This window comes from Triticum urartu, chromosome 2A (genome assembly GCF_056163025.1).
Source record: "Triticum urartu cultivar PI428250 chromosome 2A, HENAU_Tu73, whole genome shotgun sequence".
Lineage (NCBI taxonomy): Eukaryota > Viridiplantae > Streptophyta > Magnoliopsida > Poales > Poaceae > Triticum > Triticum urartu.
This window is the reverse complement of record NC_141874.1, coordinates 683,536,055-683,657,950: the sequence shown is the minus strand read 5'-3', so window position 1 is coordinate 683,657,950 and position 121,896 is coordinate 683,536,055. Positions and strand designations below refer to the sequence as shown.

Sequence of the window (121,896 nt, the reverse complement as noted above, 5' to 3'; positions counted from 1 at the left end):
CTTATGAAGCTGGCGACAAGGCTTACCTTCGGGTTACTCCTTTGAAGGGTACCCATCGTTTCGGTATCAAGGGCAAGTTGGCTCCTCGTTATATTGGTCCCTTTCTCATTCTCGCTAAACGAGGAGAGGTTGCCTACCAGTTGGAACTACCCCCACATCTTTCTCGAGTTCATGATGTCTTCCACGTCTCTCAACTCAGGCGTTGCTTCTCGGATCCCATCCGCGGAGTGGACCACGAAATGCTTGATCTCCAAGATAACCTCACTTATCGAGAGTACCCCGTCCGCATTCTGGATCAAGCAGAGCGTGTCACTCGACGTCATAACATCAAGTTTCTCAAGGTTCAGTGGTCTCATCATTCCGAGAGAGAAGCTACCTGGGAGCGTGAAGATCGTCTTCGACTTGAGTACCCCGCTTTCTTTCCGCCAACTCCTGAATCTCGGGATGAGATTCTTCTGAGTGGGGGCGAGTTGTCACATCCCTAGTTCTGGTATGACCTAGGCTAGCCTTCATGTTCGCATCATGTTTAAATTTCATTTAAATTTGAAATGGGGATTTGTGAAACCCTCAGAAATTATTTCTGGAAATAACCCAGATAAGAATTGCTCCAAAAGGGTCCAAGAAAATGTTCATGTTGCTCTCTGAAAATATTGGTCAAAGGTAAAATTCTAACAAATATTTTCAGGAGCTCATAAATATTTATTTTGGCCATTTGGAATTAATGCATAATTATTTGCTTTGGATATATATGTTATATAAATAATATATGTCCAAAAATTATGCTAGTTGTTGAGGAGCTCTGGAATAATACCATTAGCTCCTACAAAAATTGGCATAAGGAAATAAATTAGTTTAGTATTATTTTAAAAGCAGAAACAAATGTCAGAAAATAGAAAAGAAAACAAAACTGGAAAAAACGCTTACCTTCACTTATCTCACTGTGCAGCCCGTCACTGTGCAGCCTGGCCTGGCCCAGTGGCCCAACAGGCCGGCCCAGCCGACTGGCAGCGCCCGTCGTCGTCCTCCTGGCGCCAGGAGGATGAGAGGCACGCACTCGCCGCCCGCGCGCATGGGCGGCACGCCTCCTGCCTGCCTGTCCTCCTCCCCCCCGCCCCGTCGCCTGGATGCCCCGCGCGACGCCACGCGCCGCCCCGCACCTCTCTCTCGCTCTCCCGTGGTCTCCCCTCCTCTCCCTCGCTCTCTCTCTCACCGCGCCCGAGCGCTGCCGTCACCGCCGCACGCCATTGCCGCGCCCACCGCCACGGCCTCGCCTCTCCAACAAGCCCAAGAGCTTCGTCGTGTCTTCCTCGTCCTCCCCGCCAAGACACGCACCTCGGGAGGCCCTGGAGCGCTGCCTCGGCGTCGTCTTCACTTCCGGCCGCCGGAGATCGCCCATGCCGTTCTGCTCGCGTTCGACCTCCCCCGAGCTCGCTGAAGACTTCGCCGGATTCGTTGTGAGCTTCTGCTCCGCTTCCCCCTCTCCATTCTGCCATTTTCGTGTCGTAGCTTCATTCCCCACCACGGCCGTAGCTCCTCGCCGCCATCCATGCCGCCGACGTCGTGCTAGCCGCCGCAGCTCGCAACCGCGCACGTCACCGTGCCCCTGGTGACTCCAGGAGGCCGTAGAGGCCCTCCGCAGCTCCTGCTGTGCACCGCAGCGCTGCGCGCGCACCCGGCCGAACTCCGGCCGCCGCCTCGAGCTTGTTTCCGGCGAGCTCTGGCACCCCCGCAGCCTCCCGCTTGCTCCAAACGACGCGGACGAGCTCCAGCTCCTCGTCTGTGGTCTCCGCCGCCTAAATGGTCGCCGGAGGGCGATTCCTGTGCCCCTCCGCCGCGTTCGGCCTCACCGGCGGCTTAACGCCGGTCAAACCCCAGTTAGCACTAACCTAATGACCCTCTGGGTCAATGACAGATGGGCCCCGGCGCCCCCTAATTTTTAGTTAGGCTAATTATAACCCCCTGTTAACTAACCGTGTCACTGATGTGTGGACCGCACATGTCAGGTTTGACCTGGTCAGCACTGTTGACCTGCTGACGCAGGCACGACGCCGTGCTGACGCAGTAACGGATTTTCTGGATTTAAAATAATTCGGAAATTCCAGAAATTAGCCAAAACTTCAAAAATTCATAGAAATTCAACCGTAGCTCAGATTGAAATAATTTATATATGAAAAATGATCAGAAAAATTCAATCTATCCATCTGTACCATTTTCATGCATGACAACCCAACCTATACATGATTTATATATGAAAACATATAAATGGCATATTTAAGAGCTTAATTTGGAGTTGCATTTGAACCCTTGGTTCAAATGGACTTCAACCAAATAAATGCTAGATGCATTAACTCAAACAACATCACATACTCATGCCATGTTCATGCATCATAATGTTGCATATGCTTGTGTTTGATTTCCGACACCGTTCCCTCTTGATAGGTCCTGCTCCGGAAAGTGCTCCAGAGTACCTGTCTGAGGAGCAGTGCCCCCTGTTGATCTACCAAGCAAGCAAACCCCCTTGTTCATTCTGATACAATCCTACTCTCTCGCTCCTGCTCTCATTTATTGCATTAGGACAACAACGATTCAACTGCTACTTTATGCTGCGGTAGTTGAACCCATTCCTCTCCATGACCTGTCATTGCCACAGTAAATAGTTAAAACCCACTAGCATGTGTAGGAGTTGATTGAGCCATGTTGTGTTCCTACCATGCTTTGCCTGCTATTGCTTAGAGTATGTCAGGTCTGATTCATTGGGAATGAATTGGAGTGTAATACTATGTTCTGATGCTGAGAGTTAAGTGTGTGAACACGATTTGGTAAAGGTAGCGGTGAGAGGCCATGTAGGAGTACATGGTGGGTTGTCTCACTGGAACCGTCCTTAAGCACTGAGTTCCGTGTATGCCGTCCAATGACTAGCTACTACCACACATTGGAATGCTTAAGTGCCCCTCTCGACTTATTAACCAACTTGATCTTTGTCCAGGAGTTGCAAATAGTTTCTAGTGTTTGTAGGTAGTGCTATTTTTCTACCGAGTGGCACCCGGCAGGGTGGACTTGGGACAGACTAGGCACCGTGGCCCGGTGTACCGAGTGGCACCCGGATGGTGGGCTCGGGAACCTGTACACATTGTTTGGGGCCGTGAGCGAAACCCCGGGAGGATCTCCTTGCGGATGGAACCCGAATAGGCGATAAACCTGGACTAGAGTCTTGTGTGGTTAGTCAAGTCGTGGCCGACACCCTCGCTAGGCTTCCGCTTGAAGGTTGCCGAGATACATGACGTGTATATGGTGATAAGTGGTGAGAGCATGTGTGAAGAAGTACACCCCTGCAGGGTTATCATGATCTATTCGAATAGCCGTGTCCTCGGTTATGGACTTCTTGGATGCTTACGTGGTACATAGACAACTTAAAGTGGATACTCTAAAATGCTCAAGACAAGTGTGAGTGCTATGGATGGCCTTCTCATCAGGAGACGAGGATGAATCCATAGTAGTGTATTGATGTGGTGATTAGTGGACTCGTGTGTGCTGCCTCACCGCAAAGAAGTTTCTCGTTGTCGTAGAACAGGATAGCCACTGAGTCAAAGCTGGCTTGCTGCAACTAAACCCCACATTACCTTCTAGATACAAATGCATGTATGATAGGATCTGATGTAAGTCTTGCTGAGTACCTTTGTACTCACGTTTTCTTTATTTATGTTTTGCAAGTGAGACATCTGTCTCACTAGTAATACCGCTTGGACTTCGACGAGTAGCTTGTTACCTCAGCTACGATCTTGTACCCTTGGGAGGGACTTGTAGATAGTCAGGCTTCTCGGCCTTTTTCTTTTGTAGTTGTCTGTACTCAGACATGTAATGCTTCCGTTGCTTGTATGCTCTGAATGATGGGTCATGTGACCCCTGTTTGTATTTAATGCTATGTGGCTCTTCTGGGCCTTTATCTATATGGGTTTGCGTTATGTTGTGATGCCATGTTGTACAGCACATACTTGCATGTTATGCGTACGTGTGACGTGTATTGCTATGTGTGGGGTCCGACAATCTAGCTGTTTATCTTTGGCAGCCTCTCTTATGGGGAAATGTAGTCTAGTGCTTCCTTGAGCCATAGTAGTCCGCTACAGTCCGGTTCACCGGAGTCCTACTAGCCCAGCACTACTGCTCAGGACACTTGACTGGCCGGCACGTGTTTTGCTTTGTTCCTGTGTCTGTCCCCTCGGGGAAATGTCACGCGGTGACATCCGGAGTCCTGCCTAGCCTGCTACAGCTCGGGTTCCCCGGAGTCCTGTTAGCCCAATGCTACAGCCCGGATTCACACGCTGCTGACCAACATGCTCGATGTGAATCATGTATGCATGTCCCCATAGGTTAGTGCCGCTTTGGGTTCACGACTAGCCATGTCGGCCCGGGTTGTCTGTCATATGGATGCTAGCGATACTATCATATACGTGAGCCAAAAGGCGCAAACGGTCCCGGCCATGGTAAGGCGACAACCGTGGGAATACCGTGCGTGAGGCCGCAAAGTGATATGAGGTGTTACATGCTAGATCAGTGTGACTTAGAATTGGGGTCCCGACAATTACATTATGGGACGGAGGGAGTAGTATCTTATTGAACAATCAGCTTGCCTTTGCTATCACGACGAACAACACCAACCAAGCCATGCAATAGGTGAGCGTCAAAAGAACCATGCAAGTAGCGATTGTAGACAAAAGTGTTATGCAACAAAATATATATATCCACGCATGACCACACCCAGAAACACTATGTAAATAAAAGGTGATTCCTGCAGTTGGGTTATACATCCTAGTGGCGAGAATGTTTTGGAACGACCGGCCAACCATTTGAGGAATTTGAAGTACTTGTACCTATAAATTAAAGCAGATGATTGCAGCAAACCCCAGCTAGATTATATCCTACAGATTGCTCTTAGCAGGGCACATGCCTGTTGGTGAAGATTGCATGATGATTGAACCTAACAAATCATGTTATTACATCTACAATACAGTCAGTGACCATGCATCATATGTCGTTAACAGTTATCAAAACAGAGACATACGAAAGATGAGAAAGGAAAGAGATGCGGTCACCTATACTTGAGCTCTAGACGGGTCGTCTCTCTCCGTCACCGCGGACGAGGAGGACGGCGGCGACACCACAGACTGCTCGGCCTCCTGGTCCATCTTTCTGGCATGTGTCGGGTTATCAAGAACATGTATCTCTTCAATAGGTGGTAAATTCTGAACATCTTCAGCTTTAATACCCTTTTCTTTCATAGATTTCTTTGCCTCTTGCATATCTTCAAGACCGAGAAATAGAATACCCCTTTTCTTCGGAGTTGGCTTAGGAGTTGGTTCAGGAAGTGTCCAACCATTATCATTACTCAACATATCATCAATAGCAATTCAGCTTGATCAATAGTTCTTTCCCTGAAAAACACAACCAGCACAACTATCCAGGTGATCTCTGGAAGCATCGGTTAGTCCATTATAAAAGATATCAAGTATTTCATTTTTCTTGAGAGGATGATCAGGCAAAGCATTCAGTAATCGGAGAAGCCTCCCCCAAGCTTGTGGGAGACTCTCTTCTTCAATTTGCACGAAATTATATATTTCCCTTAAGGCAGCTTGTTTCTTATGAGCGGGGAAATATTTACCAGAGAAGTAATAAATCATATCCTGGGGACTACGCACACAACCAGGAGCAAGAGAATTAAACCATATTTTAACATATTTTTTCCTAGGGACTACGCACACTACGGAAATAACTTAAGGATATAGTAGTAGCGAATTTTTTCCTCATGAGTGAATAGGGTGGCTATATCATTCAATTTAGTAAGATGTACCACAATAGTTTCAGATTCATAGCCATAAAAAGGATCGGATTCAACCAAAGTAATCAACTCAGGATCGACAGAGAAATCATAATCCTTATCAGAAATACAGATAGGTGAAGTAGCAAAAGCAGGGTCATATTTCATTCTAGCATTCAAAGACTTTTCTTTCATCTTAGCTAGCAGTTTCTTAAGATCATATCTATCTTTGCAAGCAAAAAGGTCTTTAGCAGTTTCTTCATCCATAACATAACCCTCAGGTACATCAGGCAATTCATATCTAGGGGGAGAATCTTCATCATCACTTTCATCAATATTATCAGTTTCAATAATTTCATTCTCTTCTAACCCTAGCAAGTTGTTCATCAAGAAATTCACCTAATGGCACAGTATTATCAAGCATAGAAGTAGTTTCATCATAAGCATCATGCATAGCAGAAGTGACATCATCAATAACACGCGACATATCAGAATCAATAGCAGGAGTAGGTGTCACAAGTTTACTCAAAACAGAAGGTGGATCAAGTGCAGAGCTAGATGGCAGTTCCTTGCCTCCCCTCGTAGTTGAGGGAAAAATCTTGGTTCTTTCATATTTAAAGTTCCTCATAGTGATCAACAGATATAAATCCCCAAGTGACTCTAAGAATAGAGCTATGCTCCCCGGCAACGGCGCCAGAAAATAGTCTTGATAACCCACAAGTATAGGGGATCGCAACAATTTTCGAGGGTAGAGTATTCAACCCAAATTTATTGATTCGACAGAAGAGGAGCCAAAGAATATTCTCAAGTATTAGCAGTTGAGTTGTCAATTCAACCACGCCTGGAAAACTTAATATCTGCAGCAAAGTATTTAATAGCAAAGTAATATGAAAGTAACGGTAACGGTGGCAAAAGTAACAGTAGCAGTTTTGTAGTAATTGTAACAGTGGCAACGGTAAAGTAACTAAGCAAACATCAATATGTGAAAAGCTCATAGGTATTGGATCAGTGATGGATAATTATGTCAGATGCGATTCATCATGCAACAGTTATAACATAAGGTGACACATAACTAGCTCCAGTTCATCAATGTAATGTAGGCATGTATTCTGAATATAGTCATACATGCTTATGGAAAAGAACTTGCATGACATCTTTTGTCCTACCCACCCATGGCAGCGGGGTCCTATTGGAAACTAAGGGATATAAAGGCCTCCTTTTAATAGAGTACCGGACCAAAGCATTAACTTAGTGAATACATGAACTCCTCAAACTACGTTCATCACCGGGAGTGGTCCCGATTATTGTCACTTCGGGGTTACTGGTGAAGGAAATATGCCCTAGAGGCAATAATAAAGTTATTATTTATTTCCTTATATCATGATAAATGTTTATTATTCATGCTAGAATTGTATTAACCGGAAACATAATACATGTGTGAATACATAGACAAACAGAGTGTCACTAGTATGCCTCTACTTGACTAGCTCGTTAATTAAAGATGGTTATGTTTCCTAACAATGAACAAAAGAGTTGTTATTTGATTAACGGGATCACATCATTAGAAGAATGATATGATTGACATGACCCATTCCATTAGCTTAGCACACGATCGTTTAGTATGTTGCTATTGCTTTCTTCATGACTTATACATGTTCCTATGACTATGAGATTATGCAACTCCCGTTTGCCGGAGGAACACTTTGAGTGCTACCAAAAGTCACAACGTAACTGGGTGATTATAAAGGAGCTCTACAGGTGTCTCCAAAGGTAAATGTTGGGTTGGCGTATTTTGAGATTAGGATTTGTCACTCCGATTGTCGGAGAGGTATCTCTGGGCCCTCTCGGTAATGCACATCACATAAGCCTTGCAAGCATTGCAACTAATGAGTTAGTTGCGAGATGATGTATTACGAAACGAGTAAAGAGACTTGCCGGTAACGAGATTGAACTAGGTATTGAGATACCGACGATCGAATCTTGGGCAAGTAACATACCAATGACAAAGGGAACAAGGTATGTTGTTATGCGGTCTGACCGATAAAGATCTTCGTAGAATATGTAGGAGCCAATACGAGCATCCAGGTTCCGCTATTGCTTATTGACCGGAGAAGTGTCTCGGTCATGTCTACATTGTTCTCGAACCCGTAGGGTCTGCACGCTTAAGGTTTCGATGACAGTTATATTATGAGTTTATGAGTTTTGATGTACCGAAGGAGTTCGGAGTCCCGGATGAGATCGGGGACATGACGAGGAGTCTCGAAATGATCGAGACGTAAAAATCGATATATTGGACGACTATATTCGGACATCGGAAAGGATCCAAGTGATTCGAGTATTTTTCGGAGTACCGGAGAGTTACGGAAATTCGCCGGGGAGTATATGGGCCTTATTGGGCTTTAGGGGAAAGAGATAGGAGAGGTTGGGCGCCCCCCAAGGCCTAGTCCGAATTGGACTAGGGGGAAGGGCTGCGCCCCCTCCTTCCTTCTCTTCTCTTTTCCCTTGCCTTGACTCCTACTCCTACTACATGGAAGGACTCCTAGTTGGACTAGGAAAGGGGGAATCCTACTCCCGGTGGGAGTAGGACTCCCCTAGGACGCGCCATAGAGAGGGCCGGCCCTCCCCTCCTCTACTCCTTTATATACGGGTGTAGGGGGCACCCCATAGACACACAAGTTGATCCACGTGATCATATTCTTAGCCGTGTGCGGTGCCCCCTTCCACCATAATCCTTGATAATATTGTAGCGGTGCTTAGGCGAAGCCCTGCGACGGTAGAACATCAAGATCGTCACCACGCCGTCATGTTGACGGAACTCTTCCCCGACACTTTGCTGGATAGGAGTCCGGGGATCGTCATCGAGCTGAACGTGTGCTAGAACTCGGAGGTGCCGTAGTTTCGGTACTTGATCGGTCGGGCTGTGAAGACGTACGACTACATCAACCACGTTGTGCTAACGCTTCCGCTGTCGGTCTACAAGGGTACGTAGATCACACTCTCCCCTCTCGTCGCTATGCATCACCATGGTCTTGCGTGTGCGTAGGAATTTTTTTGAAATTACTACGTTACCCAACAGTGGCATCCGAGCCTAGGTTTTGTGTGTTGATGTTATATGCACGAGTAGAACACAAGTGAGTTGTGGGCGATATAAGTCATACTGCTTACCAGCATGTCATACTTTGGTTCGGCGGTATTGTTGGATGAAGTGGCCCGGACCGACATTACGTGTACGCTTACGCGAGACCGGTTCTCCCGACGTGCTTTGCACAAAGGTGGCTAGCGGGTGACAAACTATCGTTGTGGTTTTAATGTGTAGGTAAGATTGGTTCTTGCTTAAGCCCGTAGCAGCCACGTAAAACTTGCAACAACAAAGTAGAGGACGTCTAACTTGTTTTTGCAGGGCATGTTGTGATGTGATATGGTCAAGACATGATGCTAAATTTTATTGTATGAGATGATCATGTTTTGTAACCAAGTTATCGGCAACTGGCAGGAGCCATATGGTTGTCGCTTTATTGTATGCAATGCAATTGCGCTGTAATGCTTTACTTTATCACTAAGCGGTAGCGATAGTCGTGGAAGCATAAGATTGGCGAGACGAAAACGGTGCTACGATGATGATCAAGGTGTCGCGCCGGTGACGATGGTGATCACGACGGTGCTTCGAAGATGGAGATCACAAGCACAAGAGGATGATGGCCATATCATATCACTTATATTGATTGCATGCGATGTTTATCTTTTATGCATCTTATCTTGCTTTGATTGACGGTAGCATTTTAAGATGATCTCTCACTAATTATCAAGAAGTGTTCTCCCTGAGTATGCACCGTTGTGAAAGTTCTTCGTGTTTAGACACCACGTGATGATCGGGTGTGATAGGCTCTACGTTCAAATACAACGGGTGCAAAACAGTTGCACACGCGGAATATTCAGGTTATACTTGACGAGCCAAGCATATACAGATATGGCCTCGGAACACGGAGACCGAAAGGTCGAGCGTGAATCATATAGTAGATATGATCAACATAGTGATGTTCACCAATGAAACTACTCCATCTCACGTGATGATCGGACATGGTTTAGTTGATTTGGATCACGTAATCACTTAGAGGATTAGAGGGATGTCTATCTAAGTGGGAGTTCTTAAGTAATATGATTAATTGAACTTTAATTTATCATGAACTTAGTCCTGGTAGTATTAGCATATCTATGTTGTGGATCAATAGCTCGCATTGTTGCTTTCATATGTTTATTTTGATATGTTCCTAGAGAAAATTGTGTTGAAAGATGTTAGTAGCAATGATGCGGATTGGATCCATGATCTGAGGTTTATCCTCATTGCTGCACAGAAGAATTATGTCCTTGATGCACCGCTAGGTGACGGGCCTATTGCAGGAGCAGATGCAGACGTTATGAACGTTTGTCTAGCTCAATATGATGACTACTTGATAGTTTAGTGCACCATGCTTAACAGCTTAGAATCGGGATTTCAAAGACGTTTTGAACGTCATGGACCATATGAGATGTTCCAGGAGTTGAAGTTAATATTTCAAGCAAATACCCGAGTTGAGAGATATGAAGTCTCCAACAAGTTCTATAGCTAAAAGATGGAGGAGAATCGCTCAACTAGTGAGCATGTGCTCAGATTGTCTGGGTACTACAATCGCTTGAATCAAGTGGGAGTTAATCTTCCAGATAAAATAGTGATTGACAGAATTCTCTAGTCACCATCACCAAGTTAGTAGAACTTCGTGATGAACTATAATATGCAAGGGATGACAAAAGTAATTCCCAAGCTCTTCGTGATGCTGAAATCGACGAAGGTAGAAATCAAGAAAAACATCAAGTGTTGATGGTTAACAAGACCACTAGTTTCAAGAAAAGGGCAAAGGGAAGAAGGGGAACTTCAAGAAGAACGGCAAGCAAGTTGCTGCTCAAGTGAAGAAGCCCAAGTCTGGTCCTAAGCCTGAGACTAAGTGCTTCTACTGCAAAGGGACTGGTCACTAGAAGCGGAACTACCCCAAGTGATTGGCGGATAAGAAGGATGGTAAAGTGAACATAAGTATATTTGATATACATCTTATTGATCTGTACTTTACTAGTGTTTATAGCAACCCCTCAGTATTTGATACTAGTTCAGTTGCTAAGATTAGTAACTCGAAACGGGAGTTGCAGAATAAACAGAGACTAGTTAAGGGTGAAGTGACGATGTGTGTTGGAAGTGGTTCCAAGATTGATATGATCATCATCGCACACTCCCTATAATTTCGGGATTAGTGTTGAACCTAAATAAGTGTTATTTGGTGTTTGCGTTGAGCATGAATATGATTTGATCATGTTTATTGTAATACGCCTATTCATTTAAGTAAGAGAATAAATTGTTGTTCTGTTTACATGAATAAAACCTTATATGGTTACGCACCCAATGAAAATAGTTCATTGGATCTCGATCGTAGTGATACACATAATCATAATATTGAAATCAAAAGATGCAAAGTTAATAATGATAGTGCAACTTATTTGTGGCACTGCCGTTTAGGTCATATTGGTGTAAAGCGCATGAAGAAACTCCATGCTGATGGGCTTTTGGAATCACTTGATTATGAATCAGTTGATGCTTGCGAACCATGCCTCATGGGCAAGATGACTAAGACTCCATTCTTCGGAACAATGGAGCGAGCAACAGATTTGTTGGAAATCATACATACTGATGTATGTGGTCCAATAAATATTGAGGCTCGCGACAGGTATCATTATTTTCTAATCTTCACAGATGATTTGAGCAGATATGAGTATATCTACTTGATGAAACATAAGTCTGAAACATTTGAAAAGTTCAAAGAATTTCAGAGTGAAGTGAAAAATCATCGTAACAAGAAAATAAAGTTTCTACGATCTGATCATAGAGAAGAGTATTTGAGTTACGAGTTTGGCCTTCAGTTAAAAACAATGTGAAATAGTTTCACTACTCACGCCACCTGGAACACCACAATGTAATGATGTGTCCGAACGTCATAACCGTACTTTATTAGATATGGTGCGATCTATGATGTCTCTTACCGATCTACCACTATCGTTTTGGGGTTATGCATTAGAGACAGCTGCATTCACGTTAAATAGGGCACCATCTAAATCCGTTGAGACGACACCGTATGAACTATGGTTTGGCAAGAAACCTAAGCTGTCATTTCTTAAAGTTTGAGGTTGCAATGCTTATGTGAAAAAAGTTTCAACCTGATAAGCTCAAACCCAAATCGGAGAAATGTGTCTTCATAGGATATCCAAAGGAAACTATTGGATACACCTTCTATCACAGATCCGAAGGCAAGACTTTTGTTGCTAAATTCGGAAACTTTCTAGAGAAGGAGTTTCTCTCGAAAGAAGTGAGTGGGAGGAAAGTAGAAAACTTGATAAGGTAATTGTACCTTCTCCCTTATTGGAAAGTAGTTCATCACAGAAATCTGTTCTTGTGACTACTACACCAATTAGTGAGGAAGCTAATGATGATGATCATGTAACTTCAGATCAAGTTACTACCGAATCTCGTAGGTAAACCAGAGTAAGATCCGCACCAGAGTGGTACGGTAATCCTGTTCTGAAAGTCATGTTACTAGACCATGACGAACTTGCGAACTATGAGGAAGCGATGATGAGCCCAGATTCCGCGAAATGGTTTGAGGCCATGAAATCTGAGATATGATCCATGTATGAGAACAAAGTATGGACTTTGATGGATTTGCCCGATGATCGGCAAGCCATAAAAATAAATGGATCTTCAAGAGGAAGACGGACGCTGATAGTAGTGTTATTATCTACAAAGCTAGAATTGTCGCAAAAGGTTTTCGACAAGTTCAAGGTGTTGACTACGATGAGAGATTCTCACTCGTATCTATGCTTAAGTCTGTCCGAATCATGTTAGCAATTGCCGCATTTTATGAAATCTGGCAAATGGATAAACAAAACTGAATTCCTTAATGGATTTATTAAAGAAGAGTTGTATACGATGCAACTAGAAGGTTTTGTCGATCCTAAAGGTGTTAACAAAATGTGCAAGCTCCAGCGATCCATCTATGGACTGGTGCAAGCATCTCAGAGTTGGAATATACGCTTTGATGAGATGATCAAAGCATATAGCTTTATACAGACTTGCGGTGAAGCCTGTATTTACAAGAAAGTGAGTGGGAGCACTACAACATTTCTGATATGTATATGTGAATAACATATTGTTGATCGGAAATAATGTAGAATTATTCTGCAAAGCATAAAGGAGTGTTTTGAAAGAAGTTTTTCAAAGAAAGACCTCGGTGAAGCTGCTTACATATTAAGCATCAAGATCTATAGAGATAGATCAAGACGCTTGATGAGTTTTTTTTCAATTAGTACATACCTTGACAATATTTTGAAGTAGTTCAAAAATTGCAACGGTCAAAGAAAGAGTTCTTGGCTGTGTTACAAGGTGTGAAATTGAGTAAGACTCAAAGCCCGACCACGGCAGAAGATAGAAAGAGAATGAAAGTCATTCCCTATGCCTCAGCCATAGGTTCTATAAAGTATGCCATGCTGTGTACCAGATCTATTGTATACCCTACATTGTGTTAAGCAAGGGAGTACAATAGTGATCTAAGAGTAGATCACTGGACAGCGGTCAAAATTATCCTTAGTGGAATAAGGAAATATTTCTCAATTATGGAGGTGACAAAAAGGTTCGTCGTAAAAAGTTACGTCGATGCAAGTTTTGACACAGATCTGGATGACTCTAAGTCTCGATCTAGATACATATTAAAAGTGGGAGCAATTAGCTAGAGTAGCTCCGTGCAGAGCATTGTAGACATAGAATTCGCAAAATACTTACGGATCTGTATGTGACAGACCCGTTGACTAAAATTATCTCACAAGCAAAACATGATCACACCTTAGTACTCTTTGGGTGTTAATCACATAGACGATGTGAACTAGATTACTGACTCTAGTAAACCCTTTGGGTATAGGTCACATGACAATGTGAACTATGGGTGTTAATCACATGGTGATGTGAACTATTAGTGTTGAATCACATGGCGATGTGAACTAGATTATTGACTCTAGTGCAAGTGGGAGACTGAAGGAAATATGCCCTAGAGGCAATAATAAAGTTATTATTTATTTCCTTATATCATGATAAATGTTTATTATTCATGCTAGAATTGTATTAACCGGAAACATAATACATGTGTGAATACATAGACAAACAGAGTGTCACTAGTATGCCTCTACTTGACTAGCTCGTTAATCGAAGATGGTTATGTTTCCTAACAATGAACAAAAGAGTTGTTATTTGATTAACGGGATCACATCATTAGAAGAATGATGTGATTGACATGACCCATTCCATTAGCTTAGCACACGATCGTTTAGTATGTTGCTATTGCTTTCTTCATGACTTATACATGTTCCTATGACTATGAGATTATGCAACTCCCGTTTGCCGGAGGAACACTTTGTGTGCCACCAAACATCACAACGTAACTGGGTGATTATAAAGGAGCTCTACAGGTGTCTCCAAAGGTAAATGTTGGGTTGGCGTATTTCGAGATTAGGATTTGTCACTCCGATTGTCGGAGAGGTATCTCTGGGCCCTCTCGGTAATGCACATCACATAAGCCTTGCAAGAATTGCAACTAATGAGTTAGTTGCGAGATGATGTATTACGAAACGAGTAAAGAGACTTGCCGGTAATGAGATTGAACTAGGTATTGAGATACCGACGATCGAATCTCGGGCAAGTAACATACCGATGACAAAGGGAATAACGTATGTTGTTATGCGATCTGACCGATAAAGATCTTCGTAGAATATGTAGGAGCCAATATGAGCATCCAGGTTCCGCTATTGGTTATTGACCGGAGAAGTGTCTCGGTCATGTCTACATTGTTCTCGAACCCGTAGGGTCCGCAGGCTTAAGGTTTCGATGACAGTTATATTATGAGTTTATGAGTTTTGATGTACCGAAGGAGTTCGGAGTCCCGGATGAGATCGGGGACATGACGAGGAGTCTCGAAATGATTGAGACGTAAAAATCGATATATTGGACGACTATATTCGGACATCGGAAAGGATCCGAGTGATTCGAGTATTTTTCGGAGTACCGGAGAGTTACGGGAATTCGCCGGGGAGTATATGGGCCTTAATGGGCTTTAGGGGAAAGAGATAGGAGAGGTTGGGCGCCCCCCCAAGGCCTAGTCCGAATTGGACTAGGGGGAAGGGCTGCGCCCCCTCCTTCCTTCTCTTCTCTTTTCCCTTGCTTTGACTCCTACTCCTACTACATGGAAGGACTCCTAGTTGGACTAGGAAAGGGGCAATCCTACTCCCGGTGGGAGTAGGACTCCCCTAGGGCGCGCCATAGAGAGGGCCGGCCCTCCCCTCCTCCACTCCTTTATATACGGGTGCAGGGGGCACCCTATAGACACACAAGTTGATCCACGTGATCATATTCTTAGTCGTGTGCGGTGCCCCCTTCCACCATAATCCTTGATAATATTGTAGCGGTGCTTAGGCGAAGCCCTGCGACGGTAGAACATCAAGATCGTCACCACGCCGTCGTGCTGACGGAACTCTTCCCCGACACTTTGCTGGATAGGAGTCCGGGGATCGTCATCGAGCTGAACGTGTGCTAGAACTCGGAGGTGCCGTAGTTTCGGTGCTTGATCGGTCCGGCCGTGAAGACGTACGACTACATCAACCGCGTTGTGTTAACGCTTCTGCTGTCGGTCTACAAGGGTACGTAGATCACACTCTCCCCTCTCGTTGCTATGCATCACCATGATCTTGCGTGTGCGTAGGAAATTTTTTGAAATTACTACGTTACCCAACAACTGGATCATAACACATAGTAGGTGACTATTGACTTGCAAGATAGGATCAAGAACTCACATATATTCATGAAAACATAATAGGTTCAGATCTGAAATCATGGCACTCGGGCCCTAGTGACAAGCATTAAGCATAGCAAAGTCATAAAAACATCAATCTCGAAACATAATGGATACTGGGGATCAAACCCTAACAAAACTAACTCGATTACATGATAAATCTCATCCAACCCATCACCGTCCAACAAGCCTACGATGGAATTACTCACGCACGGCGGTGAGCATCATGAAATCAGTGATGGAGGAAGGTTGATGATGACGATGGCGACGGATTCCCCTCTCCGGAGCCCCGAATGGACTCCAGATTAGCCCTCCCAAGAGAGATTAGGGCTTGGTGGTGGCTCTGTATCGTAAAATGCGATGAATCCTTCTCTCTAATTTTTTCTCCCAAAATGTGAATATATAGAGTTGGAGTTGAGGCCGGTGGAGTCTTAGGGGGCCCACGAGATAGGGGGCGCACCCCAGGAGGGTGGGCGCGCCCCCACCCTCGTGGACAGGGTGTGGGCCCCCTAGTGTTGATTCTTTCACCAGTATTTTTTATAAATTCCAAAAATATTCTCCGTGAAGTTTCAGGTCATTCCGAGAACTTTTATTTCTGCACAAAAATAACACCATGGCAATTCTGCTGAAAACAGCGTCAGTCCAGGTTAGTTCCATTCAAATCATGCAAGTTAGAGTCCAAAACAAGGTCAAAAGTGTTTGGAAAAGTAGATACGATGGAGACGTATCAGTCCTGAAAGGTTACTGAGAGCAGGCCAATCATTGATGGTTACAAACAGCAATGCATGCAGGTGAAATTCCTATTGTCTGTGCTCATCCCACACACATACTCTGTTTCCATTCCATAGTTGTAAAAGTTCTTCAACTAATGGCCTTAGATACACATCAATGTCGTTGCCGGGTTGCTTAGGGCCTTGGATGAGAACTGGCATCATAATGAACTTCCGCTTCATGCACATCCAAGGAGGAAGGTTATAGATACATAGAGTCACGGGCCAGGTGCTGTGATTGCTGCTCTGCTCCCCAAAAGGATTAATGCCATCCGCGCTTAAACCAAACCATACGTTCCTTGTGTCACCTACAAACTCCTCCCAGTACTTTCTCTCAATTTTTCTCCACTACGACCCGTCAGCGGGTGCTCTAAACTTCCCGTTTTTCTTACGGTCCTCTCTATGCCATCGCATCAACTTGGCATGCTCTTTGTTTCTGAACAGACGTTTCAACCATGGTATTATAGGAGCATACCACATCACCTTGGCAGGAACCCTCTTCCTGGGGGGCTCGCCGTCAACATCACCAGGGTCATCTCGTCTGATCTTATACCGCAATGCACCGCATACCAGGCATGCGTTCAAATCCTCGTACACACCGCGGTAGAGGATGCAGTCATTAGGGATGCATGTATCTTCTGCACCTCCAATCCTAGAGGGCATACGACCTTCTTTGCTACATACGTACTGTCGGGTATTTCGTTATCCTTTGGAAGCTTCTTCTTCAATATTTTCAGTAGCTTCTCAAATCCTTTGTCAGGCACACCATTCTCTGCCTTCCACTGCAACAATTCCAGTATGGTACCGAGCTTTGTGTTGCCATCTTCGCAATTGCGGTACAACCCTTTTTTTGATCCTCTAACATGCAATCGAACTTTAGCTTCTCCTTTTCACTTTCACACTGTCTCTTTGCATCAACAATGACCCGACGGAGATCATCATCGGGCACATCGTCTAGTTCCACTTGATCTTCAGCTTCCCCCGTTGCAGCATCACCATATTTAGGGGGCACATAGTTGTCATCATCCTCTTCTTCTTCGATGTCTTCCATCATAACCCCTATTTCTCCGTGCTTGGTTCAAACATTATAGTGTGGCATGAAACCCTTATAAAGCAGGTGGCTGTGAAGGATTTTCCGGTCAGAGTAAGACTTCGTATTCCCACATATAGGGTATGGACAACACATAAAACCATTCTGCTTGTTTGCCTCAGCCACTTCGAAAAAATTATGCACGCCCTTAATGTACCCGGACGTGCGTCTGTCACCGTACATCCATTGCCGGTTCATCTGTGTGCATTATATATAATTAAGTGTGTCAAAACCATTACAGAACATCATGAATAGATAAGTGACCAAATTAATAGAAGTTCATCATCATATTAAAACCAAAGTACATACATAGTTCTCATTGAACAACATATAGCTCTCCAGAGCATCTAATTAAACCATACATTGAAACTATGTAAAAAAATTCAATACAACAACAAATGCGATCATAATCGTAACCAAGGTAACAATTGATCCAACGGCATAATGATACCAAGCCTCGGTATGAATGGCATATTTTCTAATCTTTCTAATCTTCAAGCGCATTGCATCCATCTTGATCGTGTGATCATCGACGACATCCGCAACATGAAACTCCAATATCATCTTCTCCACCTTTTTATTTTTTTCCTTCAAGTAATTGTTTTCTTCTTCAACTAAATTTAACCTGTCGACAATAGCGTCGGTTGGAATTTCCGGTTCACATACCTCCTAGATAAAAAATCGATGTCACGTTGGTCGGCATAATTGTTATAAACAATAAATGAACCAAATAGTTATAAAAGATAATATATACCACATCCGAATCATATACAGGACGAGGACCGACGGAGGCGAATACCAAAACCATCGTACTATATAATAACAAACAATAATAAAAGTAAGAAAATGCAATCATAACCGCAACCAAGGTAACAATTGATCTAAATCATACAGGTAATAATTTTTTCTTTTAGAAAGAAGATAGAACAAGAGGCTCACCACGGTGGTGTCGGCGACGAGATCGGCGCGGGCGATCGACGGCGTGAAGACGGGGACGGGACGTGATGGATCGCTAAACCTAGACAAATCTTGAGGAAAATGGAGCTTCGAGGTCGAGCTTGGAGAGGAGAAAGCCTAAGTAGTGTGGCTCGGGCATTTCATCGAACACCTCATGTGCATAGGAGGTGAGCTAGAGCACCACAAAGCCTTCCCCTGGCTGGCCAGAAAAAAACAGAGCAGTGGAGTGCTTTACTCGCGGGCGAGGGGGTATATATAGGCACCTCATTGGTCCCGATTCGTGGCTGAAATCGAGACTAAAGGGGGGAACCGAGACTAAAGGCCCCCCTTTGGTCCCGGTCCTAGCCACGAACCGGGACCAATGGATGTGGGCCAGGAGCGAGGCCCATTGGTCCCGATTCATGTCTGGAATCGGGACCAAAGGGGACAGATGAACCGAGACCCATGCCCCACGAGGCCCGGCCGGCCCCCTGGGCTCACGAACCGGGACGTATGCCCCCATGGGTCCCGGTTCGTGACTGAGCCGGGACCAAAGGGGACAGATGAACCGAGACCAATGCCCCACGAGGCCGGCCGGCCCCTCGGCTCACGAACCGGGATGTATGCCTCCATGGGTCCCGGTTCGTAACTGAATCGGGACTAATGGGCTAGCCAGGCCTGGACCAAAGCCATGTTTTCTACTAGTGTCGAGTTTGGGCCTGGATTGCGTCTGGAAATGTAGAAACGCTATAATCTTTGACATATAGAAATTATGTGATCCTATGATGTTTGTGAAACTGATGTGTAATTAGATCAATGATTGGTCTGTTTTGCAAATAAAGGATCCAGAGGCAAAGTTCTTGACCCTGAGAACAAAGCAGTTTGCTATTTCTATCTCCCGTTTGAATTTGTAGTCTAGCTGTTGAGCCCTGGTGTGTAATGGAACCTAGTGATATATTTCGCTTTCGTCTAGCTTAGAGTGTGTGTGGTGTGAGTTGTACTTTCGAAAACCTATGGTTCCGGTAATTAAAATAGGAGAGGATGGCCTCTCTTTTGCTCAAAAAATAAACTACTTATCATTTAAAAAGGGGGAATTTGTTATTAAATCTGGTAAATTGTGACAAAAATACTTAAATCTTAGATAGTGTCGCAAACACATTTTAATATGATAAATAGCACCAGTAATATACTTATATTGTGTCGAGAGGTTCAGATTGACACTTCGCAAGGTTTGACTGTTCATACTAGTCACCAATTTATTTATTTTTGAGTTGGTGTTACCGGATATTAATCGGCCAAGAAATGCTCAAACGGATGCTGCGAATATAGGAGCCATGTTTGGAATGCATAAATGCAAAATAATTTCCACAAGAGTTGGACGAGTTTGCTTTCAAGACATTGTGAGATCATATTTTTCAGAATTTTTCCCAGATGAATCAGACATTTGGGGCAGATCTTTTCCCAGATGAATCAGACATTTGGTTTGGGCCTTTAATGGGCCAAAACTGTAGAGAGTGGCCGCGCAGCCCTGTTCCTCCGACCGAGCCCCGGGCTTCGCGGCGACGGGGCCTCACTCGCTCGCTAGGGCTTCATAGATTACGTAGCGGCTGCGTCGTCTCCTCCTCCACTCCGCTCTATAAAAGAGCCCTGCGTCCGCGGCGCCACTCCACTTCCACCACCACCACCACCACCGCCCGGCGAGAGGAGAGCAGAGGAGGAGCGAGCAGCCGGCGGCGAGATGATGCAGATCTTCGTGAAGACGCCGACCGGGGAGACCGTGACGCTCGAGGTCGAGAGCTGCGCGGCCGTCGACAGCGTCAAGGCCAAGATCCACGACAAGGAAGGTACGCGCGCGCCCTCCGCCTTTCGCACATGACGGCCTCCGGTCGCCTTCGCCGCCGTCGGTTGTGTTGCTCCTTTGTTCGATCGATGGTCTTGCCCCGGTTCAGAGCAGATCGACCTCCGTGACTACCTTTTCTTGGGTTAGAAAATAAAATATCATGGCTTCTCCGCTAGCTTGTCCGGCGGGTTCCGTAATCTGATGTTGGATTGCCTTGCAATTGACCTCGCGGTAGGACAAATTAGCCACCTTTTCTACGCCATCTGCCCGGATCTGAGCGGATCCTCTGTTTCTTGCTCGATTTTACAGTTTGTGGTGCTAAACTAACTGCGGACGCTGTGTTGGCTTCAATATAATCGCAGGTATCCAGCCGGACCAGCAGCGCCTCATCTTCGCGGGGAAGCAGCTCGACGATGGCCGCACCCTGACCGACTACAGCATCCACAAGGAGTCCACGATCCACCTCGCGCTGCGCCTCGTCGGCGGTGGCAAGGGCGGGTTCTACCCCACCAGGATGGAACCTAACCTGCGCATGCTCGCGCTCAAGTACAGGCAGCACAGGCTTGTGTGCCGCAAGTATGTTCTATTCCTTGGACCATTTCTTTCACTATACATGGATTTGCCGCTGTTACATGCATGTCTGGATCACTATGAATGATACAAGCTTGTGAATTGAGATGTTTCCATTGTGGTCTGTTCAATGGGGGGATCACCGTATGTCTGTGTGGTCAATTTGGATCCATGAGCTAGCTTATTGTCTTCTTCTTTTTTAAATAAAGGAGGTTAAACTAGCTTATTGTCATACCTCTTATCAAGTACAGATCGATATATGCTTCTGTTGCATGCATGCTCTGTTTGTATTTATGTGGATGTGTCTATGCATGTTAAAAGCTTGTGAATTGTGATGTTTCTCTTGTACTCTGTTTGATGGGGATGGATGCATATGTAGATCATATCTCCATGTGGTTTGGATCCAGGGAACTACTAGCTCATTAGCATACTCTCGTCAAGTACTAGATCGATGGACCATTTCTTTCACGATTCATAGATATGCAGTTGTTTACATGTTTGTATCTGGATGTCTATGCATGATAGAACTTTGTGAAATGCGGTGTTTCTTTTGTGGCCTGTTCGATGGGGATGGATGCATATGTAGATCATATCTCTGTGGTTTGGACCCAGGGAACTAGCTTATTAGTTAGCATACTTTTAATCAAGTACTACTTGGACGATTTCTTTCAGTATATATACATCAATATACTGTTGTTGTTTACATGCATGTTTGTATCTGGATGTCTATTAAAGCTTGTGAAATGCCATGTTTGATATTGTGGTCTGTTCAATGGGGATGGATGCATACTGTTGTTGAGGTGTAGATGGACTATTTCTTTCACGATTCATCAGTATGCAATTGTGTACATGTTTGATATTTGTATCTGGATGTCTATGCATGATAGAAGTTTGTGAAATGCCATGTTTCTTTTGTGAGCCGTTCGATGGGGATGCATGGATGCGTATGTAGATCATATCTCAGTGTGGTTTGGATCCAGGGAACTAGTAGCCTATTAGCATATTTTCAACAAGTATTAGTATTAGTTGGTGCCTTACTCTATTTGCCTTATCACAATAAGTACTAGTCGTTCACAAGATTATATCCTAACTTGTCCATGATTTTGCATTACAGGTGCTATGCACGCCTGCCCCTCAGGTCTGCCAACTGCCGCAAGAAGAAGTGCGGCCACAGCAATGACATCAGGCCCAAGGAGAAGCTGCGCCCCCACTGAAGCGTTGGAAACATAACTAGGTGACATGCGATAGCTGGATTAACTGGGAATTCAATGTTCGGTTCGAGTCTTAGTTTCAGTTAAATGTTGCTTCTGGAATCTAGAACCCTATGCTCTTGTATCAGTTTCTCTCGTAGTACTGTCCAATTTGCTCTTGCATGAATGATGAAATTAATCAGGTATTTGAGGTCTACTAGCTTGAATGGATGATGAAGTCAAGTAATGCTCTTGCTTTCTATATTTCTGTCATCTGTGCACTATGGTTGGATCAAGTTTCTCCTGGCAGCATATTCTGCTAATTACTCCTACTTGGGAATTGCATGGTTTCGTCGTCCAAATCAAAATATGCACGCTGCATTTGCTGCTGCATCTCTATCTGGTGTAGCATGAGCACTGTTAAAACTCTGAAGTACAAATTTGTTAGGAAACCAAATGCCACCTGCATGCAAAACAGAGTTGCAGTTCTGAAATCACATTGCATTGTCACCTTCACTGAATCCATCTATGCAGTAGTTTCATAGATGAAATTTCCACCGTCGTCCACCGGGTACATTTCGTCCAAGGGAAGGGACCATACTCCGGTGCTATTAATAGTTGCAGCCCCCTTGTGTCCATGGAGGGAACTTGAGAATTAGGAAACTGTACAGTTACAAGACATATTACTAAGCATGGAAACCTGAACCTGAATGTAAATGTGGCAAGACTGGCTAATTTGTGGCGCTTGATTCAGAGGTCCATCGTTAGCATAAACAGCAAGGACCATGTCATGTTCAGTACTAGTATCTCAGGAATCCACATTTTATAACAGCTTCTATTATATGCACTTGGGAGCCTTGGACTTTGAGTTTCAGGATAATCTGAGGGATCAGGGACGTGCACTTTTGAGTTTCAGGATAACCAACGCCAAAAGGATGCCAATGTGAGAACGAAGTAGACCCTCACTTAAGGAAACAGAAATAGGTCTTGCTTCGGTACGCCCCACTTCAGAATTTTGAATTGGGTAAATTCATTCTAGAGAATTACCATGTACATTGCCAAATCACCCACCTATGCCCTACATGGCCGACACCCATTTGCATTGCCTTCTCTTTTTTATGTTTATTTTTCATTTTTCTATTTATTGTTATGATGATTATTATCATTTTCCTTTTTATAATAAATATAAATGTTAAAAAATAAATAAATAATTTAAACACATGAACACTTTGTAAAAGTAAATGACATTTTTAAAAAGGTAAATACTTTTTTAGTTATACGAACATTTCAATAAATATGTTAACACTTTTAAAAGTTACATGAATATTTCTTGAAAGGTGTCATCATATTATTAAGATAGATTTTTTTAGTTGCATGAATATATTTTGGAATGCATGAACATTTTTTAAAGTACACAAAAAAATTACATGAATTATTTTTGAAAATTTGTGAACACAACTTAAAAATGAATTTTTTTAGAAGTACATGGATATTTATTTATTTATTAAATTAATTCTAATATATTATTTTAACCAAAATCACTAGTTAAGGGGATAAATGATACTCTCTCAAAGGTTACTGTCAAACCACCCTGGTGGCAAGCGCCCCTTGTCGCCACCAGAGAGTTTTGGTGTTCTTTCATGCCACAAAGAAGATGGGAAGATGTTGTGTCGATTTGTTTCGTGAGATCTAAATTCCAAAAGAAAAAATTGTGAATCGAGCGCTCAAATTACAAACCTTTTTCACGGTTGTATTACTTTCGTTGAGCTTTTTGAAACTAGACCCCATTTTGAATTTTTTTTTCTATAAAGAGACCTGTCTTGATGGTTTCAATGATTTTTTTTTCAAACGCAATATGTACTCCGAAAAATAATAAACTTTTGCTCCCGGCAATATTATAGGTGTACTTGAAACTCCGACAAAAGTGTGTTACGTCGCCAAAACACACATGTGCTTTGGTGCGAAGCGTGCAACAAACCCATTGGAGTGTGAAGTACAACTTCACCATGCAGCATACCTTTACAACTCACACATCCATGATTCCCACACGAAGCACGTGTCGTCCACAGGTAGCACAACCCATGCATTATACTTCGACGTATTAAAGTACATGAGAAAAAACATGCAGTAAGAAACCAGAAAACAAAAAAAACATTGAAGCACTTCACTTGCCTCACTTTGTGCGCTCCATGCCAAGCCACCACGCAGCACACCATCCAAGCACCCCATCCTCTGATAAGTCCACCGAGGGGCATCCCTAGTTAGAACCTGTTTGAGATTGCTCCGCTTCGTAAAATTCAGTTTCGTTTTAAAAAACGGACCCAAAAAGGGTGGCTTCACGATGCTCCACTACGCAAAAAAAACTGAAATGTGGGGTACAACTGCCTATTTTTTGTGAAGCTCTTCAAGGGTTCGAAAAGAACTCTAGTTCATAGAGTCCTCATGGTGTTGAGAGAGAATTATCAGTGGATATCCCTTTGTTTCTTCCCATGTCACCCAATTAAATAGACTTTTCCCATCAAAATTTTCCATTCTTAAATTGGAGCTAACAGGAAGACCAAACAAGATAAAATGCTCTTTGGTGGAGTTGGAACTCCTGGGAGGAATTACTCCAAAGTGGTTTTGTTGGAGGGAAGTTGATTTTGATGGGGGGGCAGTCCCAAATAGGCTCTTAGTTATTGTCTAGTTTAACAAAATTCCAGAAAAATGCATTTATCTTAATGAGCCACAATGAGTGCAACACGGGCAATTCTAGGCTATTGCTAAGTGACGCATAGCACAAACAAACTTATTTTATATTTTTGGATAAAAGAAAACTTAGTTTTTTTGCGGGTAAAAGAAAAGTTAGTTGATGCTCATAACGATGGGAAGTGCCATACGCCCAAGCGTGCATCATGTGAGTAGGCCCATTTTCTGGGTATCCAGGCTGATTTTTGACGGTTTGGTTTCTTTGTATTACTTTCATTAGGCAAGGTACTTATGTTTTGTGCTCGGATTTTTTTTATTCAGGTTTTTAAATTGTTCTTCTCATTTTATTTATTTTTCACTTTTTGTACATATGGATATTACTTAAATTATATGTCGAACATTTTTAAAAATATGTGACAACCTTTTCAAATACACGGTGCACAAATTTTGAATACATGATTAAATTTTTGAACACTTGATGGATATTTTTCAAATACACGGCAACCAATACAAAATTCACAACGATCATTTTTCAGACATTTTTTTGAATAACAACATTTCCTTCTCAATTCTTAAACTTGCTTTTACCAAAAAAATAAGGAATAAAGAAATAATGTACTGGTTATTAATAAAAAATGTACTATAAATAGAAGATTGAATGGGTATACAGAATGTACATACATACGATGCCATACAATATGAGTTTCCATAAATGTACAAAAGACTGTCATGCCCTTCTTAACAAAGAAGCTCTAATTCACAGTGTTGATTGTCAAATGGGGTAAACTGAAACAGAACATGCAAGTAATATGTCACACTAATCAGTTGCTTGGAAAAAAAAAATGAGACTCTGTATTTGCTGCCACACATGGAAATAGTAGAACCATAGATGGAATTTGTTGGGAGCATGTAAAACAGAGTCGAAGCACTGAAATCGCTTTACCTTGTCACCTTGGCAGAATCCATGCTTGTTGCCACATATATACAGTACTGCCAGCCCTTGCCGATCAGATCATACGGTAGCGCCTTCGTAGATGAAATTCCGGGGACCATACTAGGAGAACTTGTGTCTACAACTGGAGAATTAGGAAACTGTGCAGTTACAAGACATACAAAGCATGGACACCTGAACCTGAATTTAAATGTGGCAAGACATATCCATGCTTGTTTGTGGCACCTGATTCAGAGGTCCATAGTTACAGCAGGGAGATGGATTTGTGCACTGCCGCGTAATCTAATAGCATAAACATCACAGCCCTTAATGGTATCTAGTCTAGAACCGCAAGGACCACGTCATGTTCAATACTTTCTCTTTAAACTAATATAAAAACATTTAGATCACTACTTTAATATTCTAAATATTTTTATATTAGTTTACGAAGGGAGTACTAGTATCTAGTGTAAAACCGCAAGCCACATAACCGCCTTTTTTTATGTATCCGAAGGATTCAACACATGCACTTTCTTGAGATAAAGGCCTACTCAGCCGAGTTGCGACCCGTATCTTCAGTGAAAAGTGAAAATGAACAATCTTGCCAAACTTGGTGGTCAGCAGCGAGCCAGGTAGTACTTTGAGTCTCTTCTTAGAGCAGCTATCGTTCTGTTCTGTTCTCTTGGGTAGGCGACTAGAAACCCTAAGCCGCGGCCAGGAGGGTCCCTCCGCTTCGTTGTTCCGGCGGCTCCCCTGCATCGGCGACCTCGGTCGTCGGTGGTGAGGGGAGTAGCCGGAGCTACTCGTCTGGATCGTGTAGCTTTAGATTATGCCTTAATAGCTTAGGTTTTTCGGTTGCTCATCGTCTTTGTTTCGGCGACAGCGATGGCGGCTCTGAATAAAGAAACTTTAGATCTGTCCCCAACGAGACAATCGGTCTTATGGATGGGGATAGATTTGAAAATCAGTCTTCAAGTGAGGATGGTGTGGCAGCTGCGTCATCCTTGTGGTGGACCTGTGTCCTCGGGCTCCGCCGTTGCGACGACGTTTGCTCCAACGCCGACGCGGAGCTTGGTAGATAGTCCAGGAGTTATCTGCATCGACAACATCTGAAAGACGAAACATGTGCTGGGTTCGTGTTTGATGGATGGCAGATATGGTTTCCTCCTTTGACATCACATTCGTGGTGGAGTGTCAGATCTGGAGTTCGATGACGTGTCCGGAGCGTTGTTCCGGTCTTATTCGTTCAACGACAATGACTTCATTTTTGGTGAGGCACCTTGGAGGTCCATAAAACTGCATATCAGCGATGGAGCCGCGTGAATCTCAGGTGAGAAGGGGATCCGTTATTTTTTCCTTTGGTGACTTCTATGATGGTGCCGGAGGCAGATGACGGACATTGATGTCAAGCTCAAAGATATTATGTTATCTTTTCAGTTTTACCATATTCACTTTTACTTGACTTATACTTTGATTTTTATGATATAAATGGGTCATATTTTATCATGAAAAAAAAGACAGCTAGCCAGGTAGACTTGCCAAAACGAACGATGTTCATCAGGAATTCAGGACACGGCCGAGGACTTTGCGATTTCTGATCTGATCCGCGCACCAAAAATGGAATGATGCAAGTTTCAGGAAGGATGTGATCGGAGTCCAACCCGGCCGGCGGCTCCGTCGCCTTCCTACAAAAAGGCCCTCCACCCCCCGGAACAAACCCAACACCCAACCCGTGAGCACGACAAGCGATCATGGGGAGCAGCACGTCGTCCACCCGCCGCGCCGGCGCCGCGAGCAAGGCGCAGCGCTCGCGCGTGGACTTGAAGACGGCGCGGGGATCCCACGAGGGCACTCACGTGTTCGAGATCTCAGGCTACAGCCTGTTCCGGGAGCGGCTGGGAGAACGCGGGAGCGTGTCGTCGGCCGAGTTCGCCGTCGGAGGCCACGACTGGCAGATCCAGTTCCGCCGAGAGCTTCTCAAAGACTACGCGGCGGTGCTCCTCCTGCTACGGAGCAAGAACGGGGACGCCAAGGTGAGGGCATCCTTTCGGCTCAGCCTGGTGGACGTCACCGGGCGCTCGCCGCCGCACACGATGGCGAAGACGCACGAGTTCGATACCGGCGGCAAGAGTTTCTCCACCGGCTTCTACCGGTTCATGGAGAGGGGCGAGCTAGAGGCGTCGCCTTACCTTCGCGACGACCGCCTCACCATCGAGTGCGTCATCAGCATTCTCAAGGACGCGAGGCCGTTCGTCGATGACGTCGCCGACGCCGAGGTGCCGCCGTCCGACATCGCGGCGCATCTCGGGAAGCTGCTGCAGGGGAAAGAGGGCGCCGACGTGGTTCTCGAGGTCCAAGGGGAGGCCTTCCACGCCCACAAGCTCGTGCTCGCGATGCGGTCGCCGGTCTTCAAAGCGGAGAGCTGTATGGCGCCATGAGAGGAGAAAAAGACACGGGTCGTATCACCGTCATCGACATGCAGCCGGCCGTGTTCGAGGCCCTGCTCCATTTTATCTACACCGATTCGCTGCCCGCCATGGTTGATCCTGGCCGTGATGACTACAAAGAGATTGTTATGCATTTGTTTGTCGCGGCGGATCGGTATGCCATGGAGAGGCTCAAGGTCATATGTGAAAGCATCCTCCGTAAGAACATTCATGCAAAGACCGTGATGACCTCGCTAGCCTTGGCTGATCAGCATCGCTGCAACAGGTTGAATGATGCTTGCATTCAGTTCATTGCCTCCTTGGATGCAACGGAACTGGATGATGTGATAGCGAGCCAAGAGTATGCTGAGCTCAAAGCAACATCTCCTTTGGTTTTAGTTGAACTGTTGGAGAAGACGAATAGGCTCGGCAAATCAAAGTCGTCAGTTCATATTGGTAGTTTAGTGCAAACAGTAAGATATATCAGGATGTAAGTTAGTTTTACTTAGTAGGCTCGATCGGCAAACAAAGTCTTCATTTCATATTGGTAATTTAGTCGCATAAATAGCAACTTGATATAGTAGTACTTCTCTAACGAGTGTCTTGATTGGAAAAAATATGTTTGGTGCTTCAGGAAGAGAAGTAGTTTTGTTTTGCCAACTATTTTATCGATAAAGCCTTTTACTTCCGTGTTCCGTTCACAGCGGCTATCCCAACCGCTCGCGAGCGCGTGTGGATCCACACCAGCCGGACCCGCAGTCCATTTGGCAATTCTCTCCGACCCCACCTCGCATCTTTTCCTAAACCAATACGCCAAGAATACAGAGACCATTCCTACCATACGTATTCAGATACGAGCGGCGGCCCATACCTGTGCTGTGGAAACGACCCCACCCTGTGGGAGGAGCAAACCATTCAAAATTTGAACAGCTCCCAGTTCCTGACTAGAGCTCCAAGATTTCGGAGAGAATTCCGCAAAAGATCTCCCGTCCGGCGATGGATACGCCGCCGCCACGGATGGTCCTCGCGCCTGGATCGTTCACCCAACTACTTCTAAGGTATGCTCAAACCCATTGGCAATCCATTCAAATCTTTGTTCCTCAACGATTCATCTCACATGCCCTCCGGCGGACAGCTTCTCCTCCATCCCTTCCCAAGATCCAAATCTCTGTTGGACCCAGCAAGAAGAACAAGAGTATGTGGGAGAGACAGATTGGACGGAGGGCGGAAACCATTGCGGGGGCGGCATCGACACCGAGGATCAATTTCAGTCCTCTCCCACCATACCAGATCCAACTTCCCCCATCTATGAGGCCGACGGCGAGGTGAATTGTGAGAACGACGATGCCAAGCTCCGCTCGCCAACGCCAGAGCTCGATGGATACACTTGGTCAGGAGATGAATGCTTGGAGTCGCCGTTGTCAGAGCAAACCAACAAGCCAAACCTGGTTCAGTCAGACCAATCTCGTCCTGACCAATGTCCATGGAAGAGAAGGTAACCACATCTGCCGCTTAGGTCTCCATGTTCTTTTCCTTTGCATCCTGTTGAATGCTTTGTGGTTACCGATTACAAAGAGTTGCATACTGCACTAACTTATCAGCGATTACAGTCAATATGGTGGGTTTTTCAGTGAAAGAAACTGTGTCTATATGCAACTCCAATCACTGCAATATTTACATTGCAGTAGAGGAAGCTGGGACTGAATCTGTTTTTTGGACTTTGGATTCTAATCTGGGTTACATACTGAACTTTTTGGTCTGAACCATTTGTAGCTTGTGTGCATATCTCGTTAATCATATAACATTGAGCAGCCATAAAGTTCAGAACTCCATGAACTGGTAACTGCTGTATGTGCAGTATGGTTAGTTTTACATGCGAGGAATTATGGGTTGTGACAGCTTTTTATGGTCATCTAGGACTCCAAATAGCTCTGCAAAAATCATATTGAAACTTAGTCTTTCATGAAAATGCAGATAAGATTCGCCACATAACTCAGTCTTGACGAAAAAGGGTTTCCCCCCGCTTTGTATTCCAAAGCAACCAACCGATACATCCAAGGATAGGTGCTGGGGCGGAAGCAGCACAATCACACCCAAAAGAAACGAAAGAGAAACAACAAAAGAAAAGAATGCCGACAACGGCGGATCGACGGAAACGAAGAAGCTTCACAGCCACTGCGCCCACCGAGGGTCTCCCACCAAGCTCCAAGGCTCCGAAGCACCGGTACCAATCAGCACCTCAAGAGGGACCACGACGAAGACGACGCTGCTGCCAAGGGTTTTTCCCGGTACCCGACGAGGCGAGAGGAAGGGTCGCCCCCGACGCCCTCCAGGAAGGTCCGGCGACACCCACCGGCGTCGCCGCGTCGGTGTCGGACAGGCCGACAGGGGTTTCCCCCGATCCCAACCTTCACCTCGGGTGCTCCAGAGCCTGCCACCAAACCGACCACCAACTTGCGCCACCATGGTCAAGAAGCCTCCATGCCGTCTCACCACGGCACCACGAGGTGAGGTCTGCACGACAAGGGATAGGAGCCGGGACTAGGGGCCGCGGCACCGTCGGCACGCGGGAGGGCAAAACCTCCACCGTCAACAACGGTAGCCGACCGGACACACAAGAAGGAGCTTACCAGGCCCGTGTGCCCACAGGCCCGGCCGGGAACTCCATTCCCGGACAGCTCCCGCCATCGCGCTGCAGCCGGCATGCCATCGGCATCGCCGCCCCCATCCAAGCCGCTCCTCCTCCTCACCACACAGACGACGACGAAGCCACGCTAGAGAGCCGGCCCGGTAGGACCCAGATGAGGCCCGCCGGGCCCAGATCTGGGCCGGGGTCGCGACGACGGCCACCCAGCACCACCACGCCGCCCCGCCGCCAAGGAGCGGCGTCGACACCACGCCAGCCGCCGGCCGCCGCCGCAGGGCAGCCGGACCGCAGCCACGCCGAGCTGCACCGCCGCCGCCTCCCTGCCCCGGGAAGGGAGCACGCGCGCACGGGGAAGGGAAGGCCCGCCGCCGCCGGAGCCACCCGGGCCAGCGCCGGGGGCGACCACCGGCGGCGGCGAGCGGACAAAGGGGGAACGGGAGGCCCGCGGAGGAGGGGCGCGAGCTCCGCCTCGGCCACCTCCCGGGGAGGCGGCGCGAGGCGGGTCTGGACGGGGGAGAGGGGAGGGAGGAAGGGGGCGAAGGTGGAGCGCGGGGCCGGCGGCGGCGGGAGGTGGGGAGGGGGAAACCCTAGTCGCCTAGGCCTTCCACCCGCTAGCTAGTTCCCCGCTAGATTTTCTCTTTTTCACATAACTCAGTCTTTCCCTGAGAAGTTTACTTCCATTTCTGTCAGGATACGTCGTGGGAAAATACCAGATCAGCGGCAGCCTAAACAGGGAAGGGTCTGTGCGCTCGAAAAAGCAATGCGTGAATTTTTTCAAAGGAAGTCTGGACAAGTTGTAGCCCGTGAGATTGGAAGAGAGTTCGACTCACTTGCGGAGGCATTTGAATTTTATAATCTTTATTCTTGGGAGATTGGGTTTGGCATCAGATATGGTCAATCTAGGACAAATGCAAAGAAGAGCAGAACCGTTCAGGACATCGTTTGCGGCTGTGCGGTAAGTATAGACAGCATCAAGTGATTCTTTGGATGACATGCTTCTTAGCCACTAAAAATACTAATGTTGCGCTACCGTTATAATTTCAGGGAAGGCCAAAGAAAGAAAACACAAAGTCAATAGCCTGCAACTGCCAAGCCTTGATCAGGCTACACCGCACAGCCGACAATGGATGGTATATACATGATTTTAGATCTGAACACAACCACCATTTGTCCTCATCGTGTGGCGAGAAACTACATTGGCCATCACACAGGAACATTGACACACACACAAGAGATATTGTCAAGCACTTGAGGAGCAACAACATTGGGATAACCAAGGTTTTTTGTGTCATCGCAAGCTTCTTTGGATCAATGGAGAGTGTACCATTTAACAAGAGAGCTCTCAAGTACATGTGCAAGAGGATGAACCAAGAAACTGCAGATGATGACATAAGGAAAACAGTTCAGCTCTTCTCTGAACTTAAGAAGAATGGCCCAATGTTTGCTGACAGTGTTCTTGTCAACGGCGACAGCAAGATTCAGGCTCTTATGTGGACCAATGGAAGGAGTAGATACCAATACAAAATGTTTGGCGATGCAATCACATTCGACACAACATATCGTACAAACCAGTACGATATGCCATTCGGACTATTTGTTGGGGTCAACCATCATTTCCAGAGCATAATATTAGGAGGCGTTATGATGAGGAACGAGAAGCAAGAATCATTCGAGTGGGTATTCAAGGAATTTGTGTCATTAATGGGAGGTAAAGCACCGGTAACTATCCTAATAGGTAAATAATTGGAGCCTCCTAATGCATTTCAAAACATGTAATTTATCTTGTACCTTCATTATGACCATAAAATTCCTATCAGACCAATGTCGTGCCATGGAGTTGGCTATTGCTGAAGTATTGCCTGGAACGAAGCACCGGTGGTGCAAATGGCATGTGTTGCGTCGTGCAAAGGAATCCCTTGGCTCTGTATACACACAGAACAAAGATTTCAGGGATGAACTACACAAGATATTGGAATATATGCTCACTGTAGAAGAGTTCGAAGCAGCTTGGGCAAAGTTGATTCAAAAGTATGGTCTTCAGGAACACCCAAATGTTGACACAGATATACGAGCTCCGACAGAAATGGGCAAAGCCATATTTTGCAGGTGTATTCTGCGCGAGGATGACAAGCACCCAACGGTCAGAGAGCGCTAACCACATGTTGAAGAATTTTGTACCTGCTGGTGCCTCAATGCACATGTTTGTTAGGAACTACCAGAAACTTCAGTTTGACCGTGATTCAGAAGAAAATTTTGCTGAGAAGAAAAGCCACTTGGTGTGTTTAATGGCCTTAACTGTACTAAATACTAAGTACTTAGCTTTCTTTTTCTAACTGTTGGGACAAACAATTCTGACTATAATTTTCATTGTTCTTAATATAGGTGAGCACAGTGCTCAAGACCGGTTTGCCTATGGAGAGGCATGCTGCGAAGGTTTACACACCTGCGCTGTTCAAACAGTTCCAAGAAGCATGCTTCAAATCTGCATCCTACTACGTCGAGAACACTCTGGTCATAAATGATACATATTGTGTCACACACCTTTTTGCAGAGCGGAGAGAGAGCTGGTCAAAAACATCTTACTATGTCAAAGTGCATCAACCTGAGAATATCTTCAAATGTGAGTGTGGAATGTATGAGCATATTGGTTTGCTCTGCTGCCATGCGATCCGGGTAAAATGTTTTCCTTAAAAGGTTATGTTAGAATTTGAAGACCATTACTGAATCTATTTAAAACGTGCTAACTAATGTTTCAGGTAATGGCACACTTGAAATTCACGAAGATACCAGAAGAGCACATCATGAGGAGGTGGACTAAAAACGCATGTGAAGATTTACCTGAGCACTTGAAAATATATAAGGGACGCAGCCCTATCCTGGAATCAACTACCTTCAGGCATACAACACTTTACACAACAGCTCTTGATATTGTAAGGATGGGTGACAGCAACCCTGAGGCCTTCGACCTTGCAATGGTAAGGCTGTCAGATGCAAGGGATGATCTCAAAGAAAAAGCAACTGAGAAAGATGGCAAAGGACTAGAGGATATACTAGGTAAAGAAAACATTGATATCAACGGGGTTGATGCAGGCGACATTAATCTCAAATCATCAATGAGGATAGAATCTCGCAAGAGAGATCGTGGGCGACCTACCAACGCAAGATCTAGGCCAGGCTATGAAGTGAGCAATCCAAGAACCAAGTTTTGTAAAACTTGCAGGGGAAAGGGACACAACTCTGGGAAGTGCCCAACAAATGACGGATCAAACAAGAAGCAGAGGAAAGAACCAAAGTGCGGGAAGTGTGGCGTACTTGGACACATCAGGACACAATGCAACAGAACATTTGAATCGTGGTTTAGATGAGTAGCTTAACAAATCAAAGCACTTCGGACATAAAATCAATGTCCTGATGTGTATTGGAAATGTAATGATGATCCTTGAATTCCATATCTTTTTAAACAGACTGCTTGTCAGTGTGACAGCGTGTTATGTGACAGATGTTTCATTATTATGTTTGGAAATCTGATTAAGATCATGGAACAAACACAGCTGAAACTAAATGACTGTGCAAAATACAAGTTCTTCCGTTCTGTTCTATGATCGGAAACAACATGAATTGCTGGGCATGTAGTACTTCCAGATGTGTTTGTTCTAAAAAGATGACATTCCATAAATCTCAGTACTTACTAGAAAGAATGGCGCACTTAATTTGGAGCACATATAGAGGTTAATGGACTCGTTATCCGTGAATTCTTCCGCACTTAGAGGTCGACTAGAAGTGAAAATATCATGTTCCATAATATTTAAAGGAACTTTTACAAATGCCTGTGGCGCATTTAAGGTCATGCGGAATCAATCTCCTGATAGAGGCACTTTATCCATCTACCTTCTGCGCTTTATATGTCAAATGTATAGAATTTTCTCGAGTACTTCGCTAATGCATGTGGTGCACTTAATTATATGACACGCAGTACTTATTCACATTTCGCACTTTATATACGGCTTAGCAAATGAAATTTCCACTTAGGGTAGGAGAAGTTATTCATGGCCGCTACGCACTTCATATGTCATACATAGAGAACTTTTTCGAGCGTACACAGGATCTTGAGTACTACGCTAATGCATGTGGTGCACTTAATGAAATGACATGAAGTGCTTATTCACCTTTTTGTCATTTCGGATTGAAACGTTGTCAATGAACGTTGTGCACTTGAGATGCCAACCCGAAAGAACTTTACTGCCCTTCATACCATTTTTTGTAGTACTGTTCATGAAGAGGGAGGCGCACCTAATGTATAATTCACTAAGAACTTCTCAACGTCGGTTGGGACGACAATAGAATTTTTAGGTTTCAAAAAGGACTTAAAAAAGAACCTCAACATTTATGTTTGAAACATCATTCACGGACGTTCCGCGCCCGAGTTGCCGAACATACAAAACTTTAACAACGTCCATATGAATCTTAGTACTTTACTAGGAGGAATGACGCACTTAAGTTAGACGACACGTAGTGCTTAATGTAAACTTATTAGTGCATGACTTCGCACTTAGAGGTCGACCAGGGAGGACTTACCAAAAAACCTCATCATTTATGTTGCACTCGAGTTGCAAAACAGAAATAACTTTAACAACATCCATATGAATCTCATACTATAAAGAATGGCACACTTAATTTGGAGCACACGTAGGGCTTAATAAGTTGTCTGTGCATTCTTCCGCACTTAGAGGTCGACCAGAACTGAAAATACCGTATTCCATAATATTCCAAGGAACTTTTACAATTGCGTGTTGCGCATTTGACGTCATGCAAATCCATCGCCTGATAGAGAAACTTTATCCATCTAGATTCCACACTTTATATGTCAAACCTATAGAACTATCCCGAGCGTACATAACTTCTTGCGTACTTTGCTAATGCATCTGGTGCACCATAATATTCCAAGGAACTTTTACAAATGCGTGTGGCGCATTTGAGGTCATGTGAACTCCATTGCCTGAGAGAGACACTTTATACATCTACCTTCCGCACTTTATATGTCAAAAATATAGAAATTTTCGCGAGCGTACGAAACTTCTTGAGTACTTCGAGGTCATGTGAACTCCATCGCCTGAAAGAGACACTTTATACATCTACCTTCCACACTTTATATGCCAAACATATAGAAATTTTCACGAACGTACGCGACTTCTTGAGTACTTCGCTAATGCATGTGGTGCACTTAATTATATGACACACATCGCTTATTCACTTTTCGCAATTTATAAAGGGCTTAGCAAATGAATTTTCCACTTAGGGTAGGAGAAGTTATTCATGCACGCTCTGCATTTCATATGTTATACACGGAGAACTTTTTCGAGCGTACACAAGTTCTTGACTACTCCGCCAAGGCATGTGGTGCACTTAATTATATGACACGAAGTGCTTATTCACCTCTTTGTTAGTTCGGATTGAAACGTTGTCAATAAACGTTGTGCACTTTTGATGCCAACCGAAAAGAACTTTACCGCCATTCATACCATGTTTTAGTACTTTCCAAGAAGAAGGAGGCACACTTAATATATAGACCGCTAATAACTTATCAACTTTGGTTAGGACGACACTTGAACTTTTAGGTTTCAAAAAAAGACTTAGCAAAGAACCTCATCATTTATGTTTGAAACATAATTCACGCACGTTCGCATCCGAAATGAAAATACCGTAATTCATAATATTACAAGGAACCTTCACTAATGCATATGGCGCATTTGAGGTCATGTGAAATCCATGGCCTGAGAGATACACTTTATCCATCTGTCTTTCGCACTTTATATGTCAAACATATAGAACTTTCTCGAGCGTACACAACTTATTGAGTACTTCGCTGATGCATGTGGTGCACTTATTTGTATGACACGCACTGCTTACTCATGTTCCGTACTTTATAAAGGGCTTAGTGAATGAATTTTCCATTTATGGTAGGAGAAGTTATTCATGCACGTTGCCCACTTCATATGTCATACATAGAGAAGTTTTTCGAGCGTACACATTTTCTTGAGTACTACGCTAAGGCATGTGGTGCACTTAATTATATGACATAAAGTGTTGAATCAATTTTTTGTCATTCAGGATTGAAACATTGTCAATGAACGTTCTGCACTTGAGATGCCAATCAGAAAGAACTTTACTGCCCTTCCTACGATGGTTTTAATAACTTTCAAAGAGGGGAGGCGCACTTAATGTTTAAGTCGCTAAGAACTTCTCAACTACGGTTAGGACGACACTACAATCTTTTGGTTCAAAAAAGACTTAGCAAAGAACATCATCATTTATGTTTGAAACATCATTCACGCACGTTCCACACCCGAGTTGCCAAACAGAAAGGAATTTAACAATGTCCATATGAATCTTAGTACTTTAATAAAAGGAATGTCGCACTTAAATTAGACGACATGTAGGGCTTAATGTAAAACCTACTCGTACATAATTTCGCACTTATACGTCGACCAAGAAGGACTATCCAAAGAACCTCACCATTTATGATTGAAACGTCATTCATATGAATCTCAGTACTTTACCAGAAAGAATGGCGCACTTAATTTGGAGCACACGTTGGGCTTAGTTAATTAAAAAGTTATATGTGCATTCTTCCGCACTTAGAGGTCGACCAGAAATGAAAACACCGTATTCCATAATATTCCAAGGAACTTTTACAACTGCGTGTGGCGCATTTGACGTCATGTGAACTCCATCACCTGAGAGAGACACTTTATACATCTACCTTCCGCACTTTATATGTCAAAAATATAGAAATTTTCATGACCGTACGAAACTTCTTGAGTACTTCGAAGTCATGTGAACTCCATCGCCTGAAAGAGACACTTTATACATCTACCTTCCGCACTTTATATGTCAAACATATAGAAATTTTCACGAACGTACGCGACTTCTTGAGTACTTCGCTAATGCATGTGGTGCACTTAATTATATGACACACATCGCTTATTCACACTCCGTACTTTATAAAGGGCTTAGGAAATGAATTTTCCACTTAGGGTAGGAGAAGTTATTCATGCACGCTCTGCACTTCATATGTTATACACAGAGAACTTTTTCGAGCGTACACAAGTTCTTAACTACTCCGCCAAGGCTTGTGGTGCACTTAATTATATGACACGAAGTGCTTATTCACCTCTTTGTTAGATCGGATTGAAACGTTGTCAATAAATGTTGTGCACTTTTGATGTCAACCGGAAAGAACTTTACCGCCATTCATACCATGTTTTAGTGTTTTCCATGAAGAGGGAGGCACACTTAATGTATAGACCGCTAATAACTTCTCAACTTTGGTTAGGACAACACTTGAACTTTTAGGTTTCAAAAAAAGACTTAGCAAAGAACATCATCATTTATGTTTGAAACATAATTCACGCACGTTCGCACCCGAGTTGCCGAACAGAAAGAACTTTAGCAACGTTCATACGAATCTTATGACTTTACTGGAAGGAATGGCATTCATAAGTTAGACGACAAGTAGGGCTTAATGTAAAACTTATTCATGCATATGTCGCACTTAGAGGTCGACCAGAAATGAGGTATCAAAGGACCTCATCATCTATGTTTGAAACGTCATTCACGCATGTTTCGCAATTGATTTTCTGAACAGAAAGAACTTTAACAACATGTATATGAATCTCGGTACTTTACTAGAAGGAAAGGCGCACTTAATGTGGAACACACGTAATGCTTAGTGGAAAAGTTATCTATGCATTCTTCCGCACTTAGAGTTCCACCATAAATGAAAATACCGTATTACATAATATTATAAGGAACTTATACTTATGCGTGTGAAATCAATCGCCTGAGAGATACACTTTATCCATCTGCCTCCCGCACTTTATATGTCAAACATATAGAACTATCTCGAGCGTACACAACTTATTGAGTACTTCGCTGATGCATGTGGTGCACTTAATTATATGACACGCACTGCTTATTCACGTTCAACACTTTATAAAGGGCTTAGCGAATGAATTTTCCACTTAGGGTAGGAGAAGTTATTCATGCATGCTGCGCACTTCATATGTCATACATGGAGAACTTTTTCGAGCATACACATTTTCTTGAGTACTCCGCTAAGGCATGCGGTGCACTTAATCACATGACATGAAGTGCTGAATCAATTTTTTGTCATTTTGGATTGAAACGTTGTCAATGAACGTTCTGCACTTGAGATGCCAACCGGAAAGAACTTTACCGCCCGACCTACCATTTTTAGTACTTTTCATGAAGAGGGAGGCGCACTTAATGTATAAGTCACTAAGAATTTCTCAACTACGGTTAGGACGACACTAGAATCTTTAGGTTTCAAAAAGGTCTTAGCAAAGAACCTCATCATTTATGTTTGAAACATCATTCACGCACGTTCCACACCCGAGTTGCCAAACAGAAAGGAATTTAACAGTGTCCATATGAATCTTAGTATTTTAATAGAAGGAATGTCGCACTTAAGTTAGATGACATGTGGGGCTTAATGAAAATCTTATTCATGCATAATTTCACACTTATAGGTCGACCAGGAAGGACTAACCAAAGAGCGTCGCCATTTATGTCTGAAACGTCATTTATATGAATCTCAATACTTTACCAGAAAGAATGGCGCACTTAACTTGGAGCACACATAGGGCTTAATTAATAGAAAAATATCTTTGAATTCTTCCACACTTAGAGGTCGACCAGAAATGAAAACACCGTTTTCCATAATATTCCATGAAGCTTTTACAAATGTGTGTGGCGCATTTGAGGTCATGTGAACTCCATCGCCTGATAGAGACACTTTATCCATCTACCTTCTGCACTTTATATGTCAAACATATAGAAATTTTTGCGAGCGTACAAAGCTTCTTGAGTACTTCGAGGTCATGTGAGCTCCGTCGCCTGAGAGAGATACTTTATACATCTACCTTCCGCACTTTATATGTCAAACATATAGACCTTTTCACGAACGTACGCGACTTCTTGAGTACTTTGCTAATGCATGTGGTGCACTTAATTATATGACGCACAGTATTTATTCATATCCCGCACTTTATAAAGGGTTTAGCAAATGAAATTTCCACTTAGGGTAGGAGAGGTTATTCATGCATGCTCTGCACTTCATATGTTATACATAGACAAATTTCTCGAGCGTACACAAGTTCATTAGTACTCCGTCAAGGCATGTGGTGCACTTAATAATATGACACGAAGTGCTTATTCACCTCTTTGTCACTTCGGATTGAAACGTTCTCAATGAACGTTGCGCACTTGTGATGCCAACCGTAAAGAATTGTACCGCCATTCATACCATTATGTAGTACTTTCTAGGAAGAGGGATGCGCAATTAATTGAAGGAAATATGCCCTAGAGGCAATAATAAAGTTATTATTTATTTCCTTATATCATGATAAATGTTTATTATTCATGCTAGAATTGTATTAACCGGAAACATAATACATGTGTGAATATATAGACAAACAGAGTGTCACTAGTATGCCTCTACTTGACTAGCTCGTTAATCAAAGATGGTTATGTTTCCTAACAATGAACAAAAGAGTTGTTATTTGATTAACGGGATCACATCGTTAGTTGAATGATCTGATTGACATGACCCATTCCATTAGCTTAGCACCCGATCGTTTAGTATGTTGCTATTGCTTTCTTCATGACTTATACATGTTCCTATGACTATGAGATTATGCAACTCCCGTTTACCGGAGGAACACTTTGTGTGCTACCAAACATCACAACGTAACTGGGTGATTATAAAGGAGCTCTACAGGTGTCTCCAAAGGTAGATGTTGGGTTGGCGTATTTCGAGATTAGGATTTGTCACTCCGATTGTCGGAGAGGTATCTCTGGGCCCTCTCGGTAATGCACATCACATAAGCCTTGCAAGCATTGCAGCCAATGAGTTAGTTGCGAGATGATGTATTACGGAACGAGTAAAGAGACTTGCCGGTAACGAGATTGAACTAGGTATTGGATACCGACGATCGAATCTCGGGCAAGTAACATACCGGTGACAAAGGGAACAACGTATGTTGTTATGCGGTCTGACCGATAAAGATCTTCGTAGAATATGTAGGAACCAATGTGGGCATCTAGGTCCCGCTATTGGTTATTGACCGGAGATGTGTCTCAGTCATGTCTGCATTATTCTCGAACCGTAGGGTCCGCACGCTTAACGTTACGATGAAAGTTATTATGAGTTTATGCATTTTGATGTACCGAAGATAGTTCGGAGTCCCGGATGTGATCACGGACATGACGAGGAGTCTCGAAATGGTCGAGACATAAAGATTGATATATTGGAAGCCTATGTTTGGATATCGGAAGTGTTCCGGGTGAAATCGGGATTTTACCGGAGTACCGGGAGGTTACCGGAACCCCCCGGGAACTATATGGGCCTTAGTGGGCTTTAGTGGAAAGGAGAAAGGGGCAGCCCAAGGTGGGCCGCGCGCCTCCCCCCTCCCCTAGTCCTATTAGGACTAGGAGAGGTGGCCGGCCCCCTCTCTCTCTCTTTCCCCCTTCGAGGAATCCTATTCCAACTAGGATTGGGGGGGGGGGGAATCCTACTCCCAGAGGGAGTAGGACTCCCTTGGCGCGCCCTCCATGGCCGGCCGCCCCCTCCCCCTTGGCTCCTTTATATACGGAGGCAGGGGGGCACCCTAGAACACACAAGTTGATCATTGAGATCGTTCCTTAGCCGTGTGCGGTGCCCCCTGCCACTATATTCCACCTCGATCATATTGTAGCGGTGCTTAGGCGAAGCCCTGCGACGGTAGAACATCAAGATCGTCACCACGCCATCGTGCTGATGGAACTCCTCCCCGACGCTTTGCTGGATCAGAGACCGGGGATCGTCATCGAGCTGTACGTGTGCTAAGAACTTGGAGGTGCCGGAGTAACGGTGCTTGGATCGGTCGGATCAGGAAGACGTACGACTACTTCCTCTACGTTGTATCAACGCTTCCGCAATCGGTCTGCGTGGGTACGTAGACAACACTCTCCCCTCTCGTTGCTATGCATCACCATGATCTTGCGTGTGCGTAGGAAATTTTTTGAAATTACTACGAAACCCAACATTAATGTGTAAGCCACTAAGAACTTCTCAACGTCGGTTAGGACGACACTTGAATATTTATGTTTCAGAAAGGACTTAACAAAAAACATCATCATTTATGTTTGAAACAAGATAACCTTGTAGAGGCTCGCTAGGGACACAGTATTTGTTTATGTATTCACACATATATTCAAATTTCTGGTCAATACAATCCTGGAATTAATATTAATCCCTTATGATGATTAAGGAATTACAATAATATCAACTTTATTATTCCCTCTAGGGCATATTTCCATCAAGAACAAGAGATGAAAACACAAGAGAAACACTCAATAACAAGTTCAATCAAACATCCACTAGACTAACAAACACACAAGATCCACAAGATACGTGAACAATCAAATGGAAAGATACAAGGTAGAGTTCTTCCCAAATCCCATAGGAGCTGAGGTCTTGATGATTCAATTGGGCAATGCTTCTCTACAAGTGGAGGTCTTGTACTCCAATGGAGTCTTCTCTTTCTCAAGATGAATCCCACAAAGGGAGATACATGATCTAAGCTCAAATGTTTAGATCTATTATTGGCTATTGCTGAATGGGGAGGAGTATTTATACATCCACGGGACTAACGGTTAAGGAGTGGAGAATTGGGATTACATGGGAAAATCCAAACAGCTCCATAGAGGCAGCCCTTGTGAACCGAGTAACCTAAGCATGTGTGGTCGTGGTATCAAGCGCACTGACGAATTCGGCCGTGTGCATGGGCTTGTACCGTGGCTTCTTGCGGACTACCATCGGTGCTGCTTGAACCTCGCCTTCTTCTTGACAATTCATTCTTCGCTTCCAAGCATACCTCTTGGATTGTGGAGTTGTTCTCTTCATCTTGGACTCATACTCGATCAATCTGTAGCTCCGCTCACACATATGTAAGCGCACAAGTAGTATACCATCGTCGAAGGGTACAAGTGAACACGTGTAAAATATATGATTCACCGTAATTCTGCAAGTTCAGCGATCCATTGTTGGTCTTGTGGAAGAATCACTGAGATATAATATACGCTTTGATGAGGTGATCAAAGCATATTGTTCTATACATAAAGCATATTGTTCTATTACATACTTATGGTGAAGTCTGTACCTATGTTAAAATTGGGTGGTATCACTACAGCAATTCCTAAAGTATATGTGGATGACATACTTGTTTATCAGGACTGAATTATAATTTTCTGCAAAGCATAAAGAGTTGTTCTAAAGGACCTTTTTGAATGAAAGACCTCAGTAGATCTACTTATGTATTGGGATATATCAAGACGCCTGATAATTCTTTCACAGAGCACATATATTGACATGATTTTGAACGAGCTCAAAATAAACGCTGCTTGAGACCTTGGTAGTTCTTGCCTGAGTTCTAAGTTACGAAATTGAGTAAGACTCAAAGACCAACCACAACATAAAAATAGAGAGATAGTGAAAGTGATTCCCTCTGCCACATCCATAGGTTCTACTCCCTCCGTCTGGAAACACTGGTAGGAGGAATGGATGTATCTAGATGTATTTTAGTTCTAGATACATTCATTTTTATGCATTTCTCCGACAAGTATTACCGGACAGAGAGAGTATAAAACATGACATGCTGTGTACCAGACCAAAAGTGTGCCTTGCCACGTGTCTGGCAAGGGGATACAAGAGTGCTCCAGGGGTGGATAACTGGAGATCGCTCAACAAATTATGCTAAAAGAAAAAAAGAGATGTTTCTCTCCTATGGAGGTGATAAATAGTTCGTCTTAAAGGGTTAAGTCGATGACAGCTTTGTCACCAATAAATATCGCTTTGGGTCTCAGTATGGAAACGTAATAAATGTAGGGGCAATTAGCTAAAGTAGCCTTATCCAGAGCATTGTAAACATAGATTCTTGCAAAGTACAAACGGGACTAGATGTTTCAGACCCGTTGACTAAAACCATCTTTCACAAGCAAAACATGATCACACCTTAGAAATATTTAGGTGGGCGATGTGAATTAGATTTTTTACTCTAGTAAACTCTTTTGGGTATTGGTCATATGTTGATGTGAACTACGGGCATTAATATTTCCTTATTATATTCCTTATTATTATATTAATTAGATTTGAAAGTGGGAGACAGCTGGAAATATTCCCTAGAGGCGGTAATAAAATTGTTATTATTATATTTCCTTAATCATGATGAAAGGTTTTTTATTCATGCTAGAATCGTATTGACCGAAATCTTGAACACATGTTTGGATACATAACCAAATCCCGTGTACATAGTGAGCTTCTAACTGACTAGCTAGTTGATAAAAGATGGTTGATGTTTTACTAACAATAGACATGAGTTGTCATTTGATAACGAGGTCAGGTCATTCATATGATAAGGAGGATGATCTGATGATGAAGACTCACCCGTTAGCATAGCATTAGATCGTTTAGTTTATTGCTACTTCATTCTTAATGTCATATACATGTTTCTTTGACCATGAGATCATGCAACTCCTGGATACCGGAGGAATACCTTGTGTGCTAACAAACGTCACAGCCTAACTCGGTGACTATTAAGATGCTCTACATGTATCTCCGAATGTGTCTGTTGGGTTTGCATTTGTCGAGTCTGGATTTTTTCACTCCGTGTGAAGAAGAGGTATCGCTGTGCCATCTCCATAATACACCAGAAGAAGGAGCTTGCAAGCAAAGTGACTAACGGGTTAATTACGAGATGATGTATTATAAAACGAGTAAAGAGACTTGCCGGTGACGAGTTTGAACTAGGTATGAAGATACCGACGATCGAATCTCGAGCAATTAAGATAGAAATGGACAAAGGAAATTATGTATGTTGTCATCCATGTTCGGCTACTTGTTATTGAACTGATAAGCATATCGGTAATGTCTACGTAGCGTTCAAACCCGTATGGGGCCGCACGATTAACATTTGTTCAAGATATAGTCTTATATGAGTTATCTATGTTGGTGAACAAATTTTGTTTGGAGTTCTGGATGACATCACGGTCATGATGAGGAACTACGGAATATTCAGGAGGTAAAGATTAATATAGCTGATAATAGTGTTTGATATCAAAGGTGTTTAAGATGTCTCCCTAAGTGTTTGGGCACGAGAACACTTTCTTTGGGTCAAGTGGTCAATCCCCTCGGTCCGTGGCGTCTGGGTCCAAACAACGGGAACCATGGCGTCTGGTCCCGCAGTAAGAGAATGAATCCTGCCTTTCGTGTAAAAGCCACTTTGATGAGGCTTTTACTCCAAGCCCCGGCACCACCAGGGCTGAACTTATAAATATAGGGGCAAGAATAGCACATAAGACACATCAATATTAACCAAGGAATCCCGTGCCATCTAGTATATTACCCGTCTAGTTTCTGTATTGCTGCGGGACGAATCTACTAATTTCCCAGTGAAGGAGAGGACGTCATTGAGATGAACGTTTGTAGCACACAGAGGTGTCGTGTGTTTGGAAATTTATAGGGAAGGATCGTGATAATGTATGACTACATGAACCGCGTTGATAAACGCTTTTACTTAGCGGTCTTCAAGGCTGTGAAAATGCTCACCAACTCTCCATGGATAGATCTTGCCTGTGAGTAGAATTTTTTTTGTTTTACATGCAACGTTTCCCAACACTTGATAGATCATCCGTAGCAAATTGTGCACTTTGTTAAAAGGCATGTGGTGCAATTAATTAATTCGACACGAAGGGCTTGTCGACTTTATTTCAACCTTTCTGCTGGAAAAGTTGTTAATGCAGGTTTCTCACTTGAGAAGTCGACCTGAAAGAACTTTACAGGGCTCAATAACAATGTCAGTACTTTGCTAAACTACGAGGCGCGATTAATGTATATGAAACGAGCCCTTCATGACTATTGGGTGCGGATGCCCTTAAAAAAACATCATTAATTTTCTAAAAACATATAAAACGGTGTGTGGACATAAGGTACACTGCGCGAAGGACCTATCGCATTTTTATTAATGAAAGGCCCAAAATTCAGACCTCGATTGGGAATCACCCTAACATCATTAAAATCGATTCAATAACTCTAGGAAAATTGCCCTGGAGTGTGAGGAATGATATGCAACTAATGGAGTGTGGCACACTTGAGGTATAGGTTTCAAAATGTCTTAGGAAATATTCTAAACGCTTAGAATACAAAAAGTTATTCATGCATGTTGCGCACTTCATAGGACGGATGGAAAGGACTTTAAGATCATCCATAACTATCTGAGTACTTTGTTAAAAAGTGTACCACACTTCATCGCTTAGGATAGAAAAACTTATTCATGCGTGTTCCGCCCCTGAGAGGTCGAAACTAATGAACTTCACAATCATTCACAAAGAATCCAAGTGCTTTGATAAAACGCGTGGCACACTTAATTTATATATCGCTGAATTGGCTTGAGCGGTTTATGTGGGATAATTGTACCGCATTGCTAGGCCCTTAAAATTTAGTGTTTAAATGTTTAGAGGAATCAGAAATAAATTCAAAAAGTAGTTCGGGACTTCAGCAATTGATATATTATGTCAAGCTCCAAAAAAAACATTGGACTAGCATACTCCACAAGTCTTTCTGTTCTATATCGTTATATCTTCACACCGAAAATATTTCAACAGAAATAAATATCATAAGTGGATCAACATAATAGTCAGTTTTTTCCTATTCAAAGTTCGGAACAAATGCTCAGTACATTTAAATATGTGGTGCAACAAAATGAGCTTGAAAATGATTCTTCTTGCTAAATGGATTATGTATAGGAAAGCAAAGACTAAAAATCCATAGGGATTACTGAGTCGAATAGTATTCGGAGATTACAAACTAGGAACATAATAAGATATTACATTGGACAGTACTGAAAGATAAATTTGAATAGGAAGATACACAGGTGTCACGCCCATTGCCATGTTTATCTCTATGGTGCATCATGATTAGGCATATTAACCACTGGTGGCCAATGCTCTGTAAGAGAAACAATAGACCTTAGAGCGCCATCTTCATCAAGGTACTGCACCTCATGTACGTTGCCGCTTGAGTTCTCCAAAATGAAATTTGCATGATGAAAGCTGAATTTCAGGAAGACAAAGGACGAATATATGCTAGATGACCTGATTTGCATAGAATGAATGCCATCGTCTAAATCAACTCCAAGGAATAATTGATGCCACATGGGATGCTGACAGCGGCTTCCAAAAGATGATGCAAGGTTTATCTCTGACATACGAAACCATGCTGTTTCTTCATGCTCTCGTGATGATAATCTCCATGTGCGAAGTGATAGATTGTCACTATGAACAAATGATATGATACCTGAACTGCTCCTAGAGATGTGGTAATCAAAGCAGGAAGTGACACTTACAGGGAACTGGACAGTGGAGAAGACAAAAGTATCTATGTTGAAGCAAACCACAAATCCCACCACATACATCATGTATAGATTGGAACCAACTAGGAGACAGTATGGATCCCAATGGAACAATGGTCCATCATTACCAGGAGGAGTTCGAAGCGGTGGGGAAACAAAGCGTTACCATTTGTTGTTTTTTAGGATGCAAATGTGGACATATAGGTCAGCAACTAAACTGAAACTCAAACCAGAATAAGAACGGACGAAAGGGCCTGCTGCTTGCTTAACGAAGAACGAAAAATTAGGCCTGCTGTCAATGAGAATGACACCAAATTGACCATATAAATTAGGGGTGTGCTGATGTTGGAACAGGGGGACTCTAGGCATTCTAGGGGCTAAGAATGACCGAGAAAATGGAGGATTTGGACAGACAGAGAAGAACCCGCCGTCGAGACCTCTGACCAAGACGAGCAACTCACCTGCTTCAGATGCAAGGATGTTCTCCATGGCAAAGGTTGCCACGTCCACCCTATCAAGCAGAGCAGCTTGTCCTGGATCAGGAGGGGAAGCAACGACATCCACAAGACGTACGTGCAGCTCAAAGAGGCGCTCGAATTCAGCAATGAATCCGAGGACGGCTGGAGCATTGCGGCGAGCATACTCCATGATGAACTGCTGGGAGGTACAGATCTCAAACCATCTAGGACTCACTACAGAACTACGAACAAGGGATCTAGTGCATCCTAGCCTGATGAAAATCTCACTCAAAATATTGTTATCTAAGCGAGATGAAAAATCTATCTGGTCAATGTCCATGGTGGATAGAGAACGACAGATGTTAGTTTGGGGAAGAAGGGTGGTATGGGGTGTAAGGGTGGCACACTGGCACCTATCCAGCAGGTGCGCCAGGAAAAAGGTGTTGATATGGCACACCAGATAATAAAGTGTTGATGTGGGACACCACATATAATAAAATAACCGAGAGAATTGGGAAAGGGAAACCACATAATAAAATAACTGAGAGAATTGCTAAAGTGATGAAATAAATATTACAATCATGATAGGTCTAACTGAAAATCCACAGAATGGCTTAACCATAAATGTCTGACACTCAAGTACATTATTTAGCTCTAATAATTAACACAGGGATACTCGACCAATTCAGATGGAGGACTTGAAGTGGTTGTCATCAATAGTTGTGTATATCATCCCAATGTAGATTTGCTCCGTAATGACTTGCCTGGTTAATTATGCCAAGTTGTAATCGGAAAATGTGTCAACTATAAGTTGAATAAGGAAATAGGCTAAATGAATTTAATGATGTGATGTCTTACATTATCTCGTCCTGGCTGATGTCCAATGCACTACGGATTAACTTCAAGCTAACGCCATGCTGAATATCTCTGTGTTAGGGCAAATGTGAGAAAAAAAATGGAGTTATCCTTTGGATGGATCATGGAACTTTATGTTTTAACTGTTGGTCATGCATGGCACGGGGACCTATATGTTATTTGTGAGATTTGTGGATATACATGTTTAATGGTCAAAGGAACTTAGTTCAGGATATTGCATTTAGCTTTCGTAATAATCAAAGAACTTTATGTACCAGCCATACAGTACTTACCGGTAAGCTGGGTCTCGCAGGATGGCAAATATCTTGTCCTTTGTTGACGAATCTAAGGGCACCTCCGACGGGGTAATTGACGGCCCCTTTGGGAAAACAGTTGATGCTGTGGAGTCAGGTTCCATTCTTGCCTATGAGAGGTAATGTATGTGAGAAAGAATGTATGTATCATTTAGGTACATTTTACAAAAAAACACAAAGAATTACCTTGTGGGTGTTTCTCTTACGAATGTCTAATGTGGTGTGTATGGTATACAAGTAGTGGTGCGTGGTGTCATTGTAGTTTTCGATTAACCTGCAATATTTTTAAAATGTATGGCTATGTGTAAAAAAGAATGTTATATGTGAAAAATTTATGACACAGAAAAAAGATGCGGTTTAAAATAACCTGATCTTGAAAGCTTTAATCTGAAGGAATCTGTCATTCATGGCAGGTTTGCCAAATAGTTGAACATAGTCGCCATTGCTGCAAATAAGATGTAACGATTGAAACAGTGGGCTTGTTGACCAACTAGTTGAAAAACTAGGACTGCAAATTATTATTTTTATCTTAATACATAAATCAGACCTTGTTGACCAAGCAAGTTTAAAGTCGGAAGTTGTTTCCGGCCTGACAGAAGAACAAAAAAATGGAGCAAAAGGTTAAATGCATTGTTTCTGAAGTTCTTTGGATACAAGGAGTTTACTGACGATGAAATTAGTACTAGAAAGATATGTTGATTAACCCTGTGGCATCCTGTAGATCGAAGGACCAGTGATTCATTCGAACAGTAGAGTGTGAAACAGTTCCTATCAGGATCACCTATCAAATGAAGACATATATTAAGAACAGCTAGTGGATGGTTTTGAAAATCTAAATGATTTTATATATAGACTCACTGATGACACGGTGTCTCCGTCAACTACGATAGGGTAACGCTCTATGTCCTCCAGGAATCCATCATACAACTGCTTAATTGTCATAGGCCTGAGAGTGGATGGATGAGCATGTACATTTAATATGGTTTAACAAAATATCAATGATTTCTGCAATGCCAGTTTGAAAGCAAAGGCCGGTGGCAATACTCATGGGGATGACGGTAGTGGCAGTTGAGCGTGCGGGGGAAACCATCATGGCTTCACCGGTGAATAGAGCATCCGTCTCGTCGGCATTGTGATCCATGACGTCGGTGTGTAGGAGAACGAGGTAGGGATGGTTGAGTTATATACAGCTTTGAGGTACTAGCGTATAGAGAGTTCAAGCAGGGCAGCAGTTTAAGTTGATTTGACATGTAGGTGGGAGTTGGCCAGGAGGGATCCAAGGGAGGCGTTATCTGAATGATAATGCAGTTTTTTGACTTGTTTCTCAGTGGGATACACGGTTAAGGAAAATAGTTTTTTTTCAGTGTTGATATGAAAATGGGGCAAACTGACTCTGAGATACCAATGACGAGTTTAAGGCTCTCCCCATGGAGAATTGTTGATTAACCAATTCATGTGAAGAGGGAGTGTATGCCGTGGAGTAGATGAGGAGGGAAAGTGGGCGTATTAAAATAATATAAAACATGCATCAATTAGAGAGGAGTGGTACAACGCCATGTCGCCCATGCCCTACTATCCAGAGTGTTGCACAGCTCACGGGTGAGTCAAAATGACCAGTCGACCATGCACTCCTCTCAAACAACGATGCAGTAGAGATAAGGTCGATTTGACCTCACAACTTTACTGTTCGACCGGCGCGCCGTATGGGCAGGACCCGGACACTGCCCCCTTCAGTAGCGCCGAAAGCATGCGTACTATGGTTGGTTGTAGACAGCTACATACAATAAATTCAAGGTCTATACATACGAGTGGAATGGAACATGAATCAGCACAACACTTCTTCTGCAAGAACAAAGCACTTCTTCTGCAAGAACATGTCGACTGGAAACCTGATACTTCGATGTGCATGCGGCATGCCATGCGCCAGGAAAGCTGGATCTGCGGTGGCGAGGCAGGACAAGTTCTACTTCAGCTGCGTGAACTATGGGGTAAGAATATATAGATAAGACAAAATGTAGCAGATTCCGTTCAGTACCTGCACTGGCTAAAGATTCTTTTGCTCTTGTTTCTTGATTTTTATGTACAGGTTCAGAGGAGAGCGTGTGAGGTCTACGTGTGGGAGGATGTACTGGATGAACACGTGCAGAAGAGAATCCAAGCTGAACGAGTGAAGCTGCGGGGGGTGACAGAAGACCGAGACGAGTTCATCGAGGAAATGGCTGATAGGAATAGGGAGATCAGGAACCTCAGGACGATGAACAAGGTGCTACAACTTGCACTCGCGTCCACTGCGCCAGTGGTAGCCATGATCGCAATCGGGGCTGCTTGGGTTGGGAAATGAATAGTTAGTTCGGATTAAGTGGGAACAAATGGGTTAGCAAACCAGGAAAGTACCTTCCTTTAGTTATATTTGCAACCTTATCATTAGTGTGAGTCTTAGGACCGGCATCATCCGTCTTCTTAAGAAGTGCTTCAATGCTAGTAGTGTCAAGTAAGCAGTAGATTTAAATGCCGGGCTTTTAGTTAAGTGGATGGTGTTGAACTATCAAGAATTTGTATTCCCTGCATTCTACGTTTCCTGGTCACCCACTAAGTTATTTTTGTACCCATCATCCATGTTTTCATTTTGCACAAGTGTAGCCACGCCCTAGGGATATATGGATGACGAAAAAGGAACACATTTCATGAAGGTGCGATTTTTTTGTACCAATGAACTTAATATTCATGTGCCGAAGAACCTAATAAGATCAAAGAAGTTCGGGGAAGCTGGCAGTGAACCAAGGAGTATGCCTTTTACATATGCACTTAATATTCAACAATTAATATACCTGAATGCCATCAACACAGAACCTTTCGTTTGTGTGTGCCAACCGTTGTAGTATACAGTCTTGTTTGGATGTTCTATCTGAACACCAAACAACTGTACATTTCATTCTGGCTGTATTTGACCGTTAGAAACAAGGTGGTTTAATACTGTACAACTATACCAAAATATGAACCTTAATGGATCCACGTTTCATATGGCATTTAGTGGATTAGATAATTAATACAATTGGAAAAAAAGATAATAACCCAGTGTTTTGAGCTCAGCAGATTGAGTACAGTTGCTTCATAAACTATTAATAAAATGTAGCGTGCTTTCTGCAGGAGGGTGAAATAGTCATTTGTAACTGAATCTACTGTGGCTCAGATTTCAAGGGCTTTTTGGAAGCCAAGGGCGGGTAGCTGTGTGTCATGTACAAAAAGATTCCAAACACTTGTCTAGACACCTAGAACCTAACACTTGTTGAAGGGAAGAGCTGTGAGAGGGTAGAGTCCATTGTCATACATTCATTCGCATTTGGTGCTCCTCTCTCATTCTCCCCAAGGCTGAAGAACTAGGACCTCCTTCCCACCCTGGATGAAGAACTAGGAGCTCCTTCAAAACAAGGATGAAGGACTAGGAGCTCCTTCCCCAAAAAGATGAAGAACTAGGAGCTCCTTCTCCCCAAGGATGAAGAACTAGGAGCTCCTCACTGGTTGTACTGGAAAAAAGGTACCACATGTTTGTTGTTCGAGTTGGGCAGTGTTTGTTGATTTCCTCCCTGATGATTGGATCTTTAACAACATATTTATCATTTTAGTAGTTTGGTTTATGTGGCATTTCCAAACGCAAGTAGTTTTTCTTGTTCTTGATTGTTTGCAATTGTTTGGGATGGGATATTTAGGGTAAGATTAGAGATACCTGATACATCTTTATGGAAGTTGTGAATACCTGATGCACGGCATGGAGTTTTTTTAACTCTAACCTGAGATACCTGATGCATGTCATGGATGTTATATACCTGACGTTGAAGAGAACTCCCATTAGATTCTGTGATAATAATAGCAGTAGCAAAGTGTTACAATTCATAAGTGTTAATGGTTTGCATCAGCAAACAGTAAAACGATACATATATAAAGAAAATATGCATGGTGGGGGTCAACATATCAGTAGTAAGCTTTTGGAAAATGATCTAAAAATAGGGAGCTTTAGTGTCCATTTTTTATATCTGCACACAAATGAATTCTTAGCTGGAACTTAACATAAAAAAAGCTATTTTGTCTGGAAGAAATGTGAAAAACATGAGAATGACTACTTAACAAGAGAGGACATGTTAACAGAATAAAATATCCGTGGACTTAATTTTGTGTCGATCTGCATTCTATAGTATGGCTTGTATATTCAGTATTTATACACAGTGGGATTAAAGATTTTTTAGAGTTCCGTCGGCTGTAAGGATAACTTAGAAGGATTGGTAATGGTTTAGATTAGAAAATCATTCTTACTATGTTGACTGTATTGTTGTGAGTGTACAATTGGGGGAAATATTATGATGTCTGTAGAGATTGACAAACTGATAATTATTTCTAGGTTCATACAACAATGATGACCATCTTTTTTTAATCGTGATATATATTATATATGTCGCCTGACTTTGTTTCTAAATACATCGCATAAAATGGTGTCTGGTTCGTCCTCATCTGATTACAAGCAATCCGATGAGGAATCATCAGAAGGGTTCGATGTGTATCCTACACAACACATCGGTACACCAGAAGAGTTAGAGTCAGATGGCGCTAGAAAGGGCAAGAAGAAGGCATCACAAAACCCAATAAATTCAAGGAGCAGCATAAAAAAGATGAAGGCCTTGATTGATGGGCTTTCTGAAGAAAAAAAGGCTCTGGTACGTGAGATGGGGTTCGAAGGACTATTGGAATTACCAGCAATAATAAAGGCAAACAGGCAACAATCCATGTGGCTTATGAGCAAAGTTGACGAGAAGGCATCTGCTATCATAATTGATGCTAGGAGAGACTTACCTTTCGACGACGGAGACGTCGGCAAGGTACTGGGGGTGCCATCAGTAGGATCTCCTGTTAACAAGAATGCACCGCCGCACGTGGCAGGTACTGTATGTGAGATCTTAGGAATCGGCAATGGAGAAAAAAATATCACACCCATAGTTAACATAGTGAAGATTCATTATGGCAGAGCTATGACAAAGGCTGAAGCAGACAAGTTCAAGGTTGCCTTCGCAATTTGCGCGATGACTTTCCTCCTGGCACCTTCGCTGAAGCACAACTATTTCATGACAGATTATTGGAATGTCTTGCACATACCTGATATGATTCAAATGTTCAATTGGGGATGGTACATTAGAGAAGAGCTCCTTTCTTCTGCTGGTAGGGTGAAGTTTGAACTGCTAGGTGGGAAACTGAAGTCAAATCTCACTGGATGCACGTTCTTCTTGCAGGTTTGAGCGAATGTCATTGCTTCGGATTCAACTTGTGACGAAACAATTAATCACAAATTTGTTTCATGTCACATGTTTTCTATCTTGACAACCTCGAATGAGAAGATAAGAACCTGCCCCACGATGTGTTCCCTAGGTGCAAGGAATACTCACAGAAGACTATCTCTGATGTTATTGATGAAGACACGACAACAGGGAAAAATGCAGAGATTGTAGTGTATGGACACCTACTGGTAAGTTAAGATACAAAACAAGTATAGTAAAATAATCTTGTGATGGAAAGGATATTGTTTTTCAGTTAGTAGGACATGTGTGGTATACCTATTGATTGAGCTATTACAAATGGCCGCGTTGCTAGCATATCTAACTATGAGATGACTTGATGCTTATGTCATATTCGTACTAGCATGGTTCCCATTTGCTTTTACTCTGTCTGGTATGTTTATATAGATAAGTCACCTTTGCCTATTGCTTTGCAATGATGAAACCTTTCTGGATAAATATTTACAGCCAAGGCATCCGGGGACAGTATGCTACAGCCGTAATACCATGGCAACAACAGCTCAGAAAACAACTGATGGATACGGGATTGGGTGCAGCACAGAGGGAATTGGGGGTGATAAAGTGTTCACAGATGTAAGTTTTGATATAGGTCAAATATATTGATGAGTAAGTAATATCTGGAACATAAACTGACATCATTTATCGGGAAAACTTTGATAAAATTCAGTTTGCAGGTATTATTATCAACAAGGTCGAGCAGTACTCCAACAAGTGCAAGACAGCTGTAAATGAGGCATCAAGGAAGGGAGCAAGATTAAACAAGAGACACGCAGAAGGATGGGATGAGATTGTCAATGATACTAACGGGTTAATACTCTCAGAAACTGAGAAGATAATTGCAGACATCAACCAGATAACTGATGCAATGAGGGCACGAAAGCAAAGGCCCAATTATTCAACCCAAGCAGGTATTGTAATTCGCAAGAAATAGAATTATGTTTGTTCTTAGAATAAAAATTGTCAACTGTCTAACCCGTTTGTTGTGTAATTTCTCAGATGTTCAAGGGGTTCAAAGGGATGCAGAGAATGCACTAAGCATAGAGTCGGCAGAGGGAGCTTCCGCTAACGTGGAACCATTGGCAAAGAGCAAAGTAGGTGTGAAAAGAAAGAAGGTTGTTACATCAAGGAGGCCCACACCAAAGAGGTCAAGGATAGAGAGCTCTAAAGAATCTGAAGGTGCTCAAGAAGAAGCAAACAAAGCAATAGATGATCTGATTGAAGCAGCAGATGAATACAGTAGGTTGCACAGTGGGATTGTTGGCAATGTGACATGGCTGTTGGACAATACTACAGGGAACAACTTGGAGATGTCAGTGGTGTGTGGGGCGGCAAGAAATGAAGTTATATGCTCTCCAAAAATAGCAACAGGAACTGATGAAGCTGCAGAGAACCAAAAGGATGGTGTTGAAAATAATCAATTGTCAATAGTTCCTTCAGGACAGGATGAGGACTTAGGTGGATGTTTATCAATAGATCCTCCAGAGATGCATGGGAAGTTCAAAGTTGTAATGTCAGGTCTTAGGAAGATGGACTTGATGAATGCTTTTACAGCCGTTTCAACGTCCAACGGTATGGTTTAAAATCAGTATGATGGATCATCCTTTGTGACTGGAAAAATAATGAATCGGGGAAGCTAATTCATTTACTAACTTGTTTCAGACGTGTCGGTTGCTTCCGCAAACAGCACGCCTGGTTCTGCAGCAACCAAGATGCAAACTCCTGAAGGTAACCGTGATTCTTTTACCAGCTGGGGTTAAATGTTAATAGATACAGCTAATACAGTTAGGTCATGACCTGCGTGCTAACCTTGCCGTGTTTGCCATGCAGATTCAGGAATGCAGATTGTTGCCACTCCAGCACCAAACCAAGTATTTGCAGGTACATCTTTAAGGACTTCTCCAGTTAGCCTCAACCGCCAGATGTCTGCTGTCGAGCTTGACATCAGGGAGGAGATAGAGGAGGCGGCTATCAACCTCAACGTCACTATGTCACAGGGATCATTTAGCACACAGCCTCAGCCAAAGAGGGTGGTGAGGCCTGGGAAATATGCAAGGTCTCCCTTTGTAATGGGTTATGACCCTCCTACTAGAGCTCCAGCGAATGTAGTGCAGATATACAAGCTATTCTATAGGGAGAACGCGAACAAGCTAAAAGAGTAAGCTCTCAGCAGGAAAAAACCATAGTTCGAGTTTGTTTTTCATCCTTACCATTGGTAAAGCCTAGTTTGTTGACCGCAATATGTTCTATTTCAACTGTGCAGCATGTGGATTATCAGCACCAACCCAAAATACATGGACATCAGTGGGGAGCGGCTCTGTGAGATGCTACGCGATGGTGGTGAGGTGGATAGTGTGCTGATGGCATTGGTGATGAGAAGGTACCAACAGATGGATGTGGTCTTTGCTGCTGCAAAAGGGGAAGGATGTTGGCGACATTGGCTGGAGCCAGATTTTGTGGTGAGGAACTTCAGTTGAAATCATTGATCAATACAAAAAATTCCATGCTTCAGCTAAGTGTTACTCATAAATTCGAAACATGCAGAACCATGTTAGCAGAGGAGACAACATTTCAAAGCTGAGGTACATTAAGGACATGTTCGTGGGGCCGCATATCACTTACGAGGTTCACAAGTGCACCGAGGTGACCTTTTAAAAAGACAAAAGTGATTTAAAAGATTTGATAAATAATGTTTCTTTAATAAACTCCAGTGCCTTTTTTCCAATTAACTTGTTGTGTTGCCAGTTAAGTTCGACTTCAAATGGTCTACATACATATGGGACTTTCCAAGGGCGAAGATTTTTGTCCTCGACCCAACAATGAACAATGGTGACGAGTCTGATAAGGTAATTCAGCTCAGGCACAGGAAGGTTGCAGACGAGCTTCACAAGGCTATAGAGATATGCATAAAGTCATTCTTCTCTGGATGGGAGCCAGACATGAGGTCGTGGAATACATGCTTCCCAAGGGGCCTGGCAACAGGGATATGCAGAAAGTAATTATTTGTTGTGTGAATAATGCTTACTTTATGTAATCATGTCTATTCATAAGCATAGTTACTGACATTCTGAATTTGACATGATTTTCAGGGAAGACACGGGCATATATGCTACTCACTTTGGAAGGAATTGGATGGGAACTAAACTGAAAGGGACATGAACCCGGTAAGGAATTTCCAACAATGAAGATGCTTGCAGAACAAGTGGGTTAGCATGTTGATTTGCTACCTATAACTAATTTTTTAACAAACGCAGGGTGACGGTGTCATGCATGCTAGGATGAACATGCTTGTGGACTTGCTTGGTTCTGAAGGTAATATTGGTCATCTGCCTGCGAGGTACAAGGATTGCCTTATTCGCAAGAACGACAAGATCAAGGATTGACTTGTTCGCAAGAAGGACAACATGAACAAGTTATTTTGCCGGGAGTGGATGGACTACTTGAATTGAATGTTTGTTTAGCCTCGGAAGAGAATTCATAGAACTTCCCAAACTATTTGGTCTTTAAAACTATGATGTGATCAGAATTAATTTGCTTTCACTTGGTGAACATGTTAATTTATTAAATTTGCAAGCTGTTCTCAGTTAATTGTTTCGCATACGGACCAATGTGGCATCATTCAAATACCACATAACAGTAGGGGTGATTAGCAATTCAGAAGGCAGAAATAAATTGTAGATATGGCGGAGTCTATAAAGGTGGAACCCATATATAATTATCAGTGTGACACACTAGCCTAGTTGTCCTTGGATCCTAGAGTCCTCACTGTCTGGCCCAGACTGATCACCAACGGTAGCCGCTATCAGTTCAATGTCTTCTACTGCGTGCCTTGCCGCCTCCATGAATGATCAAAACTTCACGAGGGTTTCGGCTTTCTAGTATTTTGGCAATAGTGACATAGCGGTCCGGATAGTATATTTATGTTTTTGCTCGTCTGTGGAGTAAAGCAACAACTTGCAAGTCTCCGACCAGTTTATCAAGCTGACTAGTCGGTGTAGAGTCCTACAGTCATGAGATCACTGACCCTACGTAAAAATTCATCAAATCCACCAACAAATCCAAACAGGAACTGAACCTAAGCGGTTTTAAATTTGTAAATTTGGAAGCATTGTACTAGGTATTTTTACAGAAAATTGTAGGTGTTGCAGCAGCCAAACCATGCCAGATAGCTGGCACCGCCCCTGGTCATTAGGATGAATGGAATAAGTTTACGATCTGATTAATCACCTTTTCTGGGAAATAGGCAACTAACTTGAATATGTTGATACAACATTGTTAAAGTACTGGGAATGTGTTTGATTGATGGTTTTATAAAGGGAAGAGAGGAGTACGGAGTACCTTCTTAATCATGAGGTTTACAGTGAAAATGGCCCTGAGGTCGAATCCTTTGTTTTGCCACGGATATTTGCATGATCCAAATGAAGCATAGGTATAATGCGACCAAACTTCATAATTGGAAATAGTACACTATATGTTGGCAGTGGTCTTCAGCTAACCTGGTTGGGAAAGAGAATGAACCGTTTCCCCCTCAGTACATATGCGACTTCGGAAAACATCCTGGATTAAACAGAAAAATATGCATTGCATAAGCACCATCGTAGTCGAAATATTAAAAAAAGGATAACTCTAGTGATTTGTTTTAAAATGGGTACTGATGACAGGAAGCAACAAACTGTATACTTATCAAAGCGTAAAAATTGAAGAAATGCCTATGGAACTTTATATGTATCATCTCAAGAACTTAACAAACTTCTTGCTTTTTCGCAAGAGTACTTTTGCAGCTCTAATATGCAACACTTTCAATGGAAAACAATTCTTGCACGCGGCCAGTAGAAACAAAATCGAACATGAGTGATCTTGCCAAGGGAGGTAATAATAAAATATTTAGGGATAAATAACAACTTAATTCGGGCTCTGCAAACTACAACTAAGTTGGCACATATGGAATAAAACATAATGGTGTAACTTAATGGTCATACAATGTGGCGAAACATCCTGATTCAGCACATACATGATCAGCAACAAACTACACTAGTGTGCAGACAGCACATAAGCGAGCACTGAAGCAAGGGTAACAGCTGAAGAAATAAATGCCACACACATCTTAATGTGAAATTCCAACCTCCTTGACATCTTAATCTCAGTGTCGAGTATTGTGGTCTTCAACTTGTTGACCACCTGCTGGTTTTCAATCTCCATATTGCTCCTCTCAGTCCACAACTCTAAGTATGCCTGCTCCATTTCCTTTTTCTTTGTCTGCAACCTTGTTGCTCTTTCAGAGTCCAGGAGAGCCTGATCCCAGAGTTGTATTAATGAACGGCTAAGTACAGGACCCCATGCTTCATCTATCCACATGAACCAGGAGCACCTATCAGGTCCCTGCATACAGATAAAATTGGGATGATATAGAAGAAATTTGAATGTCTGCAAACAGAAATGCAAAAAATTAGATAATTGAATCAGATACTAAATGCTCACCGAGAGAGGGCATCCAAGGAACCTCCTGCCTGTGGCCGCGTAGACGAAAGCCACTTTTCTTGCTGGACGCATTTCGTGATGGCACCTATGTGGAGAGGAAGTATCTATGCCGAAGAACTCTGGATCTGGAATCTCTTCTGGAGGTACATCGGCCGTAGGCTGGACGGGCTGCAGATCAGAAGATGAAAAGAGGTTAAGAAGAAGCGGATCTGACCAAAAAAAGGGGGAGTGGGAAAATAGAGGGGAGCAAACATAACCTGAAGAGATTCGCCTGATTCAACACTGCCATGGCTTAGATCTGTGGATATGACTGAGCTCCCTCCTTCTCCTGTGTAGCCATTCCTAGGCGCCATTGACGCTGAGAAAGAACAGCTCGTGGTCAATGCTCTGTTTTGCTAGAGACAAATGAGGAAGAAGGGGGTAGTGTGGTGGTGGGGGCAGGGAAGAGGGGCCCGTTACTGTGGAATACGGTGGGAGTGGAGGGGTGATAAATTGAGATACAGATGAATACGAGAGCAGTCATCGGTCCCACTCTGTCCTGGCCGACATGCAACGCGAATCCACATGCTAGCGCTAGCGGACTGGATTGCCACTATGAATGGAACGCGAAGGACAAAAACCGCGTCCCTATTTTATTTTCTCAAAGATGTTGGTTAGCATTTTGGCACGGGCATATAAATGCCGCTCCCTCCGTCCCATAATACAAGAGCGTTTTTGACACTAACCAAGCCATGCAAGAGGTGGCCATCAAAAGAAACATGCAAGTACCGATTCTAAGGGAATGTACTACACAACAACAACAACAACAACAAAATATTGGCGCACGATCACACCAACAAACACTATGAAGGTACAAGTGACCATTATCCTACCAATGATTCATGCAACAGAAGTAGAGGAGGAGTTGGTGAAATTTCGCCGATTCCCGTAGCTAGGTTGTATCTCCCAGCCGTGAGAATTTCTTTGGAGTGATCCGTCGATCTAGTGTCGAAGAAGAATACACCTCCGAGGTATCCACACATGCTGATCTAGAGGTACTGCAGCACTCCGTGGATCTACACAAAGAACAATCGGAAGAACTAGAGGGTGACCCACATTGCATAGGCGCCCCCCTTGGCAATCAGGGCCCCAAAGCACCTACACCAGGCGCCTATAGCCTGCGGGGCTCCCTTGGCCAGCCTCTGGTGCCCCTGGCTTTATATTTCTCCAAAACCCTCCTTCAAATTACCGATGATCTTTTTTGTCACGTAGAGACGCCACCGCCATCATTTTTTGTTCAAAGGGTTGCTGGAGGCTAGGGTTTTCCTCTGAAGAGGACAATTCTTCACCAACACCACTGTCAACCCCTTCTCCATCACCACCATCATGCTTCCACAATGATGTGTGAGTAATCCGCTATAGGAACATGGGGTGGATGGGAATTCTATGCGATTTATCATGTATTAGACTTCATATTGATGTGGGGATGATTCCTAGTGTGAAAATTGTTTGAGAATTGATGTTGTTATGACTTTGCCGTGACCAATGCTTATTACTAGGACCCGAGTAATATGATTTTAGATCTGAACCATTATGTCTTTTATGTCTACTTTTTCATGATTGTAACTGCAAGTCATATGCACCTATTACAAATTTGATCCAGAGACCCTGAGACTGACTGACTAGTATATCAAAGGGAATGGCTTTGATTTGAGAATAACATGTACTCATAGTGTGTTAATGCATTGTTTCAGTTGACCCTAATGTCACTTTAATTAACTTTCGTTTTCTCTTAGTACCCCTTTACAAGGGAGGGTATGAGTGTAGACGAGAGTCAAGTTCTTGTTAAGCATGTCTCTCAAGTTATGGGATGCATGCCTACAATAAATCTAGAACATGACCTAGGAAGTGACCCACATGGATTGTCTTTGGCATTTAGAAGTCACCCATGAAACATCCCAATATCCATCCCTATGCCTACATTTTAACGCTATTTTAAGTTACTTATACTTCGCAATTGCTCATGAAACTGCTTTTTTGCATAAACAACTACAGCCACCATATTGTCATAGCTACTGAATCTCCTCCTTTGGGAGAACTACTTGATGGTCATTTTGCTATGTTAAAAGATAAGAAAATACTTGAAGATGAACCATCCGCTCCAACTTTGATAACACCACCTACTCCTATTTTGAGAACACCACCTACTCCAACCAATCCCCTAAACTTGAATTGTTATTTGCCAAAGCTATTAGAGAATGTGACACTGATAAAGATCCATATTCTTTGGAAAAATTATTTAAAGGAAGAGATTTAAAAGACTTGTTTTTACCCGATGATGAATTTTCTGCCTCTCCTATATATCTTGAAGATGATGCTGATGGTTTTCCTATGGAACCAAAAGTTATTAAAATTTATGAAACTCTAAACTTTCACGGATTGGATAGTTAAAGTGTTTTTGATCATCTCCACAAAGTTGAAGATTTTGCTAGACTATTTAAGAAAAATGGCACTAGTCTCCCTCTCTTTATGCTTAAGCTATTTCTTTCCTCGCTAGGAGGGGTTGCTAAATTCAATAATGTCCCATCTATGAGCATAATAAGTTTCAAGGTTATGATCTATGCTTTTATGGGAGAATATATGCCACATCATAAACAACATGCCATAATTAGAGAATTTTTTTTCTCAAAACAAGCATGAAGCTTTGCCTTAAGCTTGGGGGGGGGGGTTGTTCAAAGGAGAAAATCATATCATAATATTAAAGAACATGCTTTGCTCGATATATTTTACGTGGTTCCACCAAAGGGTTGTCGGTGCTAAGTGGCGGCTCCAGCGACCAAGTTATGAGGTGGAGTAGTTCCGATGGAAAACGGCAGCGACACACATATCTGGTTCGTGTTGTACGGGCTCATGGATTAGGGCAGCGGCGCGCCAGTCTGGATATGATCTTGGCGATAGGATCTCAAGACATGGTGGTGGCTGGTATTAGATCAGTTGGAGCCCTAACTAGGGTTAGGGTTTGTTTGTGTGTGTCTTTGGGGAGTGTTTCCATGGGGTTGCTGGTTATAAAGATGGGCTATTAGGCCTAGGGGAGAGAGGGTACCCCTACAGGCGCAATTTAGTTAATTACGCTCATGGCTAGCCCAAAACCAATTTTATTTAATAAAAACATTTTTATTAATTAAAGTATAATGATTGTATATTAAATATTTGGGGCAGTAAACAAGCTCCAAATGATTTAAAATTTAGCCTTTCTAGACCATACTAAGAGCATCTCCAACAGCCGTGCTATATAAGCGCTGCGTCAAAAAATTAGTGCTTTTTGCGCGCGCTACCGCTTCGGGCGCTCCAGCGGAGGCGCAAAAACCGCGTGTGCGGCATATCCAGTTCAGCACGCCGGCCGAAACGCCAGCGCGCGCCGCTTATTTGCTGCGCCCGCTCCAGCGCGCTAGACTATCGAGCGCTTGCTTGCAACTCCACCTGCCCCATCCAGTCGCTGGTGCCGCCGCCGCCCGCGCCACCCCATTTCTTCCGGTGACCGTTCCGGCGCTTCCCCGACCTATCCCCGTGCCGCCGCAGCTTCCCCCGTCTCCCTCTAGTCACCGCCGCCCGTCATCGCCGCGGCTTCTCCGACGAATAGCGCCCGGCGCCCACTGCCGCTCGGCGCCCGCAAGGTGTTCGACAAAACACCCGCGAGGTATGTATTGCTTCAACTTCACATTTTTTACATGAATTTGGTGCATGTTGTTTGTAGTTTTTATAGCCTAGTTTAAATTGAACATTGTAGATGAGTTCATCGTATGATTCTTTCGAAGAAGAATTTGATATGGAAGAGGAGGAGGATCTTGCAATGATCCTAACTATGCACATCAATAAAAAACTGAAGCACGGTGGTTTGGTTATGGGTCGGCAAAAAAATTGGAGGGATAGGATCGATGCCCACAACAGATTGATCAGGCATTATTTTGTGGAGAATCCCACATACCCCGAGTCGTACTTTCGTCGCAGGTTTAGGATGAGCACTGAGTTGTTCGGGCGCATTGCAGAGAAACTAGCGAGCCATGACCGGTTTTTTCAGCAAAGGAGGAATGCCGTCGGAGAGCTCTGGCATAGCACCTTTCAGAAGGTGACAACCGCTTTGCATATGTTGGCATACGGTATCCCCGCTGATCTAGTTGATGATCACTTGGCCATGGGTCAGAGCCAAGCCATCATGTGTGTCAAGCGCTTCGCAGTCGGAATTGTGCAAGTGTTTGGCCAGGAGTATTTGAGATCTCCCAATGCTGAAGACGCCGTAAAGCTATTGGAGATGAACAAAGCTCGCGGCTTCCCAGGTATGCTTGGCTCAATAGATTGCATGCATTGGAGTTGGAAGAATTGTCCTAAGGCATGGCATGTGCAATTCCATGTCCAAAAAAAGGGTTCCACTATAATCCTTGAAGCGGTGGCCCATCAAGAGACTTGGATTTGGCATGCTTTTTTTTAATACCGAGATCTTTGAATGACATCAACGTTGTCAACCGGTCACCACTGATGAATAAGATTGCAAATGGTGAACTGCCACCGGTGCAGTTTGTAGCAAATGGCCGTACATACAACTATGGCTGTTGTCTTGCGAATGGCATCTACCCAAAATGGCAAACATTTGTGAAGCCGTTGAAAAAACAGAAAGGTAAGAAAAATCTTGATTTCCACAATGCTCAGCAGGCGGCTAGAAAGATGTGGAGAGAGCTTTTGGGATTTTGCAAGCCCAATTTTCTATTGTGGGAGGACCGGCTAGATTTTGGTGCAAGGCCACACAGAAGTAATTAACCCATTTGGTGCGCATTTATAATTTATTTAGAAAATAAATCCATTTTGATGGATAAACGGGATTGAACTAGAAGTGGTTCATAAGAGAGGGGAAAATGTGAGATAATTTGGGTAGCACCGAAATATCACAAAAAGGACATGTGCAAAGTATCAAGGTGAGTCTTGGGGTAGAACACCAAAAGGCACAAGGGTTTAGATATTCAACATTCAATAAAATGGCAAATAAAATAGGGTTAGTGTTTAACAAAATATCCAAATTAAGAACAGTATAACCGCACCTAAAGCGAGCCCTCTCAGCGATTCGCGTTTTAGGCCGTCCGATTTCATGATCTGGATGTTTTTGGTCGTTCGATCTCTGTGTGAAGCGATCTGTCCCGCACATGGTTAATATTGGGCCTACTGTCCTATGGGCAGCTGCTCCACAGGCCGAAACGGCGCCCTATGGTTAACTGGACCGTAGGCCAGCCCATTCCCGGTGATCGCTCGTTTCTCTAACCCTGACCTCTTGTCCCTCCCGTTCGATTCCCAGCCCCATCTCTCCTCCCTCTTTCAACCACGACACAGGCGGCGCCGCCACCATACTCGTGGGGCAGTCAGAGGAGGAACTAATCCAACCGAGGCGCCACGAGGGGATAGGCGAGCAGACCCATCCCTCCCGAGTCATCCTACCGACCTCAACCTTGGGCGGATCCTAGGTCCGCAACCACCACCGGATTGCAGGTCCTCCACGCCAATGGAAATCCTTGTCCAATCGCTGGCTGTTGTTCGTCTCGCCAACGGGGAAGAAAGGAAGTTGTTACTTGCACATGCTGGTCGACTGTCAGTTTAGGGGTGGACACCAACTACAAGCAGTCGTGTGGGTGTTCTGCAGTTCATAAAAATATAACCATTATTTTACTGTTGCACTGCACATTCTCCAACTCCTTGTTATTTGTGCAGATCGATTTCTTATTCAAGACATGGAACAACCGGTAGACTCTGCTCAATTCTTTTCTGCACTAATGCGAGGATGATGATGAGTTCTGCATGAAACAAAGTTTAATTGGTGTTCAGCACAATTCTGGTCAAATGATTCCGGCGAATATTTTGGCTGGTTCTCATATTTTGGTTCAAGGAATTTTTCAATCTACAACGGCTGCTAGCCAGGTAATTAGTTTCCATGAACTGCCATACCTCATATCTCCATGTTTTCAAAGTGTGCTAACTGATCAAGAACCTAATTACGAGGTTTTGCAATTGTTATCTCCCCTGAATTTATATTTCTCCATTACAAGATTGCAACCTTTTTTAAGTACTGGTACAATATGGAAGACACCTTGGCTTTATCTTTCTTCTTGCAAGCACTCTGATGAAACCCTAGCCATGGTCTAGCGGCGCAATGCTCGTCTGCACCATTGCAGCAGCCGTATCCGATGAGCCCAAGATTAACAAGTGCATGCCTTTACCATTCCTGCAATGATTATATTTTCGTTAGGGGACTGACAACCTCTCTTTCTTATCTTCATTCAGTGGTTGAAAGATTGTCTACCAAATATGTGTACTGCAATGATTATCTTCATTCAGAGGTTAAAAGATTGTACATCTCGGCTGTCAATTGAGGTTTTGATCGAGCGATGACAGCTGTTTGATCCCACGAAGGGTTTCTAGATGCGCGCCAGTTAACTGAAGATCGACACTTTTCAGGTTCAGATAGATGGAGCCTGACACTCTCCACCCTCAAGAACCACTTCGGTGCCGCCACACCCGGCAGCGACAAGTTCGGTGGCCTCTTCTCCGCCGACACCGTCGACCAACTCGCCCTCAGAGTTCCCCACATTCAACGCATGTGTGAGCCTCCCACTCCCTTGACCCCCTTTCCTCACACCGCAATCCATCGGCCTTTGATCCGTTTGCACCCTGTTGTAGTTTCCCGGTGGCAGTTTGATGAATTCCAGAAGGCGGCCAAGGAGATGGTGAACCACAAGAAGGAGACGACCACGCTCTCCTTCATCTTCGACAATGGCGTCATCGTCGCGGCCGATTCCTGGGCCAGCTTGTGCGCGTACATATGTAATCTTGCACCTCTTTTTCATGGCATCATACAAGTCTCTTGTATTACAATATTTGCACTATACACATCCTGACTGTTTAGTGGAATGCTTTCTTCAAATTCTCTGGCAAGGTGCTTCACACATAGATAGAATGCTTATTATTAGGTGGTGGTTCAGTTGGTTTAAAGGTGAATGGTGTATAAGAAGCTCACTTGTTGGTTGGTACATAGTAATTTTATTTCTTCCAGTAAGAGATCTTTGACAACTGTCAAATTCTGTTTGGTACTTGCACATGTAAGAGGCAATGGCAGCAATGTTTCTTGTATTATAGTATTTGCACTATACCCATCCTGTATAAACTGTTTTAATGGGAATGCATTCTTCAAATTATCTGGCAAAGCTCCATCACACAGACAACATGCTTCTTATTAGTTTGTGCTTCAGTTAGTTGAAATGTGAATGATGTATAAGAAGCCCAGTTGGTGCTTTCTACAGAGTAATTTTATTCATCCCAGTAAGAGATCTTTCAAATATATCAAATTTTGTTCGGTACTTGCATATTATGTATAAAATGCGGCAATGTTACCCATGTAAATTCAAAAATATTTGCACACCATATGACAAGGTGAACTAACCTGGATCTCTTGTATGATCTAATTAGTATGTACTACTTTGCTTCATCTATATACAACATGATGTGCTCTTCACTTGTATACATCTCGATCCAATGTTATTGGACTTTATTCAGCTATAATCAATTTCTTGATATGGACCTGGATCTAGATGAGAGGATCATACATAAATCAACTTCGTGCATCCAATATCAGTAGTGTTGTCAAGATGAGGCGGTTGACAAGGAGATGGGAATGACAAAGCTCTTCTGCTTACTTGAGATCCAAGTAATAAACACAATCATACTGCAACTTTCGTACATGCCCTCCATTTATGGTAGAAAAATCTACAATCTAAATTGTAATGTTCAGACATGAGCATTGAGCGTACATTTCTCTTGACACGAGACACTTAATTTAAAAAAGGTCATAGGCATACACATTTAGGATAGTAACCTTTGAATTTCCAGTGATGTTTGTTCATCAACGAATGAATGGATATGCCTGCAATTGTTGCATGCAAAGAGAACAACTTCGAGGACGGCAGCCAGAACCTGTACCCCTTCCTGGAACACGACCCTGTCGTCCCCAAGTACTACAATTTCAGGGATCAACAAACAACAGCGAGCCCAAGCAGAAAAATCGAATATCAAAAAATCTGTCCAGGCCTAACAGTTGTTGGAAACATAATAAAAATAGTACTGAAAAGTATGATTTGCCATATTTGATTTTCAAAAAGGCAAGATCCAGAGCAGCTGACAAAGACTAAATCATTGATCTTTATCTTGGTGCAGACGATTTGCCTAGAGAAGACGGAACCAGCAATTGCTTTGTGGTGCAGGACAGGGACAAGCACCCACACATTTCTGCTTCCTTTGTGTTCGAGAAAACAAGTGGTCATTACATAATATTTTAAAAGAAGTTTTTTACTCATCAGTTACAAATACGTAATCAAGAATGAAAAATGAAAAGCCATAAGAACTTTATTATTGCCACCCATTGATAAACATATAATATTTCATTAAAGGCCCACATATAATATTTCCTTTTTTGAGAAAACCATGGTCTATTGATGTGACTGCGTGTGCACTTCACAAAAAAAGGCCCACAACAACCCAAGAAATAAAGAAATTCTATTACGTGGCCCATAACATCCTAAAAATATATATATATAAACAAAATAGATGTTTTTACAAAAAAAATTTGCAAATCTATTTCATCCAAAATTCCTAATACACGGGCGCAGCAACGCGCGCCATTCCTGATCTAGTTAATCCTTAATACAATGCGACTTGCTGCTTAGGCAATGCTTATGAGATGAACATGATGCATAATTAATATCTAAGACAAGTGTTGGTCCTATGCAGTTATACTCAACTATATTACCGTCAACTTAATGCGGTAAAAGTAAATGAGACTATTAATGGTATGAAAAATTTCCTTGACACAACTTACCAGATTCAAGAAATTTTGCACAAGTTACCTTGTCTGGACAGAACTGTAACACCGTTTAACTGTTTTTTTGAACCACAAATTATTAGTTTAATTTTTTTGTGGTACTACTTAGCATTTTTAAAAACGGGGATACTTTTCTTAAATCCAATAAATTATGATAAAGAGAAATTTAAAATCTTAAGTAGTGCCGCAAAATATTTTATATATAATGAATAGTATAATTTACTCGCATTTCAGAAAGAGGTACGAATACTTCTATTGTGTCAAGAGGTTCGGATTGATACTTTGCAAGGTTGGACTGTTCGTATTAGTTACCATGTTTTATTTTGTAACTGGAATTACGAGATATTAATTGGCCAATAAATACTCAATTTGTTTTACAAAAAAATAAAGCTCATGGATGCTGCGGATATAGGAGTCCTGTTTGGAATGCATAAATGCCAAATAATTTCAGCAAAAAATGGACGACTTTGCTTTTAAGACATGGTCAGATCATTAGGTTTGGAAAGAAAATGAAAGCGGCCTTAGATGTTGGGCCTTCAATGGGCCACAACGGCTCCTCCGACCGACTTCCGGCCTTCGCGGCCTCGCTTCACTAGGGATTCAGGGTTTTCTTGACGGCTGCGTTTCCTCCTACAAAAGCGCACCCACGTCCGCGGCGCTTCCATTCTCACCATTTCATCACCACCCGGCGAGCGGGGGAGAGGAGAGCAGGGGCAGCAACCGGCGGCAAGGATGCAGATCTTCGTGAAGACGCTGAGGGCGGAGACCATCACGCTCGAGGTGGAGAGCTTCGCGGCCGTCGACAGCGTCAAGGCCAAGATCCACGACAAGGAAGGTACGCGCCCTCCGCCTTCGCCCATGACGGCCTCCGGTCGCCTTCACCGGCGTCGGTTCTGTTGCTGCTTTGTTCGATGATCTTGCCCCGATTCAGAGCAGATCGTCCTCCGTGACGAGCATTTTTGGGTTAGAAAATATCATGGCTTCTCCGCTAGCTTATATGTTGGATTGCCTTGCAATTGACCTCGGGGTAGGACAAATTAGGCTCCTTTTGTAGGCCATCCGCCTGGATCTTGTGGTGCCAAATTAACTGCGGACGTCTTGTGGTGCCAAATTAACTGCGGACGCTATGTTGGTTTCAATAACTGCAGGTATCCAGCCGGACCAACAGCGCCTCATCTTCGCGGGGAAGCAGCTCGAGGATGGCCGCACCCTGGCCGACTACAGCATCCACAAGGAGTCCACGCTTCACCTCGTGCTGCGCCTCGTCGGCGGTGGCAGGGGCTCGTGCTACCCGTTCAGGTTGGAGCCTAACCTGCTCGCGCTTGCGCTCAAGTACAGGCAGCACAAGCTTGTGTGTCGCAAGTATGTTACTACTCCTTGGACAATTTCTTTCACTGTGCATCGATATGCCGCTGTTACATGCATGTTTGTGTCTGCAACTTTGGGTGTCTATGAGCTTGTGAATTGCCATGTTTCTGTTGTGCTCTGTTCAATGGGGATCATATCTTTGTCTGTGGTTTGGATCCAGATAACTACTAGCTTATTAGTGTACTTTTTATGATTTTATCAAGCGCTAGTTGAGGTGTAGATGGACTATTTCTTTCACCATATACATTGATATGCTGGGATATGCTGTTGTTATTTACATACGTTTGTATCTGGATGTCTATGCATGACAGAAGCTTAATTGTGAATTACGATGTTTGTTTTGTCGTCTGTTGGATGGGGATCGATTGCGTATGTAGATCATATCTCTGTGTGGTTTGGATCCAGGAAAGTAACTTATTAGCATACTTTTAATCAAGTACTCCATTTGGATGGAGTATTAGTTGATGCCTTACTCTATTTGCCACAAGTACTAGCTATGGTCATTCACAAGAGTGTGTACGTATATCCTAACTTGTCCATGATTTTGCGTTGCAGGTGCTATGCACGCCTGCCCCTCAGGTCAACAAACTGCCGGAAGAAGAAGTGCGACCACAGCAATGACATCAGGCCCAAGGAGAAGCTGCGCTTCCATTGAAGCATTGGAAACATGACCTAAGTGACATGCCATAGCTGGATTAACCGGGAGTTCACAGTTTGGTTCGAGTCTTTCTCGGATATAAAGTTTCATCCTAGTTTAAATGATGCTACCTAGTTGCTCTTGTATTACTAGTTTCTGTCGTAGTACTGCAATTCGCTCTTCCATGAATGATGAAATCAAGTATTTGAGATCTACTAGCTAGCTTGAATGATGATGAAGTCAAGTAGTGCTCTTGCTTCCTATATTTCTGTCATGTGCTATGGTTGAATCTAGTTTCTCAGGCCAGCATTTCCTGCTAATTAATTACATGAAATGCAAACTTTCGTTGTCCAAATTAATGTTTGCAACTCTGCATTTGCTGCTGCACATCTCTATCTGGTGCCCATTTTGTTAGGAAACCAAATGCCGTCCATGTGCGTGCCAAACAGAGTTCCAGTAGTGAAATCAGATTACCTTGTCACCTTCACTGAATTCATGCTTGTTGCCCCATACATACTGCCAGCCCGTGTCAATCAGGTCATGCCGTAGATTTATAGATGAAATTTCCACCACGACTCTGTCGTCGCCGGGTACATTTCATCCCCGGGAAGGGAAGGGGCCATACTCGGGATCTGTTCATTGTTGCAGAATTCGGAAACTATACAGTTACAAGACATTACAAAGCATGGACACCTGAACCTGAATGTAAATGTGGCAAGCAAGACTAGCTAGATTGTGGCACCTGATTCAGAGGTACATCATCGTAGTATAGGGAGATGGATTTCTGTAGGTGCTGAATCTTCTGGTACTCATTATTCACCTGCTATATGTCATCAAATTCCCCACGCTTGAGCTACATAACCGAGGCCCATTTGCATTTCCTTTCATATCGGTTTTGTTGTTTTCTTTTTTCGTCTTCCATTTCTATTAATTTTTTGTTTATCTTTCATTTTTATATTAATATTTATTTTTACATATTCCTTTTTAAAAACTGAATATAAATACTTTTGATAAATAAGCAAACATTTTTTAAACATGTAAACACTTTAAAAAACTAGATAAACACTTTTCTGGAAAGAAAATAGGTGAATATTTTTTCAATTATTTGAACATTTTTGTCAACACTTTTAAAAGTTACAAGAATATGTTTTAGAGGTATGGACATATTTTTGAAATTACACATTTTTCGGAAAATACATGAAGATTTTTTTCCCTACAAACATGGTCAAACTTTATGAAGTTTGACTTAGACAAATCTTATATGCGAAGTAAAAAAACAGAGTACATGAAATCCATTTCAAAATATGTGAACACAACTTTAAAAATAAAAAATTTTAGAAGTACATGAATATTAATCTTTGATATGTGCAAGTTTTCTTATAACAAAAGAATACTTTTACTTATTTTATTTTTGAATTAACTATAATATACATTAGTTTAGCCAAAATAACTAGTTCAAGGGCTCCGGTTTCAAAGGTTATCACCAAGCCCCCCTGGTAGCTAGCGCAACTTGTCATCACAAGAAAATTTTGCTGGGTTTTTTTCTCGCCGCAAGAAGAGGGGAGTCATCTTACTGCTTTTTCCACAAGATCCAAATTAAAAAAAATATCTTGTCAATCGAGCATCTTTTGGGTAGACCCCTTTGCCATTTCCCTAGGCTGGTTTTTTACAATTTGGTTTCTTTTTATTACTCTTATATTTTTCCCGATTTAGGGCATGTTCTTTGGTTTTTGTTAATTTTTCCTGTTTATGGTTGGATTCATTATTTTCTTTGGTTTTTCCTTTTTTTGTTATGGACTGTGATATTTGGCACATGTGTGCCATATAAGCAAAACTGCCACACTTCTACTTCTTTCATTTTAAAATACCACACGGTCCCCTTTTCTTCGACCCCACCTTGTCCCGAACGACCTTGCAGGCTCGCCCGAGAAACCTGCTTCTCCCGCACATCTCACGCGCCCACCTTCGAGAAAATTGCCACTTCTTCATGTCTACCACATGATAAAAAATATTGCGCATGTGGGATTTGAACCCACACCTCCTTGGCACCAAAGCACGCCACCACAACAACCTCACACTTAGGTATTTGTTGCTCAAACTAAAGAAACTAATCGTTTTGATCTTTTTTTTACAATTGTGTTACTACAAAAAAGTACAGAAAATTACCACGATTTTCCCTCGGGACAAAGTTACCATGGTATTCGCATGCAAGTTATCAGACCTGTGTTGCGTAAGTTACCGTGCTATTTACATAGAACTTACCAGGTACTATGTTTCAACAACTACACCCCTTTCAAAGTTACCACTGTGTTATAAGGTCTTGGATGTGTAAAATACCGTGGTACTTACACATAAGTTATCAGGATATGCGTATATCAACCTCGTCCTTGGTCAAAGTTACCATGGGGGATTGTACATGAGTTACCAGGTCTACAGTTCGTATATCATCATGGTACTTACACTTAAAAACCTGGGTGTGTTTCGGTAACTTTTTTCATAACTTTTTCGATGATTTTCCTTAACTTATCACGCCTATAGCGGGTCAAAGTGGGCTGTTTTTCTGGGCCAACCGACGAGCACATGTGCCTCCTCATGACACTAAACATTATGTGGCTTTTCTGTGGCACATCATGTGTTGTGTTCATCTAAGAGGCCTCGCGAGGCGAGTGTATGTTTTTAACAACTTGTTTTCCTTTGGTAAAACATTACCATCATGTTTATATTGTAACTTATCGGTTATGCGGTGCTTATATTATCATGTTATTCACACAAAAATTATCGGGAATGTTTTGAACAACTTTTTTCCGGGACAAAAGGTTATCATGGTGATTCTAGGTAACCTATCAAGCCCGCGGTGCTTAAAATATCATGCTATTTACACAAAGTTTATCAAGGGTATGTTTCAGCAAAATTTCCCCCCACGGGTCAAAAACTTATCATGGTGTTTAGTTATCGCGGTGCATATGTTTTCATGCTATTTACACATAAAAATACCAAGGGAGGGAGGTATAGTACCGTGCTATTTACACAGAAGATACCGGAGTATCTTTTCAAAAAAAAATCCCTATGGTCAAAGTTACCATGGTGTTTCTATCTCAGTTATCAGATGTGCATTGCGTATATTACCATCTATTTACACATAAATTATCTGGTATATTTTCACATTTTTCTTCCCCAATGGTTAAAGTTACCACGATGTTTGTATCTAAATTATCAGGTCTATGGCGTGAATGTTATCGTGCTATTTATAGAAATTACCCGGGGCCGGGGTTCAATAAATTTTTTCCCAATGATCAAAGTTACCACGATGCTTTCACCAAAGTTATCACGCCTTCAATGCTTATGACCATGCTACTTACACATAATGTATCGTGTGGTATACAAAAGTTATCATGTTGGTGGTGCGTCATTTATCGTGGTGGTGATGGAGAATTTACCACGGGAAAAGTTTATGTGTCAGGTTTGATAGGTGAAACAAAAGTTTTTCAGTGATAAAATATTAAAGGCAAAACATGTCAAAAACAGTATTTTCCTTAGCTTGGTTAACAATGAGTGTCATAGGTGAGATGGTTGGCTCCCTTTGTTGATTACCTGTAGACCAAAGATCAAATCCCATTTAAAGCATTGTTTTTGCCCAAAAATCTGAAAGGCGCGTGGGGACGTAACAAGGAAGGAAATCAGGAGGGCGGGAAAGGAAGGAGATCGGGAGGACATGCCGGAATGGAAGGAGATCGCGAGGAAAGAAAAGAGATAGCGAGGACGTGCGGGAAAGGAAGGAGATCGGAGGGTGTGGCAGTTTTGCAATCTGCCACACGGTTGCCACTTACATATTTCCTTTTGTTATTCTTATTTTAATTTTGTAGACATGAACATTTAAAAAAATATATACAATGAGCATTTTCCAAATACATGGCGAACATACCTCTATTATATGACAAACATTTTTCAGCATGCAAATTGAATTTTTTTTCATATACATGGTGGCCATTTTTCAAATATACAATGAACATTTTACAAAAGATATTTATTTATTTATTAATACTTAAAAATGTTATTACTAAAAAATGATGGGATTAATAAATAATGTACTAGGATAAATAAATAATGTACAAGGTAATAAAAGTGTATAAATATAAGATTGAATGGGTATATGGAACGTACTTACATACATAGGCACACGATGCCATACAGTGTGAGTTTTCATAATGTTCAGAAGGCTATCATGCCCTTCTTAACAAAAAGTTCTAATTCACACGGTTGATTGTTAAATACGGTAAACCAAAACTAAACACATATGTAATATGTCAACTTTTTTGTTGTGGTTCGTTTTGGTTGTAAGGTAAGAAAAGAGTGTCTATTAATCAGTTGCCTGAAGAAAGTTCAGGTTTCAGTTGATTCTCCATCGCGTCTTCGCTCTCCTCCCTCTTCCATTGCCGCCTTAGTCTTCCTCGCGCCGCTGTCGACCCGCCCTTCGGCACTGGCACCATCGTCCCCCATGCCCCACCCTGACTTCATTGCCTTGCCACCTGTCATGCCCAAGCCGCCTCTGCCCTGGCCAACCCTCTAAATGCCCCTTCTCCCCCCCACCCCTCCCTTTCCCGGCATCGCATCATACCCGCACCCGTTAAGCTCCACCTCACCGCCATCAGTGATGTTGCGGCCAACCTCATCGTCCCCTGTTTGTGCTTTGCGCCTCACACAGAATCGACTGTTGCCTGAAACCTGAAAGAATAGCAAACGTGAAAATAAATCAATTGCAAGACTAAAATCACTAAATATGGCCTTCTGGGCCATTTGTCCGAAAGGACCGGTTCAACAAGCGTGCAAGGTTTAGTTATGGACAGCATAGGGCCGTCCAGAAGCCCAGAACCGCTGCCCCGACCGAGTCGCGATCTTCTTGGCGGCCACGCCTCCCGTTTCTACCTTTGCAAGCTAGGGTTATGGGGCTTTCCGTAGCGACCCCGTTGCCTCTCTCGGCTTCCTGCCTATATAAGGACATCACGCATGCAGCAGTCGATACCAACACCAACCACAACCCGTCCAGAGGAGAACGAGAGCCATCCACGACACGGCAAGATGCAGATCTTCGTGAAGACGCTGACCGGGAAGACCATCACGCTCGAGGTGGAGTCCTCAGACACCATCGACAACGTCAAGGCAAAGATCCAGGACAAGGAAGGTACATATACGTGAACGACGAATCACTACGCCATCTCTTCCGTCTAGTCGACGGCTGATCGTACGTCTTCAGCAGCGTTGCATCGGATCTTGCATACTCTAGTTGCTTTAAAACCCGCCTAGTTTGTCTTACCATGCGCACCTCACTACTAATATGGTCTTGGTACGCTTGTTGAATTTAATTAGTTCATAGCTAGAATCCTCCATGTTGTCTTGTTCGACAATCACGGTCTGAAACAGAGCAGATCGACGTGTGTGATGTCTCTCTTTGAGCTAGATAAAGACTTTTCTACTTATCCGAGGTTAGATAGGTTTGGATCGGCTTGTTTGTTCTTCTGTGGTAACCTGCGGTAGGACGTACATGGACCAGATTGGTTTATCATCTCTCTCTGGATGTACTTCAGGGAAGGACTAATTGTGGAAGTTTCTGTTTTTCTGTAGGTATCCCGCCGGACCAGCAGCGCATCATCTTTGCAGGGAAGCAGCTTGAGGATGGCCGCACTCTGGCCGACTACAACATCCAAAAGGAATCCACGCTTCACCTGGTGCTGCGCCTCCGCGGCGGCAGCAGAGGTGGATACCCCAAGAACCTTGAGCCCAACCTCCGCATCCTTGCTCAAAAGTACAATGAGAACAAACTAGTCTGCCGCAGGTATTCTCCTGTTTCATGGGTCGGTGCCTATGCATGCAGCGCATGAATTTTTATCTTGCTTATTTTTTTAGTTTATGCATGTGTAGACAAATGTTCGTGTTGTTAAGAGCGTTTTGCCAAACAGAGGTTGATCGATCTCACCTTCAATATCATCCCCTTTCTTTGCTTTGCGGTTATATATTGAAAGTCAAACTGACCAGCGGTTTTGGTTTGCTTGCTATAATGGCTGATTTCTGTGAACAATAGAATTAACTACTCCCCCGTCCCATAATATAAGAACGTTTTTTAACACTACACTAGAGTCAAAAACGCTCTTATATTATGGGACGGAGGGAGTAGATGTTTGATATGCACATGATTAATTAAGATGTGTGTAGTACTCCCTCGCAACTTAAAAGCTTTAACAGAGTTCTCATCAATGCTTAAATTGAAGTCACTGATTAATCATTAGACTTGTCTCAAATAGTCACTGCCTTGCAGGTGCTATGCACGCCTACCCGCCAGGGCCACCAACTGCCGTAAGAAGAAGTGTGGCCATAACAATCAGGTGGGAGAACCTTATTTCCCTGTGTTATTGAAGTACTTTACCCATTTACACAGAGGCTAACATCTGTCCTGTTCAGCTGTTCTTGGTTATCATAACACTAAATATCTTGTTCGGTCTTAATCTTTTGAGCAATATGTCACCATTGCATACTTAGAGTTGTTCTTGGTTACTATTGTCAGCTTTGTATAATGTTGTTGTGCAAAATAATTACATATAGATGATAACTTAAACTGAACAACTTTTGTTCTAGTAATGATTTTTCTTACCTTCTCTTTCAGCTAAGGGAAAAGAAGAGGTTTATGTCCAAGTTTGCGAATGCTTCTTAAACATTGGAAATGCGTCTGGAGCCATATAGACTGGATTTTAAGTTCTGTCCTAGTTTGAAGTCATGTTGGATTTTGCTGAATCGTCTAGCGTCATCATATATATTGGAGTCTAAGTTTTGTCCAGTTGATAGTCCTCTTGGATTTTGAACCTATGGATGCTTTGGAATATATTATCTATCAAATATCCTGATTTATACGAGTTGTTTATTTTGATTTCTTACGTGTTTGCTTAATCAACTGAAAAAAAGAAAAGAGTCACCACGAATCTCTGCACGAAATCAAATGATGTAGGAAGAGAGCTAGTCACACCCCACCTTTTTATTAAATATTTACTAGTTGTTGTGTATTGACACTTGGCCCGTCGGCTAAATCAATAGCCCACTAGGAGGCAATGATTTTGGCCACCGCACGACAAACATATATCATTGAACCGCTCCAACGAAAATTTAATACTTTTAAAACCAATCTAGTTGAGCTTACATGAGGGTTGGCCTACGCGAGCTACACCATGCACCTATTCAGACTACAAACAGTTTTTAACACATGAACACTTCTTAGAATTAGATGAACACGTTTAAAAAATGGTGATTTTTGAAATCCATAACATTTTTCTTACACAACCATTTTTTTAAGTGCATGGGCACTTTTTATATGGTCACGGGCATTTTAGATGAGGCGACATACAATTAAATGAGGAAAGAGAATGTTATATCAATATGATATTGTATCATATTAAATAATTAATGTACTAGTATTGTGTCATGCACTAAGTTATCGGGATCATATCCTAGCACTTGTCCTTGTCGCTTTAATTCTTGCGTTTGCACCTCATTGAACTTTTCTTGTTCTTTGGGCATTGTGGACTCATACACTAGTATGATACTAGTATATGAGCAAATCGTAGCTACACGTGGATATGATGTCATAGCAACACATGATGGAATCAAACTGATTAATTATTTTGTATGAATGCATGATAGTCATAGGCAGTTCAAGCTGTCGAGCATGGCTATAAGTTAGAGCTGGTGGCGCTTTCCAATTATATACAAAATATTCAATGGCCACGCGTCATCCGACATGAGCCATTGGATGAGGCGTTGTGCAACCGTCCGATTTGACAGCTAGACTATGTGAGCAATGCAGCACCCCTCCATCGCAGTCGCCCTCATGTCCCGTGTTGCCGCCTACCGCACCGACGAGGTACCATCGTTACCTTGTAGAGGATAACGGTCGGCGAGATCAGCGGGGTCATCTCCCACACACCAAAACAGCCCGTTGCATTGAAGCTTCTGCCGCCGTCAAGATGAGCAGGTTGGGGCACCACATCGCATTGCATTGCAGCTTCGCCGCCAGCGAGAACTGTCAGTCGCAGACTTCTCGCGTGACATTGACCCCCGCCACCGTAGGTTTTCCATCAAAACCATCGACTACGTATCGAAATGGTGCAAAAAATAATTTAGAGTGATGGCTGTCTTGTTAATTTTTCGTCAGCATCACTCCGTGTCATCAATTTTGCATTTGAACTGAGATATGATTCCTTTGTCGCTATTGTGCAGTGTTGGAAGTGAGGTGTTTAAATGGAGTAAGAATCCGGATATGCCAGTTGATGAAGCTATGTACCTAGGGTAGGGGCACGGACCCGTCCAAAGAGCCCTATCCAAGGACATCCCTAGAAGAAGTCACCTTTCAATCGACTTGAAGGTATCCCACTCGACGGGTTCAAGACACTCGACCAAGAAGCTATCACTCGATCATGAAGCCAACCACTCGACTGCCAGGAGACCTAAAGTCACTCCGCAGGCAAATGGTCGGCTGTTAAGTAGTCTTTATGATCATTATAGCACTTTATTAGGGGCGTTACCAGTAACATCCAACCTTAAATGTACCTTAAACCCTGCATTACTAAGGGCAGGAGGGGGCCGGCGAACTCTATATAAGCCACCCCCTCCTCAGTATGAAGGGTTCGCACCCCTGTAATCCATACACGCATAATCTAGTCGACCGCCTCCGGGCTCCGAGACGTAGGGCTATTACTTCCTCTGAGAAGGGCCTGAACTCGTAAACCTCGCGTGTAACAACTTCCCAATAGCTAAGATCTAGCATCTCCATATTCACCCCCCTACATCACTGTCAGAGTTAGAACCACGACAGTTGGCGCCCACCGTGGGGCAGGAATCTTAGCGCTTAGTTGGAGAAGTTGCGATCTTTTTCGATCCCTTTGATCATGTTTTCTTGCAGAGTTTTGTTGGAGGACCGCGAGATCCGTCTCGGCGCGCTCACCTTCATCGTCGATGACTCCGCCTGGCTTCAGGAGGCACCACTCGACATCGACGCGCTCCCCGTCCGCGGTGCGACGCACTTCCGCGCATGCATTCGTGGCGTCCTCCTGCGGCAGCCATCGACCCAGTATCGGTCGACCCCTGCGTCGTCTCCCCGCCCTGTCTCCCACCAGCGCAAGCGCTCCGGTCGGTCAAGACTTCAGCGGTGGGTGAGGCATGCCGTGGCCCACCAGTCGGCAGCCCCACAAGTCGCGGCAATCGAGCCCGTCGAATCCCTCTACGGCCTGTTCGACCTGTCGACTGGCTCCGTGGAGACCGCATCCGAGTGCGACAGCAGCGACCCAGCGGCTGAGGTTCTGGCGGTCGATGGAACACACAGTCCCCCCGGTTTCCCTCGCACTGACGGAGGCGCGGGTGGGGGCGACCCGTCGCGTCCCCACGACGAGTATCTCCCCGTACCTCTCACGTCATTACAGCGAGAGGAGCTTCGCCGCTGGAACATGGACGCGCTCCACACTCCTATTGTTGGAGAAACCCCCGAGGCCCGGGCCTTGGAGGACGCGCGCCTGGCTAATCTGGCCGAGCACACTCGACTGGAGAATCTCCAGCGAATACTCGACGAGCAAACGCGTCAGCGAGCTCCCGAGTCCAGTCGACGTCAGCAAGCTCCCGAGTCCAGTCGGCGTCGGCTCTTCTCGCCGCCTCAGGTATATCGAACCCCAGTTCAGAATTTGGCCGCTGCAGCCCGTATAGCAGAATCAATTCAGCCCTCCCAGTCAGAGGCTGGCAGGGGCTTGTTGCAGATCAGAGCGCTGCTCCGGGCGGCGGGAAACCAGAATTCCGCTGTTTCTCAGTCACGGGATAGGATCCACAGTCGATCCGTTGCAACGGATATAGTCCAGTCGGCTCACAGCCCGAGATCGCCCCCGAGGCATGAGGGACGTGGTGACCGGCAGGATCAGTACAGAAGAAATGAGTAGTATGATCACCGATTCTATCGTGATGATCGACGTCGAGTGCCAACCCCTCCCCCGAGGAGTGGGTCGTATGCGCCTCAACGGCAAGATGACAGACGCCCTCACAGTGTTGGGCAAAGGATTCCAGTCGACCCCAGGGACCCAGGCTTTGATGCGAGATCTATCCTCGTTCAAGGATTGGTTGACAGAAACAGAGCTCATCGGGAAGGCCACAACAGAGATGCGCCTGCCAGCAGCAGCAGAGTACATGCTTCAGGGCCAGAGTGTTTCAGTCGAGCCATCAGAGCTGCAGTAATTCCTCCCAACTTTAGGCTGGCGACTGGAATCAGCAAGTTCACCGGTGAGTCTAAGCCGGACACTTGGCTTGAAGATTACCGAGTGGCCATACAAATTGGCGGTGGCAATGATGAGGTGGCCATGAAGTATTTGCCTCTCATGTTAGAGGGCTCAGCCAGAGCATGGCTAAATCAGTTGGCACCCAGCAGCATCTACACTTGGGAGGACCTCTCCCGAGTGTTTGTCACAACCTTTGAAGGGACATGCAAGCGGCCTGCAGGCCTTACAGAGTTGCGGTCTTGCGTGCATAAGCCGAATGAAACTCTGAGGGAGTACATCCAAAGGTGGATCACACTGCATCACTCGGTTGAGAATGTGCCAGACCATCAAGCAGTTTGTGGTTTCAAGGAAGGCGTTAAATACAGAGAGTTGAATCTAAAGTTCGGTCGAACTGGAGAGATGTCTCTGAATCGGATGATGGAGATTGCCACCAAGTACGCTAATGGTGAAGACGAGGACCGACTCCGGAGCGGCAAGCACAAGGCAGTCGCCCAAGAAACCGGAGGGAACTCCAGTCAGAAACAGAAGCGGAAGGCCGAGCCCGCTGCCCCTGGGAGGCCCTGGCCGTAGCCCAGGGAAACTTCAAGGGAAAACCCAAGGGCACCTGGAAGCCCAAGAAAGTCAAGGATCAGGATGGGAACGATGTTTTGGATCTGCCATGTCACATCCACACCAAGAAAGATGAAGAGGGTAATTTTATTTACCCAAAACATACCACTCGGCAGTGCTGGCTCCTAATCCAGCAGTTTCAAGGCAAGCAGTCCAAGGACAAGGAAAAAGAGTCGGACAGAGTTGAGGACAAGAAAGACAGTGACGATGGATACCCCCAAGTCAATTCCACCCTGATGATTTTTGCCGATGTCGAAAGCAAAAGTCGACTGAAAGTCATTAACCGAGAGGTGAACATGGTTGCCCCGGCAACACCCAGTTACCTGAAGTGATCTCAGACTGCCATCACATTCGACCAGTCTGATCACCCGACGCACATTGCCACCCCTGGGAGGCAAGCTTTGGTGGTCGACCCAATTGTTGAAGGCACTCGACTGACTAAAGTCCTGATGGATGGTGGCAGTGGCCTGAACATACTGTATGCTGAAACATTGAAAGGAATGGGCATTCCGATGTCCAGGCTCAGTACCAGTAACATGAGTTTCCACGGAGTCATTCCTGGGAAGAAAGCCCAATCACTCGGCCAGATCGCTCTTGATGTGGTTTTCGGTGATTCAAAGAATTACCGCAAGAAAAAGTTGACATTCGAGGTTGTGGACTTCCAAAGTGCTTATCACGCCATTTAGGCAGGCCAGCTTACGCACGCTTCATGGCCCGGCCATGTTATGTGTATCTCAAACTGAAGATGCCTGGCCCCAAAGGTGTGATCACTGTTACGGGCAATCGGAAGAAGGCGGAAGAGTGCTTTCAGAAGGGCTCAAAGATTGCAGATGCTCAGATGGCAGTGGTCGAGCTGCAAGAGTACCAAAAGACTGCCGATCCAAGCGAGTTGCTACGAGCCAAGAAGCCTGCTTCAGAATCATCTTTTCAGTCGTCCGGTGAAACAAAGACAGTCCACATTCACCCGACCGACCCCGATGCTGCCCCAACTCACATCTCAACGACGCTTGACTCCAAATAGGAAGAAGCGCTCATCCAGCTCCTCCGTGAGAACTGGGACATCTTCGCATGGAAACCCTCTGACATGCCTGGAGTTCCCAGGGGGCTGGCTGAGCACCGTCTACGAGTCGACCCAAAATTCAAGCCTGTGAAGGAACATCTTCGACGGTCCGCCGTCCAGAAGAAGCAAGCCATTGGCGAGGAGGTGGCTCGGCTCTTAGCAGCAGAGTTCATCCGAGAAATTTACCACTCTGAGTGGCTCGCTAATGTCGTCATGGTCCCCAAGAAAGACAAGTCACTTCGTATGTGCATTGATTTCAAACATATCAATCGGGCCTGCCCGAAAGATCATTTTCCTCTCCCTCGCATCGACCAAATAGTCGACTCAACTGCGGGATGCGAGAGGTTGTCTTTTCTAGATGCTTATTTCGGGTACCATCAGATCCGTCTGTATGGACCCGACGAAATCAAAACAGCTTTCATCACCCCATTCGGATGCTTCTGTTATGTCACCATGCCGTTCGGCCTCAAGAACGCCGGAGCCACGTTCATGGGAATGATTCAGAAGTGTTTACTCACTCAAATCAGTCGGAATGTGGAGGCATACATGGATGATATTGTGGTCAAGTCACGCAAAGGTTCCGACCTGCGAGCTGACCTTGCCGAAACCTTTGCCAACCTCAGGAGGTATGATATCAAGCTCAATCCATCAAAGTGCACATTTGGAGTTCCAGGTGGAAAGTTACTCGGTTTTCTCGTTTCCGAACGGGGGATCGACGCCAATCCTGAAAAAGTTGGCACCATACTCCGGATGAAGCGTCCCGTTCGCGTGCACGATGTCCAAAAGCTTACAGGCTGCTTGGCCGCCCTAAATCGATTCATTTCTCGTCTCGGTGAAAAGGCGTTGCCCCTTTACCGACTGATGAAGAAGTCTGACAAGTTCGAGTGGACTCCAGAAGTTGATGCAGCATTTGCAGAGCTCAAAGCTCTGCTCTCCACCCAGCCGGTGCTTGCTGCCCCAATCAGCAAAGAGCCTCTGCTGCTTTACATTGCAGCCACAGGGCAAGTTGTCAGCACAGTACTTACGGTCGAGCGGGAAGAAGAAGGAAAGGCCTTCAGAGTTCAGCGCCCAGTCTATTATGTGTCTGAAGTTTTGACACCTTCAAAACAAAGATACCCTCACTACCAGAAGCTTGTATATGGGATTTATATGACCACGAAGAAGGTTGCGCATTACTTCTCTGACCACTCCATTACAGTCGTCAGCGACGCCCCACTGTCAGAGATTCTGCATAACAGAGATGCAACTGGTCGAGTGGCCAAGTGGGCGATTGAACTCCTTCCCCTAGATATCAAGTTTGAAGCAAAGAAGGCTATCAAGTCCCAAGCAATCGCAGATTTCATCGCCGAGTGGATTGAGCAGCAACTTCCGACTCAAGTTCACTCGGAGCACTGGACCATGTTCTTCGATGGATCTAAGATGCTGAATGGTTCCGGTGCTGGGGTAGTATTAGTCTCCCCCCCGAGGAGATAAGCTCAGATACGTTCTCCAGATTCACTTCGATTCCTCCAATAATGAAGCAGAATATGAAGCACTTTTATATGGGTTGCGCATGGCCATTTCACTCGGCGTCCGTCGCCTCATGGTCTATGGCGACTCAGATTTGGTGGTCAATCAGGTGATGAAGGAGTGGGACGTCAGAATTCCGGCTATGACTGGTTATTGCAATGCAGTGAGAAAGCTAGAAAAGAAATTCGAGGGGTTAGAACTTCATCACATCCCCCGACTGAAAAATCAGGCAGCTGACGATTTGGCAAAGATAGGCTCCAAAAGAGAAGCCATTCCCAGCAACGTGTTCCTGGAACACATTCACTCGCCGTCAGTCCAAGAAGATCCCTTTACAGAAGAAGCCCCACAGCCGAAAAGTGCCACGGATCCGACTGAAGTCGAAGTTCCTGCTGTGGTCGACCTGATCATGGAAGTCTTGGCTATCACCCCCGACTGGACGATATCGTACATCGCGTATATCCTAAGGAAAGAACTCCCAGAGGACGAAGAAGAGGCTCGACAGATCATCCGCCAATCCAAGGCCTTCACAGTCATAAAGGGACAGTTGTATAGAGAAAGCGCGACTGGAATCGGTCAGAAGTGTATAACACCAGAAGAGGGTCGGATACTCCTTGATGATATCCACTCGGGAACCTGTGGTCACCATGCGTCCTCTCGGACCATTGTGGCTAAAGCATACCGAGCGGGATTTTACTGGCCAAGAGCAAATGAGATGGCAAAGGAGATAGTCGACAAGTGTGAGGGGTGCCAGTTCTACTCCAACATGTCACACAAGCCTGCATCAGCCCTGAAGACCATTCCACTCGTCTGGCCCTTTGCTGTCTGGGGACTAGACATGGTTGGTCCACTGAGAACAGGCAGGAGCGGTTTCACTCATGTGCTGGTGGCAGTCGACAAGTTTACCAAATGGATTAAAGCCAAGCCCATCAAGAACCTCGATGCTGGCACTGCTATCAGTTTCGTCAGAGGACTAATATTCAGATATGGAGTCCCTCATAGCATCATCACTGACAATGGGTCAAACTTCGATTCGGACCAATTCAGAGCTTTTTGCGCCTCTCAAGGCACACGAGTCGACTACGCATCGGTCGCCCATCCCCAGTCGAATGGACAAGCCGAGAGAGCAAATGGTCTGATTCTCAAAGGACTAAAGCCTCGACTGATGCGTGATCTCAAGCACGCAGCGGGCGCTTGGGTCGACGAACTTCCGTCAGTTCTGTGGAGATTGAGGACCACCCCTAACCGGTCGACTGGAAGAACTCCATTCTTTCTGGTCTATGGAGCCGAAGCAGTTCTGCTGACTGATCTTCTTCACAACGCACCCCGAGTCAAACTCTACACTGAAGATGAAGCAGAACAAGCCTGGCAAGACGCAGTCAACCTCCTAGAAGAAGAAAGGGAGATGGCCATGATCAGATTGACCATCTATCAACAAGACTTGCGTCGATTCCATGCCCGGCATGTGAAGAGTCGAGCCTTCCAAGAAGGAGATTTGGTCCTCCGAGTGGATCAACAGAAACCACACAAGCTTGCTCCTACTTGGGAAGGTCCCTTCATCGTCACCAGAGTCCTCCACAATGGAGCGTATCACCTCTACAATGTTGATCGCCAAATCGACGAGCCGCGAGCTTGGAACGCGGAGCTGATCCGCCACTTTTACACTTGAGTTCCTTCCTCTAAAGATGTAATAAGAGAAACTTCTGTAGTTCATCAAAGACAAGAGTGTTCCAATGATTGCTGTCACTTTTGTTTGCATACGAAATCCCCCAGTGGGTGACTTAGCCGCGAATCCGTTTCGCCTAAGTTTGAAAAAATCCTACCGAGTGGAGAGCAATCCTCCCACTCGGGAGCTTAGCTGCGGTCCAGTACTCGCCTAAGTTCTCCCACGTAGAGACTTAGCTGCAGTCAGGCACTCGCCTAAGTTTGAAAAAATCCTACCGAGTGGAGAGCAATCCCCCCACTCGGGGGCTTAGCTGCAGTCCAGTACTCGCCTAAGTTCTCCCACGTAGAGACTTAGCTGCAGTCAGGCACTCGCCTAAGTTTGAAAAAATCCTACCGAGTGGAGAGCAATCCTCCCACTCGGGGGCTTAGCTGCAGTCCAGTACTCGCCTAAGTTCTCCCACGTAGAGACTTAGCTGCAGTTAGGCACTCGCCTAAGTTTGAAAAAATCCTACCGAGTGGAGAGCAATCCTCCCACTCGGGGGCTTAGCTGCAGTCTAGTACTCGCCTAAGTTCTCCCACGTAGAGACTTAGCTGCAGTCAGGCACTCGCCTAAGTTTGAAAAAATCCTACCGAGTGGAGAGCAATCCTCCCACTCGGGGGCTTAGCTGCAGTCCAGTACTCGCCTAAGTTCTCCCACTAAGAGACTTAGCCGCAGTCAGGCACTCGCCTAAGTTTGAAAAAATCCTACCGAGTGGAGAGCAATCCTCCCACTTGGGGGCTTAGCTGCAGTCCAGTACTCGCCTAAGTTCTCCCACTAAGAGACTTAGCCGCAGTCAGGCACTCGCCTAAGTTCGAAAAAATCCTACCGAGTGGAGAGCAATCCTCCCACTCGGGGGCTTAGCTGCGGTCCAGTACTCGCCTAAGTTCTCCCACTAAGAGACTTAGCCGCAGTCAGGCACTCGCCTAAGTTTGAAAAAAATCCCACCGAGTGGAGAGCAAACCTCCCACTCGGGGGCTTAGCTGCAGTCCAGCACTCGCCTAAGTTCTCCCACTAAGAGACTTAGCTGCAGTCAGACACTCGCCTAAGTATTTATAAAATCCTACCGAGTGGAGAGCAAACCTCCCACTCGGGGGCTTAGCTGCAGCCCAGTGCTCGCCTAAGTACGGAACGCAGCCCGATCCACAAGGACGACGAGGTGCAAATCGACTGCTACCTTCTCCTTCGGAGCTGCACCACAAATACAAAGTTATTTCGAGCGAAGACCAAGTTACACTCGACGGATCATCCATAGAGATGTTCAATGATAAATCAAGTATTCGAGCCCTCGACTCGGCAGAGTTTAACTGTTACAATTCCACTCGGCATTCCGAGGCAAATTTAAGGCGGAGTTTAACGGTTACAAAATACACTCGGCATTCCGAGGCAAATTCAAAGTGAAGCGTAAAAAGTTTTTCATTCCTCAGGTGGAGGACTGGAAGGGGCGACGAACTCATCCAAGTCGATCCCGTCCGTGATACGGGTGGCAGCAGCAATGAATGTCTCCATGAAGTCCTGGAAGTTGTGCTTCCTCGTATTGGCAACTTGGATGGCAGCCAGCTTCTCCTCCCGCGCCTCCTTGCAATGGACGCGGACCAGAGACAGAGCCACATCAGCGCCACACCGAGCAGAAGACTTTTTCCACTCCTGCACTCGGTCAGGGATTCCGTTAAGTCGAGTCATCAGAGACTCGAGATCGTTCTGGAGCGTAGACTCTGGCCAAAGTGCCGGGTCGATCCGCGACATGGCGACCTTCAGTCGAGCCAAGTAATCCACGACACCGTCAATGCGAGATTCCAGTCGGAGCAGATTCATGGCAGCTTCATCTTTCACCGGAGAGTTGATTGGATCCAAACCTGTTTCAATCCGCCCAGTCTCCTCTTCAAAGTTCTGGCAAAGCTCTGCATACACGATCCAGGGATGAGTCAATTTTCATAAGGCTGAGTCGACACAAAAAAAACAGTCGGAACTGAATGTGCACCTTCGAGCTTGATGTACAAATTCTTGGCAAAGCTCCTCAAGTAGCTCTCCAGGTCATCCCTCCTGCGAGCGATGCCTTCCATCTTCTCGCTCAAGATGAGGTTCTCCTTCTTCCAACGTGAAGTCTGCCTGTTGGCTTCATTCAGAGCGGTCTTCAACCTGGTATTCTCTCCTTCTAATTGGTCGATCGAAGCCAGCTTCTGCATGGCCAGAGCGGTCTTATCATCAGCCTCCTTACGGGCAGCAGCCAAGTCCTGATCCTTCTTCGCCAGAGCTTCTTTCAGTTTGTCTGCAAAGAAATGATGATCGAGTCGGAAATAGTAGAAAGATACTCAAGCCTAAAAACTAACCAGTCGACAAAGGCGTCTTACCTGCAGCGCCGTCTCTGACCCTCTGCAGCTCTGTTCTGGCCAGCTCCAGATCAAGGTTCAGCTGAATTTGCTGCTTCTCCAAGTCAGCCAAGCGGGCTCCAAGATCACAAGATTTCTGAAGTCAAAGGGGAGAAGTTATCATTTCAGTAAAAAACAACAAAGGCAATAAATAGTAAGACTACGGTCGACTGCCAGCAGTCCACCATAGTCTCGGGGACTACACCCAGTGGGTGCACTTAGCGTGCCCCCACCGGTTCCTATCCCACTCGACCGACCCCCGAAGTCGAGTCCAAGACAAGTTGCTTCCGAGTAACTAAGAGACAATGATGGCGTTTCTAAGACTACAGCCGAAGCAAAAACATTCGACAGTAGTCTCGGGGACTACACCCAGTGGGTGCACTCAGCGTGCCCCCACTGTAAAAAAAAGTCGACTGCCCGCAGTCGACAAGATACCGTTCCATTCGATATGGCCCGATCAGACCGAGTGAAGAAATACAGCTACAACAATTCAATATAAAGACTACAGTCGACTGCCAGCAGTCCACCGTAGTCTCGGGGACTACACCCAGTGGGTGCACGTAGCGTGTCCCCACTCGTCCAAGAATTGACACCCAGTGGGTGTACAGATATAAAGATCTTCGAAAAAGAGATTCTTCAAAGAACATCTCGTAACAGACCAAGTGTTGAAGTCGACTGACCTGGACGTTGCTCTGAAGAGCCGAGCTTGCGTCGTAAGCCGCCTGGCAAGCCTCCCGAGCCACTTTCACTTGTTCCATCATGATCCCCGCCTGGCGAACAGCCTCCTTCGCAGCAGCCGCTTGGTCCTCAGGGACGGGGTACGCAGCAAAAAGCGAAGACGGATCCGCAGTCGACGCCGAAGGCTGCACACTCGTCAGAGGAATGGCGAAAGTTACGGAAGCCCGAGTGGGTTCGCCATCGTCCCGAGCTACGGCCTCAGGCGCCGGAGTGGATGGTGAGGTCTCGCCAGCCGACGCCCTCTTCTTCCTCTTCACTCTCAGCGGTTCGTTGTCTTCATCGTCTGGGAGGTCGATAACATGAGGAGGAGCTACAAGGAAAACATTCAATCGACCAGAGTTGCAATAAAGGTTCAGTCGACTCAAAGGCAGGACGTCAGCAATTGTACCAGGGTTGGAGGTAACAGCGTCCTCCATCTCTTGGTCGTCGTTCCTGGCGGAGACCTCAGAAGTAGCACCGCTGCAAATCTCGAAAGTCAATCAGTTGGCTCAGTGAATCGACCAAGGATCCGTCCACGGTCGACAAAGGAAAGCAAGTCTTATTATTACCCGGAAATGGTAGGAACAACTATCTTCATCTTGGGCAGAGCCTTGGGCGGCTTGGATGGCGTCGCTCGTGGATGCTTGGGAGCCTTCCCAGTCGGCGGAGGAGAAGAGGTCCGAGGGCGTTTCGACGACTGCCCAACAGGAGCAGTCGCCTTGCCACGTTCCCGTGCTGGATCGTGGGTGAGCTTGGATCGCCCCTCCAGGCGGGGGGGTTCAACCTCCTCCTCCCCTTCGCTGGAGAAGATGTCGTCGCCTCCCTCTCCCTCACCGTCGGACTCCCACTCGCCTTGGTCGTCCCCGCTCTCGCCTCCGCTCGCCTCCCCTTCCTCAGTCGACCCCTGTGCCCGGTTGGGCGTCGAGTACATCTCAGTGGTCGCCTGGAAAACAACAGACAAGACAAAAGTCAATCGACTTATTCAAAGAAGACCAATGCAGAAGACAAGATATCAGTCGGGAGCACAAAGACATACCTGGTCCACCTCATACGAGTTGTCGAGTGGGATTACCCTCCTGGCTCCTCGGGGGTTGTCTTTGTTCCCCGTGATGCTCGACAGCCACCCCTCCACCATCTCGTCGGTGACCTCCTCCGGGTGGACCCGAGTGGTGTCGTCAATGTTGGGGAACGTAGCATAAATTCAAAATTTTCCTACGTATCACCAAGATCTATCTATGGAGAAACCAGCAACGAGGGGAAGGAGAGTGCATCTACATACCCTTGTAGATCACTAAGCGGAAGCGTTCAAGTGAACGGGGTTGATGGAGTCGTACTCGTCGTGATCCAAATCACCGGAGATCCTAGTGCCGAACGGATGGCACCTCCGCGTTCAACACACGTACAGCCCGACGATGTCTCCCATGCCTTGATCCAGCAAGGAGAGAGGGAGAGGTTGAGGAAGACTCCATCCAGCAGCAGCACAACGGCGTGGTGGTGATGTAGGAGCGTGGCAATCCTGCAGGGCTTCGCCAAGCACCACGGGAGAGGAGAAGTACTTGGGAGAGGGGAGAGGGCTGCACCAAAGGCAAAGGTGTGTCTTGAGAGGCCCTCCTTCCCCACTATATATAGGGAGCCCAAGGGGAGGGGGCCGGCCCCTTCAGATCCCATCTGAGGAGGGGGCGGCGGCCAGGGGAGGTTTCCCTCCCCCCCCCCCCAAGGCACCTAGGAGGTGCCTTCCCCTCCTAGGACTCTTCCTTTTAGGGTTTCCCACCCCAGGCGCATGGGCCCTAGGGGGAAGTGGCGCCCCAGTCCACTTTGGGCTGGATCCCTTCCCACTTCAGCCCATGGGGCCCTCCGGGATAGGTGGCCCCACCCGGTGGACCCCCGGGACCCTTCCGGTGGTCCCGGTACAATACCGATGACCCCGAAACTTGTCCCGATGGCCGAAATAGGACTTCCTATATATAAATCTTTACCTCCGGACCATTCCGGAACTCCTCCTGACGTCCGGGATCTCATCCGGGACTCCGAACAACATTCGGTAACCACATACAAACTTCCTTTATAACCCTAGCGTCATCGAACCTTAAGTGTGTAGACCCTACGGGTTCGGGAGACATGCAGACATGACCGAGACGTTCTCCGGTCAATAACCAACAGCGGGATCTGGATACCCATGTTGTCTCCCACATGTTCCACGATGATCTCATCGGATGAACCACGATGTCAAGGACTTAATCAATCCCGTATACAATTCCCTTTGTCTAGCGGTACGATACTTGCCCGAGATTCGATCGTCGGTATCCCGATACCTTGTTCAATCTCGTTACCGGAAAGTCTCTTTACTCATTCCGTAACACATCATCCCATGATCAACTCCTTGGTCACATTGTGCACATTATGATGATGTCCTACCGAGTGGGCCCAGAGATACCTCTCCGTCACACGGAGTGACAAATCCCAGTCTCGATTCGTGCCAACCCAACAGACACTTTCGGAGATACCCGTAGTGTACCTTTATAGCCACCCAGTTACGTTGTGACGTTTGGCACACCCAAAGCACCCCTACGGTATCCGGGAGTTGCACAATCTCATGGTCTAAGGAAATGATACTTGACATTAGAAAAGCTTTAGCATACGAACTACACGATCTAGTGCTATGCTTAGGATTGGGTCTTGTCCATCACATCATTCTCCTAATGATGTGATCCCGTTATCAACGACATCCAATGTCCATGGTCAGGAAACCGTAACCATCTATTGATCAACGAGCTAGTCAACTAGAGGCTTACTAGGGACATGGTGTTGTCTATGTATCCACACATGTATCTGAGTTTCCTATCGATACAATTATAGCATGGATAATAAACGATTATCATGAACAAGGAAATATAATAATAACTAATTTATTATTGCCTCTAGGGCATATTTCCAATAGTCTCCCACTTGCACTAGAGTCAATAATCTAGTTCACATCGCCATGTGATTAACACTCAAGGTCACATCCCCATGTGACTAACACCCAAAGAGTTTACTAGAGTCAATAATCTAGTTCACATTTACCATGTAATTAACACTCAATGAGTTCTGGGTTTGATCATGTTGCTTGTGAGAGAGGTTTTAGTCAACGGGTCTGCAACATTCAGATCTGTATGTACCTCGCAAATCTCTATGTCATCTCCTAGATGCAGCTACCATGTTCTATTTGGAGCTATTCCAAATAACTGTTCTACTATACGAATCCAGTTTACTACTCAGAATAATCTGGATTAGTGTCAAAGTTTGCATCGGCGTAACCCTTTACGACGAACTCTTTTGCCACCTCCATAATCGAGAAAAATTCCTTAGTCCACTAGTTACTAAGGATAACTTTGACTGCTGTCCTGTGATCCATTCTTGGATCACTCTTGTACCCCTTGACTGACTCATGGCAAGGCACACTTCAGGTGCGGTACACAGCATAGCATACTGTAGAGCCTACGTCTTAAGCATAGGGGACGACCTTCGTCCTTTCTCTCTATTCTGCCATGGTTGAGCTTTAAGTCTTAACTTCATACCTTACAACTCAGGCAAGAACTCCTTCTTTGACTGATCCATCTTGAACACCTTCAAGATCATGTCAAGGTATGTGCTCATTTGAAAGTACCATTAAGCGTTTTGATCTATCCTTATAGATCTTGATGCTCAATGCTCAAGTAGCTTAATCCAGGCTTTCCATTGAAAAACACTTTCCAAATAACGCTACATGCTTTCTAGAAATTCTACATCATTTCTGATTAACAACATGTCAACAACATATATATTCATCAGAAATTCTATAGTGCTCCCACTCACTTCTTTGGAAATACAAGTTTTTCATAAACTTTGTATAAACCCAAAATCTTTGATCATCATCAAAGCATACATTCCAACTCCGAGATGCTTACTCCAGTTCCTAGAAGGAATGCTGGAGCTTTGCATACTTATTAGCATATTTCAGGATTGACAAAACCTTCCGGTTTGTATCACATACAACCTTTCCTCAAAAAAACTTCGAGGAAACAATGTTTTGACATCCTATCTGCAAGATTTCATAAATAATGCAGTAATCGCTAATATAATTCCAACAGACTCTTAGCATCGCTACGAGTGAGAAAGTCTCACAGTAGTCAACTCCTTGAACTTGTCGGGAAACTTCTTAACGACAAGTCGAGCTTTCTAAATGGTGATATTTACCATCATTGTCCGCCTTCCTTTTAAATCCATCTGTACTCAACAGCCTCACGACCATCAAGTAGTTCTTCCAAAGTCTACACTTTGTTTTTCATACATGGATCCTCTCTCGGATTTTATGGCCTCGAGCCATTTATCGGAATCCAGGCCCACCATCGCTTCTCCATAGCTCGTAGGTTCATTGTTGTCTAGCAACATGACTTCTAAGACAGGATTACGTACCACTCTGAAGTAGTACGCATCCTTGTCATCCCACGAGGTTTGGGAGTGACTTGATCCGAAGTTTCATGATCACTATCATAAGCTTCCACTTCAATTGGTGTAGGTGCCACAGGAACAACTTCCTGTGCCCTGCCACACACTAGTTGAAGAGACGGTTCAATAACCTCATCAAGTCTCCACCATCCTCCCACTCAATTCTTTCGAGAGAAACTTTTCCTCGAGAAAGGACCCGATTCTAGAAACAATCCCTTATTGCTTTCGAATCTGAGACATGAGGTATACCCAACTATTTTGGGTGTCCTATGAAGATGCATTTATCCGCTTTGGGTTCGAGCTTATCAGCCTGAAACTTTTTCACATAAGCGTCGCAGCCCCAAACTTCCAAGAAATGACAGCTTAGGTTTCCCTAAACCATAGTTCATATGGTGTCATCTCATCGGAATTACGTGGTGCCCTATTTAAAGTGAATGTGGTTGTCTTTAATGCCTAACCCATAAACTATCGTGGTAATTCGATAAGAGACATCATGGTATGCATCATATCCAATAGGGTGCAGTTATGATGTTCGGACACACCATCACACTATGGTGTTCCAGGCTGTATCAGTTGTGAAACAATTTCCACAATGTCTTAATTCTGTGCCAAACTCGTAATTCAGATATTCATCTGTATGATCATATCATAGATCTTTTATCCTCTTGACACGATGATCTTTCAAGTTCACCCTGAAATTACTTGAACCTTTCAATAATTCAGACTCATGATTCATCAAGTAAATATACTCAACATTTACTCAAATCATCTGTAACGATATCCACTACATGCCTCAGCACTCATTGGACTGCACACATCAAAATGTATTACTTCCAAAAGTTGCTTTCCAGTTCCATTTTACTGAAACCGAGGCTTTCAGTCATCTTGCCCATGTGGTATGATTTGCATGTCTCAAGTGATTCAAGAAATCAAGTGAGTCCAAACGGTCCATTTGCATGGAGTTTCTTCATGCATATACACCAATAGACATGGTTCGCATGCCTCAAACTTTTCAAAAACGAGTGAGCCCAAAGATCCATCAACATGGAGCTTCTTCATGCGTTTTATACCGATATGACTTACGTGGCAGTGCCACAAGTAGGTGGTACTATCATTACTATCTTTTGGCATGAACATGTGTATCACTACGATCGAGATTCAACAAACAATTCATTTTAGGTGTAAGACCATTGAGGTATTATTCAAATAAATAGAGTAACCATTATTCTCCTTAAATGAATAACCGTATTGCGATAGACATAATCCAATCATGTCTATGCTCAACGCAAACACCAAATAACAATTATTTAGGTTTAACACCAATCTCGATGGTATAGGGAGCGTGCGTTGCTTGATCATATCAACATTGGAAACACTTCCAACACATATCGTCAGCTCACCTTTAGCTAGTCTCCGTTTATTCCGTAGCCTTTTGTTTCGAGTTACTAACACTTAGCAACCAAACCGGTATCTAATACCCTGGTGCTACTAGGAGTACTAGTAAAGTACACATCAACACAATGTATATCCAATATACTTCTATCGACCTTGCCAGCCTTCTAATCTACCAAGTATCTAGGGTAATTCTGCTCCAGTTGTTGTTCCCCTTATTACAGAAGCACTTAGTCTCAGGTTTGGGTTCAACTTTGGGTTTCTTCACTAGAACAGCAGCTGATTTGCCGTTTCATGAAGTATCCCTTCTTGCCCTTGCCCTTCTTGAAACTAGTGGTTTCACCAACCATCAACAATTGATGCTCCTTCTTGATTTCTACTTTTGTGGTGTCAAACATCGCGAATATCTCAAGGATCATCATATATGTCCCTGATATATTATAGTTCATCACGAAGCTCTAGCGGCTTGGTGGCAATGACTTCGGAGAACCATCACTATTTCATCTGGAAGATCAACTCCCACTTGATTCAAATGATTGTTGTACTCAGACAATCTGAGCACAAGCTCAACAATTGAGCTTTTCTCCTTAGTTTGCAGGCTAAGAAAATCGTCGGAGGTCTCATACCTCTTGACGTGGGCACGAGCCTGAAATCCCAATTTCAGCCCTCAAAACATCTCATATGTTTCGCGACGTTTCAAAACGTCTTCGGTGCCATAATTCTAAACCGGTTAACTGAACTATCATGTAGTTATCAAAACGTGTGTGTCAGATGTTCGCAACATCCACAGACAACGTTCGAGGTTCAGCACACTGAGCGGTGCATTAAGGAATAAGCCTTCTAAGAAGCAATGAGGACAATCCTCAGTTTACGGACCTAGTCCGCATCATTGCTACTATCAACTTTCAACTAATTTTTCTCTAGGAACATATCTAAACAGTAGAACTAAAGCGCGAGCTACGACATAATTTGCGAAGACCTTTTGACTATGTCCAGGATAATTAAGTTCATCTTATGAACTCCCACTCAGATAGACATCCCTCTAGTCATCTAAGTGATTACATGATCCGAGTCAACTAGGCCGTGTCCGATCATCACGTGAGACGGACTAGTCAACGTCGGTGAACATATTCATGTTGATCGTATCTTCTTTACGACTCATGCTCGACCTTTCGGTCTTCTGTGTTCCGAGGCCATGTCTGTACATGCTAGGCTCGTCAAGTCAACCTAAGTGTTTGCATGTGTAAATCTGTCTTACACCCGTTGTATGTGAACGTTTGAATCAAACACCCGATCATCACGTGGTGCGTTGAAACGACGAACTGTCGCAACGGTGCACAGTTAGGGGGAACACTTTCTTGAAATTTTAATGAGGGATCATCTTATTTACTACCGTCGTTCTAAGCAAATAAGATGTATAAACATGATAAACATCACATGCAATCAAATAATAGTGACATGATATGGCCAATATCATATAGCTCCTTTGATCTCCATCTTGGGGCTCCATGATCATCATCGTCACCGGCATGAAACCATGATCTCCATCATCATGATCTCCATCATCGTGTCTTCTTGAAGTTGTCACGTCATCTATTACTTCTACTACTACAGCTGACGGTTAGCAATAAAGTAAAGTAATTACATGACGTTTATGTTGACACGCAGGTCATAAATAAATTAAGACAACTCCTATGGCTCCTGCCGGTTGTCATACTCATCGACATGCAAGTCATGATTCCTATTACAAGAACATGATCAATCTCATACATCACATATATCATTCATCACATCCTTTGGCCATATCACATCACATAGCATACCCTGCAAAAACAAGTTAGACGTCCTCTAATTGTTGTTTGCATGTTTTACGTGGCTGCTATGGGTTTCTAGCAAGAACATTTCTTACCTAAGCAAAAACCACAACGTGATATGCCAATTGCTATTTACCCTTCATAAGGACCCTTTTCATCGAATCCGATCCGACTAAAGTGGGAGAGACAGACACGCGCCAGCCACCTTATGCAACTAGTGCATGTTTGTCGGTGGAACCGGTCTCACGTAAGCGTACGTGTAAGGTTGGTCCGGGCCGCTTCATCCCACGATGCCGCCGAATCAAGACAAGACTAGTAACGGCAAGATAATTGACAATATCAACGCCCACAACTTCTTTCTGTTCTACTCGTGCATAGAATCTACGCATAGACCTAGCTCATGATGCCACTGTTGGGGAACGTAGCATAAATTCAAAATTTTCCTACGTATCACCAAGATCTATCTATGGAGAAACCAGCAACGAGGGGAAGGAGAGTGCATCTACATACCCTTGTAGATCGCTAAGCGGAAGCGTTCAAGTGAACGGGGTTGATGGAGTCGTACTCGTCGTGATCCAAATCACCGGAGATCCTAGTGCCGAACGGACGGCACCTCCGCGTTCAACACACGTACAGCCCGACGATGTCTCCCATGCCTTGATCCAGCAAGGAGAGAGGGAGAGGTTGAGGAAGACTCCATCCAACAGCAGCACAACGGCGTGGTGGTGATGGAGGAGCGTGACAATCCTGCAGGGCTTCGCCAAGCACCACGGGAGAGGAGAAGTACTTGAGAGAGGGGAGAGGGCTGCACCAAAGGCAAAGGTGTGTCTTGAGAGGCCCTCCTTCCCCACTATATATAGGGAGCCCAAGGGGAGGGGGGCCGGCCCCCTCAGATCCCATCTGAGGAGGGGGCGGCGGCCAGGGGAGGTTTCCCTCCCCCCCAAGGCACCTAGGAGGTGCCTTCCCCTCCTAGGACTCTTCCTTTTAGGGTTTCCCACCCCAGGCGCATGGGCCCTAGGGGGAAGTGGCGCCCCAGCCCACTTTGGGCTGGATCCCTTCCCACTTCAGCCCATGGGGCCCTCCGGGATAGGTGGCCCCACCCGGTGGACCCCCGGGACCCTTCCGGTGGTCCCGATACAATACCGATGACCCCGAAACTTGTCCCGATGGCCGAAATAGGACTTCCTATATATAAATCTTTACCTCCGGACCATTCTGGAACTCCTCGTGACGTCCGGGATCTCATCCGGGACTCCGAACAACATTCGGTAACCACATACAAACTTCCTTTATAACCCTAGCGTCATCAAACCTTAAGTGTGTAGACCCTACGGGTTCGGGAGACATGCAGACATGACCGAGACGTTCTCCGGTCAATAACCAACAGCGGGATCTGGATACCCATGTTGGCTCCCACATGTTCCACGATGATCTCATCGGATGAACCACGATGTCAAGGACTTAATCAATCCCGTATACAATTCCCTTTGTCTAGCGGTTCGATACTTGCCCGAGATTCGATCGTCGGTATCCCGATACCTTGTTCAATCTATTTACCGGCAAGTCTCTTTACTCGTTCCGTAACACATCATCCCGTGATCAACTCCTTGGTCACATTGTGCACATTATGATGATGTCCTACCGAGTGGGCCCAGAGATACCTCTCCGTCACACGGAGTGACAAATCCCAGTCTCGATTCGTGCCAACCCAACAGACACTTTCGGAGATACCCGTAGTGTACCTTTATAGCCACCCAGTTACGTTGTGACGTTTGGCACACCTAAAGCACTCCTACGGTATCCGGGAGTTGCACAATCTCATGGTCTAAGGAAATGATACTTGACATTAGAAAAGCTTTAGCATACGAACTACACGATCTAGTGCTATGCTTAGGATTGGGTCTTGTCCATCACATCATTCTCCTAATGATGTGATCCCGTTATCAACGACATCCAATGTCCATGGTCAGGAAACCGTAACCATCTATTGATCAACGAGCTAGTCAACTAGAGGCTTACTAGGGACATGGTGTTGTCTATGTATCCACACATGTATCTGAGTTTCCTATCAATACAATTATAGCATGGATAATAAACGATTATCATGAACAAGGAAATATAATAATAACTAATTTATTATTGCCTCTAGGGCATATTTCCAACAGTCATGACCCGAATACAGCCACATCGGGTGGTCGCGGGCCTGGAGCGGTTGGATGCGCCTTTGAAGGAAGACCTCCAGCAGGTCCATACCAGTCACACCCTCGCGGACAAGCTCAACCACTCGACCTGCCAGCACCTTGACTTGGGCCTTTTCCTCCGGCGCGACTTTCAGAGAGGCAGGCTTCTCGGCTCGGTCGAGGGAAAAAAGAGGAAGACCAGTCGACTGTCCTGGAGTCGCCTCGTCCTTGCAGTAGAACCAGGTCGACTGCCAGCCACGGACCGACTCCGGGAAGGTGATAGATGGAAAACAACTCTTCCCCCTCGTCTGGATCGCCAGGCCCCCGCACAGCTGGATCACCTGCGTCCTCTCGTCACTCGACTTAGCCTTCTTGACCGATTGAGAACGGCAGGTAAAGATGTGTTTGAAGAGTCCCCAATGGGGTCGACAACCCAAGAAAGCCTCACACATGGAGATGAAAGCAGCAAGCTAGACAATGGAGTTGGGAGTGAAGTGGTGGAGCTGCGCTCCGAAGAAATTCAGGAAACTCCGGAAGAAAGGATGGGGCGGCAGAGAAAACCCTCGGTCGATGTGGGTGGCTAGGAGCATGCACTCACCGTCGCGGGGTTGAGGTTCGATCTCTCCCCCCGGAAGACGCGCAGCTTCGTGGGGAATGACTCCCCCCTCGACCATGTCGTCGAGATCCTCTTGCCGGAGCACCGATGGCATCCAGTCGCCCTGGATCCAACCTTTGGGCAGAGCGGTCCTGGAGGAGGATCCGCCCCGAGCAGACCTCTTCCTTTTCCCCGCCGCCGCCGCCTTCTTCATGTGCTCCAAAGCAGTGGTCTTGCCCTTCACCATCGTCGCCGGCGAGATCTCACACGGGCTCGCGGCGCTAGGGTGAGAGCGGAGGTAGCAGGAGGACTGGCGAAGGGAGAGAGGAAGAAGGAAGGAGAAGAGAGCGCACGGCTTGGAAACCCCGAGCCGGCAACTTATAAGGGGCCGCTCCCGAGTGGCTGACTGGTAGGCCCAGGCTATCCAGTCAAATCCCGCAGCAGACGCGCGCGCAGTACATGGCGAAAAAGGCGATGCGGAGATCGAGTAACTTCCGCTTTATCGCTTCTGATTACTGCGGCTGCTCCCGTCCCGCGCGCTTCCCAAAATCCGAATCCCGCGACATCCGCGGGCCGCAGAACAACTTGCCAAAAACAGAAGACCTCGCTCGCGCCGACACTCTGCATGTCACAAGCAAAGAAATTCACTCGACGAAAGGCCTAGAATGGATCAAGGCGACTGAAAGAGGTTGATCACGTCATCCGTGACGATCGGCCCGAAACGAGGCACTCGTGTAGCCCGAAGAACCAGCCGGAAAGATCCCCAACTCTTTCCCCACTCTAACCTCGATCCATTCGGGGGCTAATGATGAAGCTATGTACCTAGGGTAGGGGTACGGACCCGTCCAAAGAGCCCTACCCAAGGACATCCCTAGAAGAAGTCACCTTTCAATCGACTTGAAGGTATCCCACTCGACGGGTTCAAGACACTCGACCAAGAAGCTATCACTCGACCATGAAGCCAACCACTCGACTGCCAGGAGACCTAAAGTCACTCCGCAGGCAAACGGTCGGCTGTTAAGTAGTCTTTATGATCATTATAGCATTTTATTAGGGGCGTTACCAGTAACGCCCAACCTTAAATGTACCTTAAACCCTGCATTACTGAGGGCAGGAGGGGGCCGGCGAACTCTATATAAGCCACCCCCCTCCTCAGTATGAAGGGTTCGCACCCCTGTAATCCATACACGCATAATCCAGTCGACCGCCTCCGGGCTCCGAGACGTAGGGCTATTACTTCCTCTGAGAAGGGCCTGAACTCGTAAACCTCGCGTGTAACAACTTCCCAATAGCTAAGATCTAGCCTCTCCATATTCACCCCCCTACATCACTGTCAGAGTTAGAACCACGACACCAGTAGCGGTAATGGTTGTCGTAGCGATAACGATTGTACTAACGAAGATGGATATAGTAGCAACAACGAATCATGGTTGTCATATGATAACTTACCTACGAAGGACTTCAAATCAATGAGGATGGTGCATGCACTGAGAACGTAAGTGGCGTGTAGGTTGATTTGTGTTTTTTATTGGCAAACAACCGCATGACAACTTACATGTCTTTGTTTTTTTAATCTACAGAAAGATGTGGATGTTCAGAATAAGCAACATAACTTTTAGTAATTCGCCAATAACATGAGCCAGGGTCGTGAATATATTGTAGGGCACGCAATCATATGAACTAAGTGATGACAACCTACATGTGTTTATTTGTAATTTTGTAGGAGGATGTCGATGGTCTTGGAGGGGATGATGGCCAGGGTGATGATGGTGAAGCAGAGATGAACATTGAGCATGCTAAATACCAGCAACGGGCGCTAGATAGGCATTGGAAAGTCTTTTTTTTTTTTTGAGAACTAGGCATTGGAAAGTTGGTTCACAAGTGGAGACGCACACATTCTACAACAACCATGTGAAAGGGCGTGGATTCAACATCAGAAAAGAGACAGGGAAATTACACGGTTCAGGCGGTACTACTTAGCAATTTTTAAAATTGGGATTTTTTAAATCTGATAAATTGTGACAAAAATTCTTAGATATTAAGTAGTGTCAAAAAAATTATATTATAGATAGTACTTGTATAATTCACTCGCATTTCAGAAAAAAAAAAGGTACATATACTTCTATTGTGTCGAGAGGTTCAGATTGATACTACTTTGCAAGGTTTTCATACTACTTCCTCCCTTGGGTGCAGACTTTTGGTTCCTGGGAGTATATACAATACACCCACTAATTGAAAAAATATACAAAAAGTCAAAAAAGTTCAGAAGTTTTTTTGGAATAACTTCACTTTCTTTTGCACTAGTATGTATTTTTCCACTTATAAAACCCATCGTTGACTTCAGGGCAAAAAAGAATATTGCTATATACAAGACACCATTCACACTATTTTGACCAACTTTTTAGTTTTTTTTCGCCTTGACGTAGAATTTTTCGAATACATGATGAACACACTTCCAATATATGACAAACATTTTTCAAGACAATCTGAATATTTTCATATACATGATGACCTTTTTAAATACATGATTAATATTTATTTTTATTTAAATTTCTTATTTTTTAAACATGTTTTTAAAGTTTTTGTTAAGAGGGGATAAATAAATAATGTACTAGGAGTAGCTAATAAAAAGTGTATAAACAGTATATATATTTTTTAGGTTTAAGTGTATAAATAGATTATTGAATAGTTGTATGGAATGTTCGTACATACTTAGGACCAAACACACGATGCCATACATTAGGAGTTTCCATAATGGTCATAAGACTATCATTCCCTTCTTAACAAAGTTCCCATTGACATCGTTGATTGTTAATTGGGTAAACCAAAATAAAGCACGTAAGTAATACTAGCAAAAGAGCCCGTGTGTTGCAACGGAAATAAAGATACCACATGCCCCTAACCCAATAATCATGAGTCAAGGCCCCAATAGATCCAGGTTCTTTATTTCAACATGACATCACATGTGTTGCCTTTTGTCCTCCGTCCTATTCTCACCTACGATGATCTTAGTGCTTACAAAACCACAACTCGTTTGAATGTGGTTAATCCTAAGTCGTCTCTCTTGGCATAAGATGATTTTTTTTCCTTGCTAGGTTTAGGTTTTGCAAAGGCATGCATGTGTGGTTATCGATGGTTTTTTTCATCTTCAATTTTGTTGTCGAGGTGGTCATTTGCAATCCAGATCGGCACTGGTACGAAAGAAACATGGATCATGCACTATTGATTAAGGTTTCACTCTAAATAGTATTTACAAAATGGTTAATAGGTAAAATAACATCATATTCGGATTCTATACATTTTGCTTCATATATAACATGTTAACATTGGAGTTAGGCTGTAAAAGATATGGATATTTAAAAAAACATGTTTTGTCACTTGAACCGCGGGTTAATTACCAGAAATTGTATGGTGGTTTTATGCAAAAACAAAAAAGTTGTTTGTTCTGTCACTTAAAAGTGAACTGCAAGTTAATTATCACAAAATGTAGGGGGTTTACTATAAAAATAGTTTTTCACTTAAAGATGGACTAAGGGTTGATTCTTCAAAAGATAAGGAGGTCTTCTGTAAAAATGCATGACAGACGGGCAGAAGCACTAATCACGGTGACACTATTTGCGGTGATTTTTTTAGTTGTATAAAAAAGAGTGCCTGTTAGTATGGAGAAAGTTCAAGTTCCATTTGATTCCTCTACTGCACCTTTGTCTTCTCACTCTTTCTCTGTTGCCTTCGTCTTCCTCCTGTCGCCGAAAACCCGCCCTTCGACACCAGCCATCGTCGTCCCCCATCATCCACTACTGGCTTTGCTTCTTTGCCGCCTCTGCCCTGGCCATCCCTCTAAATGACCCTTCTCCAGCGGTGATGACCCTCCCCCCAACTGTTTTTGCAAAAAGAACTGCATATAGTTATATACATATTACTCCCTCCGGTCCTTTTTAGTTCGCATATAAGATTTGTATGAAGTCAAGCCTCATAAAGTTTGGCCGACTTTATAGAAAAAAATACCAACATTCACAATGTGAAATCAATATCGGTAGATCTGTCATGACTTAAATTTTCATATTGTATAACTTTAACATGGTAGATGTTGATATTTTCTCATATAAATATGGTCAAACTTCATGAAGTTTGACTTCAGACAATTCTTATATGCAGAGTAAAAAGGACCGAAAGGAGTATATGACAGAAACACCAGCCAATAGGCCCAATAGGCTCAGTTCGGGAGCAGCTCACGATCCTGGCAGCAAGCCAGCAAACCAGCCAGCCACACACACATGAGACGAGAGAGGCTCACGCAGTCGCCAAGTTGTTTCTTCTTCCTACGGACGAGGCGGCAGTGTGACCCTCTGCCAATGGCGAGCCATGGCCAGGTGAGGGAGACACCGACGCCGGAGCCCCTCATGGTGAATTTCGCAACTGTGGCCACCGCAATTGTCGACATCGGGGAGGGGGGCATACTAGTGCAGCAATTTTCTCCAATAACCTCAATCTCTTATCCTAAGGTGAATCCCCATTCAATTTTGAAATTGCAATAGTTGATTTGTTCATTCGATTCATTGTGAAACTCCCAACTGAATGTGTAGCCGCTATTCGTTTTCAAATAGAAATAGCTCTAGATGACACTGAGGAGTGAGGATATGCTTGATTTCATTAGCGGAAACATAACAAGTGAATTGTTTGAATTGTAGGTTGTAGAGCATTCTTTGAATTGTAAGTTGTACATGACACTTGGTTAAGCTTGCACATCTTTATCCTATGGATTTCACGGAGGAAGATTTGATGCATATCCTTATCAACCTATACACTTCATTACTGATATGCATAGAGATGGGAGGTTTAGCCCTTGAATGATTGCTTGGTTATATTTATAGGGAGGAAGTCTTTTTTTCATGTGAAGGATGATGTTTTCATATCTTACTTTCTAGCCTTTTTTCTCGAATACGCACGAGTTTGCGTATCATATATTAAGAGAGGAAGAGGGGAAGAAGCCCCGACCGCGGTTATTTACAACATGCTTATACAACGCATTCCATCCCACATCATCTTAACAGATTACTCGCCCTCGGTCCACCCATCTATTCCTACGAATTCTATCTGAATGTCTCCATGTAGAATGCCCGCTTGCCTCCATGCCACACATTAGGAGGCTATCCGTCGTAAGACATGCTGCATGTCTGGACTCATGCCTTCTAACACAATTGTGTTTCGGTGCTTCCATGGCCCCCATATGACTAGCAGGTGTACAGCCCGTAGGGTCTTGGCATGCTTTCCATTGAATATTGGTCTTGTGCACCAAGTTGATAGCTCGTCACCCTCGATGGTGTCGCACCCATCATGCCCACCGCCTGACTCACCTTGGTCCAAACTTCCTTCGTGAAAACGCACTGTATCAGGAGGTGGTTAATTGTTTCATCATCTTGATCACAGAACGGGCAGGTGTCCTGGTACGGGAGGCCGCGCCGTTCCAGTCTGTCCGAGGTCCACACTCTATCCCTCAAGGCCAACCATGCGAAGAATCGATAGCGGAGGGGTGCCTTCGATGCCCATGTGTAGGTTTTTGTCGATGAACTTTGTAGGACCGCGAATATGGCCGCATAGGCTAACCTTGCCGAGAAATCGCCATCCTTCTCCCATGACCATGCAAGTTGATCCGGTCGTTGTGGATCCAGAGTCGTGCTATCCACATGTGGCCAAACCTCGAGAAACTAGAGTAGCGCTCTGTCGTTCATGACCGGGCCGACATCACGAGCCCATGATGCGTCTTGTAAAGCTTCCGCCACCGTTCTACCGCACCTCATCCGCTTTGGCACCATCTCAAAGATGAGAGGGGCTAGCTCATGTATCATGTATCCGTTGAGCCACCTATCCTCCCAAAACAGTGTTGTGCGTCCGTCGCCCACGGTCACCTTAGCTGTCGCTTGGTACAAGCCTCTTGCCTCATCGGGGACGGAGAACTTGAATTCCGTCCATGGTCTAGATCGATCTGCTCGTTACAACCACAGCCACTTCGCTTGAAGGGCCACATTCATCCACCGCAGGTCTGTGACACTGAGCCCACCTGCCCACTTTGGTCGGCACAATGTTTCCCATGCAACAGCGCATTTGCCAGCCCCACCGTCTTCTTTCCCATGACGGAGTGTATAGTCATGTCGTAGTATTTTTTTTTCTCTATTTTGTAATTTCTTTTTTAAAAAATTAGATATCGTTTGCTATCGTGAAATTTGTATTTTGAGTTTGTGTTGCCCTAATATCACTAATTAAATGGGCCGGTTCAACAAGGGTGCAACGTTTATATAAGAGGACAGCATTCGGCCGTCCAGAAGCCCAGAACCGGTGCCCGAGTCCCGACCGAGTCGCGAGCTTCTTGGCGGCCACGCCTCCCTTGCTAGGGTTCCGGGGCTTGTCGTAGCGACCCCGTCACCTCCCTTGGCTCCCTTGCGTATATAAGAACGTCCATCACGCAGCGGTCGATACCAACACCACCAAGCACAACCCGGCGAGAGGAGAACGATCGAGAGCCATCGAGCGTACGGCAAGATGCAGATCTTCGTGAAGACGCTGACCGGGAAGACCATCACGCTGGAGGTGGAGTCCTCGGACACCATCGACAACGTCAAGGCCAAGATCCAGGACAAGGAAGGTACATATATATGTGAACGACGAATCACTACACCCGCCTCTTCCCCTCTACTACCCAGCCGGCCGATCGTACGTCTTCGCCGGCGTTGCGTCCGTTTGCTTCAAACCTAGCTTTGCATGTTGTTCCTCTTCTTGTTCTTGTTCTTGTTCTTCATAGCTAGCATCCTCCATGTTGTCTCTCTCTGAGCTAGATAAAAACTTTTCTGCTTATCCGAGGTTAGATAGCTTTGGATCGGCTGCTTGTTGGTTCCTGTGTGTTAACCTGCCGTGGGATATGCTTCTTGTTTGAAAAATCGATAGATAATCTACATAAACCAATTCATAAGGGACGAACTAATTGTGCGAGTTTGTGTTTTGCTGCTGTAGGTATCCCGCCGGACCAGCAGCGCCTCATCTTCGCCGGGAAGCAGCTCGAGGATGGCCGCACTTTGGCCGATTACAACATCCAAAAGGAGTCGACGCTTCACCTCGTGCTGCGCCTCCGTGGCGGCAGCCGAGGTCAATACCCCAAGAACCTCGAGCCCAACCTCCGCATCCTTGCTCAAAAGTACAATGAGAACAAACTAGTCTGCCGCAGGTATGCAGCTCATGAACGGTGACCTTCCGCTTTCTTTGAGATATGCATGTGTAGATAAATGTGTCCTTGTTGTTTAAGGTGTAGATTTGAATAGATAGTCAGACAGAGGTTGATTGAGGCGCCTCTCACCTTCAATGTTAATAGATTGTAATTCAAACTCACGAGCGGTTTCGGTTTGCCTGGGTTTGATGCTGATTTCTTTCTATGAACAATGGAATTGACTAGATGGTTGACATGTAGATCATTAATTAGGGTGTGGCTAGAGTCAAGTTACAAAACATATAAAAAGAAATAAAATATTTAAAAGAAAATTTTGCATGGATCTACATGTAAGATCACATGAATATAGCGACTAAGACTAACATGTGCATGGTTGCTTTATGATCTTGACATATCTATGAGTACTCTTCTCGAAAGAAATTTTTCTTTGCCAATCTAGCACTCTAGTCAGGATTGTATATACTTTGCTTTTGTACTCATAATTTGTGACATATCTAAGTTTTTCGTCATTGCGTTGAAGGTGCTATGCACGCCTACCCCTCAGGGCCACCAACTGCCGCAAGAAGAAGTGTGGACATAACAATCAGGTGAGAGAACCTTATTTCCCCGTGTTATTGAAGTGGCTATCAAGCATCAATTGTCCACGTTCTTGGTATCACCATATATCTTTCTTGCCTTCTCTTGAGCAATATGTCCCATTGTATGCTTAGAGTCGTTCTTGGTTACTATATTTAGATTTGTCAACTATTGTATGAAGTTGTCGTGCAAAATAATTACATGAAGATGATAACTAACTGGGATATTTTGATTAATTGTTTATTTTTGTTCTGATAATTTTTACCCTTCCCTTTCAGATAAGGGAAAAGAAGAGGTTTATGTCCAAGTTTGGGAGCGATTCTTGAACATTGGAAGTGATGCTGAAGCAACCATCTACCGTCATATATAGTGGAGTTTAAGTTCTATCCTAGTTTTAAGTCATGTTAGATTTTGCTAAATCGTCTAGCGCCATAGATATTGGAGTCAGTTTTGTCCAGTCCGGAGTTTGAACCTATGTATATATGCTTTAGAACATATATCTATCAAATATCCATATTATACAGAGTTGTTTATATTGAGAGCTTTTTTCAGTAATGTTTGTTTTGAGAGATATTTACAAGCTGTTTGTATCGACACTCAGGCACCCGGCAGATAGGTTAAATCTGCCCACTATAGGATCTACAAGTCATTTCTTTTTCGGGTTCTCGAAGGCTCCAAAATATCCTGATGAAAAAAAGGAAACCCAAGCATGCCCATAGTAGGCACCATTAGGAAAAGCAAAAGTGCCCCCAAGAAAGCAGCATTCCCTTCATCTCCATTACCAAACACGAAAGCACTTACTCGCTATACGGTAGCCCTATCCATTAGTTTAGAAATCCAAGGTGAATCGAATGAGGTAGATATTGCCGCCTCAAAAATATGTGAAATTGAGCGAGACACGAAATCTCTTCAGGGGAGAAAGTCATGCATGTCCCCGGAGGTTCCTACTATCACCGTGCCAAGCTCCTGGACGCAACTCCGGCTCCAGCTTCAAAGACTTGCAGGTCCACAGCCAGTGTTTTACGTGCTGATAGCTCGGATCTGCTCCATCTTTGCAAAAATGTCAGAAAAAGAAAACACCCCTGTAGCTCGTCCTTAGAAAAACCGTGCTCAGTGAGCACAAATATTTTCAACACTTACTTTATATGACGTCTGGTAAAGATCTAACAGTGAATGTTATATGCAGTAGGTTTACATCTACAAATCTAAATAAGCATGTATTGGTAGTACATTCTGGAATTTGTTAGTGCCAAGATGATAGGGATTACATATATTTTGTTTACTGGAGGGAGCTTGAGATTTTTGTTAATGGATGGTGGCGCTTCTCATATGGTCCCAAGCACTGTATATTTATTCATTTGCAGGTAATATGCAGAATGTTTTGGTGACGTCGGCAATCTAAGTATTTGCTTACTTGCTGCTATCCATCCAGATCATGGGTGCGAAGAGCGATTGTTGAAGACCACTGCAACTCATTTCCTGAATAATAAGGGTCCTACACTACAAATTACTGGTGCTACCCTGAACTTGAACTGCCACATAAGATCACTATGATTGTGAAAAACAGAGCACCATTCTTCTGCTATTCTTGTGTTTTCTTTTTCAATCATGTTTTTGTTAGAGAATCAGATATATTTTTCCCTTGCAAAGTTCACACAGAGAGAGAGAGAGAGAGAGTAGCCCTTCCGAAGCACCTGTGTAAACTAATCTCACAAAAAAGGTTTTTTTTTCTCTGAGGTGCCTGTGCAAGCGCCTGGGTTGTACATGGCCTTAATTGATGTTTTTTCCTAGTTTGATGTCCATCTGAATAATTGTTTACAACACTCCAGACGCTGACAACAACAGGAATTTTATTGACTACTTTTATTGGGTACAGACAGATCTCTTCTATCCAAGTTAACACTTGTTCTCTGAAGTTGATTTGGCAGGCGACAAGCTCAATCAGTTACCCTGTTGGTGTCAGCAACCGATACGTGAATCAGGGCAAAACATTGGGAAAATGTAATTCAGATCCACTCAACTGAAGGGTAAATAAAAGAAGGCTACCTGCTCCGGTGACAATGCAGACCGAGGTAGAACCTTGTATGGGTTTAGAATCGAGTTAGGGTCCATTAACTTCTTGATGGAAGCCATCAGCTGCACCTGATCACAATACAACATTTTCTGTCAAGCATAAATTACCAGCCAACTAGTAGAAAGGTTGGAACACAACTGGAAATTTTTCTTTTCAAGAAACAAATAAAGTATTGTTCTTTAAGATTATAAGAAGAAGAATAAGGCAGAGCTCCACTGAAACATATTGCCAACATTGCACAAAAAGCAAGCGCTCCTCCTCCAGGGTTGTAGGGAAGTGAGCATAACTGAAAATCTAACAAGAGAATGCCTCCAGATCATAAAGGCTAAACCAAATTTCTCTCATGAAAATGCGGCACAACACATACATATGTCATGCACAAATAGTCAAGAATAGGACATTGTTACACCTAACATTGAAGTGCACCCTAGTCATAGCCTTATTCACAAATTGAAATAATGATTTAACTCTGAACTTCTATATAGCACTGAAGTAACAATTTGTGCGCAAACACAAGCGGTGGTAAGATGGTATTTAAATACTTACTGCTTCTGGTGACTTGCTGTAGTGAATCTTCTCAGCTTTCATTAGCCCCAGCCCGTGCTCTGCACTAATGCTTCCTCTGTGGCCAGCGGTCCACTCATAGACAAATGGTTCAATTTGTGCCAGAATCTGAAATTTTCGTTGAAGGTAACAAAATAAGCAAGTAGCCGCATACCTATCTTGAGAAACTGAAGCCAGACCTAAGTAAATGATCTATTTCCATGTCATATCAGACATACATTGTCACTGTACTTGCTTGATAAGATGTTTAGATGGAGATTCCCATCACCAAGGTGACCATAACCCAATACCTCTGCCGTATCACCTAGGAAAGCAAGGAACTATGTTAGCAACTCATAGATTAGATCACTGATGGCTCAAAAATGAAAATTTACCAACACGGCTGCGCATTTCTTCAACAATATCATATAGTTTCTCTACAGGTATGGACAAGTCATACTTGTAGACTGCACCAACTTTTACAGATGCCTCTGATATACCCTGCAACCGCAACACATGATCATTTAATTGATTTTTTTTGCCACACATTATGTCAATGGATAAAGGTTGACTTTATTTGGTTTGGTGTTTCATACTTGAAATTTCACTTCCAAAGGTTTGAAACCAAATAGTTTGATAAGCCAAACTTAACATACCAAGATATTTTTCGAGCACTTCCTAGGTTATCATTTTAATTTATATGATATCAGAGACTCGGCGTTAACCATCAAATATCAGCTTACACATCGATAACCTATATTACTAAACAGCAACATAGATGATGAGAAACAATAGAGACAAGTAAAAGGAAAAAGAATCAGAAGTCAAAAAACTGTTTGACTACTTCTAGATACTACTGCAGTCTAGTATTTATTTTGTCTTCTTAACCTTAGCTACTGTTTTCTAGAGTCTTCTAGCCATGAGTAGAATGTTGAATTCTTAAGTAATGTTTTCTAAAGTGTTCTAGCTATAAGTTGAAGTTGCTCCTCCACAACCTTGTGTTGCTTCAATAGAACACTAGCCGTCTGATGAGTGTCGATCGTTATCAACTTAAAAGCTACCCATATTAGTCACTGGCAAAATCTAAAGATTCATGTATGGTGGAGAACCTCGCGGATTCTCCAAAAATTAGATGCTTGGCTAATATCCTGTGCTATAACTCCATCAGCTACAAGGCCATCTTCCATTGAACGCAACAAAAAAGCTTCAAGTTTTGCTCTACAAAAGAAAGGTAACATAAGACAAGTAGGCAGCATATGTAATTTGACAATTTTCATCACAATAAACCCAAGATAAAATAAATGTAAGCCAAGCAGGATTTCACCTTCACAAAGTGGTTATCAATTAAGAGTTTGAACAAATTGATCTTCCGCATAGCTTGTGTGTTTTTAATGTTTGAAAACTGTTGTTATGCTACCAAAACTTACTTGTCATATGATTCATCACTTCCTGTGGTCTCAATTAGAACATAAAATTTGTACGGCGAGACAGGTAAAGGATTATGAACTCCTTCCAAATGCGTCATAGCCTTCAAAACCAACAAGCTACCAAATTAAATGTGGAATCAGGCAAGATAATGAGGAACATTTCTTCATGTACAACGCAGTCAAAACAATATTTTGTTTTCTTTTGCTAAGTACTCCCTCTGTCCCATAATATAAGATCGTTTTACAAGCTGTAAAACGATCTTATATTATGGGACGGAGGGAGTACATAACAAAAAATTCAACACATCCTACTGTTCAAGAAAGTACATGCATGCAGTTTCTTCTCTATGAAGTGCAGTTTTCTTTGAAACTTTGTTTAAGTAAGTACCAGATCAATACACTGACGATCCATAAACTCAAATGCAGAAAGAATCTCACCCAAGCTCCTCCTAGCTGCCAGTAGCAATTTCTGGGAACATGAAAAGCAGTAATCACTATAGTAAAGATCATACTGTACATTTGATAGCAAGGGCTAACAATGCCTAGATATACAAAATGAGTGTTTGCAAGAGACCTGGCAGCTCATGTAGTCATTGCAGGAAAGAAATGCAACATTAGTTGAAGGTAGCTTTGCAGGTGTAAGTATTGACACTTTAGTGACTATTCCTAGGGAGCCTTCACTTCCTGAACCATCAATCATGTGTTTACTAACGGCTTGATATAAGTCATATTTAATGAACATGCTCAGAAAGAAGGGAAATAGTTTGTATTCGATACTCACCAACAAATAAGTGCTTCAGATCGTATCCAGTGTTGTCTTTCCTTAAAGTAGTAAGCATGTCAAGAACAGTTCCATTGGCTAGGACAACTTCAAGACCTGAATAAGAAGAAAATAAAATACAGAGGAGCTAACCATCTTTGTACTTTCAAGAAATCATCCAGCTATTTCCAGGCTTAAACATTGCATAAGTTGAAATTTTCTAGAAGATTCTCTTGATGGAGCATCGTAATTTCAGCAACTTATATTGCAACAGAATTACTCAAACAGCAAACATATTCCTGCTCCTTTCAAGAGAAATTTAATAACACAAATACTGTATTCCACATAAGCCCTTTCTTCGTTCAGCTAAACAAGATATAGAACATGAGACTTCAGAAATAATTGATCTGTGCACATAGTAAACATAAGGTTTAACTTGTACTTACCAAGTACATTTCCATGAAGTGAACCATAGCGAATGAAACGGAGGCCGCCAGCATTAGTTGAAATGTTCCCTCCTATTTGGCAACTACCTTTTGCCCCTAAGTCAAGAGGCATAATAAACCTGAATATAAGGAATACATATAATCTTAGGTATTTTTCTATTCAAAATAACAGGCACATATCTGATCGTATATAAAAGTAAACTGTGATGACAAGATTATATGAGCGATCACTGTACTGGCACACATTGAATCCATGGGTGATTATAATGGTAGGGATCCCGTAAAAAAGGATATTGCATAAGCAACAAACTTATGAATATTTATGGGTCAATGGTAACCCAACAACTCAAAAGAAAACATATTATTTATTAATCAAACGCATGCAATTCAAGACGTATGCACCACGAATGATAACAGAATCATAGAGGGAATACCGAAGATGACTTTACCCTTCATTTTCCACAAAGGTACTTAAGTTCTCCAACACACAACCAGCTTCACAAGTAAGAATACCATTTACCTGACAGCGGACAGCTCTTTCATGAAATTATACAAAGATTTTCCATGAACTATGGATATAGACAACTTATGTTTGAAGAAAGGATGGATAATAGAAATATAGAATTGACGACATCAAATCCAAACAAAGAGACTGTACCCACATTGTCAAATGAGATTATTTTGTCCATACCACCAAGGTTGACAATCACCTGCAGACAAAGGGAGTAAACCTTGTGATCTCGGGCCCAAATGTAAGGAAAGCAGTAACATGGAAATCTCAGAAGCAGTATACTTAAAAAAAATGGAAGTCTAAGACAGATGAACAGAAAAAACACATCAACAAGTATTTGAACAGGTACGTGAACTACAGCAAAACTGTAGTGATAATGCTAAACGTGAATATGGAAATTCAAAGCACCAATCAATGCCATCGTAATCTTTCCGGTGATTTTCTAATCAATCTGATTGATCAATCTAAATAAATACAAGTAGTTCATTCTGGTGAAGAAGTATACCCTGCAATTCAGGCACGCCGCAACAGAAAGGAAGTAGAGAATACCAAGAAGGATATTTATCTAAAGTACTCTACCGCTGATACTAAGATAAGAAATAAACAAATATTTTGTGGTAGCAAAATAAAGATATAACTGATATTATCATTAAAAGGAACTTCATAATTACCTCATCATGAACTGGAACACTGCCACCAACGAGGCCTGTATTTCCACCCTGAGGAACTACCGCCAATCGTCTTGAGTCGCAGTAAGCAAGGACCTTAGAAACCTGTAAAACAGAATGGTTGAATAACAAAATTTCACATTAATTTTATGTTGGGTCGGATCAGGAATGGTAGAAAACTAGATATAACCGAGCAATATGAAAATAGAAATGTAGTCCTAAATTATAATCCTAGTTTGCTGCATGAGGTATTATTAGCATTCCATGCAAATGCATTGTTGTTCGGAAAATATTTATTAGCGTAGGTCACTAGAGTGATGTATGCTATTTTGTTTGTTATGTATCCAGAGGCTACAGTGTTTTGCTTATGAAGCGCTACATTCTGCCGAAGCTGATTTTCTATTGCTACTAAATATGGCTTTCATGAGACATCCAATGCATACGATGCTAATTACTTTATGAACAATTTGTACGATTACTAGTTACTTCATGTAAGAATACATCAAAAAGTACATGCTTGGTAACTGGAATAGCCTGATAGCCTGGATGCAAGTGTGTGATGGACCATGATAAGCCAAAAACATAAATCGTAAGCTACAACTTTACAAACATTGTTCTACAACCAAACAAACATAATCGCACCTTAGTTGACATCTAAACTACGAAAATTTAAGGGGCAGTAGGGTCATTAGAAATATTACAGGAAGTTCACCATGCAACCACTACAAATCAGGCTAAAACAATTAAAATGATTACTGCCACTTCAGTACTACTTGTTAATGCAATTGCCCGAAAATGGAATTCCAACTACTTGGTGTTAAATTAAAATTCCACTTGACTAGCTGACGGAAATACCTCATTAGTACTTTTTGGTAAAAGCAGTAGCTGACTCGCACCCTTGTATTTACCCATCCAATCGACATTTGCAACAGCCACCCTGTCTTTATCTTGAACGACTCCATTGTCACCCAATATGCTCTTGAAGTAAGAAACGTCATCAGAATTTAGCACTGAATAGTCTGGATTCCTCTGGATGGGTTCTGCCGCAGAACCAAAAGTGCGTCGTTGAACTCCAAACGAATCATTCACACTATGTTGTGCTTCTTTTGTTGCTATCCCAGCTGGAGGCCCAAAAGAGGAATGTTGTGGACACAAGGTCCAATAGGATCTTCTCTGAGAAGTCAGAGTATGGTTTGTCAATCCATATTGAGCGAGGGACGTACCTGGGTATCATCATGTACCATAAGACTTTATTCATTCCAATAAAAACTACTCCCTCTGTTGCAAAATGCAGGAATATTTTGGTTGTTCAAATTCATGCTTTGCACAATAACTAAACCAATTACACATGGGTTAGGTTGTGCCATACAAACTTGATACCATTGGGTTTGTGTTCAAACTATAAAAATGTCCCCTACATTTCGCCACCGAGTGGGTATATTCTGTAGATCTGTAGAAATCGGCGGAGCCATATCAATCTTGGTTCGATAACAAGAAATAACCGTCTGACAACTGAAACTCTAAGAGTTGGGGGGTGCAGGGCGTAATAGCAATCAAATTAAATACTAAACACTATACGTGACGAATTCATGTATCAATAATTCTACTGTTGCTGGGATGGGAATGGATAACAGATTGATTAGATTAGTAGGGCATCCCGCAAAAAACAAATCCGCAACTAACTTTCACAAAACTGAAAGATCACTTGAACTCACAGAACAACCGATCCAAATCCAGCCAAGATAGAGCTCCTTACCAACACCAGAAGAGATTGTCCGGCTCCCGAGGCGGGTCCAGTCGAGAGGAGGAGGGAGGGCGCGACCAGGAGGGGAGAGCTCGGTGGAAGGGGGCGTGCAGGCGTGTCCGGCGGCGCGGTCGTGCGGATGGACAGGCGGGGGAGCCCGCGGGGCGAGCAGGGCGCGGAGGCCCCCCTGCCGGAGAGGTTCCCGGAGGACGGAGGAGCGTGCTCTGGAGTGGGAGAGGAGGGACAAGAGCGCCATGGCGGATGGGAATTCTGACACGGCCGTCAACAAGCTTGGTTTGCAGCTACAAGAAGCGACCTCGCATTTGACTGACAGTATAGTTCGGAAATAATTTTATCTGTTTGGAACGCCACAACTTTTTATACTCCTTGCAGTTTATTTTTTTTATTTTTTAACACAGTACAGTAGCAGACACTTGTATACACGCGCATAGACTCACCCCTATAAACACACGCATAGCCTATCCAATGAGCACCTCCGAGCGACTGAATCGAACACGTATTGTGAGAAATTCTGAAATAAATTCAGAATAAATGTGAGCATCAAGATTTGAACCCTGGTAGGCTGAGAATACGACTGTTCTCTTAACCATCCAATCACAAATTAATTCGCACAACTTGCAGTTTAAAATATAAATGCATATGAAACTTTTTTTGTGGAAAGCACCCGAGATCCATTAAGTATTATCAATGATACAACAAACCCCCAAAAGAAAGAAATTACATTTGAGTCCCTGAGAGTCAACCATGATTTTACAAAAACTAAACTTCGTTAACTTGGATACAAAGAATAGAGAAAATTATTTATATTTGCAACACAAATATATAAGAACGTGGTTAGGGATGCGGACGAACGCGTCCGCGCCATCCGCATCCGTCACGAAGCTGAAAATGCACTAACTATTGTTACTTTAATTATCGTGCTAGGCTTAATTCTCGTTATGTTGGCGTTCGCGAACTCGTGGATGCCGTCTGCCATCCGGTTGTATGTCTAAACGTGGTTAATATATTACATCAGGACCCAAAGTAAAGATAAAAATACACATAAAACCCTAACTTTTGCAAAGAGAAGCCCTTACAATGAAAAAGGAATGCAGTTCGGTCTAAATCAACCAATCTCGCCAACGCCAGGGACGACACAATTTGGGCCAATGAGACCTCCATGGCACCAGGCCATGGCCTCCATCCAGAGGGCCTCCCTTGTGGCAACATGGTCATGAGGAATAACTTGGCCAACATTCGGCCAGAAGACATAATGGATTGTCATAGAAGACCAACCGTCCACACTGGGCATCGTAATTCCTCCATAACCACCATACCATCCTTGACCATCATGGTCCCCATCTACAACTACCAGCTCCATGCAAATCCTTTGATGCACCTCCATCGCCATGATGAATCTAGTAGCCGAGGTCGAGCTGGAGGCCCTCCTTCCGATCAGGGTGGGGGGACACCAGCCTTGTTGAAAGCTCGGATCCAACCAGACACCATACCAGGTGAAAGAGCATGGTGCCCCATGTTTGGTTTTGGTAATTGATGACAATTCCTATAGACTAATGGTTGTCTTGAGTTATATTTGAAGGGTTTCTCCATAGGCATTGCTTGAAGACCATTTGTTGGTTTTAAGGTTTTCAGAAGAAGATTATGTGTTGACCAAGGTGCTATTCAAGGAGTTATCCAAAGATTGGTCAGAGAGAAGAAAAGATATAAGGTTGGTCAAGAGTAAGTACAAAGAATGGATTCGAGTTGATCAACACACAAAGTGTAGAAGATGTACCGAGTGGGATCAAGTGATCTCACGGTATGGTAAGCATTGTTCATTACACTTTTGTGTACTAACCCATGATCTATTTGTGTGGTGGTTCTATGTGGGGTTAGGTATTTTTTTCCATGGGCTTGCATCAAGAGGAAGATCTCATATAACCCATGGAGGATGACATCAAGTGATAATCGTCATCAAGGTTGTGTTGTGCAAGTTCAGGTGGAACATCACGAAGAGATCACGTGCTTGAAACTTGCCGTCCATTGTCACCACAATGGACTTGTGAAGATGTGCTGAAGAGTGGCTCATCCGTAGTGGAGTATGGGGGAGCAATCTACTAGTCTTCATCGAGCGTGCGGAATCAAGAAAGGTGGTCCAAGTTAAGAAGGTCAAGAACGTCATCATCTAGCTCAAGTGGATTATGCGCAAGGCAAAGGTGTGTCCTTGATAGGTTTTCTATTTTACCTCACATACTCATAGATTAATAGTCTACAATGCTATCACATGCTCACGGATCTACTCCTATCACATGCTCACAAATTTAAGATTGAACAAGTAGGGATGAGGGAGTGATCAAACATAGAACCATCAGTGAAGCCGAGTGGAGCGCGGAATAGGTGCGAGAAGAGGAAGAAGACAAATCGCCGCCGCTATCTACATATGGACAGAGAAGATGCGCCGCTTATCCGCTCGTCGGCAAAGAATCTGTGTGGGACGTAGAGATCAAAGGAGGGGGGTGGTGGAGGAGGTTTCGGCGGTGAGTCGAAGGGGGCTAAATAGAGCGACTAATTCGGCAGGAGGAGACCCAATTCCTCATGTTGCTTTTTCGGAAACATGCTCGGGCTCGCGCCATCTTCCTGCTCGCATGAGCTAGGCATCGCATTCCCCTCCCATGCATGCAGCGAGCCTAGCTGAGATGAAACAACCGATTTTGGTTGCTCCTCACTGATCTGGCTGGAAGGTGTTTTAAGGTTCGTGCTATGCACGCGAAACAGTAAAGACAAGTTACCGAACGAGTCGAATTTGCTTCCAGCAAACCTAGCTAGGGAATGCAGGCTACCAAACGCCTCCTGCAAAATTTTAAGAGCAAAACATGAGTGCTTGCGAGCACGTGGCAATAAAGAACAAATGAATCAAATAAAACCAAATTAAGTGTTATATCTTGGGACAAATTTCTTGTGATTGTGAGCAAATAGAATTGTTGAAAATGGAAAGTTCTGATTGTGCTACCTCCATACCAATGTACCCACTATCCTCGGTCCTCGTCGTACATTTTTGCATCAAAGTTCATGCAACCAAACTTCTTTTTTTTCTCTACCAAATAAAGACCATTTGAACTCGAAACTTTGTAGATCAACATCACATAAGTACTACAATATGCAGAAAAGTTTTCGGATGTTTTTTGGCGCAACATATTTTTTTAAATAATACAATTCATTTGAAATTTAAATTTTGACAAACTTATATTTCAGCAGAAAAATCGGAAACATTTTATGCAGTTAGTGGCACTCTTGTATAGTTGACGTGCAAAGTTGAAGGTCAAAAGTTCTCTTGTTTGAAAGAAACAAAAGATAGAAATTTCTATATAAAAATAACATGATTCTTGACACAAACAAAATGGTCTAGACAGAGGGCACGTTTGTATTGTAGTACTCCCTCTGTTTTTATTGAGTCCACGTATTAGATTTGATCGAAGTCAAATATTAATATGTACAATAACAAATCAATACCATTAGATTTATTATTGAAAGTGCTTTTACAACCTATAGATTTGTTACAATAAATGTTCATATTATTTTTTATAAATTTAGTCAAACTTTACTTCTCAAATCTAATATGCAGAATAAATAAAAATGGAGGGAGTACAACAAATCCACACTCTTTGCTGGAAATCACTGCGATTACAAAGTCATTGCTTTGTGCTATAAACAAAAGGTCATTGCTTTGTGATTTGCTACGCATCCCAAAGTCCAAGTACCAAGTAATCTGCAAGATTCCTCCTACGAGTAGCGAGTCCCAGGCTGAGGGTAGTAGTACGGCGAACTCGCCCCTTCCTCGCGGTGCCGTGTCCCCGGCGGAGGGTAGTAAGAGCCGGCGGTAGGCACCGGCGGGTAAGTGATGGCGGAGTCCTGAAACATCGGCGCCACGTATGGCGATGCACGATCAACTGATCTTGAAAGTACAGGGAACTCTGAGCCGGACTCCGGCGGCGGCGGATAGCTGCTGGCTGGAGGGGGGAAGCTGGAAGCCGGGAACTCCGGGTTCATCCGCGCTGGAGGTGGGTAGCCGCTCGGTGGTGGAGGAGGATAATAGCTCGGCGGTGGAGGCGGATAGCTGCTGATGTATTGTGCCGGAGGAGCCGGGCAGGCTGTGCACGGCGGCGGCGGTGGCGGATATGCAGTGGCCGGCGGTGCCGACGGCGGCGGGTAGCTACTGTTTGGTCCGAAATTGGACGGCGGAGGGTAGCTGCTTGGCGGCAGAACGTCGTGTAGCGACGGATACAGTGAGGACACTGGCGGTAATGGAGATTGTGGTGGCGGGTAGCTGCTGCCGTGCGGCGCAAAGCTTGTTGTCGCCGGAGCTGGATAAGCCGAACTCGACGGCGGCGGAGGGTAGCTGCTGCCGTGTGGAGCAAAGCTTGTTGCCGCCGGAGCTGGATAAGCCGAGCTCGACGGGGGCGGAGGCGGAGGCGCGCAGCAAGAGCCGAGGTCTTGCTCCGGCGCGCCGTAGATCTGCGGCTGCTGATACGCGCCGCCCACGGTGAAGGCGTAGACGAAGCTGAGGCTGCCGTTGGGCTTACCGTCGGGGGCGAGCACCTGGTAGCTCGCGCGCCGCGGCGCCCCGCCGTCGCCGCCGAGATGGCACAGCGGCACGCAGGTCGTGCCGACGAGCTTGGTGCCGAGGAGCGGCACCTGCGCCTTGACCTCGAACTGCAGGAGCCCGCCGTCGCCGGCCTCTCCCGCGCCCGCGCCGTCGACGTCGAACGCGAAGACGGCGTCGTCCCAGTCCGGGTTCTCGCCGCCGTCCGGGTCGGCGGGCGTCTTCTCCCGGCGGCCGCCGAGGGACACGGCCGCGTAGAGCGGCGGCTTCTGGAAGGGGACAAAGGACTTGACCCCGCGGCAGGAGACGGACCTGACGGTGATGCGCCGGCCTGCTCCGGCGTCGGTCATGGCCGATTCCTCGGAGAATCCCGACTTTTCTTGGAAGGTTGTTGGTGGAGCAAACTTGTGGGCTGCGGTGGGTAGGCTGCTGGTGGATCTGACTTTGTTTATCATGCAGGAATCAATGGCAGGTGCTGTGACGTCAGTGTTTGTCTGGTTTATTTATACTCAGATTGGATCATTGGAATACAGGTGGCAATCTTGCAATTTTTAACCTTTTATTATAGTGCAATTATTTTGACGCTTGATTATTGGTATACTGATAATGAGCAAAATTGATGCATAGCAAAGCAAAAAAATCTTGCAAAATCTTTCTGATTAAATTTTGGTGGACAGTGTAATTAATTTAGAATCCATAGAAATAAAAGCTACTCCTTTAACCATCACGGGGAGAAAGTCTTGCAAAACTTAGTGCAGCTAGTATTGTATAGGCAAATTTATTCTATGGCCTGACTATATCTACCCAAGGAAGCTTCGAGCCTTCGAGCCTTGTTGTGCTAGCTGCCATTCCTCTCTCAATTTTGTTCTTTTTTGTCAATGTGCCATGACTACACACACCTGTCTCCTTCCTCGTTTTCTCCTCCCACTCTATACTTGTTCTTTTCGTTCACGCTTTGATGTCTTGTACCCATGGGGTGTGGAACATCGTTATCAACGAGGAGTAAAAACTTGGAAGATTCTGTCTTTTTTATGCATAAAGTATGCTCTTTTTTTTGTGAGATATGCATAAAGTATGTGTTGTTGTCTTGGAAGCAACAAGAGATGAGGGGTATCTCTAGGATCAAAGAGTTGACCACAGGGAGGGTGAATATGCTACCATAATTTTAATGCTTTCTCTTTTTTTGCGGTAAATTTTTAATATTTTCTTAGCAAATTCAAGATCACTGATAAACATTTCACAAAATGTATAATTGGACGAGACACCACAAAGCAACTAGCAAGACATAGGGAAACACCAAACTAGATAACTAAGCACAAATAAGAGCGAGGATAGCAATAACCACAAGGCACCGAAACCAAGGTTAGTCCCAAATTAACTTCTTTGGAGGGGAACGAGTCTCCATTGAAGAGGCATGGGGAACACGAAATGTCATCAATGATACAAAGTCCCACCTTTCCCCCCTCCTTTGAGCCTTGGCAAACAAAGTCTGAGCTCAAGGTGCTGGAATTTAGTCTATTTTGGGCAGCCCAATAACTATTTCAGAAATTCCTAATGAATCCTAGAGGTCCACTTAGCCCATTTGTGCAAGGCAATGGATACTACTAAAGTTTAGTCTCATATTGCTAGTTTAGTGGGAGTTGGATCTCCTTATAAGGGAGGTTCTTTCCCCACTTGTACGAGCATGAGAACAAGAGGGATATCCACGCGCGCTCCTGCTCCGCCGCCCGCCTCGCCGCGCCGCGGGAATGAGCCGAGCCGATATCTAAATTTTTGCCACGTACTATGGGTATGCGAAAGGTTACACGGAAGCTGAAAAGATTTTTGCGAAAGTGGAGTTCGAATGCGAACGATGCAGCCCTTCGGCTGCTGGCTGTTCGCTTCGCCTCCGTCTCTTCGTTTCGCCTCCCGTCGCTGCCCTCTCGCCTCCTTCTCTTGGGCCTATAAAAGGGAGGTCGCTCCTCCCAGAGAGACGCACCAGAACTACTCCTTCCCTCGCCATCGGTTTCATC

At 44.1% G+C, this 121,896-nt stretch overlaps 9 protein-coding genes, 1 long non-coding RNA gene and 2 pseudogenes across 17 annotated transcripts; 8 read left to right on the top strand and 4 right to left on the bottom strand.

Annotated features, from left to right (window-relative positions):
* The first annotated feature begins 20,163 nt into the window (after positions 1–20,163).
* LOC125539708 (ubiquitin-ribosomal protein eL40z fusion protein) lies at positions 20,164–22,383 on the top strand. Its single transcript, XM_048703215.2, has 3 exons — positions 20,164–20,363; positions 20,722–20,935; positions 22,044–22,383. The coding sequence occupies exons 1-3, from the start codon at positions 20,258–20,260 to the stop codon at positions 22,141–22,143; spliced, it is 420 nt and encodes a 139-aa protein (XP_048559172.1). The 5' UTR covers positions 20,164–20,257; the 3' UTR covers positions 22,144–22,383.
* A 5,106-nt stretch (positions 22,384–27,489) lies between these two features.
* Positions 27,490–28,658, top strand: LOC125537858 (BTB/POZ and MATH domain-containing protein 2-like; annotated as a pseudogene).
* A 502-nt stretch (positions 28,659–29,160) lies between these two features.
* On the top strand, positions 29,161–34,176 carry LOC147986708 (protein FAR1-RELATED SEQUENCE 5-like). Its single transcript, XM_087544896.1, has 6 exons — positions 29,161–29,222; positions 29,300–29,659; positions 31,502–31,766; positions 31,856–33,087; positions 33,194–33,484; positions 33,568–34,176. The coding sequence occupies exons 4-6, from the start codon at positions 32,842–32,844 to the stop codon at positions 34,174–34,176; spliced, it is 1,146 nt and encodes a 381-aa protein (XP_087401022.1). The 5' UTR covers positions 29,161–29,222; positions 29,300–29,659; positions 31,502–31,766; positions 31,856–32,841.
* Positions 34,177–48,420: 14,244 nt separating this feature from the next.
* LOC147986707 (replication protein A 32 kDa subunit B-like) lies at positions 48,421–49,312 on the bottom strand. Its single transcript, XM_087544899.1, has 5 exons — positions 49,272–49,312; positions 49,091–49,178; positions 48,884–49,014; positions 48,594–48,662; positions 48,421–48,499 (listed from the first exon to the last, which is right to left on the bottom strand). The coding sequence occupies exons 1-5, from the start codon at positions 49,310–49,312 to the stop codon at positions 48,421–48,423; spliced, it is 408 nt and encodes a 135-aa protein (XP_087401025.1).
* A 5,417-nt stretch (positions 49,313–54,729) lies between these two features.
* On the top strand, positions 54,730–57,399 carry LOC147986706 (uncharacterized; annotated as a pseudogene).
* Positions 57,400–59,271: 1,872 nt separating this feature from the next.
* LOC147986705 (uncharacterized) lies at positions 59,272–60,071 on the bottom strand. Its single transcript, XM_087542122.1, has 3 exons — positions 59,976–60,071; positions 59,719–59,886; positions 59,272–59,619 (listed from the first exon to the last, which is right to left on the bottom strand). Exons 1-3 carry the CDS (start codon positions 60,069–60,071, stop codon positions 59,272–59,274), a joined length of 612 nt encoding a protein of 203 aa, XP_087398248.1.
* Positions 60,072–65,022: 4,951 nt separating this feature from the next.
* On the top strand, positions 65,023–66,929 carry LOC125539710 (uncharacterized). Of its 3 annotated transcripts, none has more exons than XR_007296963.2 (5): positions 65,023–65,365; positions 65,449–65,655; positions 66,019–66,074; positions 66,193–66,336; positions 66,415–66,929. It is a non-coding gene; the product is annotated as an uncharacterized LOC125539710 (long non-coding RNA). The 3 variants fall into 3 exon arrangements; XR_015617392.1 differs by having other exon boundaries at positions 66,019–66,108; XR_015617391.1 differs by having other exon boundaries at positions 66,019–66,336.
* Positions 66,930–69,258: 2,329 nt separating this feature from the next.
* Positions 69,259–70,874, top strand: LOC125539709 (ubiquitin-ribosomal protein eL40 fusion protein-like). 2 transcript variants are annotated; one of them, XM_048703217.2, is made up of 3 exons: positions 69,259–69,443; positions 69,757–69,907; positions 70,532–70,874. In XM_048703217.2, exons 1-3 carry the CDS (start codon positions 69,341–69,343, stop codon positions 70,629–70,631), a joined length of 354 nt encoding a protein of 117 aa, XP_048559174.1. In that variant the 5' UTR covers positions 69,259–69,340; the 3' UTR covers positions 70,632–70,874. The 2 variants fall into 2 exon arrangements, with proteins under 2 accessions (XP_048559174.1, XP_048559173.1); XM_048703216.2 differs by having other exon boundaries at positions 69,260–69,443; positions 69,757–69,970.
* Positions 70,875–75,627: 4,753 nt separating this feature from the next.
* LOC125539705 (ubiquitin-ribosomal protein eL40z fusion protein) lies at positions 75,628–77,515 on the top strand. 2 transcript variants are annotated; one of them, XM_048703213.2, is made up of 4 exons: positions 75,628–75,792; positions 76,233–76,443; positions 76,924–76,990; positions 77,269–77,515. In XM_048703213.2, the coding sequence occupies exons 1-4, from the start codon at positions 75,690–75,692 to the stop codon at positions 77,314–77,316; spliced, it is 429 nt and encodes a 142-aa protein (XP_048559170.2). In that variant the 5' UTR covers positions 75,628–75,689; the 3' UTR covers positions 77,317–77,515. The 2 variants fall into 2 exon arrangements, with proteins under 2 accessions (XP_048559170.2, XP_087401024.1); XM_087544898.1 differs by lacking the exon at positions 77,269–77,515 and having other exon boundaries at positions 75,640–75,792; positions 76,924–77,233.
* Positions 77,516–105,771: 28,256 nt separating this feature from the next.
* On the top strand, positions 105,772–107,632 carry LOC125539706 (ubiquitin-ribosomal protein eL40z fusion protein-like). The gene is made up of 4 exons (XM_048703214.2): positions 105,772–105,959; positions 106,325–106,535; positions 107,056–107,122; positions 107,390–107,632. Exons 1-4 carry the CDS (start codon positions 105,857–105,859, stop codon positions 107,435–107,437), a joined length of 429 nt encoding a protein of 142 aa, XP_048559171.1. The 5' UTR covers positions 105,772–105,856; the 3' UTR covers positions 107,438–107,632.
* A 1,183-nt stretch (positions 107,633–108,815) lies between these two features.
* D2HGDH (FAD-linked oxidases family protein) lies at positions 108,816–115,628 on the bottom strand. Of its 4 annotated transcripts, none has more exons than XR_015617388.1 (16): positions 115,297–115,627; positions 114,396–114,763; positions 113,544–113,645; positions 113,024–113,071; positions 112,811–112,881; positions 112,362–112,480; positions 111,937–112,032; positions 111,730–111,839; positions 111,544–111,624; positions 111,156–111,256; positions 110,838–110,946; positions 110,124–110,229; positions 109,904–110,053; positions 109,732–109,807; positions 109,158–109,253; positions 108,816–109,061 (listed from the first exon to the last, which is right to left on the bottom strand). XR_015617388.1 is itself a non-coding variant. In XM_048703212.2 (16 exons), exons 1-16 carry the CDS (start codon positions 115,538–115,540, stop codon positions 109,053–109,055), a joined length of 1,872 nt encoding a protein of 623 aa, XP_048559169.2. In that variant the 5' UTR covers positions 115,541–115,626; the 3' UTR covers positions 108,816–109,052. The 4 variants fall into 4 exon arrangements, 1 of the variants encoding a protein (XP_048559169.2); XM_048703212.2 differs by having other exon boundaries at positions 109,732–109,857; positions 109,968–110,053; positions 115,297–115,626; XR_015617389.1 differs by lacking the exon at positions 110,124–110,229 and having other exon boundaries at positions 109,732–109,857; positions 109,968–110,053; positions 115,297–115,628.
* A 3,299-nt stretch (positions 115,629–118,927) lies between these two features.
* On the bottom strand, positions 118,928–120,394 carry LOC147986704 (uncharacterized). Its single transcript, XM_087544897.1, has one exon. It carries the CDS (start codon positions 120,337–120,339, stop codon positions 119,065–119,067), a length of 1,275 nt encoding a protein of 424 aa, XP_087401023.1. The 5' UTR covers positions 120,340–120,394; the 3' UTR covers positions 118,928–119,064.
* Positions 120,395–121,896: the final 1,502 nt, after the last annotated feature.

Coding starts and splice junctions, on each gene's coding strand:
- LOC125539708 (XM_048703215.2), top strand. CDS start 20,258: ATGATGCAGATCTTCGTGAAGACGCCGACCGGGGAGACCGTGACGCTC. Junction 20,364..20,721: donor CAAGATCCACGACAAGGAAG/GTACGCGCGCGC, acceptor ATATAATCGCAG/GTATCCAGCCGGACCAGCAG. Junction 20,936..22,043: donor CACAGGCTTGTGTGCCGCAA/GTATGTTCTATT, acceptor TTTGCATTACAG/GTGCTATGCACGCCTGCCCC.
- LOC147986708 (XM_087544896.1), top strand. CDS start 32,842: ATGGTCTTCAGGAACACCCAAATGTTGACACAGATATACGAGCTCCGA. Junction 33,088..33,193: donor CTGAGAAGAAAAGCCACTTG/GTGTGTTTAATG, acceptor TTCTTAATATAG/GTGAGCACAGTGCTCAAGAC. Junction 33,485..33,567: donor TCTGCTGCCATGCGATCCGG/GTAAAATGTTTT, acceptor CTAATGTTTCAG/GTAATGGCACACTTGAAATT.
- LOC147986707 (XM_087544899.1), bottom strand. CDS start 49,312: ATGAATGACAGATTCCTTCAGATTAAAGCTTTCAAGATCAG. Junction 49,179..49,271: donor ATTAAAGCTTTCAAGATCAG/GTTATTTTAAAC, acceptor AAAATATTGCAG/GTTAATCGAAAACTACAATG. Junction 48,500..48,593: donor ATCAGCCAGGACGAGATAAT/GTAAGACATCAC, acceptor ATAATTAACCAG/GCAAGTCATTACGGAGCAAA.
- LOC147986705 (XM_087542122.1), bottom strand. CDS start 60,071: ATGGCGCCTAGGAATGGCTACACAGGAGAAGGAGGGAGCTCAGTCATA. Junction 59,887..59,975: donor AATCAGGCGAATCTCTTCAG/GTTATGTTTGCT, acceptor TCTGATCTGCAG/CCCGTCCAGCCTACGGCCGA. Junction 59,620..59,718: donor TCCTTGGATGCCCTCTCTCG/GTGAGCATTTAG, acceptor ATCTGTATGCAG/GGACCTGATAGGTGCTCCTG.
- LOC125539709 (XM_048703216.2), top strand. CDS start 69,341: ATGCAGATCTTCGTGAAGACGCTGAGGGCGGAGACCATCACGCTCGAG. Junction 69,444..69,756: donor CAAGATCCACGACAAGGAAG/GTACGCGCCCTC, acceptor CAATAACTGCAG/GTATCCAGCCGGACCAACAG. Junction 69,971..70,531: donor CACAAGCTTGTGTGTCGCAA/GTATGTTACTAC, acceptor TTTGCGTTGCAG/GTGCTATGCACGCCTGCCCC.
- LOC125539705 (XM_087544898.1), top strand. CDS start 75,690: ATGCAGATCTTCGTGAAGACGCTGACCGGGAAGACCATCACGCTCGAG. Junction 75,793..76,232: donor AAAGATCCAGGACAAGGAAG/GTACATATACGT, acceptor GTTTTTCTGTAG/GTATCCCGCCGGACCAGCAG. Junction 76,444..76,923: donor AACAAACTAGTCTGCCGCAG/GTATTCTCCTGT, acceptor ACTGCCTTGCAG/GTGCTATGCACGCCTACCCG.
- LOC125539706 (XM_048703214.2), top strand. CDS start 105,857: ATGCAGATCTTCGTGAAGACGCTGACCGGGAAGACCATCACGCTGGAG. Junction 105,960..106,324: donor CAAGATCCAGGACAAGGAAG/GTACATATATAT, acceptor TTGCTGCTGTAG/GTATCCCGCCGGACCAGCAG. Junction 107,123..107,389: donor AGTGTGGACATAACAATCAG/GTGAGAGAACCT, acceptor CTTCCCTTTCAG/ATAAGGGAAAAGAAGAGGTT.
- D2HGDH (XM_048703212.2), bottom strand. CDS start 115,540: ATGGCGCTCTTGTCCCTCCTCTCCCACTCCAGAGCACGCTCCTCCGTC. Junction 112,882..113,023: donor AAATAATCTCATTTGACAAT/GTGGGTACAGTC, acceptor GTCCGCTGTCAG/GTAAATGGTATTCTTACTTG. Junction 109,254..109,731: donor ACAGCAAGTCACCAGAAGCA/GTAAGTATTTAA, acceptor TATTGTGATCAG/GTGCAGCTGATGGCTTCCAT.
- LOC147986704 (XM_087544897.1), bottom strand. CDS start 120,339: ATGATAAACAAAGTCAGATCCACCAGCAGCCTACCCACCGCAGCCCAC.